Here is a 144,179-nt window from a genome sequence, read left to right as displayed (position 1 = left end):
TTTTTAATTTTAAAAATTGTCCGTGTATACAATATACGTATATATAGTACACGGTCATCTATAAAAGCAAACACAAGGATAAAAAACACATTTCACCGTGCATATACTGAACAGTAAATATTGAATTAATAACAAAAAATATAATATTCTGTAAAATAAAGGAAAATGTGATAATGTTACTAACACTGGGTTTGTTGTTTTTGGTCTATCAAACAAATAAATAAATGTAAAAATGTCTTTTGAATACGTCATGGAATTATAAAATGAAACACATACCGTACTCGAAATAAAAAAAAAGCAATATAAAATTGTATTATTATATTTTCCGTTTTATAATAAATACAATAAACATTATGTATGACGCGTATAATAACAATTTCGTAATACGTATTAATAAAATTCGGGAAAAATGAAACGTTGAAACGTTCGGACGTGAATAAATTCGAGAGACGTATTCGAAACAAACGACACGAACTCGCTAAAAAAAAAAAAAAAATGATGCGGACATTTGCGCGCGCGGGTACGTCGAACTGTCGACAGAGAGCTAAAACCCGTGATAAGACTCGCAATTAATCAGTCGACTGACTACTATTATTGTTTATTATCATATTGTTTTGTTTTTCAATTGTCTCGTGCAACCGGTGACGTTGCGCGCGTATAATAATATAAGAACGCACCTTTGCCCGATATACACGTTACGCACGCCGCACCGCCGCAAGTGAAGGGTGATGGTAAATAAATCATGTTCCGATATATATAAGATATAAGTAGGTGTTGTCGCCGACCTCTATTCCCCCCGTCCCGCCCGTAATGACATCCCATATATCTCTTTGTCGCTGTATAATATTTTTCATCGCCGTAGAGAAAACAACCTATCGAAAAGTGAAATATGTACTCCGACGTATTTTTTTTATTTCTATTTACAATATAATGTATATTTATATATATTTTGTGCGCTCATTCCAAAATACTAACTTTGAAACATCGTCGGCGATAAATATAAATGTATACCGTTCACCTACACAGCTATACCTAAGCCGCACAGACGTATTGAATTTCAATTGTCGTGCGCATTTATGCTAACGCGAGAATGACAGTTCGCGGCGTGCGCACGTGCGGAGAAGTTCAAAAAATAAAAATAATAAATGTTCTCTTCCCGGGAAAACGGCGCCAGTATAATTGATTTCGAGGTAAAATAAACGATAATTAAAGGCAGACGTAAAAAATTGCGTCTCCGTTGACGTAGGGCACGCCGCCCGGTGAACATGTTTCGCCAATGCACAATATTCGATATTAGCGGTTTGCATCTCTGGGAAATTTTAGTAGGTAGTTTGGGAGGTGAAAAGTATGATACTTTAACGGAGATACATTTTTTTTACGTCTACTTATTCGTCAACAAAAAATAAAAATAAATGTGCCTTGATAGATCGTACAGTGAAATAGTATAATGATTTTTGTACAATTATTTATGACGAATGATGTATTACATTTTTGTCACGATAATTATTGAGTATAAATAAATTTCTGATCACGAAAATATGCGCAAAAATACCAAATGGTAATCACAATAAATAATTATTATAATTGTTTATAAGTGAAAATTTTAATTATAATTGCATTATTTTATAGAATTAAAAACTAAAAATTTCTCGATATATGACGGTTGTTTTGTTCAATATTGAATCTGAATTTGAATTATATTTTAGATTTACACCCGGCAATGTAAGAAAATACTAATCGATAAGCTCAACACGCCTACAATAAAACATTTTTCGTACAGACTATTACGAATGTTTGAAAACTGTTTAAGAACAACTAAGAAGTTCACGGCAAATTTTCCGAAAAACGTCCGTATAATTATATGAGAAGGCGTATGTAAAACACAGCATAAATCAAAATATACACTTATTAATTCCATGTTGTGCGATCACATAAAATAAATCATTGAAATTTTGATAAATGAAAAAACTTGAAATTTTTATCGTGAAAGTGTTAAGAATTATAAGGTCAAATATACTGAAACGTTGGTTTTTTTTTTGTTTATGTACAAATGAATGACGAAGATACCTTCGAATGTTATAAATGGTGTAAACATATTCAAGTATCACTCGAGTATTGAGAGCTCATAGTGTGCTTCGTGTAGAATAATAATATATACATACAAAATGATAAAAAAAAGTTCAGTTTTATTGAGGTCAAACGAACGTATTTTTTTTCCAGCCAGAATAATATGACTTATAAAATTGGAAATACGAAAATATCTTAAAATAGATTTAACGCATAAAAAAAAAATTCTTCGTATAATACGTATAGATTTTTGCATCGCTGTTTTCGGTATACACCTAGCGACCTAGTGCGAGAGTGTTTGAAATGTGTAGTCATATTAAATCTGAAAGCGATTTATCGTACAAATCAAAAGAATATTCCGAATGGAACTCGCTTATTGACATACCAATTACATTTTTAGTTCAAATATTGACCATCGTAAGTACTATAACGTAACATTATAATATATTTCAAATGTTTTTTAAAAATATCATGTTAAAATGTAAAGTCTATTTTCATAGTAAGAAATTATTATAATAATTTAATTTTTTTACATGACGTAAAATTAGGTAATCATGATAAACTTATAATAAAATACAATAAAGCGTAATTTATCTTGTTATGGTTATTTGGTCTATGTGAATAATAATCGAAAGTTTCCGGTTATTAAATTTAATATGGTTAATCGGTATATATGATTGAAATTAATAATACTTTTTAATATTATATAATAGATTACGTTTATAGTAAATGGAATACAAATATAAATAGTACCTACGTAATATGTATTTTGCTTATAAATATATACAATATTATACATGCGTAACATGATTGAAAAATGTATACAAAGAATCAAAAACCAATTCAGCTATTTATAAAATACCTATTATTTACACGGAAAAGAAAAACAATCTTTTCTGTCAATTTCAAAACATCTAAATTTATAATTATTAATTTTCGTTGAATTTATTGTGGTTTAGACTTTAGACAGCTACAACGCAAGGTTGTGTTGTTCGTAGTAAATTCGATTATTTTATTCAATTAATAAAACAAGAACAAGGGCGTGAAACAACTAAATAAATTAATGCGATGCAATGCCGCAACATGCATTATTTTTGGACATGGAAACTGAGAACCAAAGAGACGGTTACAAGACATTGTGGTTTAGAGAGTCTAGATGGAATTCCAACGTTTTAAATGATTACCGCGGGTGAAAGGGTCCGATCGTATAAACATAAAATAATATTCTGAATATTACGATTAAAAAAACCCTCTGCGGTGGCAGTTTAATGAAAATACATGGTTTTATCTATTTTAAACGTTTTTATTTGGCGATCGAAACAATATATTAACTATACGGTCCGGTAAAAAATACACTATTAAACGATAAAATTCTCTATGTATATATACACATAATGACTTACCAAGCATACTAATCAACGTGGTTTCTATAAATTTTATTTTTATTTTTATTTTAAAAATGTTTAAGCTAACTAACTTAAAGAATATTATATTTTCTATTGTTTATATCATTTTACCATTTAATGAAAGTCCTAAAAATTTCTTTTTCAAATAATAGTCATCTTTTTTTTTTACTATGAGTTAGTATACAAATGGTTTTTTTTATTATTATTGTCAATTATAAAGAAAAAAAAATTAAATGAGCATTTTTTGAGTTTTGTGTTTTACTTTGTGGACTAAATATAATAGATTTAAAAGATGACCGGTCTATACATATTATAATGATTTGAAAATTAATATTTTATAATTTTTAACAGTTGTCCAAGTCTAATAATGAATACTAGAAATAATATTAAATGTATTTTATATTTTTTTTAAAACCATCTCTAAGAACTATAATTATTCTTCTTATATACAATTAAATATTTTAGAAACTAATCATTCAAATTTTGTTTTAAACAAATCAATATTTTCAAAAAAAAAAAAAATATCTACTGAATGATAGGAAATAAAATATTTAGAATTCATTGGTAAAACAGATATTTGTATCACCATAGGACATTATTTAAGTGGTTAAAAAAATTTCTAATATTTGAAAATACTTTGGTCTTTAATTGCGTTTGAAGATTCCAAAAATGATATACAATTAGCAAAATACATCATCATAAAAACACGACTTAAACCACGAAAACAAATTTTATACCCGTCGAACAGAGTATAGATAATACATTACACTCACTTTATTCTTACCCTTTGGGGTGTTAAAATATTTATTTAAATAAATATTATATTATTATTACTATTATGCTACAATCAGGGCCAATCAAGGTTATTATCATGATATACTTTTGGGTTTGTCGATTTGAGTTCTTTGAAATAAATTTCTAAAGATGAAGTATATGTAATAAAAAAGACACCCCTCTCCGTGTTTGACACAATGTTATTATGATAATAACATTATAGTCGCCTGAATATAATTTATGAATTTTCTTCAACATGACGATATACCACACGTCACACATTTTAGAATATTTTTCATCGTGTTAAAACAATGTAGGTATAATATGTAAACAAAACTGTCCCATCCCAAGTCGTTCTCTCCGGCTTGTATAAATTTCCGAGCTTAAAATAGAATTTAATGATCGAGGTTTTGAGTCTGTTATGGGGAAAAAAACGAAGAAAAAGTGACGGTAAAAACGTGATTGTATATTATATTACATAGGTACAATACGAGTATAACGACTAAATAGTAAAATGCGTCCGTGCTGCTGCAGATCTTGCAACGTCGTCAGAATAAATATTTTTTCTTAAAAATAAGATTGGTATTATTAAAATGGTTAGGTAAGGTTTTTTTTTTTTAACAATTTGTTTCAATATTAAATATAAAATTAGTGTTTAAGAACTTTCCACCCTAAATCCTAAAATCGATCGACTTTAATGTAATTTATCAATTTACATAATTTATTTAACATTGTTATCTTAATGCTTAATACAATTATAACATAAAATGAATGATAAACGTTTAACGTATAAATAATAATTATAACTTTGTACGGTATAGTTATAAAAAAACATTTAATGCTAATAAGAATTATATTATAATATAATAATCGAGAATAAAACGTTTCATATTTATTAATGGAATTAATTTATTTTAATAAAGTTTTTTATCTTGAAATAAATATAAACCCTAATTCTAATAAAATATACTCTAAATGTTACCGATTGTTGCATTTCCTATTATACATTATACTATTAAATTAAAATACTTAAAATTGAGAATTCCATGGATTAAGAAATAATCAACTTAACTACACTGAGTTTACATTTTATGATTTTCTATATGCATGATGGTACAGTTTTTATCAGTGTTGAGTCTATTTTTCTCAGAATACGAACAAAATATTTAATATATTTTTTAATGCATTTCAATGATAGTAAAATTATTATAACACGGCGTCTTGGATATGCAATTTAGCTACACCATAATCGAACCTTTAATAATATTATAATATTTTCTCCTTTAATCAGGACTATGCAAATGGATAATAATTATAAGAAAAATGAAATACAATTATAGCGTAAATGTATGTCTAAAAAAATAATATTTTCTAATTTTAGGTGTAACTTAGAATAAAATAACTGAACCTAATAGTTTCATTAGATTTTAATATTATTCAAAAAGTATTATTAATTAATATTGTTCATCGAATATTTTAACTACAATTTTTTTAGAAAATTATGATTAAAATCTATTATGGTTCCCTTTCTAAAAATAAAATTTCCATACAATCTTTCCGCTCTTCAAAAAACCTTTAAAAAATTTGCCAATTTATAATTATTAATGATATTTTATTGCATTTAATTAGTTTTTCAAAAAATAATCTAACTATTGTTAAGTGAGTTTACTAATATGGTTAACACGTGAACTCAAATATAATTAAACATATTGTTTTCTTATACATCATTAAAAATCTTTTTATTTATTTAATTTTAATTTACTCATCCATGTTAAAAAAAAAATATTTTTAATTTGTATCTTTATTATTTTCTAAGTTTTTATTTTAAAATATGTGCAAACATTTTTAATTCATTTTTTCGTAGCAAAATATTCTTTTATGAATTTAAACACAAACATATTATCAAATTTTTAACAAATATTTAATTTTTATAAGTTATAAGCATTTTAAATTTAGATAATTTGAGTGGAATAAAACAAATTTATACCTTAAAATACTGGTCCAGTTCTTTCCACGTAAGAACTTATAATACTTATAAGTTAGAATTATAATTAATCAATTAACCGTTTGAAATTAGACTTTTATGCATTAAAATTATCAGATAAATGTTTTTTTGCTGATTTGAGGTATTTAATACAAAAATTACAGGGGTCATTGTAAATTTTTAAAACTTATTAAGATAAAAAAAAAAATAGTCATAAATATAATTTGTTTTACAAATGTTTTTTTAAGATTTAAAACTCAATTGTGTTTATAATTATATAACTGACAAATAGCAACATGCATAATACAAAAAATGTTATAAGAAACTAATGTGATTTTATCTTAAACATATTTCACACCAACGACTTCAACTATTGACAAATAAGGACATCATACACAACCTAAACAAATTTCATACTTTCATAAGGAAACACTTTTCAACCATTGTCTAGAAAAAATAAATTGTTTTCCACGTACAGTATTTATTTTGAAGTATCCCGGCTATAATTTATAAAATATGTTGTACAATACACTAACATTAGAGTCAATCGATTATTTTTTTTACCTATTCATATTTACCATAATGTTTTTCACATAATCAACGCGGTCCTTCGATCCATTTTCGGGATTAACAAATTAACGCAAAAAACTCTCGAACAACGTGATTGCAATAAATAATAAAATAGGCCGTTACATATAGTGATTTATTTATTTTTTATACCACTGTTGACATGGCGGACATTAAAACGCGAAATAAAATTGCCATGCAGTCGGTTACGCCGGAAAGGTCAGGATTTATGTGCATTTGAAACAGCATTGGTCTACCAATTCAAATCGGTCATGTCTGTTCCGCGCAAACCATAAACATATGTAAATAAATATGTATAAATATATTATAAACAGTACACTTTGTTTAATTTTGAAATTTTTTATGTTTTAGGAAAACCTCCTGCAAAACACCATTACGTCATTACGTACGTTTTAAGTTTCCTTACTTAAATTATACAATGACCATACAAAAAAAGAAACGTTTTAAATAACCTATTTAAATACCACAACTAAAATAAAGTATTATTTTCTAAAGAATTAATAAACAACGATAACTTTGTGGCGTAGTATACAATTATTATTATTATTTAATATATATGTTTAATCCAGTTTTCAATGAATACAAAATATATTATTTTAATTCATATTATATTATGATGTATTTAAAAGTGCATTTGTACATGCCTACGTAATCGTATATAATTTATTGATTAGTTATGAGTTGGATAAAGTAAATACTTTGTTACTATTAATTAGAAATGAAATTTGAACCGTCATAAATGAAATGGCAATACAAGTTACTGTTTATTTTAATATTATAAAGTATAATTTCGAGAACATATTGTTAAATTTACATTTCACGTGTCTGTTTTTGAATTGACTTACACGTTACGTTAAACCCTTTTCATGATTATTATTACTGACTTTGGGCAAATTAAAGTAATCTCCAATTAAAATAAAATGTTGACCCTTAACAAAAAAGTTTAATGTATTGTATAACAAATAGGACATTTTTATTTTGTCAAAAGTCATGGGTGATGTCAAACTGGCTAAAAGTAGTAACCCTAAAAATAAACTATTTTTACCCTTTTCCTTAAATTTATATATTCGTGTTTTTATCCCTACCACAAATATGTCAAAGAAAGATTTTTTAACATTATTTTAAAATGCCATCCAATTTATTTACTATTATGGGTTCAAACATCAAACAATAAAAAAAAGCCAAAATCACTTCAACATTCTGCAATGGTATATAAATAATATATAATACGCATTTTAGTGTCGAGACGTTATCTTTTACTAAATGTATATTTTATATACACATATACTTTATATTTTACCATTTGAAATTCCTTGGGACATTTTACTCCGACGCTGTATAGTCTATGAATATTTTTATGACAAAATAAACAATAGATAGAAAACGCTTTTATTGATTAAACAGTGTTTGATATTTTTTATACTAACGGAACATTACGATTTCTGTTCAATTAAATTTGACGCGTAAATTTGTTCATACTATTTAATTAAATACATTCACTAAACTCTCAATATTTAACACCTTAATGAACATCAAAATTACAGCACAGTTTTTTTTTTTTTTTTTTTGTGAGCATTTGAATGTACTTCAATTAAAAATGATAAGTGTACATACAATATAAAATATATATAATCAATATAGAATAAAGTGACATTTTTTGAATGAAAGCATTCATTTTTTCTAAATGTGTAGACATTTGAAAAAAATCAAATATATATTACAAGATCAGATTTAATAAAAAAAAGTTGTATTTTTACTATTTGTATTGTTGTCAAGCAAGCACAGAATTACTCTGAAAAATGTTGGTCCACTACTCCACTCATCGAACTTAAAATACTTATATAATTAATAAATAATTTTTTTAAAGTTCGATTTTCGTGGAATGAAATTCTTAGATTTTTGCTTTTAAATATGAAATTTAAAAATGTTATTTTCATGTTGTTTTAAAATTACATCAAATTATATATGAAAATATTTCAAAAAATGGTAAAACTTTGGCGTAATGAGTTTTACTATTAAAAAAATGATTCTGCTTAGTATATTGCAGCGATGGCCAACATGAGATGTTCGCGAGAAATATGAATTAATACAATACCAAAATGTTTGTAAACACCTATTATATATTTTGAAGAATTTAGTGTGCACCAAAATAATTAAAATTCGTAATAATAATAACTAATTATAATACTTTATTAATAAGACGCACGCCGTATCTGACTTTAACGACGTGAACTAAAAGTTGACAATTTCTGATATATTGTATTATTAAATATTGTTATGTAACATTCTATTATACTATTTAGGTACACAATATATATATATTTTAGAGTTTTACGGTTTTTTACGAGTTAATATTACACGATACATACGATATCCATACATACGAGTATAATATACTGATTAATCTACAAAAACCACTAAGAACAAAAAATTATTTTGATATTTCTTTGAAAACACTAATAAGTATATGCTTTAAAAAAATAATATGAATCACTAATATACAAATATGAATATGTGAATTATTGTAAACTAATGTTTCCAATCGTTTAAAAGCTTACAGTGATGCACAGATAGTCGAATTTCAGTTTGTCTCTTTAGAGTACGTGAAAAACAGAAGTCGGTAAACCATATATTATTAAGATCCGTGCAGTGCACGTGGATAACTGGAACCGTTGCAAAAGCTACGCCATTTGGCCGATTTCGAAAACCGTTTTCATAAACCAAACGGGGTAGGAAACAACTTACGGGCAATTTAACTTTTCCATTTTTGAGAGTCTAACACACACGTAAACACACACACACACATATATATATAAGCACACTTGCACACGCAAGCATAAGCACATAAACACACACACATCTGCACACAGTCGTTGCTCGTCGCCGTCACATTCATAAATCATTCGTTAGAATTTTTTCACCGGAGAAAGTGGAAAACGATCGTTCGATAAATAACGTCAAAAACTTTCTTCTCCAGATACGAAGATGTTTTGCTAAGGAAAAATATCAAAACGCGTATTATACACGGAAACGGAGTGATAAAACGCATATTATACATCCATACAGCATTGGGGATTACACCAAGTAACGGATAGATATTGACGCGTACGATAAACAACTTAATTCAAAAAAATATATATTTCTGCATCACCGCCGCCGCAGCTTTCTTAATAGAATGAAATGTTTTAATCTCGACCGAAAAGCTAGGCATTCATTCGTTTGCAATGGTCGGCGGTCACGGTTCATTAAGACAACTGCAGATTTCGAATAATAATAAATAAATAAAAACCTGATCTGATATATTATAATATCGTTATTGACGATTAATGAACAAAATACATGATATATTATGATGTTTATATTTTTTTTCAAATGCACATTTCAAATCAATTTTTAATTTGTGATTAATTAACTTGTTACAATTCAAATCATGAGGTAAAATAAATGTGTACACCCACGTCAATAAATTTTTTATATTCAACAAAAACGGTATACATATTTTTATATAGCACATATATTTTATTTTATATGTAATAACAGTCCACATAGGATTCTATAATAATTCAATAAACCACGAGGAATCATTGTTTAAATTAATATTGACGTGTGACAATGACGAGCGTTAACTTCACATCCGTCTGTTTAACGTCATATTAATTGTAATTATTACATTGAATTTCAAATTAATTATACATGTACATATAAATTTCCTAATTAAAAATGATGCATTCAGATATATATTTATACATTATACCTACCTACTATCGAGGTACTGTTTTTTTTAACGGTACATAAATATTTATCATAATATTTTTCATAAACAAATTCCTAAAAGACCACAGTAGGACATTATAAATGCTTGTATGTTTCAAATATAATTTTACTTAAATAAACCATAATAACTTATTTTCGTCTAGAATGAAGATGAATATTATTGTAATATTAAGTATTAATTAAACAACCTATACTAATTATATCTAAAAGAATACCCTTGAAATCAAATTAAATAGCTATTATACGTTACAACGTAAAATACAAATAGTTCTTGTACTAGTAATGTAAGTTGTAGTGTTTACATGCAATTGTAGAGGTATTTTGTCGTGAAAGGTAGAGTTACAATTCGCAACGATTTCGTTGGGAAACTACTGATTTTCCGTACACCGTCCCGTGGTATAATATTTTGAATCGGATAATTATGCGTAAGGTCAGCGATACTTGTTTAGAAGCTATTATAGTGTAGTATAACAAACAACAAGAACTCACATGGAATATTTTTCGTACATTTTGGAACGACTAAAAAGCAACCGTGAAATTGTATTAACATGTTATTATATTTAATTACTTTTATGCTCTATCATCACGGTGAGTGTAGGGAAAATGTACAATAAGGTAATAAGAAATACGAGTAGACGTTGCATGTTGGCTTACCCACATAAAAAGATACGAGGATATATTATTATCTGTATAGAAAACCATGCGGTATTTTTAATATTTAAAACCATTATTGCATTTAATTTGACGATATTAATACATTGTACCGTATTAAATGTCATATATATATTGAAACATTATGAATGCTTATAAAAACAAAAAAATACAATAGCTTTTAGTTTTATTTAAGTAAAAAAAAAAAAAAACGGTAGTTTCTTAATTGATTAACAAAAGAAATATAAACAAACAATCCATTTGTGTATAATTTTCAACGAAAGCGTACAACTTAAAATTATTTCATAAATAATTGTATTAAAATATCCAAACAACGACGAAAAAAAACGTAAAAATGTGTGATTTTTTTTTTTTTGAGCTATGACCAGTGCAATTAAGTTGAAAAAAAGTAAAATTACAAGAATATTTTTAAACAACAGTGCTCATATAATTTACTTAAAAGTTACACTAAAGTATAAAAAAAAATCAATATAAACGATTAAATATCAATTAAGTAATAAATTATTTTTAACCTGTTATTTTTAGACAAACATGAACATAATAGCCGATATTATATTTTATTAATTGATCGATTTTAAAAACAAAAACGTCAAAAGACAGTTTAACATTTCAATTTCAATTTCGTATAGAAAGAATATTATTATATTTCTATACATTTTATTTTATTTTAATTTATTTATTTTATATTTTACTCAAGAATATTATTATATCGTATTCAAAACGACATCTAGTCATAAAAATATACATTTTAACATCACACGAATACTTACTGGTTAAATCAAACAACATGATTTTTTTACTTAGTAATTACTATACAAGTAATTATCATGCATTTTAATACCTCAAATATTCAATAATAAAAATAAAAACGGTGGAAATCTGATTCAATGTTCAATATAAAAAATAATAGTTGTTAAAAAAAAACAATTAAAGTAAGCAATTGAGTACCATTCTGCTGTACATTAGGTATCGAGTGGGTAACTATTATGGGTGTATTAAATTTGAATTCATTGATATATCATTTTATTTGAAAAACGATTCTAAGCGGAAATGGTCTGTCAGTCTATATATTATTACTAAGTGTACTACATTATATGTTTATATATATATATATAAAATCCATTTACTTTACTTTTATTATTACGGGTAAGTTGATATAATTTTTTCTTGAATAATGAAGTAAGTAATTAATTGTTATAATAATATACATTTATACAATGTTATAAAAATGTATATAATTCGAAATGTAATTTAATTCTTTTTTTCAATACCGCAAAACAACAAACATAGATTCATAGGAAAAGTTGTTATTGTTTTAAAATAAATCGCAATTAACATTGCTCGTGGTAAAATAATAATATAATATAATATTATATTATATTAATATTATTAATATGCGATATACGTGAAAGTTTTAAATTCCCACGAATCATATTTTTAAATCATAACAACATAATATTAACATCATTATATTTTATTGTTTAAATAAGTAACTTCGTCCAAATTTAAATTAAAAATGTCTATAAAAACTAATTGATTTTATATATTTTTTAGATTATAAGAAAGTACAAACTAGATCCTATTTTCGATCCAAAATCATCCTCAACGTCGAAAATTCAAGCACTTTACAGACATTGTGTATTCATACACACCAAAAAAAAAAAAAAACACATCGTCGCACAATTAATACATTCATTGAACCAATTAAAAATCTAAAATTACGATGGAAAATTTGATTGTTTTAAAATATCAAATGGCACGAGTGTTTCGAATTGTAAATAGACATATAAACACTGAAAAAAAATGTTCTACGTTAAATAATCACCCTGTATTAGATAATATATTATGTATTACAGCAATATTTTAAAAGTTGCTCGGGCGATGCATCGAATACGAAATTACTATTTACTTTATTATTATATAGGTACACAGTACATTTTTTTTGTTAAATTTCAACTCGTAATGCATCAGCAAAGCATGTAGACAGAATATTAATGCGAGTTCATTTTCGCGTAACTAAATTAAGGAAATTTGTCATTATTCAATACGTACCTACGAAAATTTAAATTTATAAACCTCATAATATTATACGCGTTATATAGGTCAGCAGCAGTGTATTTTAGTTTAGGTATGTAGACTATATATTTATATACAGGCGATTTAAATTTACAAATCGTACAATAAATCGATCAATAATCGATCGATTGTACGGATTTCAATGAAATGTGTCGCTCCGCGGTAGAGCGTAGTTTATATTATTTTATATTGGTGGTGCTCAACGATGTGTTTTTTTTTTTCCAATTTAACTCGATTATTAATTATACCATTTGTGCGACATAATATAATGTAATATGTACAGCGCGTCATTTCCTACGGTGCGATGCGGTAACGGCGAGACGAGACGCAACGACGACGACTGAAATAATTACGATAATGGTAATAATAATAATAATAGTAATAATATTACTATAAACTATTATTATATTGTTCGCGCGCAACGAGTTCACAGCGTAGTTTCACAGCGTTGTAGGCCACCGCCGCCACCGCCACCACCACCACCACCACTACCACGCCACGCCTCGGCCTTAGGGTCGGTCTGTCGGTGGCGGGCGGCGAGTGCAGATGCGCCGGAATGCATTTATCGACCCGTTCCTGGACACGGGCTGTGACAAAAATACCTCCCCCGGATCTCGGCTGGTTGTTGCACTCTATCATCAGTTTGCCACGTACCGAACCGACGCCGCCGTGTAGGCGGCAGTGGCGGCGGCGCTGCCCTCGATTTCTAGAGAGAAAAGTCACGGGCTCCGCGTATATATGTGTATACAATAATGTACGTATAATAATAATATATATATATATATGATGGGCTGGCAAAGAATAACGGCGGAGGGCCCGACGTTCAAACCGTGAAATTATTGTGGGCCGTCTGATCGAAAAAAAGTTGTCGTTATTTTTTACTCGGTCGTCGTACAACGTTATTATAATATGATTTTATTATCCATAAACCGAATTCGGAGAGGAGGTGTTGCGATATCGTAATATTCGTAAACAATGTAATATGTAGGTATGTATATAATAGGTATCTATTTCGTTAGGCGTAAACCTTATTTTACTACTGTTTTGATTATTACTCAGACTGACTAACATACGATTACACCATATTATTATAAATTGCACGCATTAAACACGCGCGTTATGAGGACGTCATACCCGCATATTGTGTTGTCTCTGTCTTACGAACATAAGACATAGCAAATTTGCGTTCAGCAGATTCAATGTTATGCTGTTAGTTATTGATGTTTTAATTTTTAAGCGAATTACGAGCATTTTAAAGTCTTAATATTTTACATAACTATAACTCACTTTAAACATTAAGATATCAATAAAAGCTCACGAGATGCTCTAGATAATATTATTACCTTTAAGTTTGATAATAGGTAAATTGACTCTATAATATTAAGGCTAACAGCATAAAATTGAATCTGCTGAACGTAAATTTGCTATGTCTTACATTTGACAACACATGTGGGTATAACGTACTCTTATGACGGTTTAGTTGTTTAGTATTTACTATTTACTTATTTAACTTGTATCTAATTTATATATATATATATAACGCATACGTTGTATACGTTATACGTTATACATTTATAGCGAAATCGCTTACTCAAAAAACACGTTCCCCCCCCCCCAAAAAAAAAAAATAAATAAAAATGTAAACCGATTTGTTAAATCGACAAACTCGAAACATCTAGTTTCGGTGTTAATGATATCAACTAATTTATTTAACTACTAACATAATATACCTGCATAACATTATAACATACCGAAGGTACCATTAATTAAGCGCACAACATACGCGTTGCAGGCAACGAATACATCCTGTTACTACAATAACATAATAGAAATGTTGATATCATTACTTACGATTAATGCGTTATACTGGCGGTTTGTTCCGAAACCTTCACAGTTCAAAATATTATGTCTAAATAATAAATGGTAACAATATCCGATGGCGGCGGTTTTATTCATTTTGCCTTCATAATTCGTCAAGCGTTTTAACATTTTGGTGCACCGAAACAAATCGTCTGAGTTTTTAATTGTTTAATGCATTCAATTTAAACATTAATGTTCCGTTATTATACGGTTAAATCCCCATATGTATTAATATAATGAATACAAAATGGAAGCAATACATAAGTCAGCAACATAAAAAATATCCGTAGACCGATTTCACTGGAAGGACTAGTAGGTACGCTCGATTCTCTGAAAACATATTGATTTAACTGTAATATTTTTATTTATGTGTAAGTACGTATATAATTGTTTGCTATACGTTTTTTTGACATGTCAACAGTCGTTCGAATTAGGGCTCATATAACTATTTTTATGACTATTCGTTTTTTAAGCGTTGATTAGTAAATAATTACCTATAAAGCATCGATACTCATTTTTCGTATTATCATTATTTTCTAAGCCTTCATCAACTATACAGTTAATAGCCTACTTTAAACAATGAATACGATTTATAACTAAAACGTATACCAAATTGCTGTGCTTAAATTATTTAAAATTTTTAGATTGAGAAAAAAAATGTAGTTTCTTTCTGTGATTTATTCGTTGAGTGAATTTAGTAGCATCGAGGCCGGGTTATTGAAGATTTTCAGTGCTTCCGCGTATTTAGGGAATTTCACCACAGTGTAACTGATCGCAATCCTCATTTTTATTTACCATTTACGGTTACTCGACTGGTTAAGCCCACTATCAAACGTTTAAAATATACCATATAATTACATTTTGTACAAAGTTTCGTTTTACGTTTTATCGCAAGGATTTATTTATTTATAATTGATCATATATTTGATATCAAATTTTCAAAATTAAGCATATTAACTATTTCTTTAGTAATTAAAAGAGAAAGTATGCGTGTAAAATCGTTGCTTTAATAATTATTTTATCAAGCCGGGCATTGATGTAATTGCCAGTGGATATGAAGTTAAATTAATGGATATTTATAGAGATAAAGCTTTACGCCATTGCTATGAAAATAATATGGCTTAAATTTCCTCCATAACTTTAACACTAATTAATGTTAAATGTTTATAACAACTGTATAATTACGTCAAAATATTCAAATGCGTTGCATTAACAAATTAAAATATTCTAAATATAATAATTGTTATTTATGTATTATTTTCAACATAATAACTATATTCTGTTTAAAGTAAGATTTTTACTGGTATTTCACTATCATATCAATGCCGATGAATTGAATATATTGTATCAACGTTTGGAACCCACTATGTTATTCACATTGATGATATCCGTACAAACATTACAAACATTATATAAAAAAAAACCTTTAAGGAAATTTATTCTCTCATCTCTTTATGTAATTATGCCGCTGCAGCCATAATTATGAGATGATTCACTGAAATCGAGTTTTAAACAATTTGCATGACTGCGACATTCCGAGAATCTCTTTAAAGATGACTTTTCAACCTTTACATAACAGTGAGATGTTTTTGCATCTCGTAAATATATATTTAATTATTTAACAAACTTCAAGTCTTCTACTTAATTCTCTTTCATCTACTTGAGATTAATCGATATAAGACCTGAAATAAAAGTACCATGCGAAAAATACAGTAAAAAAATTATATTTAAGTATACTATTCTAATTTACTTCAATAGTTCTTGAAAACATTCTAAAATAACGCACTCATTTAACGCAATGTATTTATAATAATCTTTTCAAAACAATATTTAGATATCTATCTTATAAAAATAAAGTTATATATTTTACAATAATACTATCAATACGAAGAATTTAAAGTACAAAACAATTTTATCATTACATTTATAGAATATAAACCAAAATTATACGCACAAAAAATATTAAAATCGAATCCCATACATATGAAACAAATGTTATCGAATAAGATTTCTCTTACTAGCTTTCTAAACGAATATTTAAATTATGGATCAAGTCAATTCAAATATAGCGTTGATGTAACGGATCAACCAATCGTTTTTAAATTATTTTATATATAATAAAAACCGAAATAAATAATTCGCATTCATTAATGTATATACTTATAATGATTGGTAACTAATCTATAAACTTACATATATTGTCCAAAAACTATAAGAACAGAGAGATATACTATAACATGTCTAATTACAACTTAAATAATTTTACCCATATATTTTTTTTAAACAAACAAGTTTAATTTCGTTATTGGAAATATTTTAGATTACATATTTTAAATGTTACTTTATCTATGATAAATCTATAGTTAATATTCTACGAAAAAATGTCTATAGTTTATGAAAATAAAAAAATTTGATTTTTTTTTCATTGAATCTAATTTGAATTTATCCAAAAGCCCGATAATAATATAGAACTTTTTATTTTTTTTTTCTATGAAAATAACTTTTTAAATAAAATTACCCCATGGTGCTAATTCTTTTCTTAATTTTTTTACTCTCCTCTCTTTATGTGCCGCAAACTTATTTCGGTTTATTTACACAATTCAGCCAAAAAGTTTTCTGCTTAATTCAATTTCCGAAAGCTTCGTTTAATTGGTGCGACTAAAAAGCGGAAAAAGGTACAACTACTCGGTCGCATTTGACTTGTGTCGGATTCTTTAATTAACGGCGATCTTGTCTCCGCCGGAATCTCTAAAGGAAACATTTAAAACGAAAACTTCATTGGAAACTTTGAACTCGACTCTCATTAAAAGCATAATTTGATTTCCAATTTTAAATATAAAAATATTATTTAATCTAGAATAATAACTTTTAATTCTACAAAGTGTTTTAAATTGAAATATATAATTAAAATAATCTACTTACAGCAGTATTTATTTAAAAAAAATGTAATATGTTATGCAATAACAACTTTGAATCTCGAAATTATTTTATAAACTATTTTTTTAAATATAATATACTAGTATTATAATTTTTTACGATCTACATTTTATACAAATCTAACGCATAGCTTATAATATAATCGCTGTTTTTTCCGCTATAATGTAAACGGCGGTATATGTGCATTGAAAATATGTAACCATTCATTATCGTATCCTCGCTAATTTATATGCAATGAGATTATTATCAAACAGAATGATATTAATTACCCCAATCAATGTTTGTGTTTTATAGAAAAAAAAAAATACCTGTAGTACACCATTAAATTTGTCATGATATTTTATTAATTTCCTTTATAGTGGATGTTATGTTGGTAATTTTTAATACTGCAGATTACGAAAAAAACTGTCGTTTTCAATAATAATATATACTGTCACACTCACGCTCGCAAATACATATAAAAATGGTCCATTCCTATATATTTTTGATCAACTACTGTCTACTGCAGAGAAAGAAAAAATATATCATACTCGTAATATTATATGATCAAAACCGGGCAGTATTTGAGATATGCAACAGAGTTACATATTTTGTATGTATTATTACATATTTTATACAAATACCTACATTATATATTATATTATTAATCTTGTATTTATTTACATTTTTCAAAGTAACTTTTGTATTAAGTTGCTTTTTTTGAAGTAACTTATTATAAATAGTTTCAAGATAATATAAAATAATTTTTTTTTTAATTTAAACCATAAGATTTTTGTGCACATTGTATTATATTTTGTCCTAAATAACACAACTCAAACATTAAGATAAGACAAGTTATTAATATTGTTAGATGTCTACTATACTATATTAGTCTTTGCCAGTCGTAAAATTATTTTCATTTGCTAGTTTTGTATGGTATGGTTTTGCTAGTTATGGTTCTCTACAAAATCATATTTATGATTTATGTGATAATGATTTTAATACACTTATATTCTTAAAATGAAATTCTAACTATCATATTTTATCATTAGTATAATTTAAAAATCGTTCATTATGTGTAATGCCCTTAGTTTAATTATGTCATTTTTAATATTACCAACCAAATTTTATATGCATTTCTATTTCATAATTTATTGCAAAACACACAAATAATACTTAAATCTTATGATTTAAATAATAAAAAAAAAATGGGTTATAATGAAAATAAGATAATTTTAAGAATCTTTAACGAAACTTGTATCTTACATTTTGATAAATTGTTTTTAAATAGGTAATTCATTGTTTGTATATAAATATATTATTTTAGAGTAATTTGTATCTGGTTACAGTTTATTAAGTAACTCGCCCAACCCTGATCACGATATGCTCACAGGAAGACGGTGTCGTAAATGTACGTTAGTTATCTGTAGAGGTAGTGATGGTTTTGGTTGAGTGGACGTGAGTAGTAGCCGAGGGTTCGTCATAATAATAATATTACTGTCACAGATATCGTCCGAAATTCCATTGTACTGGCAGCGCGTTTCGGATTTCACGATAACGCTATGAATTTATTATTATGGCGGTGTTATGTTATAACATCGTATATATTACCTGTTCACATTATTTACCGCTTCCGGTGGTCGTGTCGGCGGCGTTAGTCAGGTTTACAAATATAAACGTTTTCGACCCCATTACCCTGCAATGTCCGTTACCGATCAACTAAACCGATTCCCAAGTACCTCAGTTACTATTAAATGTGGCCTAACGATCGATGTACATTTTGAGTGTACACTACAGTAAAAATAATAATTTTTATGTGCCAAACAAACTACTACCACAGTATGATACCGTGAAAAATATTAATAAATTTTATTAAAAACTGTTTTGAATTTATTTTATCATTCACATCTAATATATTATATACATGATAATCCATTTATACGTATACATCTGTATTTTGAAAAATTTTAAATTTTTTGAAAATATTAATTATACATAATTTTATTTCATTAAAAAACAACATCTCTTTTAGAAAATATTAATTTTTGAAAAATATTTAACGTTATATTTTTCAAGTTTTTAACTTTTAGAATGACAATATCTGTAAATTTTTATATTTTTAAATAGGATATTTTTTAAAGTAGGTATGTGAATGCATAAAATTATGAAATTATTTATAATTATTTAAAGATATGATGAATAAAGTAATGGACTTAAATTTTTCAGAGTACCTATGTTTCAGAATATTAAATTAAAAATGTATGTTTACATTAAAAAAAAAGTAAAAATAGTAACATCAAAAATTATAAAATATGATTTCTTTTTAAATATTGTTTTGCAACGATTCCAAAATAATGTAAAATATTGAGATAATTACCGTAGGCACTTAAATTGTGATTATCTTGTATTTTAAAAAATGAGTGAAGTTTTGAAACAGGTTACCTACGCAAATACCTGATGTGTTAAATATTTCTCGTTTCAAATTTGAGAGAGATATTGATGGTTTATTGTAAATTTTAAACCAATGATGATAAATGAACACTTTCAAAAAACAATTCTTATTTTGAGTGGAGTACGGTTTACTATAAACTAATGTTTATAAGACATTTTAAACATTCTAAGTGCCCATTATTTTCTGAATTACAACAAAATAACCCTTATCGATTTTGTTGAAACTACACTTCCTTACATTACCTCATTTTCGAATTCTTTCTATTGGTTTCCTTCACACGAACTATTGAGAAATCTGAAAAATGACTTACTTAAGTATCAACGAGATGATATTTCCGATTTTAAAGTACCCCTAACAACACAATGACTTACTCGGAAGTACCCAGGGAACATTTATTCGAAAAGTTGGTCAGGAAATGGGAACTGCCCGTATGATGCTTCAGGCAAGTTCTTACGGAAAACGTTTTGAGTGTTTTGACCGTACTGACGATTTACATAATACGAGAATGAAGATAGGTAATAGATTGTATTCAAAAAGTATACAAAATAATGTTTCCGCTTACAGTTGGCCATTAGAATTACATAATATCATGTTCAAATCATTTTTAATTACTCTTCATACCTAAGTTTCTAACTGATAAATCTATTCAAATATTGATCTACACAAGTGTGATCCAAATTGAAACTTCGTGTATACAGATTGTTTTGTTATTTTTTAGGGATAACACAAGCAAATTATCGATAACTAAATTATGTCTACGGAAAAAAAAACAATTTTTTACTTGGTTAAGAATTTAAACATATCATTTAGCAAAGGAAGCTGCCAATAATGATAACTTAGAAATAAGCGATAAATGCTGTACCTATGAAGACACTCTAAGATGTATTAATACTGCGGTTGAAGAAAAGTTGTGAAATTAAAATATTTATAATAATATGTTCAAATTACGAAAAGTTATACTTTAAGTTTAAATATCGTTAAAGTTTAAGGCAATTTATGACACAGAAATTATTGATATCGAAAGACTAATATTTATTTTAACAATTTAGGTATTTTGTTTAATACTTTATTCACATTAAAACGTAATAGCAGTGACTGTATATAATTATTAATTAACAATATAAAATTGTATTTAACTATCGCATTATAAGTATCTAATATTCAAAATGACGTAACGAAACACACACATAAATTAAAAAAAAGACTTTTCTCGGTCAAACAATATTAGAAGCGTAATAATTAGCATATAAAGGACGGTATAGCACGTGAATATCACACCATAGGATACGCCTTATTAACACGCGCTGCTGATGCGGTTTTCACATGTTGTCGCGGTCGTTATCACAACGACCGCTGCCTTTCTCACTACGTCCGTGTGAACGCGACCGACAACCGGTCTGGCCGATGGTGGTAAAAGCCGCCGGGCTCGACAACGGCACCGCAGCTTTGCCCAAACCGTTATCGGCGTAAAGTTTTAATTATCAGTACTTTATAAGTCAACAAAGTTAAACGCTATTGTCTCAAATAATAAGCATTCGGTATTTCAAACCCGACGCTTACAGACTACTGTGTAATACGCACATCAACGAGTCAATCAATTCAAAACAGCCCAATATACGCTGCTGACGATCAAAAACGAGTGCAGTGTACACGAAAAGTTAGTCCGATTGTTTTATTCGGACACGTGACAATAGTTGAGACAAGAAGAAATTGAAGATGAACCACTCCGGGAAAAAGTCGACAAACCGGAGCAAGAAACCACAATATATATTATATACGATCAACGTCGAGACTAGCAGACAAATCCAGTTAATCCGTCGACCAAACGCTGAAATCGGGCCACTTTAAACTTTTAAAAAAAAAGACGTTCGCCGATACACGGCCGTACCGACGGGATTTATACATCCGGTCGCATAAATGTACGAGTCGATATGCCGACGGACGTACATCCGGGCCCGCTCGTCCCGAACCATCAACTTCAACTCTGACGTCCAAATCACAGCGTCTCATCCAAACGATCGCCTAAACACTCGTCGCCATCAAACTCCAGCGCAGCACACTGTAACAGACAGACCGGCACGTGCATTGTGAGCGGCTTCCCGAACACGTATTTTGGGTGGCCCATCTCGAGAAGATACCCGCTCGGACCTCCTAGAATACGGTTGATAAAAAACCAGCCATCGCCGCCACGTCGATGAAGCTGTGAACAAATACGCCGTCGACCAGACAAAAAAACGGTCCTTTTTCAGGACTTCAAACGTTGGTCCTCTGACGCAGCTTATATGTCAGCTATATTCAGAACTTTAACAGGAGCTATTTATTGAACAAACCCAATAACGTATGATAGTGGTGCTACACCAAGTGATTATAATAGTTCGGGGTAGCTGCCGGTGACCGACGTACCTACTAAGGTCACATGAGACAAACACGGTTCTGTTGTCCCTTGTGAAATAGTATAGAGATAAAAGAATTGTAACGGCAGATAGCTACTGTTGTTGTTCATTTATTAAGATGCATGTATTGTGCCAGGAGGGTACACACTGTTGTCAGCTATTAAATACATTACAGTTATATATTATCAATATCAATCTTAAGTATATGTAATATTAAATTTATCTAATTTTAAACACAATTTAAGTGATGATATAATTTTTGTCTTTAATTTATTTTTTATAATTTAAAAAAAAAATTTAACCTCTGTAATTGGATTTATAAAAAAAAATAAGATTTTCACTTAAAATAACGTGTAAAAATTTAACTTAATAAACGTATCTTTGAACTAAATATTATATTATTCAAGTTCTATTCTTTTTTTTATAACAATTCAATAATAATATATTATTATAATCGGCAACGACATTATACAGATCATAATACAACGTATGATATATAATATATATACCTAATATTATAATTGCAATACATTTTATAATTCTTTATCGTAATTTACAGTTCATGATAAATAATTATTATTTGTCTAGAAAGTTGACTTTCGTTTCTAATTTGATTTCTTAATTAGTTTGATGATGATCTATATTCTGCGAGCTTAGTCACGCACATGTATTATGTTAGCTATTTCCATTGAAAGTTTTAATACACTAAACCATGAAGTATAAAGCACTAAAAAGCGATAAAATAAATGAATGACGTAACTTCACCTACACCCACACAATATTTTGAAAATACGGAAAAACCTATGCCAACAACAAACGAATAAATCCATTAAACGGAGCCGAGTGATAAGGGACGGCGGCAGATGTGAATAATGCTTATGGTCGTAACGGACCTAAACATGCGTGGGAAACAGGAAGAGAGGACGTGCAGTCGTAAATCAGAGATAAAGGACGAATAACTGGGTCGTAGGGGTAACGAATAAACTGTCGAAAACTTCTCTACTTGAAAGGTCTAAGGGGGCTGATGGAGATTTGTACTTAAAAACTTCTATGAGCAACTTTAATGTTCATTATACAATATGATTATAAACATATTACCATTTTCTTATACATCACACAACTCATAATATATCTATTCGGTTACATTAAATAAACATACCTACTTTTATATCTCATTAGTTGAAAACTTTTTATATTATGTATACTGTATAAATTTTATAAACATTTTATTTTATTTTAAAAGTATTAAAAATTATATCTATATAGACTGTATAGGTATAGTATGTAATATATATATATAATTATTAAATGATAATGAAATTGTTTCAAGTAATATAGTTTAGTTAATCATTAGCACATGAACCACATCAAAAATATATTTAATTTTAAAATTACAATTTATAAAATTATTTTTAATTAGTAACTATGAGATAAAATTATAAAATATGCTTACTGTAACTTTATTTGTATATTAATCCATTTATATAACTATTTTATATGTATATAGGTAATCAAATAACAGTTTAAAATATATATATATATAAATAAAATAATATTTTTTTATCTGCCTCAACCTTGTTAAAAAAAATTACATTCTCTATCGTAACATTGTTAAAAAAAAAAACAAGAGATAGAATATATAATTTTTAAATAAGTTTAAATTAAAACTACAGGAATTGAAGTAGTTTTAAAAATATCTCCGACTATAACGATATAACCGACTTCTGGTAATACTACGTATCGATTTCTTCATAACAAATTACAAAATAACATACAGAAATGACGAATTTACGTAAGTAAGTGAAATATATTTTACTATTTTACATACCAAAAATGAAACCATTTACTTATCACAATGTAAATTGTCATTTTTAAAATAAGTGTCTGATAATGTACGATATATTGATATTTTATAGGAACCTATGAACAAGTATTGTTATACACGTATTTAAGTATGAAAAATCTATTAAATTCGATAACACTGAAACATAAAACTTGAACGAATACGGTATGATGATGATGATGATGATGATGATGATGTGGTGTAAGTTACACGTAACCTCGTGAACACAATAATCAAACACACACGATAAAGTAGATTTATAAAAAAAAAAACTAAGAACACGTAAAAATGTATCGTGAACGCTATGATTGTATGATTTTACTTAAGTACACGTATATTTTTGTTTAAAATATTATTATAACGATTCAAGGTGCATAATATTTGTGAGTCGTAAGAACTGTAGAATCGATTTTTTTTTTTTTTTTTTGATAAATGGGTCTTTTGCACAAAACAGAAAACGTATAGAAAAAAAGTATAATAACAACGGAGACAAAAAAAAAAAACACTGCACAGGATGATTTCGAAAACCTCGGCGGCATTCGTTAGCGGTGGCGCCGAGGTATATATACGCCTCTGGGGATGGCGCAGGTCCGCGGTGGAGAGTAGAAATATAACCTCGTCCTAGCTGCACCACCCCGACCGCGATACTAATGCCGAGGGGTTGTCCGCCGCCGACGGGTCTTTAGAGAGGAATACACCACCGTCATTAAGTGCTCGACTTAACGGTGCAAAAGTTTGGCAGTCAAAACAAAGCGCGCACACAGAGAACGGATAAGATGAGCGATATTATGACGAGGAAGAAGAATGCAGTCGAGGAGGAGAGTGCGAAGGTGGTGACGGAGATGGAGACGGAGAAGTCGGCATAACGAATAAACGGAAAAAAATAAACGAAAAAAAAAAAATCATCGTTGCGAATATTAAAAACAACACACCAACACAGTGCGCCCGATGGTGTACGCGTATCTAATGGAACAAAAATAGTTTCCTTAGGGTTATTACGCCCTTAATTTGTTTTTGTTTATTTCGCACATAAGTAGAGAAAAATCCTTATTGTGTTCCAGACACAGCATTACCAACTTTTGTTGCAAGTTTTTTGATTTCGTTTTTTCCCAGACCGAATCTCAAGTGTCGTTATTATTTACAGTTCGCACAATGTAATTATTTATGCATTAATTTGTGTATTGTTTCACAGTAATAGTCATCTGACTCGGTGGACACACGACGGTTTTAAAAAATCCATTAGTAAATTAATTGAAAAAATTCGGCGGAAAAACAAAAAGGACTCAAAACTATTAATTTTTCATTCTTTCTATTTTTGGTTATTATTATTATTATTCAAAATGCTCTCTGCAGTCTCATAACATATTATACCGACTATAGCATTTTCATTTTCTACGTATCGATTATACACCGATATACCCATTGAATAACAAGACAAATGTCATATATACGTAATAGACACCAAGATGAATATTTTACAAACTTTAAATACATTTCAATAGAATTTAAGGAAAACTGTATAATATTATTCTCCAACAGAACTTTAGAGAAAACTGATGTAAAGGTAAAAATTATCGTCTCCGAGCATTGCTATTAAAATTTTATACTAAGTTTCTTAAAATATAAATTCGCTATTTGGATTAGGTATAATTTAAGTCGGTAGACGCTCTTATAGACGGAATCTCAATCGGGTTTATGGCATAATGGAACATTATAAATCATTTCAATTACATGAGATATAATAATAGGTATTCTGTTCTGTATATTCTAAATAAAAAAAAAAAGTTATGAAATTTCAATTAAAAATGTTCAGGTAAATTTAGCTAAGTATCTAAAAACTTTTATGCGTTACCATCAAAAGTTTTAGTCTACCATTCTTTTACAAATTTTCCTTTCACTGAAATACTATAAATAAATGTACAATTCCTCTATATTCTTTGAAAATTAACTTCCATCATTCATATTTAATTTTAATATAAAAGTAATACATTTCTGAAATAATAGGTTTTAAATAATTAAATTAATCGCGTTTTCTTTCAAATAAAGATTTCCCACGTGTACTAAAATAAATATTATAAGTAAATATATTTATTTTTTTTACTCATATTTTATTATAATATATTGTATATGTTAACTTATTTCGGTATTTTAAAATAGCAAAAAGTTAAAATGTTTTTATACACATATTACCAATATTTCAATAGTATAACTCATGCAATGTTTAAATAACTAACCAATCATATTTAGTTTCGTTTAACCAAAAATTATGATTTTATATGAAAATTTTTTTAAAAATATAATATTTAAAATAAACAATTAATTAATAACATCACTAATTTAACATTTTTTTCCAACTCAAAAATATATATACAATTATGTTCATTAAATTTTGTACAACAAAATTATTCCTAAACCAGGAAAAATATTTTAGCATTCATCAGTTTGATTTTAATTTTAAACTGTATACATTATATTATTTGAAAGTTACTCTAATCACACCATTAATGAACCTTTTAATGACAAACAAATTTTTAGAAATACAATGACAAATATGGCGTTGATGACAATGCAAAATTATAATGGTCATTAATATTGTTTAAATCATCCGATTTTCCATAGGTAATTTTCGACTTACATAATATCATAATTAATACTAAATAATGGTATGCCGAGTAGTCTATAAGAATTAGAATTATCTTTCCACCTAAATTATATTTTTTATCAATTTTAATGTTATATTTGCTCATATTATCAACATTTATAATTAATATTCCAACAGTGATTTACTCATGGTCAAGGAGTGAGAAGGGGCAATTTTCCTAGTTAGTAAATATTAATTTGAAAAATAGTGATTAAAAAAATATTGCACTCACGCTATGCATGCCTTTAATGAGAAATAACCAAATTAATTAGTTATGATAAGGTCATTAAAGATTTAGTTGCTCAAAAATTTCATTTAAATCTAAATTTAAATCTAAATTTATAACTATGTTTTTTTTTTTAAATTAAATCTTTTACTGTAAATTTAAATATTATATTATTTTCTATTTATAGTTTATTATATTATGCTGTTATTTTTTTAAAACAAAAATACTTTTAGTATAACCATAGGTATTAAAAATGTTTTAAATTTGGAAACAACGCCACTCAATCCCAGTTTGTTAATTTTAAACCTAATCGTGTTTTACTTTTATTTTAGTTTTGAACTCTGATGCAAATATGTATTTTCTAAGAATTTTAACGTACCTAAATAATATATTGTAAAATACAAAGTATTTATTTATATTATAATGTTTAAAGTCTAAATGAGTGAATCAGAGACTTAATAAAATAATTTTTTATCGCCAATATATTTGAACTAATTTATTTCTTTTTTTTGTAAGTGCCTAATACATTAATTTTCAATATTGTTTTTATAATTAATTAATCTGTATTTGAAGGTTTTGAATAATTATATAACTATCAAGGTAATAATGCGTAAAAACTAATGTCAAATTAATTCAACTATGTATTTACAGGGATAACAAATTTAAAAAATTTAATTTCAAACAATTGAAAATCAAGTTAATATATTAAATATTTTAAATATATCAAACAAATTAGTAGAGGTGTATTTTATGTAGTTTTACACACATAATTATCTGATGTGTATAATTTACTAAAAAATAATTCAAACATATATACATAGAGATTAGTTTTGAATAATAATTAATACAACTTTTAATACAGAAATACTGCAATTATTTAATCTATGTAAAATTCATTGGGGACTTTTACAAGTAAAATATTACTGTTTCTTATTAAATTATAATTGTCTTCGATTAAAAAACATTTTCTATAAATTGTTTTCAATATTTGTATAAATAAATTTAAATATTATTTAATTTGGAAAAACTAAAAACAATATGCCTAGTTTTAAAATTTGTTCATTTGACTTATGCAAAGCACAATGTTGAAATTAAATTTATTGCGTAACTTTTGTGCTCAGCTAAATTTATTACACAATACACTATGCCCTTTGAGACCCGTAAAAGCCCAATTAGTATTGGTAACTAAGGGTTGCTGTTTTTTTTTGTTTTGTCTACTCCACAAGGAATTCCAAGTGGCACTATACCGACTCAGTGATAACAGCGACTGTTCGAATTAGGTCACCACTTTATGAACCTAGGCGTGAATTTATAACCATAAACCATGAGATCGTTCGGCCGACCACTTTGGACTTCAAAAAATACCCACTGGGAATGCAACCCGTTACATAGCATGAGGTTTTTATATTTATTGCAAACGTGTAATTTGTAGATATACCAGTTAGATATGTACATGAATACCTTTTATCAATCAATAATAATAATAATAATTACATTATAGTATTTAATAATCATAACATTACTAATATTATGTAGGTACACATATTTTATACGGGCGCACACTAATGTGGGTATTTTAGTATTTACAGGATAAAAATTTAAAAGGAAGAAGACCATACTTAGCAAATCACTTTGTATATACCAACTATATTATAATATATTTACATAATATTTCCCATATATCCCACTGTATAAGTAAAAGATGATAAACAATTAAAACAATATAATAATACGTAAAAATATTTGAAATACATATCAACAATAATTATTATTAAAATTAAAACAATTTTTAATTGATATGTGTCATTAAGATCAATGCGTCACGACTGACGTAAAATAAATAATTTTGTTAACGTAACAAGTTATGATAAATTAAATCGATACACAAGCAACCGTTATTACGTCATTAGTATTTTGTAAGCTTACTTTTTTTTTTATTATAAATATGTTAATTAGTACTACATTATTTAAGAAAATATAAAGACGTAAAATTTCTTGACAACCGGAACCATTATAAGAACAACCAAGTGCAAATATAACTTATATATTATTATAATTATTATATTATAACATTCGAGACATAGATTGTTTTACTTTTCACTATTCTAAATATACCTTCCAAGTTCCAATGTTTTCGCTGAATTTTACATTATTATAAGTTATTGTCGTATAAACCGAACATTAAATGAAATGATTTAAATTATAAAAAAAATAATAATTAAATATATTTATAGTAATTTATTAGTTGTTTTTAAATAAACATTTAAGGAAACTGTATTTAATAATTGGTTTACGATGAAATGGCCAAATTTAAAATTATAATTGTTCTGTTATTTTCATAGTGTGGTGAGAATTGACATATACTATTCTTTAATATTAGTGACAAATCAATAATAATTATTATCAGACTAAAAATATTAAACGAAGAACTGAAATCAACCTTCAATCTATCATGTTTTGTGATAATTTAATAAATAATATTTTATAAAATAATTATAAATAATTACATTTTTCATTTAATAAAAAAAAAAAAAACTAAAAATGGTATATAAGTGGGTACTGTTTTGCAATACAGTAGGTATCGAATGGGTCATAGTAATTAATGTGTTCAATTTCAATTCAATGATATCTCGTTGCATACGAACAATTTTTTTGAACGGAGACGGTCTAATCACAAAGTACATTTCTAGATATTATGTTTTTGGATATTTTTATCAAAGTAATTCATTAGTGATTCATTACATAATTAAATTTTTTCAGAAAAAATGCGTTTATTTTATTATTAATATTGAACTATTATTATTATAAGTCATTAAGTCAATACTATCTCGCTGTAAAACAGTGTGAATTAGTTACATTAATTGTTTTCAAAAAATAATTATGTATGTGTATTTTTTTGATTTATTGGTTCTTTTGGTTCCTGTAATAACTACTTACGAATAGAATTATATTTAAGTAATATATAAACTATAGAAATTGAAGATTTTATAGAATTTTTTACATTTTTTACTATAAAATACTCGTAGTTTGTAAATTATCCTGATTTAAAAAAATTTTTCCAAAATTCTAATCTTAAAGAATAATAATAAAAAAATGTACCTAGGTATTTTAAATATGTTTGTACATATTTAAGATCAACTTATAAGGAACATTGATTTCAATTTTCAAATTTGTTGGTCCCACAAAATTTTTTATCGACATATCACTCAAAAATAATTTGAAAAAAAATCAAAAATGTATCATGCCTATAAATTGCTCAAATAGAATTCTAAAATTTTAAAATTATACTTTCAAAGCATTTTTACTACCCTAAAAGATGATGGTAGATATAAAAAATAAACACTACATAATCGTAAAATCAATACATTCACTGTTCCGCTCAAAATTTAAAATGATCTCTTATTTCATTACATATTTTAACTTCTTGTATTTAAACATTTGAATATCATCTAAAATAGTTTTGAAATCTAAAACATTACAAGAATATACTTTCTCACTTTAGTACTTAACACATAAGTAAGTGCTGTTTTGTATGTAGGTACTATGTAGCTACATAGTTGATATTTTATCCTTTTAAATAAAAAGTAGGTATATTCATTGTTCTGCTCAGAATCTAAACTATATTTAATTACATGGTTGTTCAAAAATCGATTTAATTTAACTTAGTCTTAACTTAAATTAAAAATAATAAATACATTTTAATTACTTTAATCAATGAATTCATTAAAAATAAAAATAAATTAGGTTGTTTAATAGTCATCTGTTTTTGTTACTCAATCGCACTTTGCCATTTCTTGCACGTTTTGCAAACTCTGAAAAAAAAAATGTCAACTTTCGTCCATATTTATACAAGATTTATCTCATTGAAACAACCCTTAAAAGCGTTAACAGAAAAAAACATATCATTACTGTAGCACCAATGGATTTTCTTTCTGAAAATTTAAAATTAATGTATTTCAAGGGATTTAACTGAAGGATAAAACATAAATAATTTTAACTAATAGGATTAATATTTTATTCTTGAAACGTACCTTTTTCCAAAATATTATCCACTTGACTAATTCTATTTGCGTAAATTATAATTATATGTATATACATTACACATTATACATACATCGTTAAACTTTTCAACATTTTACTGAATTTTCGAACACATTGATGTTATACTTTTAATAATTATTTATGCAAAAACTTACCATGTTATAAGACACATGGATTAACATAAAATTACCTACGGGGCTTTTATTAATACGATGTGGTTGTATGACCTATCTTTGGTTGAAAATAGAGGATTATATTATAGCACTTGGTTGGACAAAGAAAAGTTAAGGCTTTATTTCTTTATAAATATTAACATTCTTATTTAAAATTTTGAATCAATCACTGATGGTATAACACCCTACAGACAAGCTATAGGTAATTAATTTAAATTTTATAGATATGTGTGTTTAAAAGGTTCTTATTAATAATGTAAAACATTCGAAATTATTTTCAATTCTTACTAATGCGCAATCTGATTATGATCAACCTGCAGTCGTGAAGTGTCCATATGAGATTTTGGTATAAATGCATAGTTTCGTGATTTCATACACAAATACACAAACGATAAACCATTAAAAACTAAATAATTTCAAGTATAAATCATGAAAACAATTTTTTAATCAACTATATTTGTTTCTCATATTTTTTGTGTAATTAAATCGTAGAACGAATAAAAAAATAAAAACTTTTTTTGGTTACCAAAATAAATGTAGTTGTTACACATTATATAATAAATATTATTATTATTATTTGACATGTAAAGAACAACCATAATAATTGTATTTTTAAATAAAATAAAATAAATATTTAATATTGCAATAGTGTTTCCAAACTGATATTAATATATGTACCTATATTTTATTTTTATTTTGTACTTCTTTCTATGGCATCCTAGTTGTTTGAATTAAACTGAACAAATATTATTGCCATCATGATATGGACTATAATATTCTTGTTGAAAAACTACGCACTAAAATAATGTATATAATTCCTTCGATAAAAAACAATTTCTAATTTGACAGCAATAACGATATTTGTATTTATACTGTTTATAGTCTTTGAATAGTTAATAGCGATCGCATAAAATATTCAAAACATTGTTTCGTATACTTTATAATATATTTTTATTGGTTGCCAAACAATAAATTATTAATGAAAGTCGAGCGTACATTATATTGTATTGCGTGTAGCTAGAGTGACAATATGAATAGTGACTGATTTTAAAGCTAACATAATTTGAATTCAAAGAATATTAAATTCATTTTAGACCGTAGAGCCTTCTAATTAATGTACAACGTCAGCTGCTTGAACAAACTTTATGATTACATATTTTACGAATTCAAGTCCACAGAACTAGGTTAATGTACTTGCACACATACATACACACACACACACACACACATACACACACACACGCGTATTTATAAATATATATATATATATATATACCGTAGTTGGCGTAGTTTATGTATTTACGTGCTTCTAAACGAAAAAAAAATATGAAATAGAATTATTATAGTTCTATGGATATATCACGACGAGCATCGCAAAATAACTATAAATATTAATATCAAAAATATGGTCTTGTATCTTTTAGAGCTCGAGGTTTACGTAGCAAACCATTACCAACTATACGACGGTGTAATATAGTGTATTCAGTCGGAGATCGCAGTAATATTTACAATATATTTATGACTAAAGACTACACGAATAACAGAAGAAAATTAATAACTCTTGTTTCGATACTATACGTTTCCGTAAGACATATAGAGTATACTATGAAACTAGTCAAATAGTTTTTTTTTTTTGTTTTAATCGCAAATACTTCACATAATATAATAATATTATGTATGTGAACTGTGAGTACAGTAATTATTATACATTTATCCGTCATACTTGTTGTGATTCATTCATCAAACTCAATGTACTCGTATTTATACATTTCATTGTTGTATATTTCTTTTCTATTTTCTAATTTTCTTATTATGCCTTGTAGCATATATTGTAAATATTCTTTTAATAGAACTTAATTTTCATTAGTTGTAATTAATTGGTGTAAAGTAGCACTTTACTTAGCTATATCGTGTATTATTACACTGCAGAAATAATTAATTAAATATAGGTAGATATATTTTCAAAATAATAATGTTTTTGTAATTTTCTATACAATATGTATATACGTTATAATTTAATTAGATAACGACGGTACATTTTGATAATTGCATTAATACTTTACTGCAGAGTTTCAACATTTTATTTCAAATACAAATATGTATTATGTAGTGGGTACTATTATTACATCAGCGGCTTGTGCACAGATTATATAACTTCTTATGTAATAATAAAATTAACTTTTAGCAAAATGTACATTAAAACAGAAAACTTTAACTTAATGCGAGTAGAAACAATTCTCTTCACTCAATGTTCTCGTATGACGTCGTGTTAAAAGTATGTACGTACAATTTGTTTTAACGATAATAGTAGTAGTTACTTGAAAAACTTTAACCGGCGCGTTGGTGGAGAATTTCTTTATTTATAATCACAATTAATTACGGACTAATCGTACTGCTTAACGATTGCTAACAGTTAAACCAGATTAAAGTGTGGTGCCCAAACACCACCTTAACACAATTTTTTTTCTAATGTACAATTGTATTAGTAATAACTAATGAAATCATTCCGATACCTAAAACATTAATAAAACCATAAAGATACAACGATTATTATACGATATTATTTCCGATTAAAAGTAAAATCTTTAATATTATCTTCCCACTCAATATAAAAATAAAAAAATAAAAATATTTACTATATCTGAGGGAGACACTCTTGCAAAACCAACAGTTTTTATACGGATCAGAATGTTATTCGAATTCAATATAATAACACTGTTCATATTTGTACGAAGCATGTAAATATTAATTATAGAGTAACCTACCTACCTATATTGCTATAATATCACAAATAACCATATAGCCACACGTATCTTTTATTTCAATCTTCACTCGGCCTAACACATAATATATATTTACAATACATGTATGATGTACTGCAGTATACCACACCCTGCTGAACTAATACAATTTTAAATGTTTTCATTGCCGAAACAAATATTGGGATATTTTTAAGGGAAAAAAAGGAAAAAAATTGATAACCACTTCGCGAAATGTTTATTTTACGAATATCGCGCGTAACTTCGGACCTGCAGGGATACCAGGAATACCGGGAATACGTGACGGTATATAGCCGCGTGTAAGAAATATTTCACAAGTGGTTCGTGATGAATTTTCGTGGTGTACATGAAAGTTTTATGTTTATGGACTTCTATAAGAAAAAAAAAATGAAACCATAATATTATGGCTTTCAGCAAAATAATATTGTTTGCGTAACCCCAACCACCCTTACTAATGTTTACATTCCTACAAGTTTTGTTTGCCGACCGTTGGGCTCGTCGCATCAACCGTCAAAATACCATCAGCCCGTCACAATAACGGTGTGTTATAATTTAAAATATATCTGTTTCTCCGGCTGTCTCTAAATCGACCGTCAAAGTTCAATAGAAAATATGTGACGGTTTGAACCGCAATACATTACGACGCCGTCATAGAGCTAAATATGTTTTTAATTTAATTGAAATAGCATGCGACAGCAATGTCTAGTTCGTTATGCGCATCGGTGTACCTACATAAAAATAAAAAACGCGAATTTGTATGTATAAAATATATGATTTACAAATAATATATTTACAATGAAAAGTCATTTCCTGGATACTGCACTGGTTCGTATACACTGTGCTGTGCAGTACAGAATACAGATTACAATATAGTATAACATAAAAATGTAATCACCATTTTCATTACAGTTGACGGTTCAATATATAGGTATAATATACAGCATTGAGTAGCTAATTATTACAATCCGTTTTAATCGAACCGATTCGATTGGTGCAGGAAGCGTGCAATTTTGATCGATCGTGTCATTCATGCGCGTCGTTTGCGAGTTAAATATAATATATATATATATGAGCTAAGGTGGAACCTATAATAGGTGATTAATAAGCTTATTATTATTTAAGGATTTGAAATGATAATAGATGGCTCATAACACTATACACCTAAGTCCTAGGAGAACATCGGTGAAATATGTCGTGATTTATAAGGAATAAGGTGTGCAATAAGTATTTTAATTTTTTATCCACAAATGAAATAAATCAATAATAATAAAATAAATAAATAAATAAATATTGTCCTAAGCATATTTTATGTTAATATTTTTTATTGTAAGTACACGAAAGATAATAATTTGGAGCAATATCGTGACGATTAAATTTTGAACAATTATAAACACAGTTCTTACTTTTATCAGACATTCTATGTACGATTGTACGAGTATGAATAGCCAATAATATTTCAACAGTTCATCAGTGTCAATAAATAGCATATCACACAAAAAAAAAATTTTTTTTAAATAATGATAACTAGGGCTGTGAATTTGTAGGAAAGTACATTTTTTTTTGTGATTGTGAAACGTAGCTTTGTATTGTAAGTACATAATTTTAATTGTGTAACAACAAATCCATTTATGAATATTTTATTTTGCATTTTTTAATTTTTTATGTCAATTTTTGCTTTTTAGGTCATATTTTCCTTATTTAGTTCATTTTCTGGTATTTTTAATTAAATTCCGTCAATTAACATCTTTGAAAAACTTTAAAAAATTTTCTAATAAAATTTAAACAAATTTTTTAGACGAATAGCATTAAAGAATCAATCAACTTTAAAATCAAAATTAAAATTAAATCAACTTTTATGTATATATATAATTTTTTTTTTGTATTAAATAAATAAATTGTTATGCATATAATATACTAATATCAATATAAATATAAAAATTAAATTAAAAACCATTTTATGTGCATTTTATACTATAATTTTTGGCATTTTAAATGCACTTTTTACATTTTAAGTACATATTTTATTGCATTTTAAATGCATTTCTTAAGGTTTTTTAGTGCATTAAATTCACAGCCCTAGTGATGACCTTATTAAATCTTATTTCATTTTTATATATTCCATAGATATAATGGATATCTGTATATACTTAAAAATTAAAATTAAAAATATAATAATATTATGTTAGTCATTAAAATACTATAAGCAGGCACCTAGTTGGAAATAATAATTTATAATCAAAAAAGTTGTTGTTTTATACATTATACTGTGGACAAATTTTTTTTTTAAATTAATAACTAAGTATAGATATCATTTCATTTAAAAAAAGATGTTTGTGTAATTTTTTTCATTAAGAAATGGTCTGCATTTATTATAGCTTTTTATTTCTATATATAAGTACTATATATACTTATTTTTTTGAAAATGTTCACGATTTTCTTAAAAACGAGTTATACATCATTATCTGCTCATACTTACAAACTTGGTATAAACGATCGAGTAGAGTATTTGATACACAAAAAACTATATTAGAAACCTACATAGTGAATGTCTTTTTTAAAATAATGGACTTTCAATATATAAAGGAGTGATATATTATATAAGCTTTTCGACTTCAATGTATACTATTCATGAATTAGTATTCATGCACAGAATAATATTATTATCAATATTTATTTCTGTGAACAATAATTTCTTGTTTGAGGAAATATACAATGTCGATTTTATACAAAATATTTAATATTATTTATATAACTTATTTTTGAAGACCAATAACTTAATTTATACGGTAAATATTAACATAAACTTTTAATTGTCTTGTATTGAATTACAATGTTTATTAAATTTATAAGATAAGATAAGTGTTTTTATAAAAATGACAAGTTAACATAAGTAAGTACGATGTACAAGTTGTACAATATAATAATATAATTAATTATAAACTTTTAAAGTTTCGATAATACGAACACTATTATTAAAAAGTCAATTATTACTATCTTTTTCGCTTATATGTTTATATCATTTCAATATTCGTGTAGGAACTTTAAATATTTTTAGTTAGAAAAATAACTTCTCCACGAAAATCAAATACACAATAATAGCCTAGAATTATTTTATCTGTAAAAATGTTGATATTTTAGGAAATCATGACAACTCCTAATAAATATTGAAAATTACTTATATATTATGTAGGACATAATAGTTTAAATGACCTTTGACAACATATCCATACCTTATTAGGCAATGTTTTCGCTACTTATTTTAATTGGGACCATACGCATGATAAGTATTCTGTAAAAGTCCCCGTACTAATAACTGTACTTATACACTATACTTAATAGCATTATAAAAAAATATATCATAAAATATACTTAGCGATATTATAAACTGACAGACCGTCTTTGCACAAAAACGTTTTTTGTATAAAACAATATAATATCATTCAATTCAAATTTAACACATCCATTACAGTACCATACTCGACACCTGCTGTACAACATACCTGCAGTATCACTTATCAGAGTTTTGTAGAAATAAATTTAATAGTTTCATGTACATCTCTTGAGTTATTGGTCGATCTTAAGGATATCGTTTCTTTTGAGGCGATTTTCTGTTGTTTAAATTGTTTTAAACTCGATAGTATTATGAATTAGCATTACATTTTAATATTGCTTAAGAATACTTAGTTATAGTAAAAATAATTATCAAAAATAAATATCAGTGTTATATATTTGAACATAAATTACGAACGCCTAATAATATTAAAATTTAAATAATTATTGGCTGCTATTTTTAGGAAATAGTAACAAAATATTAGCCAATAATATCATTTCCTTCCTGTGTTAGGAATTTTCATCATTTCCAGAAACATATAGAAAATACATAATTATTATTATTAATAATAGGTATAGCAACATTTCAAGAAAAATATTTTTTCCGTAGAAAAAAAATTAATAATATTTAAATGACTACAATGAATCGTGGAAATAATATAAATGTTTATAGTTCATTTAAATCGGAATTGTCTATTTGTTTTAATATAATATTTGGAAAGTTTTACCGTTGAGTGACTTCTTTTATTCTATTTTATATCGAGACAAACCTGTACCAAAATTCTAACATTCTATACATTTATTGTAAAGGTTAAATATTTACAAATTGTGTGTAACTAATAAACATTTAAAATAAAACGGAATAATTAAATTTTATCATTTTTTTGATTATTACAGTATCTTGTAGAAAGAAAAAATGTTCTACATAGTCTACATAATCAAAACATTTGTTTTTCGTATTTCTTTTTTTAATTATCCCTTAAAAACAAAAAAATTAATATTATGCATATTGAGCCCCTTAAGTATTGATTGTACATTTCGTATAATACAAAAATAAACCATAAGTAATCTTTTCCTCCAAACTAGATTAAAATGTTTAACGAGATTCTTAGAAATCGCTCGAAGTCAAAAAATCTAAATATATAAACGGTTGAATTTCGAATATGAATAATAAAAAATAATTGTACAATATATGTCATATGATTGTGTTTGAAATCGAATGTAATTTAATATCTTACATTTTAGAATATACACACATTTATATTAGCTTTATATTAAATTCTATTATACGATTATGCCGTTTTAAAATACTCAAAACTATTTGTTAGGTTAGAAGACTGAAAAATATACTCGAATAATCGAAGAAACTATTACATCACGCATACGTGTGGGTTGAATGAATAGACAAAAGTGATGACAATAAATGGCATTTATTTGAAAGTTGTTTCAGAAATATAAAAGATAGATCAAATGTTCATATTGCATTAAAAATAAAAAATAAAAATGATATTATAAAATCCTATTGAACTCCCTAAAATTAGCTAATAAAAAATGTTGTGTGTATTATATTAAGTGTAAGAAAATAGAAGTTTTTTCCTAAATAAATTAAATTAAATTTTATGTTTGCTATAACGTACAAATCATGATGAGTTGACAACCATTTAAAACAATAAAAACTAAAAATATAATATTCATGATTTATGTATGGTTTGAAGAAAATGATCTAGAGACTATAACACAAAATGTAATATAATATTACAGAGTCCAACATTTTTATATTACCAGGAAAACAATTAACTATTTAAAAAACGATGTTGCGAAAGTTAATTTTCTTCTCAGCGAGTGTAATAATATGTACCATACGTTTCATGACTTTCTGATGAACAACATCATTCTCAACCAAATAATATACTTTACATTTTTTAATCAATTAATTAAGAATGGAATGTGATGAGTTTTCTAATGATTGTATTTCGTAAAACTTTCTTTGAAAACCCGGTTATAAGAGATAACTAGCTCATAGATTGAAATGCTGTCTATAATGTTCAAATTATTTTCATCAAGTCTATCTGAATTAATATTTTAATAATTTATGTTCTATACCATATGAAATTGATAAGATTAAATATTTTATCATGCCATTTTTCTCGATCATTTTAAAGACGATTATATTTTTAGTTGTGTAACAGCATAAAACCATTAAAACCAAATGGTCGGACTGAAAAATCCTGTATACTAAAAATATAAATTAAAATAAATAAATATTGTAGATTTTAGGAAGGGTTTATTCTGTTTAAAGCAGATGAATGAGTGATGCATTATGTTTTAAAGATTACCTTAAATGGTCACCAGCTAAAATAATAAAACAAATAGGTAAATATTTGTATGATGTAATTGGTCTGGATGAAGTAGGATAAAAAAAGTTTGTGTAAATCAGATAAAATATCCTAAAAATGTTGAATACCACTGTTAATTGCCGGTAAAACTGGATAATGTTAAAGATAAAATATAGTTTTGTTCTGAGAGAACCAAAAGTTCTGAAAGTATCCAAAAAATATTCTTGAATTTTTATTATTCTTATATTATAATACTATAATGTAATATTAACATTTTTTATGATGTACTATTGAGTACACCAAGTAGTTTTTGTACTTCTTGTTATATTTTAAAAAGGAGATGATGTAATTTAGTGATAAGCGATATTATAATATTGTATTTCACGAGTGTAACAACCGACCGATACACACGTGTTGTCTCGGTTATTGTTTATCGCATTTTTATGGTTTCTGATAGCAACACTAAAACGAATCTGGTCGTAATCAAATTCTTATTTGTTCTAACATAGAAGTAGTCGCAATACCAATTACACTCAAAACCGAATCTGCTCTCCTTAACAATGTTAACTACATTCCCATTTTCACACTTTTAGGTTTATAAAATATTATTTAAAAACTTAAACCACGATCTTTCGGTTTTCATTGTCTTCGACGATTTTAACGTCTATAACTCTACATGAAGTTCATGCAAAACTGTTTCAAAAGGAAAGATAATGGAGAAATTATTAGAACAAAATAACACTATAATACTCTATTACAACGAGAAAACTTGAATAAATCCTTCTAATATAAACCTCTCAGCCATTGATTTAACGTTCCTACGCCAACAATAAAGTTATCCCATACATTGTGAGGATCCAAAACTCATGTTTTGATAAAAATATATAAATCTTTTATTCTAAAAAACTAGATTATGAGCGCTTTTAGAAAACTTGAAATCATACACGACTCTAGTCTTAAAATGTCTATCGGTACTTACCACTCAACCTCTCAAGTCCTATTACCAAATATCTACAACTTAACCGGTGTTTATCCACTTAATACATGAAGACTTAAACTACAATTAAATCAGAAATTAAGATTTGCTAAATACTATTTCATTACATAACTTTACTTCTGTCATCCAAAAAATGCACCAATCATTTCAAAAAAAGCGATTAGAAATCACTGAATACTTTCTATTTCACCTGTTATTGAATGCCTATAGATGAACTTCAACGATATAAACAACGAGCTTCTTTCAAAAAAAAAACTCAACTAATCCATCAATTTATCAACAGTATAACTTTCATTTAATCTTAGATGTTCCCAGTGAAAAATATATATTCTATAACTTACATAACACCAACTCATGCCATATTAAAATTTGATAGTTTCTGATGTATAACCTTTAGTATGATACTTAAAATTGAGTTATACTAAAAGATAGGTATTTTCCAGCCCATCCCGGTTTTAAAAATTCAAATTTGAATTGTATCATACAAATTTATACAAATGGTGTATACATAAATGATAAGCAAAACTTTAGTTTTTAAGGGTGAGCGGGCTAGGTTGACATCTGCCCTTTCTATATTTGTAATAACTCAATCTCAAATGCCATACAAATGGTGTGGTAGGTCGTTCAGATGCATACAAATTATAAATTCAAGGTTACACATCATAAACTTCCAAATATTGATGTGGGATTGGTTGTTGTGACGTGTGTCATCTTAAAGCCAAGAAAGCGTTGGTGTCGCTGTTATCTAGAATGAATCTGAATACATGTATAAACTTTAAATTCCTGTTTAATATTAACCACATAATTCAAAGCTATCCTCAAATGCTATTTCACCACACAATTATTCTTTTCTATGATTGTCTTACGCAATCATATACTAAAAATTAATTAAAAACATATAATGTACACTTGCATGAAGTCAACAGTGGTAATAATCTCAATCCTCTAAACTGCACGAAGTCAATATATTTATTACTGGCCTCTCCTTCTCGAATTTCCCAGAAATGTTGAAATCATCATTATCTAATAGATTAAGAAATAAGAGCTATACAAAAATCTACCATAGTTCCTTAATGGACAAAAAGGACACACCAATATGCACTGTTTCCGAGGTGTTTATCAACATCATACATATTTCCACTGAATGTTATATACTCCCAGAACAAAGAAAATGTTATGCTTCTAGAATCACATTCTTCATCACTCAACCAGGGTCAAACTCTATGTCCTACTAAATCAAATGAACCATCACCACCAATTTACTCAACAAAATTTAACCCTCCCCAACATGTCATCAAGTATTTAAGTAGTCTTATTGTTATCATTAGTGCAATTTTATACTTTTACGTTATCTATAATAATTAGAATGTAATTTAGTATTTTCAATACCGCCCAAATGGTAACTTTATTAATAAAATAAAAAATTGCATAGTATAATTATAGGTCTAAACTAAAATTTTATCATTAAAAATAAAGCCAGTCCTAAAATATTATTGCGCAATAATATGGTGAAATATTGTACCCAGCTTATTCATACATAACAGTTTCGATAGTTATATTTATTAGAAAATACTTAAAAATTATTAAGTGTTACACAATTTACCGAACAACTGAAATTGACCATTAGCAGTCTTATAAACAGCGTTCACAACACATTAGTTTTAATCGTTATTGATATTTTCTTATAATATTATAAAGTCATATTTATATCGATACTAATGTTAGAGATTATTTTAGTATTAAAATGATGAATGAAATTAATTTCATTTGGTGAGAAATCAAAAGTGGAAATGCATGTGACTGCCGTAACAACGTTTTTTTTTTCATATTATACTTATATTTATATTGATTCCAATCTTAAATAAAATGTGGAGTGAAAAATGAGATTTTCTTATTTCGTTATAAAATTAAGTTGAAAATATATAAAAAGAACATTATGACTTCATTGAATGAAAAAAAAAAATGACAGTGATTGATGTAAGTGTATTTTGTTAGCATCTTTGCATTATGAATTTATGTCGTAACGTTTGGAAATATGTTAAATAAAAAATTCAAGTGTTTGTAAACGTAAAAACTAATTGTCAAGAAAACATTATATTGTTTTAATCATAAATAGAAATACTTACGTAATTACACCGATATATTTGATTGTACTTAATTAATTTCACAATACTACATAACTTTACTATCCATTTTGATTATCCTTTATTAAAACTGATCAATATTTTCTAAAAATTGTCTACGAACAATCAACAAGCGATGAAGTAATTTAAACATTTTTATAACGGATATCTAAGTTATATTAACTAATTCTTCAATTCTAGATCTACAAGACATATTTAACACTAATTTTTATTACTATTTTATATTGTCCATATGAAAATAGAACAAATACATATACCTATTGGACATTATGTTCAGCATATTATTATAGCATATTATAACTTCTTTACTTTGACATTCTCACTAAAACCATATCATAGCACCTATCACATTTAATTAAACGAAGTTTCTGAATCTTATAAACTGTAAAAACACATATACCACGTAAAAATAACAATTTATACTTCTCAAATATAACATTTAGTTTGCCATACTTCAATACTACTTATATGGTTGACAAACATTATAAACGGTGACCACAGAGTTATACGAATATGCATATCAAGTGCACATCAAGCACGTGTGATGATTCATTTAATTATATTTTTAGTATTTATTAACTCCAATGCAATAATGCTTAATAATACATATGATAATTATTATATCGTATGTTAATAATAGTAAAAAGTAAAAGCAGTTATAGAATTACTAAATTTTTAAATTCTGAGTGCACCAATGAATGTATTGGTTTTACAATACTAATTATGATTATGATAAAACTTTCATTTGCAAGTAAGAAAACTTGAACATCTAATACAAAATTCTTCACAGTTTTCCTTACAAAAATTAAACAATATAAAAAATACATGGTTTCAGTTTTTTTATAAGCAATTAAAAAATACATTAAAAAACATTTGAAATGTTTACAAAATTCCATAAAATAACGAAAATGTACAAACTATTTTTAAATTCATTAAATTTTTAATTTTTATATTGAATTTTTGAAAATGTAATACAAGGTTTCTCATAAGTTTTCCTAACAAGAATTAAATAAAAAGTTTAACTTTAAGCAATATTAATTTTTTATTATGGTTTTAATTTAAATTTTCGACAAAATTCATGAAAATAAATTATTTTGTAGACATATTACGCTGAAAGACTGTCCCACTCAAAATCGGTTTTCATCGTATACAAAGATTTATCGTTGAATTGAAATTTAACATGTCATCCAACTCAATGATGAGGTACACTTGAAGTATATCATAAATGTATGATGCAACAAAGTGACTTCTTTGCTAAATTTAATTTTTCAATTTTTTGTTTATTATTATCGATGCACAATTATTTTATGATAAAATTTCCATAATTAAATTATTTTTAGATTTAATTATTTTTATTTAATAATAAAAAAAATAGCTGAATAGTACTAAACAGTGATATTAAATATTATTACTATAAAATCAATCAATCAAAAAACGTCTCTGAGTAGAGCCGAGTTAAGATAATTTTTCATGAATACTTGATATTTTAGCTTTTACTATATTTTATGTTATTGGTTTTTATAAGTACCCATTTAAGATACTCGTGTTTAGTGATACCTAATCTATTATTATTGTTCATTATTTTCAGATCGCATTATCCGTCCATTATAATCATAATTTTTTTTTTTTTTTTTTAATTGTTTACCATCATAATAACTTTTTAAATTTAATAATATTTTACAAGTTTACAAAATTATATGTGCCAATCATGATAATGAAACGTCAACACATACACTGTTTACATAATTGCTACAGGAACGGCATGTTTCAACAATTTATTAATTGATTTTATTTTGAAGTTTGGACAGCAGGAGGTGAGGTATAGAAATGTAAATTGAGATAAGAAACTTCTGTACATCTGTACTCTGCGTGACTGTATATAACTAAACTTTAATTGATTAAAATCAGTAAGACATAATATCGATATTATATTTACATACAACATTATTTAAAAAATAATATTACTCATTTTCTATTTAAATTATATTAATTTATTATAGTATTTTTTTATTGCTAAGGATCTTTTTATAATTTATAGAGATTTTTTAGTGAAATTAAATTGACGATCAAACCTGATAGCAACACTCAAATAATTTACGAAATAAATTTATATAATGTGACGAATTTATTTATACCTCCTATACATATTTATATATATATATATATATAATATAAATACGTAATTAGATAATTCAATTTTAGAACTTACCTTTAATCGAATTGTTCGACAGATATACACAGTGATGAATAATGTTCAAAAATAAGATAAAATCACAAAATAATTATTTAAATATTCACGCCTAAACGCACGCGGCGATCGACGAAACGCACACAACTCACCATAGATAACTACTGTAAAACGTCCCTAGTTTGGACATAGTCAGAAATTAGTTCTGGTTGTGTAAAGTGGAACTGAGTACATAAAAGCATAAAGAAAGAATTTAAAAAAAAACATATTTGTCAATTATTACTATTAAGCAAAATGACAAGTCATATTGTCCTCGTCAAAACACTATTTTAAGAAATTAGATGCCTTATGAGTATTCATATCTAATCGGATATCACCAAACGATAATTTTAAATTTACTGACAATTGTTTACATCATTTTTATATTTTAACTTTTTGCTTAATTTTTACCACACCACCAAATTACACAAATAGTTGATTTATTCGTCATTTTTTATATCTAAATAATTACATTAAATTTTAAATAGCCGTGAATAAAAGTATTACGATTTTTAACACTTCTATTGACATTTACTATATAATTCTTCCTGGATTGTTTATTATAATCATTAAAATCAAAAGTTCCAAGTAACTAATTATAATATAATGTTATAATGTATAATATTGCTAATAATTAATTTTATTACGATTTACGGAGATATATATCATAATAAATTGTTATTTTATCTATTTATTACAAAAGTGATGTGACAGTTTGGAAATATACCTAATAAAGTAATACAGTTATGATCGAAAACGATACAAAAAAACATCACAAAACAATAATATGTTTTACATTCACGTAGTCTTAATAAACTAAATTAAAAACGTATCAATTATTTTAATTGTAATGTTCATTGAACAGTATACCTGTAATTTTTGTTTTTTTTTTGTTTTTCTTTATTAATCTAAATTACATCTTCGACAGCAAAAAACATTAGTTAAATACATTATATTAACTTACATACTATTTAAATTTGTATTTGATTTATATGAAAAATATTTTTTCATGTATATAATATATATGAATATGTGTGTGAGCATATATATATAGGTAGATTAGATACAGTTTAATACCTAAATAAAGAAAAATATTGAATTTCGTCGAGTGATATTCATGTTTAAGAATGATTGGCCATTAATATATCATAGACGCATTTCACAGACTCGAAAATATTTTGTTTTTTTACAACAACTTCACAAAATTTAAACGGCAGACTCAAATGAATCGTTAGTGTAGCGCGCTGTGTAACATTTTTTTTCTACTTGAAGTCGGTAATTCGCAATTTGCGTCACTTCTAAAACAAATATTTTCTGTACACTCATCGGAACATCCGAATAGCCACCATACGACAAACACAAACAGTATAAATATAGAACGAAACACATCACACACTACACACACGTCCATACTCAATTGTATGTATTGAATGTAATATGTTAATATTAATCTGCTATATTGATTTAATATTCTTTGACGCCGAAATCATTCGAACAACAATATAGATCATGTGCATTTTTCATATGATTTCCGTGCGATAATATTGTTACTTATTTCTGAAATCGTCGTATTAATTAAAAGAAAAATATATTTTTTTCGTGATATTCAAATCTGCATCTTATGTGAAATAAATTGTTATTATTATCTAAATACTACCTATATGAATCATGTAGCTATAACTGAAATTTTTGAAAAAAATAAAATTTATTTGTTTTGATCCTAATGTATCATGTTAAACATTAAAAATATCATATTGAGAATGAACAGTTCCCGATTTTAAACTTTAAATCACTTTTTCTAGCAGTCCTGCATTTAATTATTTCACTTTATCTTATTGTTCATGTATGTATATTATATTAATCTTACCTGGACGTAGAGAAAAGGTAAAGGAATAGATTAAAAAAAAATCATTTTAAATATATATGTATATATTTATATAAATATACAATATTAATATATATACAGGATAAATCACCAAACATACGCACCTCTTGTATTCCTTTAATAATAAATTTATAAAAAAAATTGATTTTTGGAATTTTAATCATACTTAATATTGATGTGTTTAAATTAAAATTCAAACGATTAGGTACTTTATGAATTATTAAAATTTAAAATCTATATAGGTACCAAGGATAATATTCTTTAGAAATAATTTAGAAAAAATAGAATAGATATAATAGATATTATAGTATTTATTATAGTATTACATGAAACCAAATTTTACAAATTATAAAATGTTAGAATAGATAATGTTAATTATCATAATTTTCAAATAATCATAGTATCTTCTAAGCTACTATAATGAACCTATTATTCTCAGCACGCATTTTTTATTTCTTTTTTGAGATTTTAACATCAATTATTACATCTCAACGGTTATCATACATGCCATTTTAAAATTGACACTTACAGTATAATTAATCGGTAAGGATCACGCTAATAAATTGTTAAGGCTGTTTGTAGTATAAAAAATAAGTATACTTTTTATAGCGATTATATTGTAGGCTGAAAGAGCAATAATGAGGAAAAAGTTGATACTAAGAGTTGAAAAAAAAGGTCTTTAATCGATTTCTTTGCTGCGAAAGTAATAGACAATTAAATAATAGATGTTTAAAATCAAAGACCTTAAAATAATAAATAACTCAAAACTACAAGTCCGCATTTCGATTTAGATAAATCAAGAATTTTCAGAAAGTCATCTTCTTCACAATTTGTCTGAAATATATGAATAATTATATAAAATCTGAGTATTTTAAAATACTATAGTCCTTAGGTGTACTTAAAATTGTCAAAAAAGAAATTTGAATAAATGTATAATTGAAGAGAAAAAGGGGGTGAACATGTACCTATAGTGAATGATTCTGCATAATAAAAAACAATACGGTTAGAATCATATTTCTTTTTTTATTTTACGATGTCTAACAAATATTTAACATTTATTTAGTACTCTTGAACTTGGTTTTGAAATGAATTCAGAAATGTGCTGAAATTCAATTATATATTATAATTTATAATTTATATACTTAAATTATTATTGAAAATACATAAAAGTTAAAAATATTATACTGATGACTTGTTTAATTTATATTGTTTATCATTTTGGAAATCTCTAATTATCGTAACTCATGAGGGGATCTTTTTCATTATTGTAACGTTATTGAACTTCTTTCAAAAACGGGTCTAATCAATAAAGACATCTATTCTGATAAAATTGACACACATTTATTCATATATGCATACCATGATTAATGATATAATTCCATAAAGTGAAAAACTTAAAATTTTACATGGAAATATATATATATAAAATATAAAATATAATACTATAATATACATATGAATGCGTTATGAACGACAGTTTCGACAATTAAATTATAATTTTATAATACATAATAATTGTAGTTGTTGAACTATTTGACATTGTATTTATAAAAAATCAATAGCTTGGCGCCTATCGTTTAAATTATTTGTCCTTATATAGTCGAAACTGTACTAAAAAAGACCTAATTTATCAATTGTATTGTTATAAGCTTACTACAAAAAATAAAAATGTTTTAACTATTTATTAGATTCCGAGCGGAGCGTTGATTGTTTTGGTTTTACGATGAATGTACGTGTTTTTTTCAAAACATTTTTTATAGAAAAAAAATTGTTTGATCTTTAACTTTATAGTGGTCTCTGATAGAAATTGTATCTAGTTATTGGTAATTTAGAAGACATATAGAACGTACTTTTTTTAAATAATCTAAAAAAAACTAAAAACATAATTTACGGAAAATCAGAACTACGAAATTATGGATTTACGCAACACCAATTTTTAACAAAATCAAATTTATTGTTTTGTTGAAATAAAACTAATAAACCGATAAACTAATAAACCCATGAAAAACTTGAAAATTTCATTAAACATTTATACATATTATATCTATTTTATAGACATGATATAATTTTAATTTGCATTTTTTAACCCATGAAATTTTCAAATTTGTTTTAGTATTTTTGTATTCATTTTTTATACTTGGTCAACAACTTAAAAAAACCCAAGGAAACATTAATTTAAAACTTTGAGCGTACGTAGACAACATAAAAACAATAAATAAAATAATAGTTAATAGTTATAAAACTTGTTATGTGGATGGAGAAAAATGAATCAATACTCAGCGAATTAAAATGAACAACCGGACGATGGAAAAAATACGAAGAACCTAACTCTATACACGCACGGTAACCTTATTTTTATGTGCGATTCGCTGCCTCTGAAATATAATATCAAAAACTCATTAAAGAAATTAGTACAGATAATTTATTTGAATAACAACAAATATACAACATGTATCCCAGATGCCAGACTTATCCTAATAATTAAAAAAAAAATTAATTCAACCCACCGTATTATTAATAAAAAAATTAATTTATTATAGCAATATAAAATATGTATGATAAAATATTCTTAGGAGTTTAAGCTGGTAGACTGCCTTCGTGCTGAAAATTATTTTTTATTTTTTTACAATAATTTTGTATTATTGGATTAGAATAAAAACATCAATTACAGTGGCCTATACGTAATATAACAACGGGAAACAATCAAAACCAACTATACAGCAAATCGACTTCATAAATCTTTATTTTTTGAACATTCTTCAAAAATATAAATTATTGATTTTTTACTATAATTTTTATTCTTACTGGAACATCATACATTTTATGAGGTCATATTCATTAAATCCTAAAAAAATTGTATTTAATGATAAAAAACAACTTTTGCCTTATTTCAACTAAAAATATCTATGATATTATAGTCGATCTAAAAGTAGGTTTTACTTATTAGTTATTATCTTTGTGTTTATTGCCATTTATTAAAATAATTTTGTCTCAAATACTGATTCATTACTCATTAAGTAACATATTTTGAAACTACACTGACAACTGTAACTAGAAAATATAAATGTCATTAATAATTATTAATGTAAATATTTAAAACAAATTGTCCAATGATAATTTTTAGTTAAATTATTGAATTAAAAATTAAACCATAAAATTGTAAAAATTTTGTAAATAACTTTTGGAGATTATGCCTTAATTTGAGTCAAAATATTTGAGTGGTTCAAAAGGTTTAGGCAAGAGATAATGTCAGTAGTAAGCGACCCAAGTCTAGGACAGTCTAGCCTAACCAAAGAACAATACAAACGTGGTATTCTCCGTACCATTAGAAGAACAGAACTGTAGAAAATTGTTTTCAAATAAATAATAAAAAACCTTATACTTCCTTATTCGTTGTTCAGGTCTGGATTTTAAATTATTGTATTTTTTTATTTTATCAGAGTTGTTATGTAAAAGGAAGATACCTATATCAAAATATCCGGACAAGTAATTATTGATATTTTGCAACTAAAATAAAAATTTTCCATTTAAAAAATGAAAATGTTTAATATTCCAATAAAATATAAGTAAAACACGAATGTTGACTTAAAAATGTGCTTTTTTCCATACTTGTCTTAATATAATTACATAAAAATATATAATCACTCACATACTAATTTCTTAATATTACTGTATTGATTTAGATATGTATCTGATAAACAACAATTATTAACAAATTATAGATTGTATGGAAACTATATTCTTCCAAAAATGCATTTTTAAAACTCACCTCATACGTTAAACAAATCAATGTTAGTGAGTAAGCCACCTACGCAGTGTCTACAAATTTAATTTAAATTTAATTTTCTTATTGCACTTAGTGGCCTACACACACACATCAGAGACTATACATTCGTATTATACGCGTCACACTCTAATCTATTATTATTATTGTTTACTCACGCTATCATTCATTTACGGAAAATAAGTAGAAAACGGATAATAGAGACTAGAAATATTCATATTGTTTTAATAATATCAGTACAATTAAAACAACAATTCTTTTTTATTAAATTAATACATTTTAAATTACATATTAATATATTATCATATATCAAAATATATGACTCTTTTTAATATGATATTAAATTATGATATCAATAAAAGTTCTTGAACTATGAAAATATTATCAAATATAAATAAAGATAAAGAAAGTTTATTCAATATTAATATTGAATTAATAACTTATTTAACATATCTAATAAAACTAAATATCCTTTTTATTTTTACAAAACAATTTTACAACTCGTAAGTCGTAACTTTAAATCTGTTGCAGTAATATCTAGAAGGCAATATAATTCTTTTGAGTTATTTTTAAGTGGTCAATATTGATCAAAATATTAAACTATGAATAACAGTTTACCGAAAATGAATAAAATAAAACAATTACCAAAAAAATGTTCTAATCAAATTGTTATAACATAATCCAATACCATAATAATTTGGAGAAGGTACCTACATCCATAAAAACTTTCAAAATTTAGTTTTGATATAACATAATTAGGTACCTAAGTATTTTAAATTATTCAGATAACTAAATAAGTAAAAATGAATATTAATAATATACAGAAATGTCTAAACTTGTCTTCTAATGGCAATACGCAATTTGTTTACGATAATTTATTTTAATAAATTGCGATGTTATAACAATGACAAACTTAATTAAATTAAATTTATATAATAGCCATAAATTGTAATTTATTGATTTGTAGCCAAAGTAAAAATATAATTCCATACAACTTTTTTGTTTCCACTTATTCTCCAACAAACTAAATAGATTTCAATTTCGCACTCATTGTTACACATAGTATTATCATTGGGCTGTCCGCGCACGTATGAACAGGAGAAACGATAAGCCTTGTCTTTGAGCACGTATACACTCAGAGCTGTCAGCGGGCACGGATGAATATATTTTATTTTTAAAACGAATAATATTTCGCAAAAACCGCAAGTCATCAATCACAAGTGGGTAAATGCCGGTGATGTAGTGCCACAAGTAAGAGGAGAAAAGTGAAGAAAAAAATATATGAAACGATCTTGCCATCTGCTTGATACCGTTCCAGTCAAACAGTTTTATCACTCTGCACTACACGACGTGTTTCCTCATAAATCTACAGCCGTCAAAATTATTTTTATTTTTCATTTTTTCCCCTTCATCCCGGATATAATTTTATCATTTCGAAAACAACATGATTGATTTCCGTTGTTGTTGTTTCAATCATTTTTCTAAAGCTCCACTTAATTTCTTGCCGCCTACAGTGGAAATGTTAAAATACATTTAACTTAGAATATATTGTATGTTAAGTTTTTACGTTTAGCCATGAAAGTCATCTAGCTTTGAATCATACAATGCTACTAGGCATTTGCATGACTAAAAACCTAAATCTTGTAAATGAAAAATAAAAACAGCACAAGACACTATGTGAACTTCCAATACGAGTTACAAAAAAAATATTAATTTTAAAACACAATGTTTTTTGTGGAATATTGTATAAAAAATCATCTAAAATAAATATAACATATCAAGTGAAATATTTCTTTTCAATTATACAAATACAAATTTAAAAGCGTATACAAAAAGGTATATTTAAAAATTTACATATGCATTTGCGGCATTTATTAAAAAATTATTACAACTTAAATCATTATATTACAATTTATTATTATATAAATTTGTTTATTCTAACATATTATGTATTATGTATTAAATGTTCACTACTCAAATATTATACATCACTCTTCCCAATATCTTAAAACAAAGTCTTGATATTTTTGGTACTTTCACATTCCATGTAGGTATCTGAAAAATATTTATATTTTTATAAATTAACTTTCTTTTTGATATTATTTTAAATCCATAATATGATTTTAAATTAATGTGATTACAATGAAATATATTAAAATTGTATTCTTATTTCTTAATGTCTGTTAATTTTTAAATTAATTAAAAAACAATTATCAGTTATACAAAAAATAAAAGACAACAGCCACAAAAATACAACAAGTACCTTATTTTTTCTTCTATTTTATTTAAAATCATATATGTAACAAAAGTACAAAACTTACTTGACAAGCACATAAACAAAACACACACAAAAATTACTCATTATTCATCAGTCATAGAATTAAAAGCATTACCACACCAAATATTTAAAATCGGTTAGTAGAACTATAAAGTGGATTTTGTAAAAAAAAATAAATTAATATCATATAAGGCATATTAAATAAAATATAAGATCAAAAAGTTAATCAATTTTTACGTTTAAGATGTACCTAAACTATATGAACATACAAATTACATGAAAAAATGTGTTTATGTTTCACCAAGCGCCACTATTCTACAATTTAATATTGAAAACCTAAACAAACATTTAACAAATGGATCACGTTTCATCTATTCAAATGGTTTCCGTGCTTTCATAGTGATAACTGACTAAAATATATAGCTGCAAAAGTCTTCGGATATCGAACGAAGTAAAATATCATGTAATGTTAAAATAATGATGAGATACAATATTTCACAATCATTTTCTTAATATCACAGATTATTTGATCACACAATGCTCACTCATCGTTTTGTATTGCCATTGTGTATCAGGCATAGTACATGTGTTCGGCCGAAGAAAGATAATAATATTATTAGGCGCATTATTGAAAATATATCTGAGTGATCAGCGATCTAAAATCCAAGGACCGTAAGTGCATAATATTCGAACTTAAAATAATAATCCACGAAAATATCGTTATAGAATCACATAAAAGCACACACGTTACATATTAATGTTCTATGATACGACAAATCCACCACAAAGTGCACACAATTAAAAACGGATAATGATTAACATGAGTTTAGTGATTTAGGATATTCACCAATCATTATTCATTATATTATAATTACTATTGTATTTTGTCATACATATTTGGTAAATAATCGGTGATAAGTTAAAATAATAAATACTTAAACGCCAAGGCCGTAATTGGGGGAGGGTCTAGGGGTCCGACCCCCTACCCACCTTGAAATTTTTTAAAATAGACACATTTTAGCGGTGAATATAGTTTATTGGCTATAAAATTTCAGTATCTATATTTAAAAAAAATGTTGGACACCCCCTCCCCGAATTTTTTTTCAGTTACGGCCTCGCTAAACGCAAATGTGCGCTGTATAATATTAATATGTACCACCAAACTCTTCACTCAACGGTGTAATAATTAAACGGTTAGAGACCTTCGAATGCTTTCAAACAAAACAAAAATAAATAATTTAATATTATTGTTTCACTTGATAATTAATTTTTTTTTCCCCTTCAGAACCGTTAACGTGATATCTCGATTTTGTATACCTATAGCTAAAAATATAAAACTAGTCTACTACTGCAGCATGATGTACTCGTATGTAATATTATGACGTTCATAGAGTATAACGCATCATCGACTCATTGTTAAATACGTAATAATACGTTATAGGTTACACTGTGCTTAATACCTCACCGTCTTAGAATTAAGTTTAATTAGTATGCTCGCAGAATGGTTTTAATTACAAATGATTAGTATTATTATATTGATAAACGTACCAAATTAATGATACTACGAATAAAAGCTAGAATAAGTGATTTATTTTTCAAGCCATTTAATTGAAAAAGTTCATTACGGTGACTCACATTACATTTATTGACAATTGTAAAACATCGGTGGCCAATATCGAACATCCAGTCGAAGATGGCTTATTTTAAAACCCGTTATTAAATAGGCATACATTTTCGCATTCTTCGAATGTATCAAATCGATTATCGTTGCCACCACAACCGAAGTAAAGGAATTCTGAGCAGTCGTCATTAGTTGAGTCAAAGTAGTATTTTACTCTCAAAGTCAATCGATTTCCACAATTGCCTTCGTCTGGTGGTAAGAAACAGTCACCTGCGGTTATAAAATATAAAAACAATAGATGAATCGACTCGACAATTTATATAATATATAGTGCAATAAATAATAACTATTTGTTTTACCATTTTTTTTTTAAAAAACCTAATAAAAAGTCTTTAAATTCAAATGGTATAGTAAGTTACGTCCTTACAATTATTTAATTATTTATAAAGCATTTTATAAAAGGTTTAAGTAGATATTTTTACGTCAATCTATACTATAATTTGATGATTTGATAATACACAAAGCCATACTCAATCACGCTAACTGTACAAAGCATATACTTGATTTTTGTTACCTATCTACCTACCTACATATATATATTAAATTACAATGATTAATAACCAAAGACATTTGCACAGACCGTTATAATTATTTTGAACGTAATATTGGATTATACTATCGAAGATCAAAAAGGTCTATAGTAATTATTATACCTACGGAAATCAAGTACGATTAGTTTTATTTCCGTTAATGGTTTATCGCATTACCTTTAATAGTAATTAAAACAAAATCAGTAATATGTTGCCAATTATTTTATTGTGCTTGACCAATAATAATTATTTGATATCTAACACGAATAATGACTACCGGCATATTAAGTTTTGATTATGTTAAACAGTGTTCAACTGTATAATTTATTATTAAAAATGTACCTATCTTAAAAAATTAATAAATCAACATATTTTAAACTATACAAATTAAATACCTAGAAATTGTATTAGGTAGTTAGGTATTAATTACATCATTATAAACATAGAAATCACATATAACGTATAGGTTATTGCTACGTTTTATATTTAACCGTCGAAGTAGTAACTTGAAACAAACTTTTCATGAGGGCATTTTCAATAAAATATTATAATATAAAATTTAAAAATATTTTTGATGAATCGCGTAGGAACAAATTTTAATTAAATGTAAAAATTGTAGAATAGTATAATTATCAATTTCATATGCACTTTATTAAAATGTTTTAATAATGGATTTTGGATAAAAATCAATCGATTATTATTATTTTACACTATCTATATCAAATAATACTTTTAAGATTAGTCGAATATACACTGGTGTAGAATTTTCTACAGTTTTCAAAAATAAAAATAAATAAATTATAATTATTTACTTTTTTTATTCATTTACAAACATATCGTTAAATTATCTTTGTTTAAAAAGTGAAAATAATTGCAAATGATAGACGTCCATTATTATTAGTATTATTCATTCAAACTTCAAACAAACCATTTCATTAAAAAAATAAATAAATAATAACCGTAAAAAATTAGACAATAGTATTACTGACATTTCTATCATAATAATTCTATATTTTAAGTATCCATTTTATTTAGACTACTATATTAATTGTCAACAAAAACATAAATATTTGATGTTACTTTCACTCACTCAGTAAAATTGAATCAAAACATCAATTTTAACTAGAATAGTAATTTTGTACATAACTGTACAAAAATCACAAAATGAGTCCATCAGGAACTATTGCAATATTATAAAAAATATATACCTCAACATTGATCAAAATAAAATTGAACGTAATTTTAAACTTTAATATTACAACTACATTCAATGCTCTCATACCTATGAAGACACTTTGAATAATTTACTAAAATAATATGTATTTATAATAATATTAATTTTTAATATATTTTATTCAATTTTTAAGTCTTCTAAATCTCAAAATGCAAATTTAAAATTAAATAAAACCAAAAAAATAAATGATTTTTAAAATTATTTACTTAGAGAGTATAAAAACATTTCAACTGTAGGTATATTATATAGTTAATTAATAGTTGGCAAAATGGGTTTAAAAAAATAAATTAAATAATTGTGATGAAAAATGTGAAATTAATGATTTTCAATAATATAACCAAAATGGTTTTTATCGAAAATTGATGTCCTAAAAATGTCACATGTTTTTCAATACTTTGTCATAATATTTTTGGAAACTGGTCCTTCTACCTTTTCTAAAACACCATTTGTAGATTTTTCGATCAAAAGTTATATTTTATACTATTTCAAAATGATATTATTGTGCGCTTTTATGAAAAAAAAAATCAATAATAACAGAAGAAATGGAAAAACAGATAAACACGCATACGTTTTACGTATAATACACATAAATCAATAGCATCATAAAATACAATTATATATCAAAAAAATAAATACTTGTTCAAAAAATTACATTGTAATAAAATAAGAATATAATCTTGATCAGTAAAATAAATGTCTAATCATTAGTCAACAATGAAAAGTAATCAATAATTTTATTATACATAATCATTCTTATAGCTATTTATTTTTTAATCATTAGGTCAAACAATTATCTATTTAAAAATATCAAAAAACAATAGAAGCACGTATTTTTATGGTCAGTTCGAGGTGTAAACGTTTCAAAGATTAAAATATATATTTTTATGACGTGTTACTGAAAGATCAATTTCTCGTACATAACGTATAAAAGAAAATATAGGCTGCTACTGTTAGGTTTTCTACTCAAGACGAATAGTTTCTTCCTTATTTTATTTATTTATTTATTATTATTATTTATATTTTATTTTTTGTTTTGAAAACGATCTCTTGCAAATGGTACAAAACTAAAAGTATTTGTTATTTTAGTTGTGTACGTTTTCCCCGTCGTCCTCCATCCTTTTTTTTTTTTATCTATTCCTTTTGGAATAAATCTGTCGCCCTTAAGACATTATAAGTGACAACAATTTGTTTCCGTATTCCACGGCCGTCGTTAAAAGATTTATCTTGATCGTACGCACCCACCCTCAACTCGGGGGTTCACGATATTCCATTAATGTATTACAAAGACAAAACGAGTAGGGCGGAAGTGAAAAGCGTCGCTAAGCAATCGAGCTTCGGAAATAAATATATATATATATATGTACACAATGATTCGTATTGTAAGAGCTTTGGGCCGGAATTCCAACGGGAAACTATCAGTTATGGCTTTTATATTATATATTGTATTGCGTGGCCAATCGGTCATGGCAGTTTTCTTTGTTTTTTTTTTTTTTTGCTACTTCAAAATCACAGCAGTAATCGTTTTTTATGCGATATAGCATCTCCGTGGGTTTTGTTTCGGTGGTGGAGACGCGGTGGTCCAAACGAATCAATTACAAAAGTTCAGCGTTTACGGTTTCCAGCAATTGAATCACGATTGCTGAACAGTAGGTATAATAATATGGAATAGATAATGCCGAAAAAACTTTTCAGATCCACAATAGACGTACCAATATTCCTATATCAACTTATTATTAATCGTTTTATTGGCATTTAATTACCGAAACAGTTAAACGTATTATAATACAAGTTGTATAGCTGAAATAATCTTAAGAATAATAAATCGTAACAAATATTATGCTAAATCAATAATTCCGTATTCATTCGATTAACGGGGAAAATAACTTATTTGTTACTAATCGAGGAACACGTGTTCAACATAGTTTGGTATTTTAAATGATTTCCCTCTTTAAACCGACTGCAAAAACAAGTCATTGTACTATTTATTTTTTTGTTGCTATGCATAGTAAAAATATAATAGATATTAACAGACGATTAGTACGTGTCAGTGTAAAAGGTAACAGGTCGAGTTGCTTAACTTTTTACGGCTATACACCACGGACCGTACAAAGTATAATAATATAGAGTTGTTGCATAGAACACATTTCTTTTGTATGTTAACTAAACAAAATCGCAATTGATGTGTAGATATGTATTAGTGCACGCGATTCAGAACTCTTGAGTCAACAATGAAGATTAACTATATTAAATTTACTATTATAAGCATTTAATAAAATTATGTTATTTTTTTTTCTTTTTAATTAATATTAATTATTATTGTATTATCCGTTCAAGTACAATATATAAAATATAGGTCATAAAAATATAAAATATAATTTAACTTATGCGCGCCGGCCGTACATCCGCAATAATGTCATCATATAATGTTTAATAATGTGAAAAGATTGTCAACAATCTATAAATATTAAATTGTATTATATAACTGTTATCTTACTAAATGTATGTGACGAATCAGCCTGATTTTTTTATTTTATTTTTAAACTAAAAACTTATAGCACATTTTCTATGAATAAAACCCTAAACGGATGTAAATTATTTTTAAAGTATAATATTGAATGTAAGTTATAAATTGTGCAGTTCAATAAAATTAGCCGCACAAATGAAAAACTGAATTTAAAAACAAATAAAATATATTTTGGAAAACTTCATTATGCGTAGTAAATAATAATATAATTTAATTTTCAAAACCCCGTGAATAATATTTTTTAACTACAATAAAATAACTAAAATCTTTATTCTTCGTTGAAACATTTAATTTCGCTCAAATTTGAATTTAAAAAAGCTATAAAAAAAAAAAAATTGTGACTATTATATATTACTTAATTTGGTTTAAGTATTAATTTTTTATGAGGAACTTTCATTTAGGAACATTTTATAAATTTCTAATTACAAAATAATTTGTAATTTTTCATGATTTTGTCTAATTGTAAACTTAAAATGCTTGTAAAAATAACCGTGCTTATTAATCTTTGATTTTTTTTTTATTAGTTTATAAAAAATGTATAACCTTGTATTAAATTTTAAAACTTTTTGGCAAAAAATTGTTATTGACATCTTTGAAAAAAAATGTTAATTCTATAAAAAGTTCAAAAAAAGTCAATATATTTTTCAATTATGTCATGTTTATAAATTGAAAAAAAATACACTTGGTAAAAATTTTTATTTTCTACTTTTATTCGTTTTTAATCCAAAAATTATTAACAAACACTATAAAAACACACATTATTGTAAAATCAATACATGTATCGCTTCACTCTTAATTTAAAATTAGGTGTATGTTAAACCTATAGCTATACTAAAAATTCGTAAATTAATTTTAAAATACTGTTGGTGGTAATCGTAGTATTACATAAAAACAAATAAAAATAAATCAAGAACAATATTCTTTTTATTATAGAAATGAATAAAATTGTTAAATCACAAAAAATAATGTTTATTTGTGTAAAACTAGTAACAACAAGTTTTCAAGTATAAAATTTTTTTTCAAAAACTTAAAAACAAATTATTACATTCAAAATAAAAATTCTTAAATTAAAATATAATTTTTAATTGTTTTAAAGCAAAATAAAATATCATGTGAATTTACAAAATATCATTTTTATCTTGAGTACAGATTTAGAGTATATCACTTATTTTTTTTTTTAGAAAAAAAATTTACGCAATATGTTGCAAACTACTTCAATAATAAAATGTTGCAAAATAGACAATGCATTTACCAATTTGAACGTTTGAGAATGATTATAATATTATAGAGAATTAAAGCTCATTTTAATATAACGATCTTTTAAGGGATTTTGTATAGGCAATTTGTGCTGCTTATATACTATTAAAAAATTGAAATAATTACAAGATGTATCAAATATTCAATTTTATTTTTAATAACTATGACGTATTCTTTAATTTAAAGTTTTCAGTATTTTAAACATATGACCAAAAAGGTTAAATTTTAATTATTATCGTTATTAATTATTGTATTAGTACTAAAATATAAAAGCAATTCTAAATATTATATTCAGTGATATTTACTATTGAAACTATATATTTATAATAAATTCATTGTCAATTAAAAATATTAAAATTAAACTAATGATTTTAAAATTAAAAATCCAATAAAATTACTTATAAGTAATTAAACTAATAGAGAATGCAAAAGGGATAAAGAGAGTCGACAAAAATTAGATCAATTCGTAGATTATAGCGTATATAGGTATTCCGTGTACTGTAGTATATAAATATTATAAAAAAAAAATGTGTAATGTTAAAAGTTTATTTTAATAAATCATTACAATACTAAAATGATTTTTTATAAAAAAAAATCCATAACATATCGCTGTAAATTTAAATTTAAAAAATTAAAAACTAACAGTTTTTTTTCTTGTAACTAGTGAAAAATAACCATTACACTGTAACGTAATAAACACGTATATTATGACAGTAAACATACCATTATATTATTATATTATTATTGCTTTGTATTGAAATTAATTGGGCTAAAAAAAAAAAAAAATCGACAAAACGACAATAACCAACAACGGTTTGTTTTCCTTATTCCCACGCTAACGACGGTGATTATAAAATAATTAATAATATATTGGTAAAATAAAAAAAAAAAACAAAAAACAAATACATATAAATACTCAGACTTGTCGGCTTTACCAATTGACCGAAAGTAAAGCATAATTGTACGTAATGATATTATTACCTCTGATCAACGAGTGAGTAGTGACGGGCATACAGATGAGAAAACCCAAGGCCAGCGTGCACACGAAAACCAAATAACTATTGTCACGTCTCCTCGGGTCCATATCAGTCGCGGGCGGTGAGTATATATACAGCGCCTCGTACGTATCTACGTGTTGTAGTATATCGTGCGTGTGTATACAGTCGTCACTGAGACGGTGTCTGTGCAGTAGCAGTTGTGTTTTCCGCACCGTTCCCAACGAACACAACTCTTGAAATCTGTCTATATACTTATATGACGACGACGACGACGATGATATTATAATATATACATATATATATATATGTATATACAATGTGTATATATATATTATATATTATGTGTGTATCATATACTATAATATTATTATATCGTTCGGGTGGTCGTGTTGCGTTCGGAGACGGTCCGTCGATGAAACAATCGCAACGATCGTATATGATATAATAGTGCGTGTTTGTTGTGTTGCGGTTGTATTTATATCGTTCGGTTCGGCTCCGCTGTACGGCCAACGGATCACCGTCGGCGGCGGCGTTGTGCGCGGTTCGCCGTACACGGGTGGGGACGACCACGAGTGTTGGTGTATCATTATAATATTATTATGATATTAGGTAGGTGCCTACGCGCAACACGTCCAAAAAAAATGATCTAATCTCGACGAATAATATAATTGGTCTACATTATTATGTTACATTATAAATCTATTACACACATATTATATAGTATTTGGTCTTTATCTACGACAACCGTCCTACGGACGCCACAGCGCCGTCGCGTGCGTATAACCTACCTGTTACCGGTGCCCCGGTATCCCGAAAATCGGCGCGATGGTTACGTCACCGACGTTTTACGTTCGGCTGACCGAAGTAGTGTCTGCGTGTGTGTGCTGGTCGCCGTCTTCGTCGGTCCGTGTTATCGTCTGCCGGCAAATGAAAACGAAACGGACAACAAAAATTCGGAATCGGACGGGTAAAACGACAAACGTTTACGCGCCGACCGCCGGGCGGACGGGATGGCGGGCGGGTGGACGAGCGATGCCGATAGGTCGCCCCGTAGCGCACCGTAGCAATTTCGTAATTGATCCCAACGAAGACGCGCGCGTTTTGTAAAACGACGCGAGTACGATGTAGGCGCATCAGTCGGTTTGTTTAAAACCAATGTTTTATCCGATCGTGACGCGAAATAATCGAATATTCGACGTTTTACACGTCTCTCGATCCGAAACCTAGACAATATTTCCACGGACATAATATATTATACTCCCACCGCCATAACGTATTTTTTGATACGACATTTTTTTTTATTTTTTCGTTATGTGTAATAAAATATGTTCAAACGCAATATAATAATAAAAAGGACGGACAAGTGGGTACCGCTCTGTAGTACAGATTGTGTCGAGTGGATCACTTTAATGGATGTGTTAAATTTGAATTCAGTGATAATATGATATCATTATTATATCATATTGTATAAAGAAAAACAATTCTGAGCGGAGACGGTCTGTCTGTCAGTTTACATCATTAAATATATTTCACGATATGTTAATTGACATTGCTGTTAAAGTAATATTTTATTAAAATAGTACTAATACAGGTTTTAGATTTTTCGGGTTAAGTATGACGGACTTTGTATTTAATTTTCGAGCCTATTATATAAGCACCTGTGTATTATTAAATTGTTAAACGTTCAAATGGGTATGGTTTATTCTACGAGTAATAAAATATGAAAAAAAGACTTAAAAATACATGTTTATGGATAACAAAAGAAACACAAATCAAATATTATTTACAAAATGTAGCATTTTTATATTTATTAATGATCAAATCTTATTTGCACAATTATTTAATAACTAAATTTATTTCAATTTTTAAACATTAGATACTGATTATTATTATTATAATACTAGGTACTTTTTATCGTATAGTTGTGATCTATATACTCGACCAACTTTAAAATGTATTACCTGTATAATACTATTTATTTAAAATATTAGATCATTTAATTTTTTTAATCCTTAGATTAATTCAATACCCAAATATTTAATTTTAGTACACTTTAAATACAATTTTAATAAAATAGCGGTGTAAAATAACCGAGTGGAAATAATTAATTTACCTTCTCCTTGTGCATACCTATTTAATTAAAATCAATGTGCTCTTAACATTTAAGTATTATAGACAATTAATGAAAAGTTATAATTTGTAACTGTTCGTGACAAAATAGTAGGTCCATTACAAAATCTTGTGAAATTAAGTATCTAAGGTAAATAATAATACAATTTATACATATGTATACATACAAAACTAAAGCAGAGAAAAACTATTAACTATTCTAATAAAATTAAACAAAAAAATATTCTTATAATAGTTATAATGATCTATTGTTAGGTGGGTTATCAAGTGTATTATATAAAAAAATCTTTCATAAAAAATGAGTTCATTTTAAAGAAATAAAAAATAAGGTCGGTTTTGAAAAATAACGAAACCCTTTAAAAATTATATTATTTTAAGTATCTTAACATAGATTGCTAGATTAGAACTCAGGTGACACACTAGACAATTTCATGGTAAGCTCCGACTTCCTGTAACTGTCCAATTTAACATTTCGTTTCACGAGTTATTTAATATTTTTTAATAAATATAATTCTATGTACAATTCACATTCGTAAAACATATAAAAGCAATTAGTTTTTTTTTAAATTAAATAAAAGTGCAAACGCTTTGTCTTCATTTTAAGTGACAAACTATCTGCAGAAACCACTATAGGTACAAATTAAAATTACAAAACAATATACATAATGTGCATGCTAAATTTAGTAAGAGTTAATAAAAAAATTAAATAATTAGATAAAAGCAATTACGATTGTTAACATTGGATATCTAAAAGCTTGCCAAAATTTATAACATTATAAATTATAATATATTATTGTATAAACAATATTACACTATAAATAAAGTTTGATTAGACTTATTTTTGTTAGTAATATTTGTTTAAGTACGTGGTCGTTATAAAATTATTTATTCATATTATTATGCATTTATCCTATGACGTATTAGAGTTGTTGTAAATGTGACTTTATAGCAGTAAATATTTATATTGCTACACAAAATCACGTATATCATATTGATTTTCTTTCAACTTTAATAAACTGTAAAATTTATAATCATGTATATTTTAAATTCCGGTAAATATAATGATTTTACAATGCCACGTGTGTGTGCGTGTTTGTTTTTTGTGTCTGTCATCATATATATTTGGATCAGTAAAAATACATAGATTTTTAACTTTGGCGGTGGTTTCTGTTAAAAAATTATATCTAGTTGATACTTTAAAGTTAAAAGTAAGAAAACTCCAATCTTTTTTATAATAATCGGGGGAAAAAACTTAAGGAAAACAGTTATTTTTACGCTTACCCAGATTTTGAACTAAAACTGATTTCTTTATTTCGTTATAATTCAAAAACAAATTATCGTATAAACTTAAAATTTTCAACAAATGCTAAAAATTATAATTTTCTATACATATAAGAAAATTATTCATTCAAAATGCTTGAAAATGTAATATCTGCATGGTTTGTTATAAGTTGTTTTGAATTTTGTAATAAATAAAAGGAAATTAAAAAAGTACACATAGAAATGTGTTTAAATCTTATAATCAATATAAAGATTTTTTCAATGATTAAAATGTACTACGGCCTCATCAAAACATCAGTAGAAAAAATTCTCTATTGCTAAATCTGTAAGCAATTGTCTACTAAAAATTTTGAGAAAGCATCATAACTTTCATTGAAAGTTCATGATGTGAATATATTTTTATTACCATTAATTACATTAATCAATACAATTATAACAATACGTAATAATAATAAGTATAAGTTTCAAGGGATCAAGTCCATTGCTTAAAAATTCCTCTAAAGTCTTAATATTAACTAATTAGATATTCATGTTTTAATTCCATTGAAAACAGTATAGAATTCAGATAAGTCTATACTTTAAATTATATAATTAAAACATGGCATCAATCGAATTAAAATTACTTGTAAGTCCGCTCTAATAATACAGTATCGTAAAATTGAATTACGCATTTGTAAAACCAAAGATGATCTTTACAAAATATCAAATATTAATACGAATAAAAAATATATACTATAATATACTATCATGTTTTCAAGGCGTTTAATTTTATTATTAATTTTGCACTTTTTATGTACTTTTTGAAATACCTTCATTATGACTTATAAGTACCTATATTATTCTCATTTTCTAATACATAACAAGTTTCTCTATCAACAATAAAATAAAAATAACTTAAATGTTCTTATGCTACATAATATTATAAGCATATTTGAAAATCATTCAATTTACTTTTTTAAATGCAGCAAAAACATATTGTCAAGCTAACAGTATTCATTTAAATTATGATGAATATTAATTAAACTTTGGAACTGTATGCATTATTTCTAAAATGCTCTATTTGTGTGTATATGAGAGTATGTGTCATGCAAAAAAAAAATCAAATTTAATTCAAATTATTAAAGTACATCAACATTATCGAAACAATAAATATTATAAAAATACTCAAGATAAAAGGCTTCTACATCTTACAACTTAATATAGGAAGTTAATATATGTTGTAACACAAATAAAGACTTCTCTACATTATTATATCTTAGATATTACGTGCAAATTTTTCAAAATAACATCTTATACATGGAAGAAAATGTATTATAAAATAATAACAGAATGATTTTTAATAATCTAGAGTTTATCGTCTTGGTAAATTTTATGATTAAATTGATAATTCAAGTGAATAAATTAAATTACATAAGGAACTTAATATAAAGTATAGAGTATTTTTGAAGAAAAGTGTTTAATTCCTCGAATAGCATTTAAAAATTCAACACTTGATCTTTGGTCTTTATTTAAGAACTTAATTTAAGGGAGTAACGACATTAAAAAGCACTTTTACGGATTTAGTTTGACGGTTTTCTAATATTTTTAGTAATGAGGATCCAAGATCTGATGGGAGAATCTTTAGGGTTTAATGTTTACAAAATATATCAAAATCACGAAAATTTGCAAAGAATTTTGAAGTTGAAAATTCATAAAATTTTTGTGATTTATACTTAAGGTTCAAAAATCCAATACAAGGTTATCTATAAGTTTTACTTTAAGTAATTGTAAAAAAAAATTCCAGCGTCAATATAGAAAACATTTTATGAGCGTATGAAATTTTATTTTTTACGAAATCGCGTAAAATAACGATATATTACAATTTAAATATAAGTAATAATAATATAATATAATCATCTCCGTTCAAAATCGTTTTTCGTATACAATGATACCCGTCATTGCATTCAAATTTAACACATCCACACGACCAGTGACCTACTTTCCTTCTCTACTATACAGCAGAGCAATACCCACTTGCCCACTTTTTAAGTCGTTTTTTAATTTAATGTATGCATATTTTTTTTTGTTTTTTGATAAAATCTGGAAATTGTTATACAAGGTTCTTTTTAAGTCGTTATAACCGAACGAATTTCGTCAAAATTAAAACTTCAAACACTTATTCAAAATTATTGTGGATTTACGCTCTTTTTTTAAAAAATTACATTAATAACAACCTAACGAAAAATCTTATTTTAAATTTTCAAAATTTTTGATTAAGCGAAAAATTATTTTATCGACAATAATTTAAAGAAAAAAACTAATAAAAAAATCAAAAATTTCTCATACTTATAAATAATTCAAAAGAGTATAAATAATTTAAAAATGTAATATTACTTTTTCATATTTTTTTGAGATCATATAGTTCTATTTCACATAGTAGATATTAAAAACCATAATTTATTTTATTTACTCGTTTATATGGTGATGCTGACTACTTGAATGCTTGTCTAGATTTGGTTACACTATTACGGCGAAAACTGTCTAGAAACGATTTCCATTTTTTTTGGAGTGCCATGAATTGAAAATTATAAATGTAAATTAATATACAACTCATTAGTAACTTTACACATTACATAGATACTAAATTATTAAAAATGTTAGTGTAGTGCATTATAAATAAAATAAAATCATTATAATAACACATAAAATACTATTAAAAATAAATAAATATGTTAAATACATTAAATTATTATCACATTATTTACATTATCTAATATACATTAAATACTTATTTAATACAATATATATATATATATATAATTGATCAGATATTTGGCTGGGACTAACATTTCTGCTCTCCACTTCGATTTTTTTTAATGGGCGTGTCAACCGTTGCAAAAATAGTACGTGAAACATGCGAAGTGTAATGGATAATTCAACAACTAAAGGAAATGGCTGTGCCAACAATGCAAGATTAGTTTTATATATCTGAGGTGTTTTATAGTAAAACCCTATTTCCAAACTGTGTAAGAGCTGTAGACGGGAAACATACATTCGACTAGAATGTCCCTACAGAAGTGGTACTTTTATACTACAACTACAAACATTTTTTCTCCTTAAGCCTCGTGACCATCTGTGTTGTAAACTGCTGTTTCACAATTATAGATGTCGGATTATTATGGAAGAGTAACTGTATAATATTATTATAAAAATATATATTTTCCACAACCTCAATGTTTGCCAGGAAATGAAGGAGATACTCCGCCACACTTCGTTATAATTGGTGACGAAGCATTTGCTTTACACACAAATCATATAATATGTCCTTTCCCCGGAAGAAGCTTAAACGATAAAAGGCGTGTATTCAATTACCGTCTGTCCAGAGGAAGGCAGAATATTAAATGTACGTTCGGTATTTTACTATTTTATCCGACTAATGGAGGGTTTTCCACGCCACCCTATTAGTAGAACCAGATTTCTCAGATGCAATAACTAAACCTTGTTGTGTAAGAAACTATATTTTAATAAACCGGCTCATGAATTGAGTTGACTATAGTGTAGTTAACTGTAACTACGTACCTACTTAGTAAGCTACGTCTCAGACCAAAAAAAGACAAATTATGTAATAATGAAAAAAAAAATGATATGTTTCTAAGTAAATTTAGAGTATTTAAATTAAACAGTTTATATTTAATCAGAAAAATATCTACATTTTATCATGACCTCGGTCTGGATTTTGTTATTTATTAATTATCTCAAGATAGTTTACTTAAACAAAAAATTATAGAAACCATCTTTATTATAAATATATTTGTGTACAGTTGGTGTGGTCGTTGAAACACATTAACATTTTTTTAACCAAAATATAACCTTTCCTTTACTTAAAAACAAAATCAGGTGACGGAATGCTAAGTACGATAATATTATGTTTAAAAATAGCCACAAACATATAATAGACATAGATAGGTAGTACAAATATCATGAGTTACAAATATATTTATCACGTTAATGTTTAATGTAATGTACATAGAACGATTATTTTAACACAAAAGTGTCATTATCTAAAACAAGTTTTGATGTTTTCCCCGTTTTTTATATTAATAGAAATACATACAAGTTACGACACTTAATAATTAATATCTTACTTTTTTATCATGACAATTTTGTAGAGTTTTATTTTTTAAATTACAATCCAAAAAAATATTTTCATAACGACTTATTTATGTACAATATTATATCCTCTACTGATTCACGCCTCTTAGCAAAACTGTAATGTTTAATGAAGCGACTATTCTATGGTCAATGTGTATCCTGTGATACGCCTTTAAATTTGGCGAGTGAATCAAATACACTTTTATGACTTTTTCTTGTTCCTCATTGTTATTTCATTAATTTTAATTATTCTATATCTAATGCCCTCTTTGAATCTATCGACGAGCCCGTGACTGAATTGGGTATAACGGTTGATCGCTGTTTTAATTTTAACGCCACTCGCTAAGACAAAATTTCTTGTAAAGTCATGAAAATTCTAGAGTTCTTGCTCAGGATCTCTATGGATTTCAAGCTGTCTAGTTCCTTAAAAGTTCTTTTTAATTCATTTTCGTGTTTTATACTTGAGTATGAAGTTATAATTTGGTGCCTAACAACCATGAGAAACAGCTACCAACTAGAACGGGTCCAATGCAAGTTTTATTAAGTATACACATCTTTCAGGTAATCGATTGATTATTCACCACATAATTATAAGCCAGTACTTTGCCACCTGAGCCTGACCACGGTGGTTGACAGACAAATTCAAACAAACTTATCATTTTTGTCAAAACTCATTGATGGTCGAATCGACACACCTGTCCTATTAAACAAACTTAATTTTAGAATCTCAGTTTTTAATTCATGTAGTGTCTTTCTCTTGCACATCCTTTTTTCATTTTTTGCTCTGTGGATTATTTGCAAAACAGTCCTATTTTTCAAGGATGATGAGAATATAATAATATATAACATAATAAAAAATAAATAAATAATAGATGTGTGAATTTTAAATAAATAAAAAAATATATACTCTCCGTAACAACTTATGTAGTCGAGTATACTATAAATATGCTATCTTAATATAAAACTTAAATTAAACATCTGCAATTAAACATAAGGAGTGATTATATTTTACCGCCAGATAGATTTACTGATAAATAAAAAACAGTTAGATACTTCAAATATATTTACTTTTAATGTTTTAAAACTAAATGATTTTTTTTTTTTTTTTAACAATATTCTAATTTATGTTGTAAATTCAAATGATAAGGTATTCTTTTAAAGTATAAAAAGCCTAAAATATCAATACTATAAAAAAGTGTTAGGTACGTTATTATTTTTATTTCAAAACATTCTTATCGAGATTTTTATTGTAATTATATTATAGTGATAATTTATTATAGTACATAGGTACTATAATATATACACATTATAATTATTACAAAATATGTATAAAATTATTATCGGGTTTAGACATTATATCAACTATTATTGTTATTTTATTAACAGTATAATATTCAATTTTACTATTCAATTACTGCCTAAATAATTATTTGTTACATTTTTAAAACAAATTTCATAAATATACGTAAATAATTATTTGTTAAATTTTTAAAACAAATCTCATAAATATAAGTAAATAATTATTTGTTTTAATGAAATATAAATATGAGTGGGTTAATTTAATAAGATTAAAGTATGTTAAAAACATTTTTGATTACATTATTATATATCAAAAGTGTTTTTATAATATTGTACAATGTACACAAATGCTACAATAAATTTTTAATTATTTTTATTTATTATGCGAATTTATGCCTGAAATAAGTACTTGTATATTTCTACTATCACAAAAATAATTGCATACATTGTAATATAACTCGGGGTCATAAAAAAATATTTTTAAGATACATATTTAGTTACAAATTATGTATATTTACTAAATATTTATATCTATAAAATTATATGTATTTTAAGTAGAAAGCACTTTTAAAGTCATTGAGTCGCGTTCTTTTCAATAAAAAATTATTCTTATTTATTTATAAACACAACACAAATGTATAGTAATCAAGCCAATTTTTCCTTGATAGTATAAACATTAAACTATCAGGTGTTTCTTTTAAAATAGTTAACATTCATTATATCGAAAAAGTAATTAAGTTGCGATGAGCTGAATGGAGTATTAAATTACTATATTAGAATTCAACAAAATATTAGTCTATGGGTTTTAATCTACTCCACTCAGCTAAAATTTAAATATTCATAATTTATTAACTACTAGTTGTTTGAAATTTGACTTGTATATACTTTGGAATTCTCTGGAAAATATTCTGTTTTAGAATATTAAGTTAATACTTAATCATTCAAAAAAGGTAAAATATGCTATATGCATCTAAAAATTACATGGTTGAAAATATTAATACGAGTACATATTTTATTTTATATTAATTAATTCAAATTATGTTGAAAAATACTTAAAAACGTTGATTGAGATTATGAGTGCACTGTTAAAAGAATCATTCTGTACATTTATTTTAAATCAAATCTTTACAGGGGAAACCCAATCGTTAATAAACATTTTCTAACTTGCTTAATTACCTATAACAAGACTTTGAGAAGGTCAAAAAATACCTATTCAATTTAAAATTGAAAACGGGAATGAATACTTATTATGATTAATATGCTAATAACATTTTCATCCCCAGAGATACTTGAAATGTAAGTTATTCAAACAGAATTTTCTCTTCCATACTAGAAGGAGAGATAATGACTTGGTTTTTGTTTTTTTTTTTTTTGTCATTAATGAACAACAACAACCGAAAAATCTAAAAACCTAGGTATTTGAGTACTCGAGTACTTGTTTAACTATAAGCTAAGTGCAATCAATCACGATATTTTTCGAAAGAAATGGAGCATTCCAAAGAGTACGGCCTTACAGGTATTTGTATTTTATAAATCAATGCAGTCGCGGCATACCGAGGAATCAATAGACCCATATGCTATGAGAATCGAAACCGAGGAATGTTTTGCACTAAGCAAATACGCACCGCACACGGCTTATTGTCTATCTATACGACTGTACGTCTGTACCTACAGTGACCCTACACAGTGCGATGGACTGAGGGGTACATTTAAGAACGTCAAAGGCTGTTTAGTATAATATAGGCACCTCGTATATATTTGTGGCTTGCGCAATATTGGCATACCGATATATTATATCAACACTTGAAACGGTTTAAATGTGTTTTAGAATGCTATTAAAACGAGTTGTAAACTACTGTGGTCGTGAAATTGATACGATTGATTCGATCGTTTAACAGACTCAATGGGTGTGTATTGCTATGAAATATCTAAGGGAATAAGTGGAATAACGGCCCGAGACACCCCGTGCAGCCGATGCACAAATGAAGCGCCGAAAAGATCTAATGGTGAAAACGTTGGTTCAATATTTTATAACGTTAGAAAGTCAAAGTATTTTTTATGATTATGATAATGAACAATGATGAATGCGCGGGTTTTCATCGCGGTCCAGTAGTATACATTTAAAATTGTTTGTAAATTTAATATTCCGTTTCCAATACCAATAATGGAAATTGCTTATTTTTAATACAACGCATTATTCAAAAACAATTACTGATAACTGATGACAGGTCTTAAATAGATAGGTACGCCTGTATTATATATATATATATTATTTTATTTATTTATTTAAATTACATCATAAATTTAGAATTTGTGTACACTAAATTAAACCTAATGCTTAATAACAAGATATGGTCGGTTAGTAATTACTGTTTGGCCGAGTTTTATCAAAGACTATAGCCCATTTAGCTGAATATAGTTAAACCTCGTTACACATAATAAAATAAATGCCGAAAATAGCAACAATTTCCGTTTTTTTTTTTGTTTTACCGAACTACGGTCTGATAATTTATTTTAAAGAATTACTTTTGTGAAAAAGTTTTAAATATCATACTTGGTTTTATTTAGTGAAATTTAATTATAATCAGCAAACTTTAATGACGCAATATTGTTTAATTTTACTTATTATATATCACCGAAAAACATAATATACTGTCAAACTTACTATACCTGAAAGTTTTCATCTTTTAAAAAATTGAATTGGCATTTGACAAGACATCTCTCAATATCCAAAACTTGTAGCAAACCAAGACTGAAAATCACTTAAATTATTTAAAGTCACATTTACAAGCTACGACAAAACAACTCAAATTATTATTTGGCTAAATAACTTATAACAATAATCTCAGTTAAACTAACTAACAACTTTATTTAATCGACGATGTATAATTACTAATTAGATTAAAAAGGATTATAATGTGCATAAATAAATATTATACCTTATTATTCATATATAACTACATGGAACACTAAGCAAAGAAGCCAAATGTGTAAAACTATTTCAAATTAAATATAAAACTATCATTAACGGATTTTAAATTAATAATATTTTATACTTATGTGTTTATAATTATAATTGAATTGGCGATACCTACTAAATAACACCAAACCATAATACAAAATACTAACGAAAACTTACGATTATAATTTTATGATGGAATAATTGAATGTGCGCACAGAAAACTTTCAAAACTTTAAAAATACATTATTAAAATGTGGCTTATCGGTGTAATCATTTTCAAACAATATGGTTAACTGCAAACTTGGCTTTCGTATAATCAAATATTAAATGCCCTGATCTTATTGTTAACTGTGTGGATGTTTCTCTTTATGTGCCTACCTACACATTACACAAAACTCGAAGATCTTTTTATCTACTAAATAAAGTCAACATTTAAAACGTCCATTTTTTAAAATGTCCACAAAAAATAGTCTACTTCACAATAACATAAAATAAAATATTAAGAATATAAGACCAATAACGATATCGATACATATTAATAATTAATTTAAAGGAATTAGTAATGAATCATCCTGACATTTTTCAAAGAAGAGTAACCATAATATTCTCTTTAAACAAAATAACAAGTATTAATAAATTATATTTATTTTACTAAGACATATTATTTAGTATAAATATACAAACATATGTATAATATATATGTTTACTAGTAGACTTGAGCCTTGAGGCATAATATATACATACGGTAGCTAGACGACTTCATTGATTTTTTTTTTAGAAACAATTTGTTTAAATAAACATGATTAATACATTTATGTATTAATTTTGACTTATAAGACTCTCCGACTTTAATAATAAATAAAAATTCTAATTATTATTTCAGCCAACATATAAAACTGTATACTACATTATAGTTATAAATTAACTATTAACTACAGTATAAACTACAAGAACCTTTATTGAACCTATTTGAGTGTATTTAAAAAATATTATAGTATACAATATTTTATTCAATATAAATATGCAGTTTCTAATTATAATACTTTTAAAAACAAGTACGATTGCGTATACTATAAAGTGCTCACTTAAAGTTGATATTCAAATTATTTGTACGAATTACCGAAGTAATTTCATAAGTATATATTTTATGATACCTAAACGTTACTTATTTTGATAAATTTGGAAATATAATATATGAATACTAATATCATAATTTTACAAATAATATAATTTAACATAATTTTAATGATTCATAATATAATCTTCTTAGAATTAAACACTGCAGTAAATCTTCTAATTAATTATTATTATCATTTGTAATTGAAAATCTTACTTGATAAATTAACTAAGCGTGTTTCAAATCTGCATGAATCATATTTTATACAGGCAAATCCCTTGTTATTAAATTAACAACCCATATTGTCTTTATACCTAATACATAATAATATGTTATTAGGACAATGTATTCAATAATAATAATTTAAGGCTTATTCAAGTCCTAGGTTCATAACAATTTTAAATTAATTGAAACGTGAGTTAAATAGATTATATAGGTACGTATGTTCTTAATGTGATATTTTTAAATTATAGTTATATAGTTACAATTGTAAATTCAAATATATAAGGTGTCCACAGTGCATAAAATTAAACGTATGATTGTTTTTAGTTAAATACCTGAGATAGGTAAGAAAAATTGTGTGTTATTTTATGATGTTAAACTTTGAAGTGCTATGATTACTGGTACTCTATAACCTACTTCACACAGATTAGAGTCTACTTAGCAAAAACAAAAAATAATAATTTCCAATTTTTTCGAGGTGACTGATGCAAGTTCGTCATGGTACTTGAACTAAGGCGGTTGGTTTTTCATCTGATGCCTCAAAAGAAAAACCTCGGAAATGCGTCTTCAGTGTCACCCGTCTACTGCAGCAGAAGTGAAATGGCCCAACTAAATGATTTAGATGGCAAAATTAATGCTCTAATAAACCGAACGATCCGGAGCCGCGAACCGTGTGCATGAAGACGATTCAACAATCACGGTTCCGCTCTATCGTACAAAGTCTAAAATCACGCTATTGTCATCGACTCCCGTAGCTGTCTTTTTTTAAGCATGATTGTTATTTTTATGATTTTTTTCAACGTTTGTGTCACCACATTGTGTTAATTATTTTGTAGCTCAAACTATCAACGTCACTCCTACTATCAACAGTATAATAAATTATAATGAACAATTATATACAGTATTATTGGATTTTTAGAATATAAAAACAACAATAACAATTTTTTAACCATTTAATTATTTTTTGTTCACATTTTTTATAACAACAAAAATTATATGATGGTCATATTAAAATAATTCATACGAAATTATAAACTTTAATTTTGGCTAAGTTATACCTACAGTAAGATATTCTAATTTTTGTAAACAAATATTATAATAATGTATTAATCTGTATTAATCAAAGTGCATACAATAACTATTAACACTCTAACTTCGTGGATTATACAAACACATTATTAAAATTGATTAATAAATACAGAATAGAGTACCTATATACAATCAATAATCAAACTATATTCACAGAAAAAAAATTAAAACCTTACCTAACCTAACCGTTGGATATATATTTTCCCAAATTTTTTTAAAATGAATGTGCTGAAAATAATGTTATGGTTTAATATAAGTACGTTGGATCTGAACGAAATAATTTATTATTATAATGTATAGAAAATTAATAACTAATAAGATTTAATATACTAGCTCGTATTTATTTATTTTACATAGTTCTAATAATCTAAAACAAATAAAATGAATAACATAAAATACATATTGAGTAGGTATAAATAATTTATTTACTATACACTTTAGGAGCAAACTCTGTGATTATTATGTGAAGGAAGTTTTTTGGTCGTTTTTATTCGTGTATCAAAAATAGTATAAATTATATTGATTTGAATTTTGGCAGCAACTGACAACGGCAACAACAAAAACAACAAATGAACAAACACAAAATGAAGCCAATAGTTCATTGCCATTTTAGATCAAAATTGTAGCTGAATAAACTTTTCTTTTTTTTATATAGGTAGGTATATATATAAAAAAAAAACATTTTTCCTACAGTGTGTTATATTTTTTAAGCAAAAATAAACTTGACATAAAATGTTATGTAAATAAATATAATATATTTTTACACGAATACAATTATATTACTATTATTTATATATATATATATACTAGATAATACCTACATAACTACAGTTTTATTACAGCTCAAAGGGATAGTTTCTTTGATAATTTTCGTATTAATAATATAATAAGAAAACGTTCAATTCACCTGTATTACATAGCAGGGATTGAAAATTCTTAAAACTAAAATCTAGCGGGTCAGAGAATATAAAATACAAAAAAAAATTTAATTCGATAAAGTTTGTTTGAAAGTCAAAAACACATAATAAAATAAAATACAGATAAAGGCTAAAATTGTATAGGTAAAGTAATTTGAAAATTTAGGACGGGCCGAATAAAAAAGGTGTGTGGGCCGCCAATTGCTCATCCATATTTTATAACAACAATAATAATATTATATTAATATAAACACTTACCTTTATCCCGTCGAAAAACTAGGGCTGTACGGTTACTACGGTTGATATGTTTATGTAGAGTTCCGTCATATACGGCAGTACGGCACTAGAAAACTTTTGTGTTTCCGCGACTATTGTGAAAACGCAAACGACTGGACAATAACATCCGAATCTAAGTTTTTAGACTACGTCGTATTGTATCTTTTCATATATCGTCGCTATTAAATCGATTTATCGATAAATCGTTCTTGTTTATGTACAAACCATTAGAATTACGTTAAAAAGCTAAAGCAGTTTTCTGATCGGTCGCTATTATTATAGCTATAACAATGTCTCGTTCTAAATGAAATATTTTATTATTTTCATTTTTCATCAGTATCATACAAGATAAAACTAGAACAACTTAATAGGTTTATTTATGTACTCTAGTACTATAATTCTATTTTTAACATCTAGTTCTATGAAATAAAATAGTTTAATGAACAATGCATTTATTTAAATAAGAATGTAATCCTACTGGTGCACTAAAGATAAACAACATAATATACAATACAATACCTATAATTATTATATAGGTAATTGAATTACCATTTAAATTATTATATTTCGAATATAACAAGTGCATGCATATAATATCAACAATCGAATAAGCGCAATATAGATACCAAAATATAACTACAACTACTTTTAACTTCACGTATAAATTATATTATTAAAACAATAATAATAATAAATAAATAATCACGATATTATATTATAAGTACAAAGTATATTACGTACAAAAATATTCGCACACGGACATAAATACGTAATAAATTAATTATCAAAACATTCATAACTAGTTTTTACTATAAATAAAAGAAATCATTTATTATTTAATTTAATTATCTAGATCAAGAAAAGTTATTAGTTGTGTATTATCCATTAAAGTCGTTGAGAACATTGATGTTTATGACATAGTTCTACAGCCTATAAGTAGGTAATCTGATAACAACAACGACATAGCTTATAGATCATTCCTGCAATCCTGCTGACATAGTGACATCAACTTATCATAATTATTATTTTTACTATTTCAACAATAAAATGTATACTTAAATGTAGAACAGATTTATTTTTTAAGAATAATTAGAATAATTATTATTACTATAACATATTATGTTCTTAACGGAATTGTTTATTTTATTTGCATTGTTTAGCGTAGGTATTCCATTAGTATTACGATTTATTACAAAATAACACTTTTAATATTAAAATCGGAACATCAACATAAAATCGCAATATTATAATAAAGTATCATATAATATTTACTGCATAACGAGTAAAATAAGTAAAGAGTTTTATCTCCATAGAATTAACACATACATGACGCTATATCTTATGTCCACAAATGGTGCTCATAGTTCATTTGGTTCATTATGTTGGACTTCAGGCAAACTGTGTCCTGCCTTCAAAAAACCTAAACATGAAAATATTCAAATTAGTAAAAAATAAATTAATGATTATTAGTTATATGATAAATAATGCCATATTCTTATAGAAGACATGGAAAAATATCATGAATACATTCTATCTATATGCATAACTATTGTACCGTATATGTAAATAGAAATTATATAATATACATGGTAATTGTTAATAACATTATTTAAAATATCAAGTAAACGTAAAAAAAAAAAATTCTATTACGGTACTATTGTATAAGTACCTATATTAAGCAAAATGCTTTAAAATTACATATAAACACACATTAACATAAATAATAACAATAATATTATGATATAATACGATTATGGCAAAGATTTTATTTACTGAGTTAAAATATGGATTAGGTGCCATTTTGTTATAGTCGGAATAAAGTAAAGTTCATCTAACGGCATTTAATAGTTCGTAAAAACAGTCTATACACTCCATATAGCTGTATAGGTACTTTATATTATTTTTGTCATATTATTGCATGTTATTAGAATTCATACTAAATTGAACTTCGCGGTAAATCAAAACAGCTCGCTGCTCATAGAATAATGTATAATTTAGTGCCTTATTTTTTAGTGAATTTAATCTAAAACACGACATGCAGCAATACTCATCGAGTTCGTGTATAATATAATATCTAACTATACTAGTCATGCGCATAATATACGCATAGAAAACATAGTTTATAATGTTTACATGGATTTACTTTGAATATTTAACATAATATTAATTTCGAGTAAACAATAAAATTATAATAATTTTAAAAATTATATTCATTTTGGTAAACCGCGTATGTATAATCATGTATGCACACGCTCAAATACCGTAGGCAAACGCAATGCGACGGAATAAAACCAATCGACATTATATTATTAATGTGTGCAGACATTCTAGAACATCTGGTGTCCTCCGGCAAAGTGATGGGTTTCGAATTAGATTAAAATAAGTCTGATTAATAATTAATAAACATGATCATAATATATTACTGAGGTAGTAGGTAAAATCGGTCCTGAAACATTCTCAGTATATATTTTATAAGTGTAGATAATAATATACATAGGTACCCATCGCCTATACACAATAATTAGATTAACCCTATGAAATCGTTTACTTCAATTTTTATCTTTTTATGCCAACAGTTTTCCGACCAAAAAAAAGTGCTACAAAAGTTTTGAACAACATTTTTATAGAGATTTTAAATCAAATGTATAGTTGGTAAATGAACGTTTTGCAATAAAAATAATTAAGTTTGGTCAGTTTAGATGTAAATCGTTACGCTTATAAAGCTATTATTATACGGATAAAATATTATATATTACGACTGCAATGTAAAAGTAGTGCACCGTACACGTAACTAAAAATATAGCGTAACATCAACGATTGTCATCGATGTAACAATATCTATTGACAATTGACAACACAATAATAGTGAAAATCTATGACTCAATCTCAAAATATTGTTAAAATGTTTTATTACCGCTTTAAGTGCTCAAATCGCTAGTAAAAAGTGTATGTAAGCGATTGCGAATGTAAATTAATATGTAACAGTGCCTAAACATTTTTGCTTATAATACTATTATAATAGTATAATACTGCAGGTCTTATTATGACATATAAAAAAAACTTATTGTATGTTAATCGACATTATGTTTGTATACTCTAATTATTATTTTAGTCAAATGTGTTTTAAAAACAATTAAACGGTGAGTGCTTATTCATATTTATCTATTTCAGGAACTAAATTAATTACTAACGTTTAAATATTAGTTAAATTTTCAATAACGTACGAGGCGTAAGCCTTACAATGACAAATAGAGCACAAAGTGTCTAGGTATAGCATAAAATATAAATTTAATTTTAATTTGAATAAAAAAAAAAAGCACAGCACTTAATGTGATTCGTTTGAAAATATTATGAAAAAAAAAGAGAAAATCGGGGAAATTGTAATTTAGATTCTGATTCATTTGACATCCTCGTTTCCTGGGTGAATAAATATAATTAACAGGGTAAGATGTTGTAGCATTACACATATTTTTTTTTGTTAGTTCAAAATATGACTAAGTCAGTAAAAATCCGTTTCACTTACTGGAGATTAAATATAAACTATTTTTGAATATTTTGAAGATTTTATAGGTTACTACATAATATTTTATTATTTTTAAAATGTTTAGGTCATATTATATACAGTTTCTTTCTAAAATCTCATAATGTATCAATTTTTTTATGTTTTTTTTTTATTAGTATTATTATTACTATTATTTGTTCTAAGTTTTATTTTTTGTAAACAAAAGTGTAATATTTTTTTTATTTTTCCTTCATCGTTTATCAACTATTACGATCGTATTTTATATAATTATATGCCTATAGCCTGCATTTTTTTCACAGGTCCATAATTTAATTTTCTTGTTTTTTTAGTGTATATTTTTGAGCACATTTCGTAGTTTTTAGATGATATATAAATTCTAACCTTAATTTTAAACATACGCAACCACAATTGTAGCATTTACGAGTTCTGCAGTTGTATTAACTCTCGATAAAATGTAAAATTATGTCTAAAAATCACTCGTTAAAAACAATTATTGCCACCTAAATAGATTAATTATTAACTAATAAAATTATAAATGATACCATATTATAATATTACATTAAATTTATGTACACATTTAAATACTTTGACCATTGTATTTCGTGTCGTTTTATTTTAAATTGATGGGAAATCACTGATTCAACAACCGTAGTTTATATACCTTTATCTCGCTCACTATAATTTGTGTCTTAATTTAAGTACTGCACCATTATACCAACATTTACCAACACATTTAAAGCCCAAACTTGACTAAATAGATGAATCATTTTACCCATTTTTGCGAATTCCCGCAGGTTGGTGCGGTATTACAGAACAAAGCTTTCGGTCGTGAAATGTATTATTAATGGAATTTTGAGATTCCCGCCCCTCGACACCATACTTTGATACAACGAAAAACAAGACAATAGGTAATCGTTTTGTAAGGTTTTTTTCCTCAAAATTGTTCGTTCAAAAGCGGATTAATTAATTTCAGTACACAATGAACCCTGTGATTTGTAATCATTTTCGCGTAAACGGTCGTTAATACGTTTTGACGATTTTAATTTTTCTTATTGAAACACCATTGTTTATTAATTATAATATTATAATATGAACAAAATCAAACTATTTAAGTAAATAAAACGATTTATTGCAAATACAAAAAACAGTTCGACGTAATTTTATTTCCAATAATTGCAGGTGGACATACGATTATTAATTACATGAGATATAAATGATAGATAACATCATTATACTATTACAAACGAATATCAATGGTGGATGGATATATTCCATCTGCATAGAAACTTGTAAATATTATATCTTTATTGGATGCAAAAAAAAATTTTAATGTAATAAATACCTTACTCGTAGAGGTTTTTAATCTAAACAACGCTGTAGATTCCATTAACCGTATATATGTGTGCCAATTTAAAATAAGAATATTTTCAGAAGCTTATTATTGGTATGCACGAGTTTATATTATTATTATTATAATATTATTCCATTAGAAATAATTATTCCTATCGTTTCACCATGCCATCGCCATCGTCATAATATTTCGTCCGTTTCCGGGGAAAACTATTAGCAAACGCACACCGCCGCGGTAGGTCCGGTAACGCGGGAGGAGCAAGTCGAGGGTAGCACAAAGTCGTTTAAAATATCCATAAAGTTGAATAATACAAACCCAGTTTTCTCTCGTGCACTACACCGCGCCGCGCCTGTATATATAGGCCGACTCGCAATAGCATTAAAGGTTATTGGAACTTTTATGTGCACATATAATACATTAAACGCAAGAGGGTCGAACCAGATCGGCCGACCAAGTCTGCAGGGTATCTTGATATTTACTTTTTTTTGTCTTCTTATCTATTTATTTTTTTTTTTTTTATCGATTAACCAAACGGCAGTACATATAACAATACGATGATGTCCCATTGATCGCGTTCGCTGCACGTTTATGTATTTTATATACGCCGAGTCTTACGAGAACGACCAAAACGCGATTTGAACCTCAAAATATAATATATTGTATCTATTGTTATATACATATTATATAGAAAATCAGAAGGGCTCCCTGAAGTGAAAATCGTGATAGCGTACTTAGGTTAAGTATGTACGTGCCTCAGGTATAAAATAAAGCTAAATACAGGTGCTAGTTTTACGAACGTTATACGTTTATACCTTTTTTTTCATACGTAAATTTGAAAGCAATAATGATAAATCCAAAAAAACGGTGCTGACCTCCTATATGTGGTTCGAGTTTGGTCGAGTTCGTAAAAAACGCATCGCGTTCTGTCAATACTTAACGTGATATTGTTATGTGTCAAGGCAATGCTTTTTATATATGAATTAATGCGTTTAGTCAATTTTTTTATCGATATTAAAACTCTTTTGATATGATCGAGTAAAAACACCGTCGACGGTCCTGAAAACCTTTTTTTTTTAACTTTCCCAGTTATTTTGTTAGTCTACTTTCTAATTAATTTTACTATACTAACTAAACTTGATTAAGTAACAGTTATAATAACTTAGCTTTTTCCGAGTAATTTTATCGTCGTCATTAAATTATATTTATCAATCGTTATTCGATTGTACCATTTGTACCTATATCGATATACATAGATTGTTTTCTTTACGATTTCGCGTTTTATTTGCAATGTCAATCGAACATTGACAAGTAATTAAATACATTTTATTAATCGACTTTGCTTTACCCTATTTTTCGGCATATTATCACAATTTTTATGAGCCATATTTGTCACATTATAGAACTTATAACAATCATCAACAAAAAAAATTTATAATATATAGATGATTTAATATTTTTCCGTTCGACCAAAGGTTCTAACCGGACTAAACTCGAGTTCTTATCTTTTGCGCGCCCCGTCGATTTTTTATAATTATTTCGCTTTTATGTATCAAGACATAAGTATATAAGTAAAACATTACACAAAATATAACATTATTATTATACTCACCGCGGTCGGACCGGTACCTCCAGAGGATCGGTGTCGATGCGTCGGCGTAGGACGGCCGGCTGATGATGGTTCCAGTGCGGTTGCTGCGGTCGCGTCCGATAACCCACCAACTGCAGGTAATCGTGTCGGCGTCGTCGTGCCGGGGGCCGCACCGAATATCCGACCCGGAGCGGCACGTCGAACGAATCGACCCGGCCATCGGCGGCCGATCTGCCGACCCAACGGCCGTCGGCGCCGGCCGCGGGCTTCCAGGTGTTCATGTCCAACGGTATCACCTCGGCCTTGTAATAGCCGCGGCCGGACGGAGCGGATTTCCCGTCGCCGTCGTACGGTCTGTTCATCTGGTCGGCGGTGATCGGTTCGTACCGCATCGGCCCGTACTGAGTGATGATCACGTGCTCGTCGTCCGGATAACCGAATGCGCCGCGGCCGTTCGGCGGTTTGCCAGTGGCAGCAACGGCGAGCGCCGAGAACGACAATATCAGCGCGACCGTCGCTGGGTCCATAGTCGAGCCAAATGACGGCGGCGGCGGCGGCTGCGGTGGCGATGATGTGCGTGTCGCTGCGGTGACGGTCGACGACACAATGAACGTGCGCTGACAATGGACCGCGGCGGCGGTGACACTGCTCCTGCTCCTGTTCCTGCCGTTGCCGATACCGTCGCCGCCAAACGAGTTACTGTGTTGTTGTTATTGTTGTTGTTGTGTTTGTAGTAGTCGCTGTTATTGTTATTGTTGTGTTTATCGCCGCACTGCAGTGAGACGAGCGCGAGGCGGCGGACGTTTAAGTCTCGGTCACGGTCGGACGCGACCTGCGTACATAATATTATTATAGTCATGAAAAAAATTATCGTAGGTATAAATGGTGTTAGGTCGATTTTCGATAATCACGCGAAGATATACGGTATAATATATAGGGCAAGAGTTTTTAACCTTTTCTGGTACGCGGATCCTTTTGATACCAATAGTTTTAGCCATGGACCCCCCCCGCCCCTCCAAAAAAGAATAATAAATACAAATAATATAAAAACTAAAAAATTCCAATCTCCCGCGCAGGGATATTATGTATAGTGGCGATTGGAATCGAGAATTTAATTACCGTGTTTACAGGTGGCGGATGTCAATAAACGCCAAATTGGATTAATAATCTTGGTGAACTATTTTTTTTTTTTTTTTTTTGACCTTAAATCAATTATAATAATATCATCAATAGTGTTTAAGTTCGCCAAAAAATTATAACAAGCATATCTATCCATATTTCTGCTTGAATAGGCAAAATCTAAAACAAAAATGTGTATTACTTATAAGGAAGTTAAAAAAAAAAATAATAAATAATTAAAAAGTTAAATTTGAAATACAATTAATAGTGATTCATCGAATAGATTTAAAATAAATTGTTTTTTTTAAAAAGATGTTATTGAATTTATTTAAAAAATTTCAAAATTACTACGTGGAGCTACAAGTAACCACCTTACACCTAGGAATCCATGCTGGAAGTTATTCTATTGTGGTTCCCGTCCTAGTTAAGAAATCATACGAAAAAGGGGATTCGTGTATAAATGAGCAGAGAGCATTCTCACTGAGAGTTTATGTTCACGCCGTACAACATACCGTAGAGAATATTCTCAAAACCGATTTTAACAATTTTTTTTTTCGTTAATATATTTTTTATACATCCAATTTGTAATAAAGAAATGTACAAGGGTGGACCCCCCGGTCAGGGAAATCTTTACAGTATAGTATCCCTCTCCTCCTCATTGTTTTTTTTTTGTGTTTTATGGCAGCTGTTCCCAAAGTTTATCGACTCACTGCGCTCTTTTTGAGAGTAAGTTTTCCCACGACGTCTTTTCTTAAGTCAAAGTATGATGATTTATCATTTCAAATTATTTTTAGACCAAATAATATACCACGATACTAGCACATACTTTGGGAACCACTGTTTTGTGATATAATAATTGTGTAATAATAATAATCATTACGAGTTATGACATATTTGCTACCCGCCACCTAGGCAGGACGACTAACTTGAGAATCTTCTCCACCCTCCCCATCATAATCCACAATTTGTAAATTCTGGTTATGCCACTAGGACTGGTGAAATAATAATTTGATTTCTGAAACCATTCGAGTATTCGACACCAAAATATTATGTACTCTGATTTTCTAAAAATAATATATATGTTATACATTATACAATCATTAAATACATTTGATTGAAAATTAAAATAATAAACGTATTTTTTTATTGTAACTGATTTTTGGACGTGTGTATATTAATAAGTATATCAATACTTACCTTCAAGTTCAACATTCACGTTTTTGTTATATTATATAAGTACACCTGTCCTATATTCTATAAAGTTTAACGATAATGTAAGAATTATTTTGTTCTTTATACATATCATATAGGATAGGTAATTATCATTACTTCAATATAATATTATAGTCCCTAAAAAGTCGTTTGCTTATTTTATATAAACGCATTTTACTTTTACCCACACAACAATACTAAAATACATGTCTTTTGAAGAAATGTATACGATAAAAATGTTATGAAAACTTATATGGAGTCGTCAAAACGTGGATATAAAAGAGAAAATTACCAAACTACCGAATAGTCTCCGTTTTTGAGAATATTATCCATAAATATTATCACCGCGTAGTAACAATTGTACATCACTATTATTATAATTATAATATATTAATATAATACACGTGCAGTACGCACAAAATCGTCTCGGCCGATTAATGCTGACAATGCTGTAGCACTCGACCGGACGACGTTGGTTTGATTCGTTTGACTACATTATTTTGAACGCGTCGTGACGTCATCGTCGACGTGCAACAGAGTGCACTGCAGATGAGTATTCGCCGCCGCCAACGCCGCATTCCGTCTCGGTTTTTTTACTTTTATTATTATTATTATTATTATTATAAAACACGCCAGTTATTCAACCCGTTTGCAGCGCATTTGCCGATCGTCGTTCTTATAATAATATTATACATGTTATACACTTGGGAGAGAAACAAACGCGATCATTGCAACAATGATGGTCACTGCAGCAACGTCAACGATCCAGGGTTACGAAAACCTGTTGCGGTCTACGCGCCTACTCGTGCGGTTGACAATATTATACACACTACTTACTGCAGCACATCACGCGTTTACGTAAACAGTTTTAATAAAATTGACGATGAAATACATAAAAATATTATGAATTATGAATCAACGTTATGATATATGTATAATATAGGCGATTCAGCATAATATATATATAGGTATATCAACGGCGATAAATCAGTTTTTAAATCCATTTCTTTACCAAAAGTGTCATCTCAATTGAGAAAGGGAGATGATATTTTATATATTCTACTGCACCTATGTGTATAAACCTGCAACTGCACCATATCCACGCGATATTATGCTTGTAGTGCAAAATGCATAAATTTAAAATTATATAAATCTTTTAGAAATAAAAAATAAATTCACTGTCACGGACAAGACGTCGTAATATCGCGGTCAAGGTTTAATTTAATTGAAAGCATTATACGATTTTATCATGATACTACTGTAACAATCGTTACATCATTATTTATAGTTAATAAACATTAAACATAATATGTAAATATAGGTAAATATTATAGTAACATATATATTATACACTTTATATACATGCTGATCTAGATGTTACCTCCCCCCCCCCCGGCTTTATGCCATATTCAGTATATTGTAAGGCTATAGCAAAAACCCAATATGTACGAGAACGTTAGTTCTCCGCGATGACCATCACGCTCACCAGGACTCCAAGACAGCCCTACCTTTTAGTAAGCTGTTTTGTAAGCATGAATAAACTTTTATGTATTAACTATTATTGGACCGATCTTCATTTATTTGTATTATTAAAGATCCTAAATACCTTCTGCTCCCGAGCTCCGGTTAATATAGATTCAAAAGAAACTAACTTCTTCACTGAATCTGTTATATTTAACGGGTCACCCACGACCACGTTACACTACTTTATGTAGCATATTATGTAGGTACATATTATTTCGTTTGTTTACTTTGTTTTACTAAAAATATGCACAACACCTTGTTACCTATATGAATCTACGAGGGTCAACAAGACAACAAATCTACCTATAGTATTTATCTTCAACAGTATATTTGCACATAAGTGATAGGTAACTTTTAATTATTTTTTTTGGAATGGAACAACATATATAAGCACATAAAAAAAACTATGATAAAAGGAAATATTAAGATTTTTAAACATAATCTCTTATAGCAAAGAGATCAACAATAATTATAACATAAAACTGGTAGACTTAAAGAGAAAGAAACTATTATATTCAGGGTATGTCAGAACAGTAAATAATAATGGCTGAACGTTGAACTTACTGGAAACACATGGGTTGATCAGTGATAAAAATCACCACATCACTCATTGTCACAGTCCATATTATTTTAACAAAATACGTTTTAATTATATTTTTTCGGTCATCAGACCAACTAAACTGTATACGCTGTGTAACGTTGTAAGAGAAATAGAGAAAAAACAGTATCCAATATACATAACAAATAACACATATGGCGGAAGTTATATATAATAATATTAATAATTTTATGTTACATTTTGAAAAATGCAAATATACTCAGTTGACAATTACCCAAATTGGAAATATATTTATATGTATATTATATAATGTGTAACACATATAGATACTATAAGAGTTGATATATTGTTTACGAAGTACTCATAATAATTTTTATTATATGATGATGGAACTTAATTTTATTGATTTATATTATAAATAAATACAAACACAATCTTTAATTAAATATTTTAAATTGAGAGATACAAAGATTAAAATATATAGCATACTCATTTATATCATAATGGTCGTAATACTAACAAGTAACAGTTTTATATTATACAATAATATTGTATTATTATCTAAGAAATAATAATGTTTTCAAAAAATAATAATAGTAATTGTAAATTAACTGGGTCATAATAATATGTTAAAAAAATTATGTTTGGATTAAGTGTACAACACATTTTAAAATTTGTAAAAATGTCTGTTTTACAGGCATAAACTTTTTTTTTTGTAGGTTGGTGTAACGAGCCCACGATTTTCTGAACTCATAAAATATATTTTATAATAGTATAAGCCCCAACTAAAGTAGCCCATTCACGGGCTATGACTATTCGCACTAGTTGACAACAACAACTTCCGAAGGATGTAAAAGTGAGAACGTGACCAAATTTATGGACCTCGGGTCTAGGAGAAGAGGCCCGGGCATGTCACACAATACATATATAAGACAATCCCCAACACAACAAATTTATATGTAGCAGAGCCGTAGTTGAGTCCTCGGCACATTTACGCTTCACACTTTTGTACACTTCATAAAACTAACTCGCGTTAATTAAAAAATCAAACTATTTTAAATTACGATTTACAATTGACTTAAACGATCATTTCAAATCAACGAATTAGAACAACGGAAAATAAATATAATATGCAAGTATGCAACAATACGTACGAATCATATTTTGATAAATACGAGAACAATATTGTAATAACCTATATAAAGTACGGTAAATATAAACACTATAAGCAAACAAATTTTGTAGAGACAACTCTACTCGACAAGTAATCCTTAAGCCTTTTTAGTAGGTAATGAAGTAAAAAACACCACAAAAGCCAAAAGGCCTTTCTCGAAGTTTGTTTCAACAATAAGCGAAATTATTGAACTATATATATTTTTATTTAAATATAATATTATGAAATAATATACACCGCTTTCACACGTACCTTTATTGCTTTATAATCATTTTCACTTTTACCCTTGTCAGCTCTACTAAAAGTCTTCAAGAAAAGAATATATTGTTTGATAAATAAGGCCTTTAATAATACTATTACATATTGCTATAATATCGCTACAAGTGGCAAATATTTGTCAAATACCTATACTAGCCAGAATGGAATCAGCATAATATGTAATTGGTATCTATATAGACTATATTATATAAGTAGGTACTCTCAACACTTATAACAGTTTCAGTCAATTGGAATATAAGAGCACTTTCGATTTCGATTTTCAAGTCGTACTTATCAAAATACAGAGTGGCCAATAATATTCACGCATTATTAATTTGAATTTAAGTTAGTTAAAAAATTTAACGCTGTTAAATTTTAAATAAAATAAAGACACCAAATTTTGCATTAAGGATTGAATCGACAAGTAATAAATTAATAAGTGATAAGAAAAAAATTAGTAAATACTTGGTGAACTGGAACTTGAAATTGATTAATATTGTAAATTATAATATTCTAGGTATATTTAAACCGTTCAAAAAAATAAAAACGTCTAATTATTAAAGTTGTTATATTGTACAAGAGCATATTTTATTTTGACTTTAGACTAATGAACATTAAACTAAGCCATCTCATAATGATCTCAGAATGTTTAGACACTTAAATTTTCCATATATGTATAAACGTGTAATCCATACATATAGACGTATAGTGGTGTTTGTAATTTTTGAAAATGTATACTCAAAAATATTACATTTAACAATTATGTAGTACATGCGTTTTTATAGCTACTAGTTTAGACTTACAATCAAATGTTTACAAATTAATACAATTTATTGTTGACTATAGTAAATTATTTCACTTTCAGAGGATACAAGAGATCAACCTTTGGAAAAATACAAGATGTACCTAAATAATTTTAACAATGAAAAATGTACCTAAGTAACAACAAAAATAATCATAAAAACTCAATACTTAAGATGTAAATACTAAATATGTATTCACTATTTTGACTTAAGCATGTTATGTTTTAAATGAATATAAAATATATGTGTCAATCATATCAGTATTTTAAAAATCTATTTATAATAAATATATCTATAATCTATATCTATATTGCAATAACTATAATATTAAGTAATAAATTAGTTCTAAAAATAATATTTCTACAAATACGTAAATACTTTCGACACTACTTATTTATTACTATAATGCTATATGTAGTTAATCTTACTATATCAATAAATACTATTTAAAGTACGATACTATCTATATAGGTACGTCGTACGTGGTATAAGTACAATATGACGTAGTAAATGACGTTTTAATAACTAATTAAAGAGTACTCGAATAATTGGTGTGCTAACCTTATTAGTCATCGAATATTTTTGTAACACATTTTAAATAACTTAGCGAAGGCTAGACGAAACAACTTCAATAAAATAATTAATATTTGGCAACAAAATTTTAAAAAGCAATATTTATAAAGTATATTAAGTGATTCTATTGGTTTGACGTTAGATTCACAAGATTGATGAACCCAATAATCTTCAAAAATATAATTTTCAATAATATTGTTCTCAATACAATGCGTGATATTGATATGATGTATAAGTGATAGACAAAGACATCGAATGTAAACATAGTGCTCACACTATGAAGGATACTTCAAAATGATAAAATTATATTTAATAGTGTAGACTGTAGGAAGTACCCATTCAAAATTGAACTTTCAACAGCTAGGTACCATTAAATATAAATCGTAAATACAGTTATTGGCTTATTGCTTATTGCGAAATTATTTGTTTTTACTACGTGCATACTGTGCATTGTATCATGCAGATAAATAAAAGTAGTATGTGGTGTACACTTAAGTATAAATAAATAATGTGTATATAGTCTTAAAAGTAAAGCTAAATAAACCCGAAGACCGAAGTATTTATATTATTTTATTATAATGATAAACGATGATAAAAATGAATTCCTAGAAATTGACGAATTCCACGGCTACTAAATCGTATTAATTATATTAAATACCTAGGTACCAGTAATCTAATAAAGATTATTTAGTACACACTACACATATTTCCAAATTTAAGTGCTCTTCAGTTAATTTGAAAATCATAAATATTCATGTACCTACTATATTGTACATATTATTATATAACACACAAAAACTATGCGTGCTTATTAAAATTATCTAGCATCAAATTACTAAAATTTAAATAGCTTATGGCATTAAGTTATTATAAATCACTCGACATTTTATATTAATATAAAATATTGATATTATTTTCTTTGTTTAGAGAAATTCATTTTACGTATTAAAATTTGTAATTTTAATGACTTATATCAAGTAATTAAGGTTACCGCTTACCGTAAGTAAATCCTTAAAAATCCAGCACTCACAGAACTTTGTTAAGGTTTTTGATTCCACTTATTAACATGAGATTATTACCAATGTTTGCACAACATTTTATTATTTATTCGAACACGTAAAACCGAAATAAACGTATTAAAATTAAAATTAAAACGTTCGTACACACGACGAAATCGTGACCTGCTATTATCAGTAGTGTAAATAGCGGGGAAACTACAGAGCCACTCTATAATAAAGGTACCATCGGTCACTGGCAGAGGCAGACAATGCACGTCATAAGTCCAGCCAAATACGTGCGAGTTAAAACTTCAAAAATTCCACTTTTATAAAAATTATTTTCCACAAATAAAGTACTGCAAGTGTCACATTAAGTACACATTCAAATCCGTCCCTTCGAATAATGTAAACCTACCTCCAAATTCAATTTTCAAAGCACGAGCTCATACATGGCGTACGCAGTATGTGTGATGTCTGTCGACTGCCAATTCCAGTTTTTGGCGTCAATCTGCCAAATTATAGGAGTGGAGGAGTAGGCAACGAATCAATTTATAAAAAAAAACTAAATAAGAACCAACGAAATTGTATTAGGTATTTTTAAATAGATAGTTTAACATTTTTCAATTTATTATTATATGTAGGTATATCTATACTCATACGTTACGTCACACTAAGTATTACTAACTAATGTTACCGTCAGTAAAATAATAAATTATTATTTATGTCAACAAAATAAAAAAATAAATGTACAATGTAAAAATATTTTTATCAACAACTTTTGGAAGATAGTAGAATCTCTAGTAGGTATTACTAATAAATAATGCACCAATCGAAGAATATTATGACAGTACCACCACCCCTTGAATAATTCCATAATATATTAATATAAATTATAATATTATACTAATTCCAAATTCCAATGTGTCATTGGAGGTATGTGCTTATACTGGATTTTTATTAGACTTACTATATTTCTCTATTTATTATCATTAAGTACACACTTCTAGAAATGGTTCATATTATATTCGCCTAAGCACTCTACTTTCAAAACGAGATTCGGTACAATAAATTTGAATAAATATAATATTTTTGAATTAAACCTTTTACCCTAAATAGTGTTGTGGTTGTTTAACACGAAAAAGAAAGCTGGTAGTCAGAAATATAATAAAATTGAATAAAAATAATACAATAATAGCAGCGTCATCTAGCGCCGGAAATAAGTAATAGTCGCGTATGGTTCTTTTCATACATCATAAATAGTTAAAATGTCGACAAAAAGCACTAGTACCAAATTATTGTCCTAATGGCCAACTCTCAAGACCATATTATTAGTTCAGTTTAGAAAATAACCCCATCTACGCCGTGTCGCCGTGAACAGTTCAGTCGTCTGTGCGTTGTGTCGCATTTTCAAACGCCATAATACTATATAGGTACTAGGTACCTTCCTCATTTAAAAAAATATTTTACATCGCGGAATGTGTTGTGAAAAAGCTTATCAAGTTGAAAGTAACAATCTATTAAATTAATTAGTCAACATTACACGTATCGGTAACCGCTGATCGACATTTGCTATCTTACGCTTAAATAATGACTTCACCGATATAACCAAACTCGTACAAAAAAAAAAGACAAATCTAGGTATGAATAAAACTTCAAATAATCACTAATCAAATGCAGCAATCGCATACAGTACGTATCAAGTGACGTATTCAATTCGTCCAGTGAAGTGGATGATTCTGAATTCGCTTATCCTAAAACAACAAAAACAAAACGTATCCTCAAAAAAATTGACTGATCCTAAGCTAATGTTCGTAACAACTAATAGATATTCTTAACTTGCTTTAAATAAAAATAAACCACACGAATGGCGCTTATACATACCAAAATTAACGCCGGAACTCCTGAAGTACATATAACGATACTAAAATGAATTACCTCCATTTATATTTGTCCGTGAAGTATTGGATTTTGTTAGCTTTAGACAACGTTTGATTTCCTTAATTGGTTCAGTTAACTTTCTATTCAAATTTCAAATTATCTTCAAATGTAGGTACTAAAAATTCAAACGATCAATCCAAACTCGTACAGGAAAACCAATTTACTTTTTGAGGGAGAAAACGCCTAATTCCACACTTTCCGGCCACAAGAAAACAAAACTTTTACTTTTTAGTATAGTCATTCGAAATCGGCACCCTTTATCAACTACGGAACTATGGAAGTCTCCAATGCCATCGAAATTAACAATACTTAACAATTTTTGGTGCGACAAGTGGCAAATGTTCTCCAGAAGGTAACAAAAACAATTTCCAATGTTTTTGTCGACCTGAAACCGACGTTAAATTTTACTAGAAATCAACTTTCGTACATACTTAATTCAATATAATTAAAATTTTAAAATTCTTGATACTATTCATAATTTTAAAGGATTTAAGAGTTGAAGTTAAAAAAATTTGAAGTAATTTTCAAGTAAGCTTCATAACAAATTCAAATATTTATAAATAGTTATATCTAATAAATACCTAACTAACAATTAAACAATTAATAATTATACCTACTTGATAAAAATTTAAAAAAATCTATTTTGAAGTTATAACTTACTTCAAACCCTATTTTCAAAAAAATAACTATAAATAATATTTGTCTCCTATATTGAATATTATTGTACCACGGTACAATACATACAATACAATTATGCACTTTTTACCTTTAAGCCTACAAAATATACACTATAAATGCAAATAATATTTTATATTGTTGGCTTGAATTATTAAGGTTTAAAAAATTCACTTACAATATAGTATCTATGAATATTACATTTCTATCACATTCTTATTGTTTAATACAAAATTAACTATACTTAAGTTTAATATAGGTACATTTATAATATATTGTATTATATACAAATACAATCGTGTGGTTTTTTGCAGATCAAAAGGTAACAAATAGTGTTACACTCATTGTGTACTGTATTCGGAATAAAAGGCGACCAGTTTTCATCAGGAGGAGGTTAGACTACACCCGTTTGTCATCCCCACCGACTACCGTGTCACAGTACTATCTATCACCAAACACTATCTGTACGCCTGCTATGTAATAAAGCTACGCCAATGCGCACAGATTGGCCACCGAGGTCTCATCTCATTCCAAAGAGAATATATCTACTTAAATAAAAATATATATAAAAACTTTACTCATTTTAGATATATATTTTATCCTGTTCAATACTGGTCTGTGTAGTGATACAATTTTACAATCACAACATAAAAACGTACAAACGAAAACTGTTTGGAGTAAATTTTGAGTTTTAGCAAAAAAAAAAAAAAACATTTTAAATTGCTCATATTATTAGGTACTTACATTACCATTGATAAAAAGGAATTCATTTTTAAATAATCATACAACTTAAATAAAATAATTTTGAAAAAAGTCTCGGTCTTTTATTAATATAATACAATTTTTAGGTTTCAAGGTTCCTGTCTTTGGACATTGATTTATTTTAAATGTTTAGCTTTTTATACAATATTTAATACAGTTGCAGAACTTAAAAATAAAGTATCCCAATTTTAGAAAGTTAAATATAACAAATATTTACATTTATATAATATATATATATTATTTTAAATTTTATATTTAAAGATAAAAAAAAAAAACAAAATTTTATTTTGAATATCATAGTTTGAGCATGTCTGAAAATTATTTATAAATTAATACATTTTTTTTAGTTTATAAATATTTTGTAGTCTATGTCTTTTAATAAATACTTAAAAATATTAATATTACATAACATTTTAAAATGAAACCAGTTGATCCAATTATAATTTAATAACTGTACAATTTAATTTTAAATAAGATAACATAATTAAACACACATTACTTAATATAACTTTAAATTATTTGCTTAACAAATTCTTCAATATATTCTGACATATTCTGCATTCCAGAATTTACCTCACTGGATTGGTCATTAATAACATGTAATGTCTTAATATTATCTTCTGTTGTGATTTGTAAACAATTAAATCTTTCAAACGCCAAAAACGAATGTTTTATAGTATCCACAGATATACTTTCACCTGCAAACATATTTTAATATAAATTAATTTTTTGATGAAAAACAAGAAGGTATACCTATATTAGGTAGGTACCTACCTATATTTATACAAAAAAAATGATTTTATCTAAATTTGTAAAAAAAAAAATAAATTACCACATGACAAAATACCCTCTTCTAAATTCTCATGCATTTGGTTTAAAATTGTTTGTACATGTTCACGTTCTGTCACTGAATTTTCTGACAAAGCAAGAAAACTTCCAGCACTTTCCGCCATGCATTCTAAGTATGGCATCATAACTGATCGATAAAAATTTAATCTATTCAAACTATTTTCATTAATGTTAACCTAAAATTGAGAACAATTTTATACATTAAAAAAAAAAACTATATAATAAAGATTATGATGAGAAAAAAAATGATGAAGTTATACAAAATCATCAATAAAAAAACTTACGCGATATTTAACATCAATTTCAACATGTGGCTGTAGATAATCATCATCATCATCGGAATCACAATTTAACAATTTTGCTAAATTTTGGCTACGTCTCTCTTCTTCGAGCATCTATAAAATAAAATTAATTATTATATTATAAACAAATATACTACAATCGGCTAAATAGAAATAATAATCAATTGCTAAAATACCATATCGATCAAAATAATTTCCTCTTCCTCAAAATTTCTAATAACTGATTCCACAATATTATCAAGACTATCACAAGGTTTAATAAAAACAAAATCAAATTGTAATAAATTTATAAGAAATAATACATCTTCAACCAATTCATTCCTTGAGATATTTGTTTCTGTTATAGTTTTGTTCAAAAAATCCATACCGATTAATTTACATATTGAAAGAGCTGTAAAAATTAATTAAGATTAATCCACAACAAAAATGAAAAATATTACATTATACTTAATACTGACCCACTATTGATTGATGCATAAAATGGGAAATAAGATTATTTGCGTAATATGACAGTTCTATTAAGGCTGATACATCAAGAATTGGTTTAATAAAATAGCCCTCGTCAGTATTTTCATATACAACTAATTTTGGTCCTAAAAGATTAATCTGAAACAATAACAAACTTGTAAAATATTTTATTACATAGTTTTCATCTAATACTTACTGCATGTTTGATAACTTCTATGGAACTTCCACTGAAACCAATATCTCTATCGCCTTGAGTCAATTTACTACGCAAATTCAATATATCCTTAGCCAATTGTTCTAAAGTAGTACCATTTCTATACTTATTCAAAAGTAAAAAGCACACTGCATGTGTTGACATTATAGGAGTTGATTTCCAACAATCTATAAAATACTACATTTCTTTAATATGAAAAAAGGATTTTTGTCGTCATTTAAATTTTATAAAAAACTATAAATAAATAATATGAACTAACATAATACTAAAATAGTATTTACTTATTTGTAACTCTATAACCATATATAATATGAACTAACATGTCATAAATTATAAAATTGTTTTATTAGTATATTTTTTATTCTTGGAAACTACAAGATTTATTTGTCTATTAAGTATTTTACCTAAAAGTTAAAATAAATAATTTATTACTATATTATTTTTTATTATTATTTTTTATTAAAATTGTTTAAACAAAAAATATTACCAATGGGTTTTAATATTATTTTTTCTAATTAAAATTTAACTTAATTTAATTAAGATTAAAGAAATATCATAAGCTCAACCCAAAAAAGTCTGAACAAAAAAATTAACTTGATAATATTAATTTAAAAACACATTCACAAAAAAAAATAAAAATAATGTTACAAGAATCATAAATATAATACAATATAAATTAGATTTTTAAATAGTTTAATTTTTATTATCAATAGTTTCAATTTAAAAAAAATAATATTACCATAAACTATATGTTTTGCCATTTTGTCTACTGTATTTTTATAAGAAATAGTTGCAGACATCACTTCCATACCATTCCTATTTAATGATTCATTTTCTAATTGTGTCAATTTATCAATTGATTCATATAAATCCTAAAATATGATATAAAAACAATATGTTACAAAGTTAAATCAATAATATACAACTATAAATATAAGTTTAATACACTTAAATCAAAATCACTTATAATGAAAACCAAGGAACTGAGTTTGTTTCAAAAGATATTGGATGATATATTTAATATATCTAATTTTGAACGAAAATATAAAATATATGTTAATAATTTAACTAATATTATGTTTATTTTTAAATTTAGTTAAATAAAAGCCTATAGAATAACTTGTATTCAAAAAATAATTTTTGTCATTTAAAAAAGTTCTAAAATAAATTTTAATTATTATTGAATTCAATGTGCATACTGCATTTATTCTTTTATAACTATTTCAGTATATTATGATATAATATATATAATTCAAATATATTAAACATACTCGTAATCTATAGGGCTTATTAAAATCCACTCTCATTATTCCATAGTGTGAGCAAATAGCTTTAATGAATGTTGATATTGCAACAAAAAAAGTTTCCTTCTTTTTTGGTTGGCCAAGTTGTTCTCTCACAAAATTACCTTCCAATATTCGATCGTAATTCATAGAAACAGGGATAATCCACGCATCTTCAATAACTTTTTCACGGTAAGCATCCACTATGATACTCAATAAACCAGCTATATGTGAAAATCAAATAATTATACACTACTTAAGCAATAGCTTTACATTTTTATATTTAATTATCACACCTTTAGGTACGCAACATTTTCCACTTCTAGTTCTGGCACCTTCTAAAAAGAATTCTATATGGTGTCCATTTTTCATACTGTTTTTAATATAACTGCTCAAAACTGACCAATACAATTGATCTTTTTTTGTATCTACATGTCTCTTGATGTAAAACGCTCCCAAGAAACTCAACAGTTTACTAAAATAAAAATAAAACAAATTAGCATTTTATCTTCATAATATTTTTTTTTATCAAAAAAGAATAGTATGTACCTAATGAAGAAAACTCTAAGGTTCTCTCCAGCTGCTACTAGAGGTGGTTTAATGTTATTCATCGTCAACACTAATCCCAAAAGTATATAGTCCATGTGACTCTTGTGCAACGGTAAATAAATAACGGGTAGGCCACTCTGTTCTACTTCCCTGACCCTGTCAATTTGAGAAGGCTGGACCACGAGGCTAGTCGCCAACAACGAGATCACCCGGTACGTGAACCAACCGATTACCCTACAAAACACAGTCAATTATTATACACATACATCGCAGTAGAACAGAAAACAAACGAATTTACTTGTAGACCCAGTTTTTCGCATTTGCGCTTATGACCGTTAGTATGCGCCTCGTGTTTGCTTGCTGTGTTTTCGTCTCTTCTTCAAACCGGCTATTGCCGTCCGCCGAATCCTCACACGCATTACGTGCGACTGTGCTAATTGCTTTCACTACAACTTCATCTTCCAGAACCTTTAGGAGTTATAATTCAATATATTAATTACCGCGCATATATGCATACAACAATGAACAAATGTATTGTATCTTGTGTACCTACTTCGTCATATATGTATTTGTACTCTTGGCTTTTGAGCTGATAGAAAAACTTTAAATCGTCGACAAAACTGCCAAACATTGACTTTTTAACGGCGCCGATGTTATATATGTCCAATAAGTTCTTTAAATTCGACACGGCTCTTTCATTACCCCTCGACGTGTTCTAGAAAACATAAGAAAATATTATAATATAAACGTCATAGATCAGTGATTAGCAACTGACAGCCCGTGGGACAATTCCATACTTATAATATAATACTACAAGGTAAAAATTAACTTATTCCTGATCTTAGGTCTCAAGTTTTTTGAAGTAAAGTTGAAACTTTTATTTTCTCGCCTTGAAAAAAATGAATTAACATGGTTTTAATTTCATTATTTTTTAATTAATTATATAGCTGTTAAATTGTAACATTTTTACATGATAATTTTTAAAATAAGACTAAACTTTTTAAATTTCCTCTGACACGGTCCACAAAACTTTTTAAATTTTTGAATGCGTTCCCAGGGTTTAAAAAGGTTGCTGACCACTGGCATAAATTATGTAATACAAATGTATGAAGTAGGTACATATTTACCTACATATGCAAATGCTAGTAGAGCTTTACCGTTTACCTACCGCGTTAATAATTAATAATAATGATAGGGATTTTAAATACCTTTCATAATATGAGTCTTTTTGTATGTTTGATAACTTTTTTAAGTAAATAGAAACAGGAGTTAACTAATTGTGCTTAAAATGACCTTTACATAATACCTATATCAATTGTTCTCAATATATATGAAGGTCGGTTGACCAGTTGTACTAAATAATAATATATCTATTGGTAATTTATACTTATAGAATACATAAATATAATATTTATCAAATTGGAATTTATACACTGACACAAACTATAAGAAGAACAATATTCAATACTGGTATCGAGTAATCCTAAAATATAAATTTTATTTAAAGCACAACTAGTCTCATATCCGTATAAGTATATTATATTATAATACTATTCGATTCGTGATATTAACAATTATTTTACTCGTAGAACTAAAAAGCAATAAGGATCTTAGGCTAAGACGCTAACAGTGTCTGAAGCTCAAATCCACAAATTACTACCGTGAAGCTATTCTGAAATTTCAAAACCTCAAATGCTGTAAATATATGAGATCTTCATTGGGAGGAGGGGGCATTATACAACAGTTAGGGGAGGACTATTATAGGATATTTGTATACATATGTTTCTCAAGGTTTGTTTGCCACACCATCATGTGAATAAAAGGAAAAGAACACCAAATACTCACGGGTATGCAGATCGGACAACCCTGTCCGGTAGATGGACGCAATCTGCTCTGTCTCATGATTTCCCATTTCAACTGCTTGGATTGGCATAGTTGTTTTACATTGAACACAAGCGATTTGCGGGCTTTTGGACGATACCGCTGAAAACCTTGTGTGTCGTCAATGGTATTGGAGGATTTTTTGTTCACCGGCACTATGTATATACTACACCTGCCGTTGTCCTGCGGTCCGTTTTCTGATCTGGTGTACTTGTTGTAAAGGTTTTGAAAACCAGTTGATAGCGTTTCCACCATCTCGTCGGATCTTATGGAGAAAAAAGAAAAAAAAAGGTAAGTAGCGATAATCGGCAGTGAGTATACGAAAAATAGCGTTGGACTTTTGCCAGTGACGCGGTAGCGACTACACGACGACGACACGCCGTCACGAATGCGACCGCCGTCGACTGGTAAGGAAATTCTAAAAGTAGTGTTTGAAAATATTGCCACCGCGCGATTATGTGTGTACGTTACGAGTGCAGTAGGTATAAATGGTTCAATGAACTACAGGCACGCGCAAACTGCCACTATTTTTTTCATTTTACGGTATCGAAATTATAAACAGTTTCCTTTTATTCGTTGGTATAAGGTATATTAGATTTATTTAATGTTTGCACGGCACACGGTGTACTATGTTACATAAATTTAGGGGATTTGAAACGGTGATTTTCCATCTTTGTTTCTCTATAATATACCTAATATATGCCACACTGTGCAACACGGCAGATTATTAGACGTGTTTTCGTTCAAACGTATCGATTGACCTAGTGAAGCGATGATAATTCTGAAAATAGATTTGAATAATATATCATTAAGACTGCTCGACATTTTTCGAGTTTTTGATCGCGACGTCTCTTACAAATTGAGATACTAATTTCAATTTTTTCATACACTTTTTAGGCTTGTTTAAATTTTTAGAAGAATAAAATCAAATCGCCGAAAAATCGATCTCGAATAGACTTGATGGTAAATTCAAACTTGTTTTCAAAATTCGTATCATTTAAAATCTCTTTATTGTAGATCAATCGGTAAATATTGGATGAAAGCACATATACTTAAATATTTATTTGTTGCACGTATTAGACGACAACTAAAAATCACAACTCACAAACATCTTAATAGAACGATGCTATAAGGACTTACGAATAGAAAATATTACTGTTAACAAGTAAACATGTTTTACACAAATCAATTATCTAGATTTATTACGAAAAAAATACACCGATATTATAATGCACATAGATTTATACATATCTCTGATACATGTTCTATATATTATTCATATCATTTAGTATTATATTACCTATATTATTTATTGAAACAAAAGTCTTTTGACAGTCTGAGAAAAATAATTTTTTAATAGGTAATTAATAGTACCTAATTATATATATATTATATATATATAGATGTATATAATTTTAAAATATTACAATTTAAACGTCGTTATAATTGTGATAACGTTAAATATTGAAAATTACGAAATTAGATAAAATATTGCAGTTATATACATATGTCCATGGTTATACATATGTTCACTTATTTTAGTAATTACTATAAAATAATTATCACTTATTTACTAATTGTAATATGTTTATTGTAATTCTATATTAAGACATGCATCATCGCGATACAGTACCTATATGAAATAAACGCACAAGTTAGATTAATTTAAATAACACGATAAATTACATAAAAAAAATTTAAAAAATTTTCGGTTTTACGATTTATCAAAAAATCTATTTTATTTATGAAACTTTTACATTTTACTCGATATGCACAAAGACTAATTTGAATTTAAAATCTTTAAAAAAATCAGTTTTAAAGATTGTAGGTACTATTTTGCATAATAATATACAGGAAGAAGAAATCAGCAAAATGTAATGCCTATTCGGCCCATTCGTTACCTCATAGTAAAAAAAAAACAACAGATTATTTGCGTTCTTCTTCGGGAACTATGATATAATTGAAAAAAAAAACCACAAACACGTGTAATATTATTCACAAATTACGTCAAAACAATTATAATCATATTATTCGGGAAACAACCAAATTATGTATTGTACATTTTTTTTATATATAACAATATTCTCAAAAGTAAATTATTGCGTTTAAATATATAACGTCCACATGAAACGATATCAACGTCGCGACTGCAGCTGCTATGGTTTGGCGGTCAATAAAAACGCCACAGTATTATCACTTAATATATTAGATGCTCCGCTGCAACTGTAATGATCGACGCGCGCGAAGGTTAGATCAATCAGCCTTCGTGATGTAGACGTATATGATTTAAAGATAGCGTTTTAGTCGTTGTATATACTGTGTGTATACCTGCAGCCGCCAATGATACTGCCCCGTCCTACGAAACGATTACTAACCCGAAATCGGTGAAAGTAATAAAAATAATGAAAAATAACATAAACACTGCGAATAATGGATACCTAACGCTGTATACGAATATTAATATAAAAAACAACTATTCTATCACACGACCGACCATTATGCTGAGTAATTGACGGCACACCGATAGGTATGACAATAATTAACGTCCGGCCGAATCCCACTTGGCAACCCGCAATGTCGTTAAAAACACCGGTGTTAAGAAATACTTTCAAATGCAAAAAAAAAAACTATCATCGCTTTTCAACGTTCGACCCGAATTCGTCACGAGATAAATATTTTTTTTTTTTTATTGTAAGGATAAATTTATAGGTAAATCATAGGTGGCCAGTATAAAAACAGTCAAGTGTTTGATAACCCTTTTAAACATCGGTACTCGAATACTTTTCAACACCGATGTGGCGCTTATTGCGTATTACACGATAGTTCCGCACAAATTTAATTAATAATATAATAATGTATGAGTAGGTACAGTGTGCATAATGCATGATATTTTATGCAGTTACATAGTTAATTGTATCATAAATGTATAACTTACGAAATCGCTCGAGCTGCAGCGTATATTTTATAGTAGTCCCGTTTTATATAATTTAGTTTTTAGAAACGATTATATACCGTAATTCATAACGTCTAGCGTCATATCAATCATTATATTTATCAGTGTTTACTATAAAATAACGCCTTTGTGTTATAAACTTAATCTCATTGATTTTTAATAAAAGTATTATAATATTGTATTATATTATGATAATAATAACAATGACCGTTGATTATTAAGTATTGGGCAAAATAATAAATTACTATTATATGATACAATATATATTATATGCATAAGATAGAATAAGATTGTTTTACAGCAGTAGCATAATATATTATATGTTATCAAGCATTATGTTTAAACGAGCATTTTATTGATGTATGGTCGTTAAAAATAATTATGACAATTCAAATATAATAATTAATTTTAAATCTAAATTATCTAAGAACAAAATTAAAGTTGAATACGATTTTTCCATTGGTCATTGATTATACTAAAGGTTCCAGTTTTCCTAGTACAGTATTATTATTCCACTGTATTAAAAAACAACAAAAACAGTACTAATTATACACAACCTATGGATCTAAATTATTTTTACAACTAATTTGTATTTACACAAATAATAAATTTATAGTCAATATTTTAATTAAAACGAAAAAACATCAATTAGTAATTAATTTATTGATATAACCTGGGTAGTGGTTTTTAAACCGTACACAATGAGGTCATTTGAAGATTTTTTTGATTTTTTCATGATCCATATATGAAATATGAATATAAAAACATATTATTTATAATTTATTGTAATTTCATTTTGTTAATTTTAATTTAAATTTTACGATAATAATTTGTGTCTTTATAAATTAATAGGTAAGAGTAATGCTCATTTTATATATGTTTTATTAAGACTTATTAAGTATAAGGATAATACTTTATCCTCGCATGCGTTATGTACGTCTAACAAACACACAGCAAGGCAAATTTGCGTTCAGTAGAACTAGTTATGAATTCTTAGCTTTAATATTAGAGTAAATTTATATATCGTTAAAGTTAGAGGAAAGAACATTATCTGTTTCGATATTTTAAATTTTTAAATATATATGAGCATTTTAAAATGCACAAACATTTATAATTTTAAGATGATCATAACTCACTGCAAAATTAAGATATAAATAAAAACCTATGTGGTTCACTAAATAATATTCTTATTTTTAAATTTGGTAATAGGCATATTCACTCCAATATTATATTAAGTTACATCCGTAGCATTCTTAACTTATTGAACTAAATATTTTACTATTAAAAATAAAAATTGTGCCCGGACTTTTTGTTTAACCATTATTAACATTTACCAAGATAGAAGACTGTTCAGAACAAATTTTAAATTGTATACTGTTTAAACTAGTATTCATTTTTTATTTACACTCCTCGACCCTCATTGTATTCGCCACAGCAACTGAATTTAGTCCAAAAAAAGAGCACCACCACCAGCTAAAAAATTTGGAAACCACTGTCAGGTAGTGTAACATATTTACATAATATCAAGCGCATAGGATATTTTTTCATTCATAATTACAGCCGTATTGTTATTTTTATACAAATAATTTATATTAGCATGATTTGATGTATTTTATAAAAACGTATACACATACCTACATAATAGTAAAACCCTCAGCGTTCTACTAGAAAACATTTATCATTTCGACTTTAAGTCTCTTCTGTTAGAAGCATGCAATTATTGCCTCTCGAAAAGAGCAATTAGTTTATATACAATGTATTATATTTAATGATGTTCTAAAACCATTTAGTAGATGTTTATTATTAGGTAATGGCCAAGTTAGCCATACTTTTCTCTGCCAGGAAAATTCTCAACAGCAAGTTTCCAAACATAATAAACCTCCAGGAGGCTACCTCCTAATATTCTTTCCTCTTTTACTGACATATTAAAATTAGTATTTTGGCCTTCTTCGCCCAAAATTCTCGAAATAGTAATTCTAAAAAAATATATTTCTTCCAAAAATTTTATTTCCAAATACTCAATTTCGCTTTTGTGGCTTTTGCACTCTACCCTCTTATTATTTCACACGCCCAAAAATATAGACTATAGTGAGTCATTTCCTATTCTTTTGTACCGTGGAACACCATTACAGTATTTATACTTTACTACTCTAGACGGGTGTGTCATTTTGCATTTATTCTGTATTATAGCGGTACAATATAACTAATAATAATTATCTTGTCTAATATTATTAATATCAATATTTTCTCATACTCTCCCATTTTATATTAATCTATCACAAATATACGGCACCAGAGATGGACAAGATTTTAATTGTTACCACATAATAAACTTTCCTTAATATTTCTCATTAAGATGAACTACTTTATTCAAACCAAAACTTTTCTTACATACCTTAAAAAACTTTTTGCTATAATTTATTTATACTGAAAGTTCATCAGCTATATATGTCTACAATTTGATTCATTTTCAATTTAAAAGACTAATTTTTTGCATATTTTAATTAATATGTATATAATATTATTAACAATTTATGTATAAATTAATAAATTAAAACCTAACCTATTCTAAAAAATTGTTTGTATATTTAACAATTTTTAACAATTTTTTATTACATATAAATCCTAGCCCTAGATAGAAGCAATCGTGTAGGTCCTCAACAATCTCAATATGAGCATACCCCAATTTAGTGTTGAATACCATGACACACGATACCCAATATGTCAACCAAAGAGAAAGTAATGACCGGTTTACGCCAAACGATCATGGTCGTGCAATTTAATCTAGTTTTAGTCGGCATATTATACACATACACAAATTGATTCAATTTTTTTAAATGTATAATTTGCAACCACTGTGATATACAAGTTTGGTTCTAGTTTAAAAGTCAGGCTGAACCTTAAGATACGAGGGATTTAAGAAACCTAGAAAAAGGCATAATAAATTTAATAATAAATAGACATAATTTTGGTTTTATTATTTTGACAAAATTTGTCAAAATCGCGAAAATGTATAAGCATACAAGTATTTTATATAGTTAATTAATACAAGGTCGCAAATAAGATGTTCACATTGAAACCAAAATATCTAATAATATAATTACAATTATTTTTTAAAGAAATTTAGAACTCAATTTCGGAACATATTTTAACGATGAAATATGATGTTGATTATTTTGTAATAAATGTTATAATATAAAAACATTACAAGTTGGAATTAGGTATACGCAATAACGTTTTAAAAATAAACAGATTAATTTTAAGCTATTGCCAATTTATATTATGATCTATGAGCATATTTACACTATTCTACTAATTTTACAAAATCCGTAATATTGATAGTAAAACAATTTAATTTAATAACAATATTAAAAAAACATAGTATGAAATATATAGGCTAACAGCAGGCTGTTTCCGTATAGAATCGTTTTTCGTATACAATGCTAATACAATTATTATAATATATCATTGAAATCAAATTTAACACATCCATTGCAGTAAATCACTCGACACCATATTCATAATTAGAATACTTTTCTCAAAATATCAATGTATAAAATAAAAAAATCGAATTTTGATGAAAGATTATACTAAAACAGATAAAACAAATAATTAACTAGGTACCTACTCTATAAAAACTATATTTTATTATAACTTTTATTTAACTATATTTTTAAAATAGTTGATGAAATGAAATAAATATTATGTTAATTGTACAAAATAAGGACGAAAATTACATTTTAGTTTTGCACTGAATTTTTTATACGTCTCATTAAACATCTAAATATATATATCTAATTAAAAAATATGATTTAATTCATTGGAAAGTGTATCTAAAAAGACACTGTTTTAAATCTTATAGGTTTATTTTTAGCTTTTCTAACCAATATTATTGCCTTATTTCTGATTAAAAAATATTAAATATAAATATTACATGTATTTTTATATATTTATAAAATATTATTAATTAATATCAAGTATAAAATAAAACAATTTGTTTAAATTAAATAAATAAATATCATGTCATGTTATATAATAATTTTTAAATATTATATATATTTCTATAGATACTGATACTGGTGTACATTTACATTTTTCATCTATATACTTTATACATCTTTTGAGCTTTTGAGTAGTAAAATAATATAAAACATAACAATTATTTTTTATATCATTTAATAAATGATAGGTCCTAAAATAAATAAAAAGTATGTATTTTCTACTCAAATCATTATTTAATAAGTTTCCAATTTTATTTTATTTATTCACGCAATAACAATAACAGTTACATTTAGCATTAGGATAATTTAATATTTTAATTGTTTATTACACAATTGAATTACTAGTACCTACTTTATTACGTATTTCAATATTAAATACTATATTTACATAAAATACTTCATTTTGATTCCAAACAACGTCATGAGGTTGAGACAATTGACAGACATTTTTAAAAGTTCAATATAGTAACTCTTTTGGATTAATAATAGTTAATTAACATTTTTATAAATATACGTATAAATTTATAAAATAAGAATAATATATTACGTATTTTACGAGACTTTTTATATAGACGCGTTTGTGAAGAAAACCGCCATTAACAGATTATAGCTATAATTATAATATAGCTCAGCATCACTTACGTTTTAGGCAGCATGGTGAATTTTTTGAAAAACGATTAAATGGATGTACCAAATAGGTAATCAGTGGGTTCAGATCGAGGTTCAGGTGGTCATAAAGATGGAAGAAAATTCTTTCTTCACAAATTTATAAGATAAATAATAATACGATATGGAGCGATTTTTTTTATCAAACCTAAGTTTTAAATATACTTATAACTTATAAACTATTTGTCTGAATATCGATTTTTATGTACCGAAATACTCCGAAAAATATTTTGATTTAAAACATAAAATAAAAAATGAATGCCATCATAAAATATTTAAAGAAGTACCCTATATAAGGATACCTAATTAAATTATCAATTATTTCAAAATTAATAAAAGAAGAATATTTTAATACATAACCTAATGAATAAAATATAATAGACAATGTATATGTAAGTATTACATACAGGTTTATTTGAAATTATAAACTAAAAATAGTAAAATGAAACTTCGTAAACCACAAGTGGCAAGTGAAATTACCTTAAAACAATTTAACCAGTTTAAATATAATTTTAAAGAAATTTAATTTCTCTTAAATGTTTATGAATACCTAATTTTTTTAATTTAAACTTGGTAACAAATTAAATTTATATTGAATTTGAAGAACGAGCACCAAATAACTAAAAATTACAAGTCATTTTATTTTTAGTAAGAAATAAATTTAATATTCATGACGTTTTTGTTCGAACAACAATTCTAATACGTCTATGGATACAATACAGTCTGAGTTTAGTTACAATGTCATATAGAAAATGCAAATTATAAAAACACATGTAACGAGTATGAAACAGTTGTAAATTCGACGTACATATAAATGTATAAGTACAGACTTGAATTTTAATATAGTAAAAATTGAATTCATCAAATAAATTATAATAACATATAGGTAATCGACTTCAGTTCAACCTGAACATTAATCATACATTATACATAATATAATATAGCTTTATTAATACATAATAATAAGTAGCCGCTTTCTAGTGCCAAAACATAAATAACGAAAAAATCAGCTAAACATGAATTTATCTAGATGGACCACTAAAGTATTATATTTGTACAATAATAATACATTCAAATGCAATTGTAAACATTAAAAATGATAAATTATTAAATTTAAAAATAATTCTAGATTAAAACTATTAGAGCGATCATAATATGTTATACGTAGATGCACATTTAAGTATAGTTGACTAATTGGAGTACTAAAATAATTAATGTTTCACAAGCCTGTGGGAGGCGAAGACAATCCTCACTACACACTATATACTATATATACTATATGCTCATTTAAATTAAAAAATAATTGTATTGATTAATAAAATTAAAATAGATAAATAAATGAAATTTTAACAATTATAAAAACTTACATAAAATATATTTTTTGAAAGCTACGAATAAACATAAATATCAAAACAACTTTAAAAGTCAACTTGAAATTGTTGGATTAAATCTAGGGAATCTAGAGACTCCTCTAATATTAATGATGTTATGTATATACTATGACTAGCTAGTGCTCATGACTTTTAACTCAAAAAAGATTATGATTTAAGTTATAACTCAGATTGTTTGTAATAATATTATAGGGCCAGGATTTAAATACCAAAAAGATTTTTTTGGAAGTGGGGTTGCTCTAGAAAAATATATTTGAAATACATTATTTGATTCACGAAACAAATATTTCAAAAGTTAAACTTGAAACTTCTTTCTAGTATTTTAGATTCTAAGCTGAACAATAAATGTATTGGTTTAACAAAGATATAGGTAGTTCATTTTTTTAACGTTTGTATAAATAAAAGTTGTATAAAAAATGTTTAAATTATCAACTTTAAAGATAGTTTTTGATAGCATATTGGATCTATTTAGTATTTGGTTCTTTAGAGAGGTCCGAATTAAAAATTAGCAGTACTTTTTAAAATAACAGAAAAATAAAAAATAAATTAAGGAAAAACTGAAATTTTTATGAAAAACCAGTTTTTGACAAAATCAATTTTGTTTTTTCGGTGTAGCTCGAAAACGAATAACTGTAGATATTTAATTTTTACCGAATGTTTATATTAGCATCTTCTATGTATCATAAAATTTTTAAAATATACTGCAGAATGTTATATTTGTATAGACATTTTTAGTTTATTTTTCAATAAATGTTGATGAACATTTTTCATTCGGCCAAAATCCTTGAAAGCATAATATAATTATAGTCATAATCATAAACTGTTATATAAATACCAATTAATTAAAAAATATAAAAATACAGTCATGATGCTTCTTATTTTTAATAAGCGTTTAGTTAGAATTTTAACAAAATTCATCAAAATGACGAAATAATGTAAATTATTTTGTGATTTTTATAAATTTTATATAAGGTTTGAAAATATAGTATTAGATCCTTCAAAAGTTTTTCTAACTATATACGTAAGAAAAAAATTTACCAGTCATATTATTTTTTAATGAGTGAATTTTTCTAACATAAATAAAAAATTCAACCGTAAAAAAATTATTTCTCCTCAATAGATTTTTAATATTTTGTAATGAATAATTTTAGATACTAAAAAATTTTAAAAAAATTTTGTTTTATTATTTTAAACATATGGTAAAATTTTAAAAATATGTTTAAGCTAAGAATAACATTTTTTGTTAAAAAATTTGTTCTCGTGGGGATTTTGAACATTGACATAAATTATTCTATTTTATATACATATAGTTATTTTCAAAACATTTAGATTAATTTTATTTTATTGCCAAGGTAAATATATTACTATTTACTATAATAGCTAGTAAATAAATATATTTATATGACAACATGGGTGTCCCCGGGGGCGGACAATACGGGCTCCCCCCTAGAATAAACATAATAATGTACTATTAATAAAATTTAAGTATAAAATGTACAAAAAAATCTCCATTTATTTTTTAAATTCATTTCCCCCCCTAGAAAAATGTCTGGGGACGCTCGTGTAATAATAATATACTACAAACCGCCTCGGCTCAGAATCACTTTTCGTAAACATTGATAAATCATCAAATTTAACACATCCATTACAGTGATCTACTCAATGACGAAGTACGAGTGTACTTTAGTACAGTAATAGTTCACTATAAAAGCACAGCGATTACCTACCTCCCCCTGTTTATTAGTTTAAATATAATACCAATTTATATTTTTTCGAGTTTTAGTGTAAAATTAATGATTGGATGAAGGGATATTCAACAATCTCAAGAAATTGTGTAAGATCCGATGTAGTTAAATTTAATAGGTATAAAATATAAAATAATAGTTGAATGCATAATTTAATCTTAAATTCTTAACTTAAGGTAATATTTTTAAAATTTGTTCTTATATTTTATATTTAAATTGAATATTACAGTATTAAGCCCCAAGATTATGTTGTTCGCTGATAGCTGATAATTCATAATTTCCAATTTTTCATCAATACTAACATCTCAGAAATTTAACTTTCTTAATTGTTAAAAATTAAAATATCAATTAAATTGATTTTTAAGATAAAACAAAAAATAAGGTTATCTTCAAGGGCTTTATTGCACTCATTTGGTACTTCTATGTTATTTTATTGTATTTTTCAGGAAGAGCATAGACATGAGTAATATGGTCTACTTACTTGTGTAAATCCATACGCAGGCCTATCGTTCCTTGAACAATTCTCAAAATATACGTTGCAACGGCACTAAAGTATTATTTCTTTTTTTCAAATGACCGACAATTAGTTTCTTGTCTGATAAAAATAATTCAATTAAACTTAATAACTTACAGCAGAAATGGCTGTTGTAAACTAAATGAAAGCGGAGGTGGTGCGCAAAACAACAACAAACGCTACCGCGATGAGTTACGATACGATGAGAACCGTCATACATTCAGGTATTCGACAGAAAGCGGCTATCGTCGACCACGACGGGAATAACAATAAAACACCGACAGTACAGAGAAACCGCGTCGGTCGAGTCAAACCCGAAATCGAATAAATAAAATTTAAAACGCGCATGGCGTAATATCTTAGTCCGTGGCATAACATTGAAGTTTGCATTCGAAATAAATCATCGTTTGCTCTATAATATCGCGAAGTCCATCGGGGCCGACGTTATAATATCCGTTACAATCGTTACATAATCCCATTTTCCTAATATTATAAATATGAGGAACATATGTTTTCGTATTATACCTGTACATTATACGTCCTATATCGGCTATATCCTATTTCCGCCGACAAATCGTTGAATAGTAAATATAAATATCAACGGAGCGCCAACTTTATTACTTTATTAGTTATTAGTTTATTACTATTGGAAAGTGGATAACTTCGGAATTACATTTCAATATTAGGTACACAGTGTACCGTACACTGTGATTCATTAATCGAAGAATAATGATTATTTCAAATTTCAATAATTATTAACATATTTGAAAATATTTTTAAATCGTTTTTTTTACTTTTTAAAATTAAAATATGCATTTCTTATTTCTAATCCCAAAATAGAATATTTTTTTAAGTACTTTGATACATAAGAATCAAATTTTGGATAAGTAGTTTATGGATTATAACTTAATAAGTATTTAAAGTCTTAATGAGCGGGAGTATAGTGAACTAACATTTTTCTAGGTACCGTATAATACAGTTTAAGGGCCATTAAAAATAAATAAAATATACTACTTACATAAATAACGAAACAAACCAAGTAAAAACAACTGCCATGGTTAACTCATTGAGCGGCTTCTTTCTTAAACTACATAACTAATAATAGTACTAACTAGTTACATACCGAATACACATGATGTGAACTATATGTACAGAACATTTTCAGTTTTCATGTATTAGATTTTTACATAAGCAACAAAAATAATTGTTAAATCGTAATTTAAAACGTGATTGGAAATAATTAAATAGTAAGTCAAGTAATGTATTATTCAATAGTCTATAGTAAACAGTAGAAATTACTATACCAATATTAAAAGTAAAAAAAACATTGCATATCAATCAGCAATGTGTATATAGGTAATAAATCAATACAAATTATTCAGATATTTAAAAAATGTATTTTATTACAGAATTCTTCAATTACAAATAAACAATATAGTATTATCTCATGTATTAAATACTAATATTATGAATGTTTTAATAATAGACACATTTTAGTTATATAAAAATTATTTTGACACTATTCAATTTCAACAACTAAAAAAAAAATTTCCACAATATCATTGCTTTTACGTGTTGTATTATATAATATTATCTTATATCTATTTACATTTATATGTCTAGTATAGTAAATGAATATAATTATACTAATGAATATGAATAATCACTAAATGTAAATTCAAAAATTAAACATAAGTATGTTATTTTTTTTTAAATTTATTAAAAAAAACTTCAAAAACCATTTCTTGTAATAATTAATAATTGTAAAGACATTAAAACTATATTCAAAATCATTATAAATAAAACAATTTGAATTTAGGAAATTAATCTTAAACTTATAAATTATTATTATTTTATTTTATTACATTTTTTACACATTTATTTTCAAATGGATACTAGTTGTAAATAAAATTATATTGGAAAATATTCAATAAAGACTAATTATTTATATTAAAAATATAATTCCATCAGAAAACATTATAAAGTTAGCATCCATCATTTTGTAAATAGCTGCATAAGCTTCATTTTCAGTAAAAGTATTAGCTGCATGTTCTTCATTTATCATGGTGAACATTCGTGAAAAACCCAATGATTGTGATCTGTTTTTTTGAAAAACTTTACTCAATGTTGACTTGAATACTTTATACCTATCGGGAGTGATTGATGTTTGTGCTACAGCGGGTAAACTATTTGTATCTACTTCCATAACTTCTGGTTCTGCAGTATCAGGCTCTTCTTCTTCTCCATCTTCAAACGAGTAAGGATCATCATCATTTCTTTTTGATTTTCTTTTTGGAGGTTTGTTTTGTGAATCTTGTTCATCTCCAGATTCTTCATCACTGAGTTGTCGTTTTCTTTTAGGTTTCTCTAATACTTTTTTAAAGTAAGCAAACTGAACAAGTTCAATTGCTGCTTGAGCATCTTGTGGTTCAACGTTTTTTGACAAACGAGCTTTAGCATGAGCAGTAGAAAGACGAATTAACGTTTCTAATGTTCTGACAGTAACAGGCTGTGTTCTTGCAGCATCAGATTCAACAGCTTCTTGAGAGCGAAGTCTAGAATATTCTTCGGATATTTCATCAGATGCTTCTTCAGTCAATACTGGTTTAACACACTTGGCAATATGTATGTATTTTCTCATGAATTGACTGCTTAAAGTTTGTTCTGATTTATTATTTTGTGGTCCATGAAGTAACGGTTCATATTTTTCAAACATACGAGTTTTAGATGGGTCATTTTCATCAATTTCCAAATTTCTAGTACTCAAAATATCTACACCTGAACCCATTGGTAACGCTTCACCATCTTGTTCTTTAGGATCCCTGTATCTATGAATACGAACAACATGCTCAGATATCAAACGATCATTTTCACTATCAGGTACATCTAACATGACAAACAATAAATCAAATCGAGATAGTAATGAATCTTGCAGACCTATGTTTTCCATTGGAGTTTTATATTGATCGTATCTACCATACACAGGATTAGCAGCAGCTAGAACAGAACACCTGGCATTAAGCCTTGCGTGTATACCAGCTTTAGAAATAGAAACTCTGCCTTGCTCCATAACTTCGTGTATAGCTGTACGATCCATGTCAGACATTTTATCAAATTCATCAATACACACAACACCTCTGTCAGCAAGTACCATAGCTCCAGCTTCTAATCGCCGATCGCCAGTTTCTTGATCTGTAGTGACAGCAGCAGTCAAACCAACTCCTGAACTTCCTCTACCTGTAGTGGCTACAGCTCTTGGAGCAGCACATAACACGTATCTGAGTAATTGTGATTTAGCAACACTCGGATCACCAATTAATAACAAATTTATATCTCCTCGAAGACGAGTCCCATTGGGTAAAATTTTTTCAATTCCACCCAGCAAAAGACAAAGGATTGCTTTTTTAATAAATGTATGGCCATGAATAGAAGGTGCTAATGATCGAGCCAATAAATTGAATATATCACCCTTCCTTCTTGATAATTTTCTACAGTTGAATACATCGTCTCTACTAACAGAATATGTTGCATCTTTACTTAACTGTGATATATTGTTAGCAATAACAATAGTTCTAAAATTTCCAGTTGTATAACCTCCTTGTTTAGCAGGAAGACATCGATAACTACCGACTACTTGCACTCGGTCTCCAGGTTTACAACAATCAACTAAATCATTATCACATACAATATCAACAAAGCGCGGCAATTGTCCAGCTGGTGCTTTTTCGGGCATTTCTTGAATTGTTATTGTTTGATGATCTTTATACACAGAAAGACCATATTCAGTTTCTAAAGGATTACCATCATCATCTTTTGTTGGATATACAGAACTAGATGGAAAGGCAGATGTCGATGTCATATCTGTGTAGCGGCGTTCTATTGTTTTTTTAGTAGCTGGACAAAAATGTACACTTCTTACAATTTTTGGACGAACTAGAGAACATTTTGTAACTATGCCTTCTAAACACACCAAGTTACCTAAGAACTTACTATTCATAGTTCTAGGTGTAACATGACGACTTCCAAAACTACCTTCAAAGGCAACAAAAAATTCATCATATTTATTGGCATAAGTTGAATCAATATTTGCAACATATTCTTTAAGGGCACGCTCCAAAGCAAATTGTTCTTCAAAAGTATTTGTTAATAATTCTTGGGTTCTATTAGGGTTCTTTTTGCGTAAATCATTTATGTCTATTAATAGTCTTTGGCTGTTTTCATCAATCATTAATTTCACCTTTTTGTGGTATACATTTTGATTTTCTTCATCATCCAGAAAACTTAGATATTCTTTTTGAATATCTCGAAGTCTTTGTTCAATGTCATCGTCCATCATTTTTGACACTAAAAAAAAATATAAAAATAGGAAATAAGTCTTATTAATATTTATAATAGATTTATGGAGTCTTACATAATTTCTTATTGTAGGTATGTATCTTTATTGATCCAGGAAAGTTAAGTCAATTTGTTTTCAACACTACACAATACGACATAAAAATCTATATAAACTGTAAACTAACTGCACTAATAAATTTATTCTTGAATAATATTGTTACTTTATAACTTAAATGCATAAATATGTATGTATTATTAATATCCATAGATAAAATAAAATCTTGTTTCCCAATCAATACTGTTTTAACATTTGTTTTGAAATATTTTATTTTATATTACTTTTAAAATGGTGTGATAATAATAATAAATACTACTACTATTCAAAATTTGAACACCCTTGAAATTTAAGTCTGTACTTTGGCTTATAGAAGAAGTAAACCATATTCCGACCATAATGCATATCCTAACCATTTGATACGCAAACATACATTGGCATCAGTCAATATCAGCGCTAGCATCAGTCTACATGCAAATAATAGTTTACTTCTCTTATAAGCCAAAGTATGGTTGCATTGACTATGATTAGCTGCATTTTAGATAACAATTAAGTATGTCAATAATACAAAGCAATATCAATAGTAAATATTTAAAGAACAGTTATTTACTATGAAAAAATTTACTCTTAAAAAATAGTCTCCAAAATTTAAAGTCTTAAATAGTTTTCCACTCACATTTTAATATCAACCTCTCTTATACATATAAAATGGTATGAACTAGTTATTTAATTTTTACGTTCTAATAGGTATATATAAATTGACATATTTATAATTGGTTCATTCTACAATTCAATGAATCAATAAAATATAGATGTTCAAAAAATACAATTGAAAGTACCTAAATGTTAAGAAGAATAAATATCATTGCATGGATATATAATATAGAAGAAAGGTATCATTCATAAAAATAGTTAACTGGTTAATATTAAATACAAAATACATATAAATCAATTTAATAGGAAATCAATTCTTACTACAAGTTATAACTGTAGGAACATACTAGTCTATTGAATAATGCATAAATTATTGAATTTTCATTAGAATATACTGACTATATTTTATTTTTATTTATTTTCAAGAAGATAATGGGATATAATTTGATATTTTAATAACTCAAAAAACCAGTCATTTAAAACTATAATCAAATCACGATCAAAATATATTTTAGTAAGTTAGTAGTTTTGGACTAACAATGAGCATTCTCTTTTACATACTCACGAAAAATTAAAAAAAAATTAAAATGCTTACATATAAAGAAAAAAAGAAAAACTATTATTTTATTACTATATCATTTTAAATATTTTAAAAGAAAATAATAAAGCGTACTTACGTTTGGAGAATATTTATTTGCTGGACAACACAAAACTTACACTGCGTATAAATTAAAATTTTGAAAGGTAAAATCAATTAATGTTGTCCACTTCAATCGTCTGATGCTTCAGAATTAAGACTCAGTTAATTTTATTATTGACAAATATTGTTTATTTGATATTATAACTTAACGACAAATAGGAGCTATAAGAGCGTAGATCAACATCGGACATATCAGTTTACGTAAAGTGTGTATGTGTAGAACTTTCAATTATGAAAAGATCCACAAAATCACAAAACGAACGTAAACGGAGTAAGCCGTATGGCGTATACTATAGCCTATAGGACGTAAACGTTGTAAACTATAAAGAAAAATGAAACAACAATGCACTAATACATTTACCGCCAAAAAAATTAACAACCAAATAGCATTATTAACTTTGGAGGTTAGACAACATAAACTTAATGGCGGGATTTATTTTATTTCATGGAAGATAATTAGTTAATTTCCCAACACAGCTGATAATGCAGCCTCGGTAAAGTTATCGTCGTTACTAGCACGGTCTTAGAAAGTAAGAACTTAGAAGGTCTTCTAAACATATATTCTATATATTTCTGTACTTCTGTAAGATATCTTATTAGTTATTGCATAAAAGCAAAATGCAAAAAATTTCAATTTAATACCAATTGTGTGATTCTGTGCTCGATTACATTGTTTTGGTGCATTTATCAATAGTGTAATATTACTCTAAACTCAAAAGCATAGACCTCATACTATTGTAAGGTCTATACTCTATAGACTAAAGATCATGACAAAATACATACATGTATTTTGTCATGCTAAAGAATAATTATTACAGCATGGTCTGGTCATAGAATTTATTCATCTAATCTATTGTATGATTATTGATTGCCCAACTATATATTTGAAAAATTTTCTCGTAGAGCAGATGAAATAAGTTAATAATTCACATAAATACATAATCCTGTGATGGTTTCGGATTAGTGCTGTTGAAGTAAAATTTGTTAAGAATAGTTCATAACACGTCAAAATAAAAGCTTAAAAAGCTACCCATACGGCCATACCACAGAATTTTGTGCCCATCCTAAATTTAATCTATTTGATAGGTACTAAATTGTCTATATTAAGTTATTAAAAATAATCATTTATCGTCCTGTCGTTCTGTGCTTAAATCGTTATTCTGTGACCAATGACAACAATAGTCAATAATACAATATAACTATGCGTCTATGCCTATGCAGCAAAACATAAAATAAAACATATTATTACTATTAATACTATTACCCAATACCACAGAATAACCAAAGTTATATAGATAACAAATTTTAAATTTGGTATATTTTTTATCTATTGTTATTATTTATTATCTATTCATGTGCGCCCCGCTTTTTTTAATTTTTATAATTTTAGATAATAGATAACAATATTTACAAAAATACAATTTTAATTTTTAACTTACTAAGCTAGTTTTAACTTTTAGACGTTAAATCAAGATTCAAGATTAAATTTAATTTATTCTGTGGTTTTAGTTTTTAGAACTCAGTAGCTACAAAATGTATCATATAATGATCAATCTAAGTTTCTAATTCAAAATACTCATGATTTGGTTTAAATAAAGAATAATTTGAAATATTTTAGTTTAAAATGTATGTACCATTTAATATGGCCACAACTTACAATTAGAATCGTTTTAAATTAAACATACATGTTAATTTATGAAAACATTAAGATGAAATTATTTTATATTATTACTGTTATTATGGGGATAACATCTTCCGATTCAGATTGTGGATGTAATACAAATCGCAATACAGCAAACACTGAAGAGGAAAATGTTTGCACAACGTCAGCAAAAGGTCAGACAAAAACAGGATCAGAATTAGGATCTATGGTTTTAATTAAAGGACAGAATTTTACAATTGGTACTGACAAACCAGAAATTGTAGCTGATGGAGAATCGCCATCCCGTACTGTGTACTTAGATGATTATTTTATTGATAAATATGAAGTAAGCAATTTAGAATTTAAAAAGTTTGTTGATACAAGCGGATACCAAACTGAAGCAGAGGTATTTGGAGATTCTTTTGTATTTCAATTATTTCTCAGTAAAACTACATTAAAATCTATAACACAAGCTGTCAAAGATGCTCCATGGTGGGTACCTGTTAAAGGTGCTAATTGGAAACATCCCGAAGGAAAAGATTCTGATATAAGTGGTAATACAGCAGTTACATGTATTTACAATAATTATTTAAACTTTAACCAAATAATAAAAAATAACTATATTTTTGTTTTAGACAGAGAATTACATCCTGTTGTACACGTTAGTTGGAATGATGCTAAAACATTTTGCAACTGGGCTGGAAAAAGGTTACCATCTGAAGCTGAATGGGAAGTTGCTTGTAGAGGAAATCTAAAAGATAGACTCTATCCTTGGGGAAATAAGCTTCTTCCAAGTAAAAAGCATAGGTAATTTATTATTATTTAATATTTATGATTTATTTAAAGTTTATATTAAATAAATAATTTTTGGTTCAATTTCAATTAAAACCTGTTAGGTACTCACAGTGACAGTATGTTATTACATTTAATTAATATTATTAAGTATATATTAATATAAATCCTAGTGAATAATAATTCAAATATTTTAATACAAAATATATTACAGTAAAAATTCTAAAAAGCTCAATAAACTGAGAATTAGTTGGTAAGTATTTCTACAAAATACAGTCATATATAAATATTATAAATCAAACATGATATCATATAATATGTTATATGTAACAGGCAGTGAAATATATTGGCTAGTATTTTTTGGACAACTCATTAAAACACTATTTTGTCCAAGCGTGGTATTAAACTGTGTTTTATATTTTGCTCATGACAAATCAGTATTGTGACTTAAAAAAATAATGAAATCAATTTATCATTTAATTAAATTATCAACTTAAAAAAAAACTATTGTTCACTTTTAGATTCTTAGTAAAGCAAAGAATGTATTGATTTTACAATGATAAGTATCTTTTTATCATTTGTTTCTGTCATCACCTTAAACCTTTGTTTTAAAAATATTTTGATTTTTAATAATAGGGGATGTTTCTGGTAGGAATTTGGAACTATTTAGTACTTTGATGGCCAAATGCAGCACTTTTTATAATTGGTAAAATAAAAAATAAAATAATAAAGTACAAATTGGAATTTTAACCAAAATCCAATTTTAAAAATATTTAAACTTTTATAGCTTTTTATGTGTATAAGAAATTTTCAATTATTTTAGATTTTATTTATAAATGTTGATTATAAATTATTCTAAAATATTATAGAAGTTGGAACACTCATAAAGAAATTTGTATTTAATTTTAAAATCGTAGGTATAAACAAAAAACTGTTTATTTCAAACTACAAAATAACTTGATTTTCACAAATGTTGTAAAAATTCTAAATTTAAATATTTATAAAAATATATTGACTAATCAATAAAATTAAATATATTTTTTAATCAGAAAATTATCCAATTATTAGAAACCTTTTATTATATTTTCAAATATGTTTACCCATTCATAAATTATTTATTGACATTTAAAAAAAAAAAAAAATTGAAAATTGATATTACGTAAAAATAGCTCAAAAAAAGTTAAAATATTTTAAAAATCATATATTGAAAATGATAATTTAAATAAAATTTTTATTTTCTATGGTTATACATTATTAATTGTAAAAATAAAAAAAATCAATTTAATCAATTCTTGTTAATTGTAAAATTCTAATTTTCCTTGATTGTTTTGTTTATTTTGCTCAAATAAAAAAAAATACCAGGAATTTTTAATTTTAACCTCTTCAAGGTACAGACTAAATTCAATTTACTATTTACAACCAAAATCAAAATATTGTATCAACAACTTATCATGTACTCAAACAAAAAAATAACACATCATTGTAAAATCAATACATTCATTGCTTCGTTCAGAATCTAATACATAATCATTGCATATAAGACTAAAATTAAGTATTTAATAAATCAGAAAATTATTGAAATTTAAATAATTGCTCGAGCAAAATTGGACAATTGATATAGTTTGAGCAATCTACACATGGCTCGTAATATATATATATATCATTTAATTACAAAAACCTTAGAATAGAATAAACATCAAAAATTTTAAAAAATAGCTTGATTAGTTACATTGTATGTTATTTTTTTTTCTTAGAACTAATATTTGGCAGGGGGAATTTCCATTCAAAAACACTGCTGAAGATGGCTGGGCAACTACAGCCCCAGTAAATACATTTCCAAAAAACGGTTATGGTCTCTATAACATGGTAGGTAATGTATGGGAATGGACAAATGATATTTGGAGTGTGCATCATGATCAAAGATTTACTGTAAATCCTGTGAGTTTAATTATATACTATATAGCATTATAAATTAATAGTTATCGTAATATTTAAAAATACTAAAGAGTGTTTTATTTATTTTAGAGTGGTCCTTCAGATGGAAAAGAAAGGGTTAAAAAGGGTGGGTCCTACTTGTGTCACAAAGAGTATTGTTATCGATATCGATGTGCCGCAAGAAGCCAAAATACACCAGATAGTTCTGCATCTAATCTTGGATTTAGATGTGCAAAAGATAAATAATATTTTTAAAATTGATATTATTACAAAGAATGTGTTTATTTTTAAAGTATGAAAACTAATGTTTATTTATTGTATATACATTACAGTACCATGAAGTATTATCTTTATGGAAAATATTTCTATCAATAATAATATATATATTTTTCATTAAATATTAAATGCTTAGTTTTTTAGTACTTCACTATTTCTAGTAATATAACTTTTTAATGCTTCTTCCAGATTTACTTTATCAATACATTCAGTACTTATGAAATCCTTAAACAAAAATAAGGTTTAAATTTAACAAATTATAATAGTTAAAAAAAAAATAAATATAGAGATATGTTTAATAAAATATTACCTCTATTAATTTAAATTGTTCTTTTGAACTGTCCAATTCAATTTCCAAACCTTGATTTATCTTTGTATATAATTGTATAAACAATATAACATCATCAAACCTAAAATGTTATCATATTTTGTTTCAATATTGATTAAAACTATAATACAAAATTAATTTTAAATATTAAATACCTTTCAGTCTGTAAACAATACATTAAAAAGTTATCTGGTTTTTTATTAAAAGCCAAGTAAAATAATAATGGTCCTAAATGTCTTGTGGATTCTAAAACATGATAATTTTTAGATTCATCAACATGTTTATAAGTACTGAATACAACACGGTGGTAATTTTTATCATCAGGTTCAAATTGACAACATGCACGATCCAATATGAATTCATAATCACCATTTTCAAGAAGAGGCTATATTTTAAAATACAATTTAGATATAATAATAAAAAAGCATTTCTAACTATTACCTTCAAATTTGCATCATCAAACATCACAGGATGCTTTAATTCTCTTCCTGATTGAGGGAAATATATTTGATTGACAGCATGACGTTCATCCTCATTAGCTTTTCTTAGTGTTCCATCAGGTTCTCGTACCACAACTATTCGTCTCTACAAACAGTATAAATTAATTAAGTTTTAATTATAGAATAGAATTAAATAAATAAGACAATTACTTTATCAGATATTCCAAAAGTAATATCTGTGAATACGAATTTGGCGCTGTCAAAACCAATAATATCCTTGTTAACTTCCAATACTTGTCCCAAATCAGTACGTAATGGTACTATTGGTGGCATCTGAACTTTTTCTTTAGCTTTTATATTAACTTCAGCTTGCATCTATAAAGAAAAAATTTAATATTTAAAAAATCTATAAATATATACTCATATAACAACAATTATTTAATTATTAAAAAAGAACAAACTTTTTCAACTTCTGCAGTGGTCATAAATTTATAAATTGGAGTGTCAGGATTTTGTCCAGTAAAACGCTTTCTAAATGCTTTTTGTACATCAACATGAGTAAGTTTAAACAATAAATTTTGTACAGGTTCAGCAAAAAACTTGTTACTCAATTCCTTTGTAATTTCTCCTGAAATAATAATAGATATATTATCACATGTCAAAACTATCTTCTACAATATATTATGTTAAAATCTTTTAAATGTTTGACTTAATAAGTATAAAATAAGTAATATGTTTTTGGTCTTAAATTGTTGAGTTTTTATAACAAAATCCTATAGTAAACAGTAAAATAAATCAATAAATATTGTTAAACTATAACTTACGGTCATGTGACTGACTCGAGAAACTATAAAAAGTGATGTTATTTAAGCTTTTACATTTATATTTATAACCATTTTTAAATCGATAAAATGTTGTAAATAAATTTCTCGAAGTCATATTTATTTTTAAAATATAGTTTGTTAAATATTCCTCAATTCCTGTAAAAACTTTTGAGTTAAAACATCTTAATTTTAAATTAAATAATGAAATTTTTCTTAATTCTGATAAGTTATGTAGCAATAGTATATGATAAGGATAACAGAATATTGATGAAGATATGAAACGCCGGAACCGCGAATTACCAGATTACTGCCTTTTGTACCACAAATTGATTTTCCAAAATCAACTTATTCCAAAACCATTCGACAAAAGGCCATTATTGTCTTATTCTGTGATCCAATCATGCTTATATTGCCAATATTGCATAATATTATTTCACATTATTAAATTAAAACGACATAAAAACATGAAAATAATTATTATTATTATTAAAAAATATGTCTGATTGTATTAGTATTTATTAATCCTCATCACAGATATATACAATGTGTTTAACCAAATACTTAAAGTGTCATATAAAATTTTAGAGTATTTGATGTGAAACTATGAACACAGATTTATGTAAACAATTTTAGTAATTGCAATTGTATATTCACCATATTCATTATTCCTGTACAATTTGTATTAAAATTGACTAGCAATTTTTTACTCAGAAATAATTCATATCTACCATAACCAAGGTTCAAATTTAAAACCTCAAGAGACGCTAGATAGGACGGGTCAAGACTAGTGATAAGAATCTTAAATCACGTTAATAAATAACAGCAATTGTTTATGTAATATGTAAACATTGTAAATACAATATTTAAATTTGCATGCGTTAACCGCCACATTATGTTTTTCAACTTTCAAAAAACAATAAATTATACACGTAAGTAGATTCATCACTTGAATTTCATTAGTACTATTAAAACAATCATAATGGATGACTTCATCAGACAAACATTGACAATTTCTGTTGCTCAAATATGCAATAACATTGGGTGGCATTCTATAACAGACTCTTCGATGAAAATTATGACCGACATTCTTCACCACTACATCAGTGATTTGTCTATAACTTCAAAAAAATACGCGGAACATGCATATAATGATGTACCTGATGTTGAAGATGTAGAAAAAGCCTTTCGTCAGAAATCTATATCATTGACTGACTTACGTAGATATGTAAAAAGCACAGGTCCAGTTAAATTTCCTCATAATTTACCTCTATTAAATATACCAGGAAAGAATGTATTAAATACACTGAAGCCAGGGAGTAGAGAAACTGTAACTAGACCTATTCATATTCATGAACATCTTCCGACATTATATACAGAACAAATTGAAGAAGAAGAGCAAAATACGGATACAGAACAAATTCAAAATAAAATTGTAAATATTAAACAAGAACCAGAAGAAATTATTTTACACAGGCGATTAAGAGAAATTTCTAGTGTAGTCATGACGTCAGGTGGGTTTTTATCACCATCTAGAGAAGGCAGATTAGCAGACTCTAAATTATTGCCATTCCCAGAAATCAAAATCGAAAAACCTCTCGAAACATCTAAACTATCTATAATTTTACCTAATTTAACAAAAGAACCATCACAAAGGATTTTAACAAACAAAAAGAAAACTAAATCAGGATCAAAGAAAAAATCCAAAGGTTCTAAAACACAAAATGTAATTTCACAACCAAAAGAACAAAAATTAGAAGTTTTAAAAAAGAAAAAGAAACCAAAGGAAGAAAAAATTTTTGTGGCAGAATCACCACCTCCTATTCCAGAACCCGTTATAGACGAAATAATTGATATTGTAAACGTACCTGAAAAAGAACAGGTTCCAAAAAAGGTTATTCTTACACCTCATACTAACAAAGTAAAAATGGAAGAAGTTTTACCTAAATTTTCATTTTTTGGTCCTTTACCTCCTGGGCCTGGATTAATACCAACTACATTTCCTCAAATAATTAATCCTGTAATAAATGTACCTGATATAATAGAAAAACCAGCCAGTCCAGTATTAAAAATTGAAAATGAAGATATTATTCGCAAAGAACAAAAGAAAAAGAAAAAAGAAAAAAAGAAAGAGAAAAAAGAAAAAAAAAAGCAAAAAGATAAAGTAAAGGAAAAAGTAAAAGAGAAAGAGAAAGAAAAAGTAAAAGAAAAAGAGAAGAAAAAAGAAAAATCAAAATCCACCAATAAAGTGCCAAAACTAAAATTTAGATTTGGTTCTCGATTAGAAACTACGACAAAAGTTTTGCCTGTTGAGAAACCGCCAGAAACAAATATAGCTTTAGTCTCAGAACCTGAACCAATGGAAGTTGAAGTGGACATTGAATCAAAATCAGACATTTCTATAGATATATTACATGAAATTGATTCTCCTCCTAAAGTTCCTATTCAAAAAATTAAAACTAAAATTGTTGCAAAACCCATTCAGCCAGCAGTTATACCTCCTGTGAATGAAACTCCTCCTCCAGCATTCTATTTTGATGAAGCCGGTAATCAAGTATGGATATGTCCTATGTGTACTAAACCTGATGATGGAAGCCCAATGATTGGTTGTGATGGATGTGATGTATGGTACCATTGGGTGTGTGTTGGTATTCAATGTCCCCCGGACTGCGCTGTTTGGTATTGTCCAAGATGTTTGGCTAAACGAGCACAACAACCAAAAGGTAAAAGAGGTAGACCACGTAAAAACAAATGATAGTATTAATGGTTACATTAAATGATTTAACTTTACATTTTTTGTATTAACTTTAAGATTTATTTGTATAATTGTATCTAAAAGTCAATTTTGTATGGTGATTATTTAAATTTTTATTCACTTCTATTTTACATTTAATTTAAATTAAATGTTAAGTTATTTACTCTTCCAAGTTAAAGTTCATTAATTTACATATGATATTATTAACGGTGATTTGACATTTATTTTTATGTATAAATTGATCTCAAGTATTATAATTGAACAAAACATTAACTTACTATGTTATTATATATTATTAAAATTATTTTCCAAGTAAATACTCAATAATAAAAAACAAACATGTTCATACAAATTGTACTGTTTATTTTTCATAAAACCAAATATTACACTATGATAAGTTAAGACAGAAACTAAAAAACATAAAATTAATTTACTTAATGTTTTGAAAGTTAAAAGTCAATTTATATACTTATATAGTTTAGATATATTATATTCAGATTGTATAAATGTTAGAATAAAAAAGAGGTCTAGACTATCATTTATAATATGTATTAGATTATATGTTAATATTTCATTTTTTACAAGTATAAATTAATAATACTATAATATGGCAATTAAGTAATTATAATTTATATATATATATAATAAATATTTTATATGAGTAGAAAAATGTTTAAAATCAGATATGGGACTTAGCACTGAATATAGTGTTGTGTTAATTATTTATTTTAAAAATTGAAATAAAATAATTAAGAATTTCATTAGGTATAAAAATAAATGAATATTTACTATAGTATTAACCATTTGTTAAATTAATTAAACAATTTAAGTAACCAAAGCCTATTAAGAAATATTACTAAGGTATAAATATTTATTGAATACAAAAGTAACCTTTAAGTTCAAATGTTAATTGTTAGTACGGTAATTTATTAATTCAAAAAATAATTTCCAAATGTACTCCGAGAACTTTTCACTTAAAAAATAATGAGTTTTATTAATATTCAATTAAACACTCATAAAATAATAAAAATACAATATTAATATATTATTCTATAGAAGTCAACAGTTATTTTTAGGTACGTGTATTTATTTGTTTTCACATAACATATTAGTTATTACTTAAATTGATTGTATTTTCAAGGTTTTTTCAATAACTTTGATTGCGTCTTTAATGATAAATCTACATTTGTTGATTAAAACCTGTTTTTGAATGTCTATTAATGATGTTAAGTCTTGTTCCAATAAATTCTTAACGCTATCCATAGCACATCGAATGATTGATAATATTCTAATGTCTATTTCATCGTTAGGGCAACTGAATTTTTTTCTTTGCTGTAAAAAAATATCCAATTGACAGATAATCTCACTAATTACTGGATTTTCTGGAATATTTCCAAACTGCAATGGATTGTCAGTGCTCCAAGGCGGTTCAAACAAATAGTCAGCCATAGTGGAACTATTATAATTATCGCGATTAAAGTACCAGTGGTTCCTGTATTCTAGTATAGGTATATTATTTAACAAACAACGATATTAATTATTAACTAATGTTTACCAGTAGGTAGCCAAAATATATACCTAGGTAATTATTATTTTATGTCAGCCAGAGGCATAATTCATAATTATTAGGAAATTAATTTCCCGCTTTAAAAATGATGTTTAGTTTTATTTACATGTTAAGTATTAAAAAAAAAAAAAAAATACTACATTCGACTGTATTACCTATATTTAAATTCATTTCTGTGTTAGTAAAATATTATGCCTTAACTCATATCTTAACCTATCAATAAGGACACTTTTTTTTCCTGTTTGAATCGACGATGCCGCGGGAACTATACTTTTTCAAATAACTTCCGCGACATCGCCATCGTTTATTTAAATAATTGTATGTGACATATTATTACATTTTACATGTTGCGGTTAAATTACTTATGGCGGACATTTAAATTATTTTATACATTTTTTTCATTTTATTTTAAAATGAATTTGGGCTTTTGTACCTTGGTAGTGGGATAAAATCGCAAAAATAAATTGTATTACCTGATACAATATTTTACTGACCTAACGCGCGACGCTCGACACTTTTCATGTGCGCACGGCCTTACCAGTTCCAAGACAATACAAAAACTTGGACCTTGTGAAAAAAAAAATTCTAGATTGGAATATTTGAAGACAGTGGGTTTTAAATTTCAAATTTAATTTTAAGATACCTATTCATTATTATATTAGTTTAATATATTTATTTATTTATTCATGATACTTGTTTAACTAATTTAAAATAATACTCAAAATTATATTATTATGTTTTACTGATTTTTTTATTTTTTGAATTAATTTTAATATCACTGTAAATGCTTAATTTAACATTAATAATAACTACGATTTTAATTAAATACACTTTTTTTAAAAAATTTATTTACGCTTATGGGTTATTAAAAAGGTAATTTTATTTGCGCTTATGGGTTATTTATTTTTTCGCTTTTGGGTTGCGTTTGGGTCATATTATGCGCTTATAAACTACAACCCTTCCGGAGTTTTGTCTTCGGATGGAGTGCGATGTTGACCCTCTCTGGTCGCTGTTGATTGATCCGTCGATGTTCGATTTTGTACAGTTTGCCTTCTGTGCGTCTCCCGTTAGGCGGAACCGGAATTCCGTGATCCGTCGGCACCACATAGAGTCATCTCTACGGGTTGGGATTTTCCAACCATCAATTAAAAGCCCAGTATCTAATGCATTATATAATGTGACAGTTAATTTTTCTTTAAAACATAAAAAATAGTTAAGCTTTTTGCATCGGTTAATTTACTGTAATTACATTCTTGAATGTCGTATGATCATCATTTTTGTCTTCGGATTTTCTATCGGAAAATCTGCAAGTCAATAATATCAATTTTAAACATACAACAACGATCTTTAGGGGTTTTGTATAGGCAAAATCAGAACTTTTCTCCTAATCGTAGAAACTTCCATGAGTAAAAATATAATAGTATACTTACTATAAGTATTTAGCCGCAGAAACTTCTTTATCAATATTATTAATCGTGGACCAGTTTTACAATTATTCTATTGCTGAACATTGGACCAAATCAATTCCTGATACCTATATCTTATAAATATAATTCATTATTAAAATATTAAATTCAAAATATATTTATGATATTTTTCTCCATCTTCTCTATAACAATCCGTAAACTTGTATGATGTACAAGATCCTCCAAAGCTTAGAGTTGTTTTACATCCTTTTCGTCTAAAAATCCTTTTTTCTCTCTGCTCTTTACACAATATGTAGAAAATCATCGTGTATTACACCCCATATTTTATTGTTTGCCAAAATAGTTTTATTAGTTATAAAGACAAATGTTTTTTCTCACTACTTATATTTAAATATTTAAATAACAATATTTTGCCGACATATTGATTGTTTGATATTTTGAACACAAGGTACGCTGTAAGTAATGACTAATGACGCATACTGCATTGTGCATAAACGATATGATGTGCATTTTAATGTGACGTGTGGCGGAAGTTATAAATCAACTAATAAAGATATACTATATTGGTTATAGTAGTAAGTATCTACCTACTGCGTAGTATTAAGGGCCATAGTACGTCTATGATAATCAAGATAACCAAACCACTAAAATTTGTTCAATTTGTTGAGTTCATGTAAAAACCACTGGTTGTGTCATAAATACAATTTTCTTTAAAAACTTTAAAAATTCAATTTAATCTGAATAACATTCAATTTTTTATTTTTAAGTAAATAAAATTGGCTTCCTAATATGAGGATGTATCAAGCTTTCTCAAAAACATACTATCTAGGCTTTCCAGTCAGTTTTTTTTGCCAATATCTGTGCCATAATATGTCTCATTAACGTCTCATTATACACAATAACCTAAAATTAAAACAGTCTCTATTACAGCTAAAAACTACAATAAAAAATTCCATACCAAATCAATTAACAACACAAATGCACTAACATTTAACTTAATCAATGAACTTATCCTAGATAACCACGTCAATTAAAAAAACCCTGGTGTCAAGTTCTCTTGAATTTTGACTTGAATTAATTAACTAAAAAAACTTCTCTATCTCCCCAAGTCAGAGGTTTTCCACACTGGGGGACCTCCTTCTTCGTGTTATTCATGCTATTGTTATCTTTATTTATCAAATTTACGTATCGTAATCGTTAATAAATATTATTACAAATTGTAAATATTATTTATTTAAATAAAATAAAATAAAAAATAAATAAAATATTTCAAGTTAATTAAGCTTTTATATATATTATAATATATTATTAATAAGTATAATAATGAGTAATATATATACTATATTATAATTATACTATATTATTATATATATTATATATATAATGAGTATAATTGTTTAGTTATTAAATACATAGATATGAATTATACCTATTTTATATTTAATATGTATTTTATTTATTAGTTACTATAATATTAATTTAAAATAACAATACAATAGCAATATAATTGAATATTGATATATTTAATATAACTTAATACGTATTATAATGATTCAATTTAATATTATATAAAAAAATTAAATAGGAAAAATAATTAAAAAAAAAAAAAAATAGAAACACCAACACCGGATGTCAGATACCGAGTCTCTTCGCTTCACTTGTCTCAGTACAAAATAATATATTATTATTTATTACAATATGTTTTAATTCAATGAAAACTATTATTGCATTATAAAAAAGGCAAAAGGGGGAAAGTGGGTACCGCTCAACGCTCTGCAACTGTACACAATAGGTGTCGAGTAGGTTACTGTAATAGATGTGTTATACTTGAATTCAATTATGATAATAATAATATTATATTTAATTATTTTATGAAATACGAATAAGTTTATAGTATAAATAATAACTAATAGCTAAAAATTAATCTACGAATTTTTAAAATATCATTGTGTATAGTTAAATTCATAATACAGTGAAACTTCCATAAAACGAAGTCTCATGGGGAACCAAAAAAAATCGTAATATATAAGAATTCGTTAAATAGAATTACATAGGTATTTCATATGCTATATTGTATTAAAATAAAAATTATTAAAAATAAACTACAAATATATATCATGTTATCTTATTACATATTTATCATATTTATCTATTTAATTTGTTATTGTGAAATAATTAGTGAGTTTCGTTTGTTTATTATTTTTATAGTATTTTTTTTTCGTAAAATGTTTCTATTTGGTTAACAAAAACGGATTTGTTAACAAATTTCAAATAGCTTATTCGTTATATAGAAACATAAAATTCTTTATACAGAGACAAATGTACGTATTATCAACAATGAAAGTCATGGTTCTCAAAAATAATTCATTAAATCGAAGTTCGTTATATAAAAGTTTTACTGTAGGTATGTGTAAACATGTTAAGTCTAAGCAAATAATGTATTTTATATTAATTATAACAAAAAAAAAAACATAATAATATATAACAATTCTTCATTTAAATATATAATTTCCTATAAAATATGTAAACGTCAAATGTTTATAAAAAACTGCGCCTATGTATTATTTTTATATTTAAATAGATGTAATAAAATTTTCTTAAGTCATGTATACAATTTAAACTTTTAATTACTCATTTTTTTTTTTTTATTGACAATAATAAAAAATATAATCAAAAATTTCTCATGCCTAAAAATAGCTTAAAAATAACCAAAATATTTAGGAAATGTTATCAAATATAAAAAACAACTATATGAACATTTGATGAAAATTTCAAGTATCTTAAACTATTTGGTTTTTTGAATTACAACAGAATATAAAAATCGTTTTAAAAGAAATAGTTATTATTATACGGGTAAATTATTCAATGGCATACAAATTCAACGTCAAACGCTTAAAAAAAATTAATGTGACTTTGATAAATGGTTTTATATATTTATAAAGCCTATAAAGGTAGAAAATGTATGAAGAATCTTGTATTAAATTTTTAAAATTTTAGATATACATATATACATAAAAATTAAAATATCAAAATAATTTAAAAATTTTTAAGATTTTACGATTTTTTTTTATTATTATAATTATTGTTATTAAGCATTAATGCCAGCGAAAATTTTTTTATCGAATCTAAAAAAAAAATAACAAAAAAAAGTTTTTAATGCACTTATTGACAATGATACAATGGTTTTTGTATTCTGGTTTATTGTAATTGAATCTAGTTACTTTATGCTTAAAGGCGTAAGGTCTAATAAGGAGTCAAAAATTAAAAATTCTCAATCAGTATTTTTCAAAAGTATTAAGAAATTTATAATATGAATATGAAATTTGTATGCAAAACCTGCAGTATATTAAATATTCTACAATATAAATTTTGTTTTTTGTTAAAATTAAAAAAAAATAACGATAGATACTCGAAATATTCACCAAATTAATAACTCTTTAATATTCTATACATCATGAAATTTTCATTTTTTTACTCTTTTTGAGTTTCTTATCTGTAAACTTGAAATTACCAATTTTTTAATTTTTTTTCTATACATTTCGGAAAAAAATGTATTGCGGGGTAAAATTGCTTGAAAATTTAATTTGAGGTTCATCATTAGTGGTTCATTTACAAACAAAAAAATATTGAAAATATTTAGTCATAATATTTTTTAAGCGTTATTTTTTTTGGCGCAAATGGGTAACTCCAGATTCTTTTTGACCTATTTATATAGGTAGACATAAGACATTTTGATAAAAATTATTCATGAAATAAAAATTCTTGACATTTTATTACATGATCCCACATTAGCTTATGTAAAACAACTAGTTATTGTTCTTATATCCTTCGGTGAGACTGATAACTTAATAAGTACATACCTACCCTTCGGGAAGTCCTTGCGAATTATGTACGACAAGTAGTCGCTCTCTATACGCCTATATTAGCTTCGGGCGCGGGCGTAAAACTCGAGGTCCAACAAACCTCTAGTAACGTGGCCAGTTAAGTAACACAAATAGTCGCTTCCTACAACTACCGGCTTCGGTTATAGCTATGAACCTGGGCTATCGAAGTATCAACCAAATTTACAACGAATTACCTGTATAGAGTAAACTTATAATATGTCCATGATAAATAATATAAATACAAAATGGTTTTTACTTTGAAACCAAGTCCAAGTGACACATTTTAAATGCACCAACGTTCTTAACTCGTTAAAATACGCAAGATCAAAAAAAAAAAAAACGAAGTTCATTAAAGATGTACCTAATCAACTAAAATGTTTTGAAGGTAATTATTTCAGTGGATTTTTTTTACACCATCGTTATTAACTCATCAAAATGCATAAAATTAAATGTTTATGTATATAAATAAATCAATTGACCACGTGTATATAAGAGATCACCACTTAAGAAACGGTTTCATGGATTTGGCCTGATTTTTTTTTTGTATTCATAATTGTCAGAACAATGATTGTATAAAAGAAAAATTTTGGAAAATTCACCGGAAATGTCAGTAATTTGTTTCAGGTATATTACGTAAAATATAATAAATAATAATGGTTCTTTTTATTCTTGTTACCAAGGTAACACACAACTTACAAGAAAGAATATATGAATTACTAAGCTGAATTACCCGAGTTTATGTCATAAAATCACTTTTAAAGATTACACGCGAACGTAAAACTTAGTCATTAGTCATTATTATTTCAGTAACACACTGAATTAAAATAACACATTGGTCGTACGTGGTTTATTTTTTTGGAAAAAATACTAACAGTTAGGCGTCGTAATTATCGATTGGTGTACACTGTACGTGTAAAGCAATAAGTCAAGTACATGATTGTTGAGTTAATGAGAGTATGACTGTATGAGATTAACGAATATCATAGACAACGTTTGGAGAAAAATCAAATAAGAATATCTCAAACGCGATCCAAGGCAATGTCAGTATGTTTGGAGCTTATACCTATACCTACTCATAAACTATACTCTACGATTTCTTCTAATTTCAGAGATTTTTCTGAAAGATACCGGAAAACTTATAAATCTTATCTAAAACAAACAGATCTCCCAACTAAATCGAATAAGTTCACAAAGTGAAATACCTACGCAGATTTTTAGTATACCTAAACGGAAGTATACGCTAAAACAGAGATACATCGTAATAGCAATCTATTTCATAATTGTTAATAATTTTTCTGGAGAAGTTAAATTATATAACTAATAAATTATAAATATCAAAATGTTTCAATAGTTATTTTGAACATAATGAAACATTAGTTAAATCAAGTTTAAATACAAATTTTTAATCAAAAATAAACTGTATGCTTCGATTTAACAAATACCTATTCACTTATATTAAAAATAAAATCGGTTCACCATAATTAATAAAATTTATAAATTATAAGTAAATTTAATTGATTAAAATTCGATTATTTATTAGTATTTTATTATAAGTATTTAACTATAACTGTTTTTAAAATAGTTGAACTTATTTATTTTTGAGCATTGTTGAAATTTAATTTTATATAGCTACCTATCGGGTATGTCTATATGCAAATAAATTCAAACATAACTTTATAAATTAAATTCATATTGTTTTAGTCTTCGTAAATGATCACGTAGCAAACCGCGAAATAAATAAATTTAGGTAAATAAACATACTTGACAATACAATACATAGGTACACATGGTACAAATATATACAAATATACATATAATATCAACAACACAAAATAAATTTACAATACGTCCCGGGTACCGGCCTTCGCTCACCATTTACCAATTATCGCAGATGATTGTAGATGTATGAACGAATGTATACGCGCACACCTCGTCAGAAGAAACAAAACGTCGCGGCCGTTGTCTTGCTGCACAGCTCTGCGAACCAAGTGTTTTTCACGGCTAGTGACCATCCGGCGGACGCACCAAGGCCAATTTTGGAAGAGTCCTGACTAGATAGCGGTCGTCGAGAAAACCGTGTTGAATTTTTATTGTCTATTTACCGCGCCATAATATGAATGTACACATCTATACGCTAACAGTAAATTGGATAAAACTATAGTGGCTATGACCAATAGCTGAATCACAAGATATATAACTAAACAATAAATTTATATTATATCAAATAAAAAGTGTAAATGCTTTAAATTTTTCAGCTCGCTATTATAGCGACAACGTGATATTGTTCTTCGCCAACTTAGCCGTTAAATTAAAACAATTATACATTTACTTGTATTAAGCGACTGTTGACATTACATAAGACTGGTCGTCTGATCATGTACTATAGACAAATGGCTAAGAAGTTTTATAATGCGGTATTATATTAACAAAGTAGTAATAATACAACACCGGGCAGTGGATAATAATATAATATAATCTACTAATCTGTGCGATTTTATAAAAATGAATCGTTTGTTTTACACGTAAAAAAATACAACGCGTTTATAGGCACATGTAGGTATAATGGTATAATTGTATAAAATGAGCGCCAATGACTAAGCTATATTATACGGCAAATAACGAATATAACTATAATAACTAGATAATCTAAAAGTAGCTGTAATATTTATACAAGTTCGAATAAAAAATGTAAATACTTCACGTGTTTCAAACCGCTGTAACGACAACATAATATTGTTTTTCGCCGACTTAGCCGTCAAATTACATTTTCCCCTAAGCTATTACATACGTTGATGTGCAGGCGATAGATAACCGACATGATATCATTATATAGGATGACTATGGATAGGAACTTTTATAGTGTAATATATTATATTAACAGAGTAATAATAATACAACACTGATATAATAATATAATCTACTAAATTGTATGATTTTTAAAAACGAATCGTTTATTTTACACGTAAAAAAACACAACGTATGCATGCAGATTGCAGACACATACGAATAGGTATATAATATAACGTAGACGTGCGCGTCATAACGACTAGTATGATATTAATATGTATATATATTATAAATATATATAAATATACTTATTTTTTGACTTAAGTGAGTTAAGAGTAGGTACTTAGGTATAACATAATTTTAGAACGAAAGCAATATAATAGTTAGTAGTTACCTGTACGCATACACATATACATATAATTATACTGCACGTAACGCAATAGTATAGTCTTTGGTATACATAAATACATAATAGGTATGGGTATAATATAGGTAGGTAATATGACTATATATATCATTTTTGTATATGTTTATCATTATAATAGTTAAGCATATTAAATTATTTTACTTTATAAACTTAAATTACGCAATGGCGGCCACTGCAGGCGTACTTAAATGGCATAGCTATATTTGACCGGGTACCCACGTAGTTTATACCGGTGTCGGTAACCTCGGGTAGGTACCCATCAATATACGTATACCTATATATTATAGTAATATATGCAGTACGACTTCAGTAGGGGCACAGCGGGCCCGATGGGTAGGGCGACTGGCCCGGGAACGCATAGTTGTCCGGATTGATGACCCAGCACGTGGCTTTGTACTTCTCCTTGCCGCCGGCCCTTGGCGTCCTGGCCGTCGGCTGTGTGTTGCGACGACGAGGCGAAAATCCGAACAGCTCTTCCCAGATGGGCGCCCCGTAGACGACGGCCAACAGGGTGAACACCAACGCTACTCGTAACCAACTGCGGTACGACGACATGGTGACGACGAGAATAATATAATATAATGACGGTAATACTGCACGGTATATGGCAGAAAAATCGAAACGGAAGAGAGAAAAAACGCACGACTTTACGACAATTGTGGGTATTATACAGCGGTATATAATAACTGCAGCGAATACATATACGCACGTAACGCGAGTTTTTATATTATTATTTATTTCTTTTTTTTTCTTTTCGAAGCTGTATTGAGCAATCGGCCGATACCGGACGGTACCTATAATATTATTCCCACGACGTTTCGGGTGACGAATTCGACGCGCACTAAACTCGGTCTATTGCGCGCAATTTAACGGCCGCGAAATGTATATTTTAGGAAAACGACTATGATGGTTGAGAAAAAACTACGCTGTGTACGACGGAAACTGGAGATTTTCACACTGACCGAAAATATTATTATCTGCGTCAGCAGCGGTGGTTGCTGTTCGTGCCTGCGGTCTGCTTCGACACGGTGTGCGTTTTATACGCGAGTACGACACGTCTATAAACGGATTTCAGTACCTACCAGTCTACCACGCTGTAGCCCGCCCGCCCGCCCAATCCCATAGATAAACCTATGGCGCCGCCGCAACGTCTGTATAATGAGTATGGACCGACGGTAGCGGTGGCGCAGGCCTTGGGATCTCGCCCCGACACCAGTATAGCTATATAACACGGTGTTATATTATGTACTTATCATCGCGATTTTTCATATATATATATATATATAAACATTATAATAATAGTAAGTATAAAAGTTTATAAGGATACAGAAAATACAAACATCAAACGTGACTGATAATTATATATATATGAAAATTTGCACTCTGCGCAATAATAAATTTATAGAATAATAATAATAATAATGTAATATGCCAATTCGTCAATTTTATACGTCGTATTTATGCTATACGTATAAGTAATATACTCGTAATATCATATTATTATAAATTATAATACATATAAATATTATACTCACGCGGCTATACTATATTGCAGATAATATTATATTATTACATCCGCGTAATAATGCACATAATAATTCGCAATCCGCGTAATAATATATTTTATATGTATACATATATCGCATATCCGCAGACCACAGAATTTTATTTCACCCGATGTTTTTTCTGGTATCTATTTGTTTTTGTGCACATGACATGTTTTCTTTGTACACTAATATATTATATTATTCGATAAGAGACAAAACCAATGTATGTTCGAGTATGTCTAAGTACAGTAGTATAGCAAAGTACACGAGTTCACTTTTCGGATTTTATTTGTACATATTTATAAAATATAAATGGACATGTATATTATAATAATTACTTATTATACATATAAGTAAACAAGGTAGTATAATTTACTTTTAATAATTATACACCGACTAATTAGATGTCAAAAATAACAAAAAAAAGTTTATATAGAAATTTCCTAAAAAAGTTTTATGCATTTATACACAGGCGTTTATGTATAGTTTATGTATAGCATATAATATATTATATGCAGGTTGATTCATCAAACATGTTCAAACCCATTTTCCCTTAAGTTACACATTAATTCAAATTTCAATTTTTTGAAATTTTTAGTGTACCTAAAAACAACATATTTTTATATATTTAAAACTCATTATGCCATTTAAAGATAAAGTCCCATGACTCCCATGAACATACAAACTTCTTTATTCAAATAAGAACCACATTTTTTTTTAAATAATGAATCATCTTAATTGAAATTTCAAGTTTGAACACGTAGTTTATGAATTATTAAACGTTATATACCTATTGAGTATAATAGTCCTTAATAATATTTGACATGTACCTTATTAGGTATAGGTATTAGATACATATTATTAAGATTTAATAAATAATGTTCTAAGACTATGGTTTTTAAGTACTCTTAAGAATGTCAAAAATTAGAATTTGAATATAAATTAATAAATGCATAATAAAAAAGGGGGTTGAGTGTAATTGGTAAATTATTATGTATAATATGAAGTATAATACATATATTACATATTATTGTGTATTTGCTTATTTTAACAATTTTTGATTGAAATAAATTCTAAGTAAAATACAGTATGTATAAGTGTTTATACATTAAATTGCAAATTCAATGTTAAATTAATAATAGATAATTCTAGAACAATTAGCTAATCATTAATCATTATTTTTTTTTAAATATTAAAAACAATTATATTTTGTCTTAAGACGTTTTTACAAATTTATATAAATAAAAACTAATTTTATTGTAATTTGTAACACAGCTAATGTTAAGTTTTTATCAATAACACGCAATACTGTACTACAATATATTATATCATATCAATATGATAGCAGTGATAGCACCTAGGCGCTTAATTATTTTAAATTTTATCTTGTACCTACAATAGTGTAGGTTTTCATTTATTTTCAAATTCTTCACCTCCCCAATTATCAAACAATTTCGTATACGCTACTATACTGTTGTAATATATAGTTATAGACATATTGATAAAGTGGTATTTCTATAAATATGACCGACAAGTGTATACATCAGTACAGTGACATAAGCGCATAGCCATTGGGGACGAAAACAATGGAGCCCTATAAATTATAATAATATTTCCTGTATTATACATTCAAATTTAAAGTTCATGCGAAACTCTTAAATTCTTAATTCTTAATTTTATAATCATCTATGTCGGAAATCTCAAAATTAAAAGATTTTATGGTACTAGTTCTTATATAGATATAAACTTCTTCAGCTATTGTACTGGACACAATAATTATTGAAAATTAAAAATTGTTGGGCTTGCGTTATAACACAATTTAAAAACCAATTTTTCATATTATTTAAAATGTATAAAAATGTATAATTAAACACAAACTATAATAATTGATTTACAAATTAATGTTTTCTTATTGGCCATGCCCTCCTTCTAATCAACATTTTAGTTACTGGCAATTCTTATACAATATTTTTTAGTTTATTTTTTACTACCCTTAAAAATCAATTGCATTTTTTTTAAAACACAAACTCTCAGTGAGCAATTAAGTTAGGTAGGTACTTACCAATGACGAACCATAATATACATAAAGCTGCGGTTCCGGGTTCCACCACTCAATATATTATAAAACGGATTTTCCCAAAATATAATTTTGTCTCTTTATTCAATAATTGTATATCTATAGTCAATGTGCAATAAATTATAACTTATAAAACATTCATATTTCGTATGGTGTACAACGTACAGTATAAACATATTTTGGCGTATTTTTATCGTGTGACAAATATGCGTTTAAATCTCTTCATAGTTTATACAACACATAGGTAACGATAAAAAACGCGTACAACTATATGCCGTATATATATATATGCATATAGTTTTATAAAATCTTCTCACGCACACGATTTCATTAGATTATAAATTAATAATATTAACAAATATACTTATATGTATATTGTATAGGTAGGTATAGTTATTTATATACACATCGCCACATTGTTAAATCTCAATTCAGTCTTAAATCATAATTTTAATACAAACAAATAATTTATATTATATGACGTCATCAGCTAAGTTCATCGCATCCATTTTAAACGACATCTATATAAATAATATATAATATACAACGATACTATAGATTAAGTATTTCTTACCATCATTATTTAATGCGTAAAAATATGTAAACAACATATTATCGATATACGAGTATGCTATAAGGTTTTTTTAATGTATTTTCTATGGACTATAGAGAAAAATTACTGAATCTCATATTATTGTTATAAAAGTAAATATATTAAATATATACAGTGAGTAATGCAGTTTTAGAATTTAGTTTTCTACCTAAGTTTTAGGAGCTCTCTACTAATTATAACGAGTTCTAATGCAATAATAATAAACATAATATTATCCATTCTTTAATTGACAAAAAAAAAAATACCTAGAAATTTGATGTGTAATCGAAGGTTTTCAAGTTATATTCAAATATAGATACCAATATTCTGACATCATCATTAAATTACCTATAAGTGATTATTTTTTTTACAATAATTAAAAATTACAACAATCATAAAATCTATGATTTTGTTATTGATGCACTTGTAAAAAAACACAAAATACATGATTACCTATTACCTACTATTAACATTGTTTAATCTCAATACCACAAAAATAAACTATTTGTCACTGCCTTTAACCAATTGATATGATGTTGTTGAATATCTGAATAATAATATATGTATAATATATACATAGACATAATAAATGCATACATAATAATTCATTTAAAAATAAATATGCACACAGTATAATAGTAATTTCCAAATAAAATAATAAAATATATACCTATACATAAATATTCAATAATACAATTTTAATAAAGTTATAGAAGTAAATAAAAAAATATTTTAATTTTTAGTAGAAATTAATCTGGTAGTTGACATTGTTTCGTTTTACTATGGTGTATGACGTTATTAATATTATAATTTTTAAGTATTTTGTCTCTGTTTTATGATTTTGTTATTGTTTTTTTTTTAAATTATTTTATTGTTTTTTGGTTTTACGATTTTGTTTTCGTTTTTCTATATTTTAGCTATGTTTTGTTTTTATTTTATTTTTCTAACGTTTACGACCTTAATAAAAAATAAGGCCTTATTATACCATATACCAACCAACAAATTTAAATTGATAATTACTTATATATATATATATGTATAATAATAATTAATAATAAATACTTATCGTTACAGTATTAAATAGGCTAAATATTTGCTGAATTGATTACCTATATAATATTTAAATATTTTAAATTAATGGCTCCAGTGTCATCTGAAATCCCTATGACAAATTTCTATATAGTACCTAGATAGTATAATACCTGCCACTCAACTCAACTCATCAGAGGTTTATTAACTCTAATTTTACAAGTAGTAATAATCAAAATTCTAGTCTCTCTTGAGACATAGTAGTTTAAAGCTTGCCGATTTTCTCCAAATTCAAGCTGAAGGTGTTTACACCCGCCCATCCACTTAAATTACTTATGAAATTTGCTACAGTTGGTATGATTCAACAGTAGGAATGGTGTCACTAATTTAAATGAAAAAAACACAAATTTTCAATTATTATTATTATTTATCATATATTTTAAAACAAATGATTGAGATAGATGTACACACTCTCATCAGAGTATACAATCTGATACACAGATTTATAAATACATATATTTTTATAATGACAATTCGTTGAAAATACGTTCTATATAAATGAATTTAAAACCATAATTATTAAGAAAGTATTTACTTGTATTTATAATAATTATTTATGTACGTACTTATAGTAAAAATATAACAATATACATTATACATACTGATACATTTTAATTTTCTAAATAGTCAGGAATGTATAAATAACGAATATTTATACTATGTAAATTATGGGATAATGGCCGAAAAAACAATTTTAGAAGTTTAGTCGAAACTTAGTTTTAATGAGATAAATTAACACTGAAAAAAAGAATACGTTAAAGAAAACATGACAAATGTGAGTCATTGAGAAAACAGTAAATACACGTGTAGACACTAAAATTTAAAAATGAATGTCTTTATATAATATTGCATTGTAAGTTGTAACAACCTGTTACCTGGAAGTATTGAATGTCAGACAAGTAAAACAAAAACATTTTTGTTTGCATATAAAAATACAGGATTATTCGCAAAGCAATTATCGTCCATTTCTATTTTTTCCTTAATTGAATTCCTCGAATTTTCAAATACTTATTAAAAAATAATTTGACATTTTTTTTTTTTACTAAAAGCTTAAAAACTTATAAAAAAATCTTGTATTCAATTCTCAAATCTTAGATATAAAAAAAATATATATTTTGAAAATTTTCAAGATTTTACGAATTTTTTCAAAATTCTAATTTATTATCGTTTATAAAAAAATATTGTGAGTATGTATTTTCATTATTTTTTAATTAGTATTAGAACTTTGTATTTTGTATTAAAATTTTACTCGTCGAATAATTTTTAAATACCTATTAATAGCTTAAAAAGAACAAAAATATTTTGAAAATAATAAAAATTACTAATAAACATTTGGTGAAAATTTCAAGGAACTATGAGTTACACAAAAATAAAAAATCAATTTTATCAAAAAACTAGATTTACGTATAACAATTTTCATTTTTCCTTGAATTTTGTTTGTTTTATTTTGCAGATTACTAGGAATTACCAATTAAAAGTACAAACTAGGTCTAATTTTCTATTCAAAACCACCCTCAAAGTTGAAAATGTTGAAACATTTTTTCGACATTTATCGTGTATCAGACACACAAAAACACACGCGCACACATACATCATTGTAAAATCAATATATTAATAACATTAATTCGGTATAAAAAATATTTGATGCTATATTATAGCTATATTAAACTTGTTTATTTAGAAAATTGTTTTCGATGATCCTATTGTTAACGAATACCTATAACAATTCATTTAATCTGATTTTCGAGTAAGTAATGTTATACGAGATAGTCGAGATACCTGTTATTACTATACATATTATTTTTAAGATATCTTATTATTTGTTAATTGTAAACCGTCATGTACCTATGTATATATTTAAGTAGGTACTTTCAAAAGTCT

At 26.7% G+C, this 144,179-nt stretch overlaps 6 protein-coding genes and 1 long non-coding RNA gene across 12 annotated transcripts; 2 read left to right on the top strand and 5 right to left on the bottom strand.

Annotated features, from left to right (window-relative positions):
* Nucleotides 1-53,224: 53,224 nt before the first annotated feature.
* Nucleotides 53,225-63,071, bottom strand: LOC132923002 (kappaPI-actitoxin-Avd3d-like). The gene is made up of 3 exons (XM_060986774.1): nucleotides 61,855-63,071; nucleotides 55,283-55,538; nucleotides 53,225-53,424 (listed from the first exon to the last, which is right to left on the bottom strand). The coding sequence occupies exons 1-2, from the start codon at nucleotides 61,955-61,957 to the stop codon at nucleotides 55,351-55,353; spliced, it is 291 nt and encodes a 96-aa protein (XP_060842757.1). The 5' UTR covers nucleotides 61,958-63,071; the 3' UTR covers nucleotides 53,225-53,424; nucleotides 55,283-55,350.
* Nucleotides 63,072-77,650: 14,579 nt separating this feature from the next.
* On the bottom strand, nucleotides 77,651-92,100 carry LOC132922613 (uncharacterized). Its single transcript, XM_060986209.1, has 3 exons — nucleotides 91,978-92,100; nucleotides 83,779-84,589; nucleotides 77,651-78,715 (listed from the first exon to the last, which is right to left on the bottom strand). Exons 2-3 carry the CDS (start codon nucleotides 84,282-84,284, stop codon nucleotides 78,685-78,687), a joined length of 537 nt encoding a protein of 178 aa, XP_060842192.1. The 5' UTR covers nucleotides 84,285-84,589; nucleotides 91,978-92,100; the 3' UTR covers nucleotides 77,651-78,684.
* Nucleotides 92,101-95,384: 3,284 nt separating this feature from the next.
* LOC132922365 (DNA replication licensing factor MCM3-like) lies at nucleotides 95,385-118,262 on the bottom strand. 6 transcript variants are annotated; one of them, XM_060985850.1, is made up of 14 exons: nucleotides 117,890-118,259; nucleotides 100,863-101,163; nucleotides 99,571-99,732; nucleotides 99,316-99,485; nucleotides 99,018-99,251; nucleotides 98,765-98,943; nucleotides 98,457-98,692; nucleotides 97,925-98,057; nucleotides 97,168-97,352; nucleotides 96,962-97,109; nucleotides 96,680-96,894; nucleotides 96,486-96,596; nucleotides 96,185-96,377; nucleotides 95,385-96,050 (listed from the first exon to the last, which is right to left on the bottom strand). In XM_060985850.1, the coding sequence occupies exons 2-14, from the start codon at nucleotides 101,151-101,153 to the stop codon at nucleotides 95,863-95,865; spliced, it is 2,445 nt and encodes an 814-aa protein (XP_060841833.1). In that variant the 5' UTR covers nucleotides 101,154-101,163; nucleotides 117,890-118,259; the 3' UTR covers nucleotides 95,385-95,862. The 6 variants fall into 6 exon arrangements, with proteins under 6 accessions (XP_060841833.1, XP_060841830.1, XP_060841831.1 ...); XM_060985847.1 differs by lacking the exon at nucleotides 117,890-118,259 and adding an exon at nucleotides 113,187-113,303; XM_060985848.1 differs by lacking the exon at nucleotides 117,890-118,259 and adding an exon at nucleotides 112,136-112,423.
* A 1,044-nt stretch (nucleotides 118,263-119,306) lies between these two features.
* LOC132922368 (formylglycine-generating enzyme) lies at nucleotides 119,307-122,686 on the top strand. The gene is made up of 4 exons (XM_060985854.1): nucleotides 119,307-120,108; nucleotides 120,190-120,361; nucleotides 122,101-122,284; nucleotides 122,372-122,686. Exons 1-4 carry the CDS (start codon nucleotides 119,598-119,600, stop codon nucleotides 122,525-122,527), a joined length of 1,023 nt encoding a protein of 340 aa, XP_060841837.1. The 5' UTR covers nucleotides 119,307-119,597; the 3' UTR covers nucleotides 122,528-122,686.
* LOC132922369 (small ribosomal subunit protein mS22) lies at nucleotides 122,562-124,367 on the bottom strand. The gene is made up of 7 exons (XM_060985855.1): nucleotides 124,150-124,367; nucleotides 123,787-123,953; nucleotides 123,536-123,700; nucleotides 123,327-123,470; nucleotides 123,041-123,270; nucleotides 122,868-122,967; nucleotides 122,562-122,782 (listed from the first exon to the last, which is right to left on the bottom strand). The coding sequence occupies exons 1-7, from the start codon at nucleotides 124,262-124,264 to the stop codon at nucleotides 122,690-122,692; spliced, it is 1,014 nt and encodes a 337-aa protein (XP_060841838.1). The 5' UTR covers nucleotides 124,265-124,367; the 3' UTR covers nucleotides 122,562-122,689.
* A 581-nt stretch (nucleotides 124,368-124,948) lies between these two features.
* LOC132922366 (transcription initiation factor TFIID subunit 3-like) lies at nucleotides 124,949-127,519 on the top strand. The gene has a single exon (XM_060985853.1). It carries the CDS (start codon nucleotides 125,129-125,131, stop codon nucleotides 126,899-126,901), a length of 1,773 nt encoding a protein of 590 aa, XP_060841836.1. The 5' UTR covers nucleotides 124,949-125,128; the 3' UTR covers nucleotides 126,902-127,519.
* Nucleotides 127,520-128,547: 1,028 nt separating this feature from the next.
* LOC132923189 (uncharacterized) lies at nucleotides 128,548-131,172 on the bottom strand. Its single transcript, XR_009661119.1, has 3 exons — nucleotides 129,899-131,172; nucleotides 129,718-129,772; nucleotides 128,548-129,628 (listed from the first exon to the last, which is right to left on the bottom strand). It is a non-coding gene; the product is annotated as an uncharacterized LOC132923189 (long non-coding RNA).
* Nucleotides 131,173-144,179: the final 13,007 nt, after the last annotated feature.

Source organism: Rhopalosiphum padi, chromosome 2 (genome assembly GCF_020882245.1).
Source record: "Rhopalosiphum padi isolate XX-2018 chromosome 2, ASM2088224v1, whole genome shotgun sequence".
Taxonomy (NCBI): Eukaryota; Metazoa; Arthropoda; class Insecta; order Hemiptera; family Aphididae; genus Rhopalosiphum; species Rhopalosiphum padi.
The sequence above is the reverse complement of the archived record's forward strand: the minus strand, read 5'-3'. Positions and strand labels throughout refer to the sequence as shown.

Coding starts and splice junctions, on each gene's coding strand:
- LOC132923002 (XM_060986774.1), bottom strand. CDS start 61,957: ATGGACCCGAGGAGACGTGACAATAGTTATTTGGTTTTCGTGTGCACG. Junction 55,539..61,854: donor TACTCACTCGTTGATCAGAG/GTAATAATATCA, acceptor TTATAACCGCAG/GTGACTGTTTCTTACCACCA.
- LOC132922613 (XM_060986209.1), bottom strand. CDS start 84,284: ATGGACCCAGCGACGGTCGCGCTGATATTGTCGTTCTCGGCGCTCGCC. Junction 78,716..83,778: donor GAGGTACCGGTCCGACCGCG/GTGAGTATAATA, acceptor TTTCATGTTTAG/GTTTTTTGAAGGCAGGACAC.
- LOC132922365 (XM_060985847.1), bottom strand. CDS start 113,224: ATGGCAGTTGTTTTTACTTGGTTTGTTTCGTTATTTAT. Junction 97,110..97,167: donor TAGAAGTTATCAAACATGCA/GTAAGTATTAGA, acceptor TTATTGTTTCAG/ATTAATCTTTTAGGACCAAA. Junction 96,895..96,961: donor TATGCATCAATCAATAGTGG/GTCAGTATTAAG, acceptor TAATTTTTACAG/CTCTTTCAATATGTAAATTA.
- LOC132922368 (XM_060985854.1), top strand. CDS start 119,598: ATGTTAATTTATGAAAACATTAAGATGAAATTATTTTATATTATTACT. Junction 120,109..120,189: donor AAAAGATTCTGATATAAGTG/GTAATACAGCAG, acceptor TTTTTGTTTTAG/ACAGAGAATTACATCCTGTT. Junction 120,362..122,100: donor CTTCCAAGTAAAAAGCATAG/GTAATTTATTAT, acceptor TTTTTTTCTTAG/AACTAATATTTGGCAGGGGG.
- LOC132922369 (XM_060985855.1), bottom strand. CDS start 124,264: ATGACTTCGAGAAATTTATTTACAACATTTTATCGATTTAAAAATGGT. Junction 123,471..123,535: donor CTTTTGGAATATCTGATAAA/GTAATTGTCTTA, acceptor TACTGTTTGTAG/AGACGAATAGTTGTGGTACG. Junction 123,271..123,326: donor TTGATGATGCAAATTTGAAG/GTAATAGTTAGA, acceptor TTTAAAATATAG/CCTCTTCTTGAAAATGGTGA.
- LOC132922366 (XM_060985853.1), top strand. CDS start 125,129: ATGGATGACTTCATCAGACAAACATTGACAATTTCTGTTGCTCAAATA.